Source organism: Lichenostomus cassidix, chromosome 5, assembly GCF_008360975.1.
Source record: "Lichenostomus cassidix isolate B80296 chromosome 5, HeHo_3.0, whole genome shotgun sequence".
In the NCBI taxonomy this organism is placed as follows: Eukaryota; Metazoa; Chordata; class Aves; order Passeriformes; family Meliphagidae; genus Lichenostomus; species Lichenostomus cassidix.
The window spans coordinates 37,713,098-37,834,993 of NC_139486.1; the positions used below are offsets into that span (position 1 = coordinate 37,713,098).

Genomic DNA, 121,896 nt, shown 5'->3' on the forward strand with positions numbered 1-121,896 from the left:
CTGCAACATGTTGCATTTGCATCCCCACTCAGTAGGCATCTGAACACAATAACTTCTCATAGGCTACCAACTTGGACTGCTACCAAAACCCAAGAGTTTTTGTATATCTTGTGACCCAAATCAGCTAACTTAAAACTTTCAGACAGGGAACAGAAATAAAGCTGGTGAAGAGGGTTTTGCCACTCTGCTCTTTTGGGAGTTGTTTTTGTTTTGAAATAGAGATATTGTGTGGCCCACCTTGAAAGAGGGAAAAACAACTCAGTCACTTCTCTGCAAGATCAGATAACTCTTTGTCAATGGGAGGAATAATTTCTCCAGCCATCTTGAACCTCCCATACTCACTAATGGTTTTAGTCATAAAGATGGAAGCACAGTGAAAAGCCAAATCCTCTTCACGTGTCATTTGTGGCACTGAAAAAGCAGTGAAAAAAAAAAAAAAATCCAGGCTCAGTTCTTCAACACGACTGTGCTATTGCAGGCAATCTCTGTAGATTTAAACCTCAAACTTTGCTAAAACAGCAATCCTATTGCTTTGCTACTGAGACATCTCAGCACAGCTACAAAGGACAAGCAAGAGGTGTCATTAGTTCAGACGTGACACTGAATTGTCCTGCTGACACCTCAGTAGTGACTCAGCTGTGCAAGTATCTTAGAGCATTTTAAAGATTCTGAGTATTTCCATATATACACAGTGTTTAGGAAATAAAAGCACCTAAAAGCCAGGTATGATACTCAGCAGCCCCCAGAAGAGCTGTTTATACACCAGTAATCATCGTGAATCCAAATTATGCTCTGTCCTATGCTCTAACTCCTCAATTTCACTAATATAGGAGGCTTGTAGATCATACTCTGTGTCTGGTGCAAATGACAAAACCTGAGACATTCTTTCTTTCACAAATGTGTGATGCTCCTGTCTATGACTCAGAGGAAAGTAGTACAGTCTTCAGGAGACTGGCCAGAAGTAAGAATTTTCATAGCCTGTACCAATTCTGCTGCATTGAAATATAGACTGCAATACATTTATCACACTACCCTGGCACAGCTTTGATCTCTCTCCCATGTTTCATCCTTCTGAAATCTGAAAGCCAGAGGGCCTCTTTTTACCTTCTCCATATAATTATTTTCCTTTCTTCCTTAGTTTTCAAGCTTAGGTAGCTTCACCACTCACCACGTATAAACCCTTCCTCTATTTATGTCAGAATCAAACAGTTCTTTGCTAAATCAGTGAGCAGAGGAGGTGAAAGAAATAAGTCAGAGACAAAGGTGGCTGCTAAGATGGTGCCTGTCCCAGTGATAGAAGAATCAATTAAAAAAGGTTCATGTCAGGCATCACTCAGGATCTCAAACGAAGGTAGTCAGCTCCACAAGTGTCCTGACTTCTAAAGAACAACATAAGAAGAGAGCACTTTGAACTTCTGCCCAAGGTCCTACCTACAGATTTTTGTTGACTTAGAGCATTCAGCCTTGCTCTGCCCTACATTATGCAGATATGCTGAAGGACTCACAAAAATATCTATGTTGTGTACAGAAATTCTTCCTATTTCCTCATTTTAATGTGAGCTTCTCAAATTGTTGATTTCCTTCAGAGCATAACCTGGGGCAGGACAAGATGCCTGGCAGGCAAATAATCCATGCTTTTACCTTTGGCTGAAGTGCCATAGCTCAAGCAAGCAACTCACTTCAACTCAAAGCTGCCAAAACACCCCATTGAACCACTCATTTCCATGAAATTACCACTTTCCAGGTAACCTCTCCATAAGGGTACAAGGGCTGCTCAGGATTCTTCTGAAAACTCCCTTCTGTTTCTATAACCATGCTGCAGAGAAAAACAGCTTTCAGGGAGAAAACTCTGATTCTACGCCGGCAAGGAAACGACTGCCAGAGCCTAGAACTGCTGCCTGCTGAACACTGCTATACATTGTTCCACTTCACAGCCTCCTAGAACTGACTGCATGTACCAATACTTGGTACATCCAGGATCACAAGACATTTCTCAATCAACAAGCAACAACAAATTTAAGAAGATGCTACTTATAAACAGAAAAGTCCACATTCATTGATTTGCACCCACTCAAGTTCACAGAAGATGACATTTCTGTTCCCCCTCCATTAGATGTTTCCTGTACTAAAATATTTTTTTGCTTTGGAAACCGTGACCCTGCAAAGTCTTCAAAGCATATATTGAGGATTACCATAAGCAACCTATCAGAAGAACATAGAAAGATGACATGGTCCTACTTGTTCCAATCTCATTCACTGGGCAAGCAGGAAAATGTTTGAAACAGACTGCAGAACACAAGAAGTACTTTTCTCCCAAAAAGGCTGCTCAGCAGAATGTACTGCTGTAACACAAATGCAGATGTCGCTCTGAGACAGCCATGCTGTGACACACAGGCAAGTATTGAACAAATAATTGGGGCATGCAGGAAAGTAAGCCTCAAAGTCTCTGTTTCCTCCTCACCCAACCACATTCTGTTCAATTCTCTCAAACAACACGAGCTGATCTAAGTCTATAGTCCTGTTATCAAGGATGGCAACATATGGTTCAGCTTCATGTGGAATATTTTATTCAGATCAATTATGCTGGTATTTTGATAGCTGCTAAGAGAAAAATTGGACAACAGATATTTTGCTAAAACCATGGTAATTAGTCAAAGACCAACCATTTTTTACTACCCATGCCTTCCCAGGCTCTTAACAGAGAACAAGTGTCTTGTTCACATGGTGAAAAACATGCAGCAGCCATCAAACACAGCCAGAGCAGCTGCTAATAATTGTCTTGTGGAGTCTGTAGAAGAAAATCCTCAAAAACTAATCCATCACCCTTTGTGCTCCTCTTTGCCTGTGACATTCCTCAAAACCACACTGTGTACCTCACTTTTAATAAACGTGTGAAAATAAAAGAAAATCTGTAGGTAGGAACAACTTTCTTATGAGCCCAGTTCCACAGTAATAATTTGTTTACTAGAAAATCTATTCAGTATGTACACACAAAGAGATGAAAAAAGACTGTTGAATAACTGACTAATTGGGAAACACAGATGTCTGCTTAAGCAGAGTCCAGCAGCCTCCAAGTTCAGGCTGTATTCTGAAGATCATGCCCCATGCCAAGTGACCAGCACTTGGATTTAAATTGCTTGAAGTAGGGAATATCTGGTTTTGGATACCAAATGAGTTGTTCAATCCTTTTCCTATTAGCCATCACCTACAATGAACCACTCAGTATGGATCATGAAATAAGGGGTAGGCTATAGTTCAGCTTCTCTGGAACACATACTCTGTAATAAACCTCTAAAAAAATTAGTATTCTCAGTTCAGATGAAGCAAATAAATTATGTGTTAAACATACAAAAGGCTGTATCTAAGCCTTTTCTGAAGACAACACAGCAGCACAGCAGGAATATATGAAACCCTGCGAAGTAGGTAGATGCCAGATTTACTACCTGTCACATGTCAGGTATAGCCTATGTGCCCCTTTATGAAGCAAGGGTATTTATTTGATGCTAGGAAGCATATGATGGAAATCTCTGTGCAGTGAGACAGCCTGATATTGTACAGACACATCAGTTGTGCTTATTCCCACATCAACCAAGCTCTGACGCTCAAGTGTTGAATTAAAACAGCTCTCCCATCACCACAGGGGCCTAGAAGAACCACAGCAAGTCTGAACCTTGAGATGTGCTGCAAGTTGGAAACTCCTCTGCTGAGCTGCCCCACCATGGCAAAGAGAGTGTGTAGGATCAGTTAAAGATGTACTTCTAACTTTAGAGTGCTCCTGTAGCTTCCCTGTTTCTAAGCAACCAGTCCTACTCAAACAAGCTGCCTCCAACACCTCTGGCCATGACAGAGAGGAAATGCTTGAGCCCCTTCTCTCCACCCCAGCAAGTTTCAACGAGTAGATCTAACAAGTTTATCTAATCTTTTTGCCCTCCTTTCACCTGAAAGCAGCTGCAGGCCAGGTTGCTTTGAAATTCATACCCTAAATAAGTAGCCTCATGCCTTTCCATGAGATCTGGGCATGAAAAACCCAAAGAGTGAGTTGAGGGGGAAATATCACAAGTCTCCAAAATCACAGTATTATCCTGAAATGCAGATCCCTAAGGATTCAGAAAGTGTAAAGTCTGGACTGGGCATAATCAGAGATAGCAGACACTTTAGGAGCTGAACCCATACATAATTCACAATAAATTTAAGGAATGCCTGTAATGTTCCTCTTTCAAGCCCTAAACTCTTTAATTTTAATGAAGTCCTTATTTCAAATGAAATTTTTTTTTTCTCTAGCACCTCAGGGTGTGAAGTACAGATTCATCAGTATCACAGTTTCACTTAAGAAGCTTCCCTCAAGCCAGATATATAAAGTCTGGCCAAATTATTTGACAGAAACCACCATTCCCTTTCCCTTCTAAGGTATCATTTCTTTCATGTACAAAACCAACAGAAGACCCTGGACAGCCTCTCTCTGCTTTCTTTCTCTGCCCTCTCTCTCTCTCATAAACACTACACATACCACAGTGAATCACATCATATTTGATCTATTCTGGAGAAAAATACTTAATCCATCTCAATAGTAACAACTTAAAATTCAACAATACTGTAAGTCTTGTACATTTCAGACCTTAAATTTCAGCTCAGCATGCTTACTGCAAGGAAAAGGCCTAGTTTTAGTCTGTCTTCCCACAGCTCAGTACAGGGTTGTTGGATGAAGTGAGGCAAGGAACAACAGAAATCCCACTAAAAACTAAGAATTCGCACTTGTAAACATAGACTATCTATGGCACTGACAGGGCAGAGGTAAGTGGGAACTACCCATTCCAAGAAATACATGCTAATACATGACTACAATCTGAGTCAAACTACAACATCTTATTTTGATAGAGTACAAGGTGTACCTGCTCCCACTTGCTGTTTTATTGGGATTATAATGACACAACGCAAAAGGAAAAAGCAAACATACTAACTTCTCTGTTTATGCAAGTCAGTATATCAATATCACATTACAAACCCAGCTTTACTGGTGCTTTTAACAAGACACACTAAATGTGAACTCAGGCAGCTAAGGAGCTGGCTTACCCTCTGTGTGTCTGCTGTCAGAAGAGTGTGAAGAGGAAGCAAGCAAAAATGACCAGACCCAAGGGCACCAAATATTGTAACTCCAAGCCCAGGGGTGATCTCTCTACAGTTTACTAAATCAGCCAGGTCTGTAGGGAACTTTCACTAGAACACAATTAAACAAAAGAGGCTGCACCTCAAATATTGTGTTCAGTTTTGAGCCTCTGACTGCAAGACAGATATTGAGGTGCTGGAGCACCAAGAGGTGTCCAAAGAGCAACAAAGGTCTGCAGCACACATCTTATGAGGAGTGGCTGAGGGAACTGGGGTTGTTTAGCCCAGAAAAAAGGAGGCTCAGGGGGAATCTTACTATTCTTTACAGCTACCTGAAAGAAGGTTGTAGGAAGGGGCCAGTTGGTCTCTTCTCCCAGGTAACAAGCAACAGGATGAGAGGAAATGGCCTTAAGTTGTGCCAGAGAAGATGAGACTGGATATTACAAAACATTTCTTCACTGAAAGGGTGGTCAGGCATTGGAACAGGCTGTCCAGGGAAGTGGTGGAATCACCATCACAGAAGGCATTTAAAAGGCATGTGGATATGACACTTGGAGACAAGATTTAGTGGTGGATTTGGCCATGCTGGGTTAGCAGTGGAACTTGATCTTAAGGGACTTATCCAACCTAAATGACTCTACAATTCTATGATACTCATTTATTAACAGAGTAAACCCAGCTTTTGATATTCAAAACATGAAAATCAGTGATCTGTGAACTGAAATTGCCATTTAGTCAGACAATTTTTTTAGCATCTTTACCTCCAATAGCTACCTTACAGGTGTGTCTTCAAACAGACCCCACACAACCCCCCAAAGGCACTGGGATCCTGCTTCAGTTTCTCACTTTTGTGCAGTTCTTTCTTAAGCTACAGAACACCTTTAGCTCTCTGCAGCAGACCTCAGTATTTAAATGGACAGCAATGACATCTAGTGGTGTGTTATGAATTTGCCTTTCTAAATTCCCAGCCTGGGCATTCATTTTTAGAAAGGAGACAGAACCCAGCACTTCCAGCATTTTAGTTAGCTGCTGCCAACGACAGGAAGTGCTCCCAAAATTTTCTACAAACTCTTTCAAAACACACCACTGTCTCCCCCACCTCAGAGCATTTCCCCCAATCCCTTGCTCAAAGCCTAGGAGAGAGAGGTCATGTAATAGGCAAAAGTTTGCTTTAGGCCTTGCTGGCACAACTGAACTTCTTCAGTGTAGATGTAGCTACAGATATTTGTTCTGGGTACACAGGGCTGAGGCTCCCACCCACCCTTCTGGTTATGCTGTTCTTCAGCCGGATTGGGCTAAGTGGCAGGAGTTATTCACACAGACAAGGACAAGACCCAAGGCCACATCATTTTTAACAGCTGGTACAGTTCATTCATAGCTAAATAAACATACCAAGGCCTGCAAGTTCTAAAATGTTAACTGTGCTGAAATTACAAGGAGAAAAGATAAAAATCCTATTTTGAAAGCAAAGAGGAAGAGATCTTGCAGATTAGATTTATGGGAGAACAGTAAGCAGTTCACCACCACATACCCAACCCACACCCCAAGAAAAAAATAAACCCTCTTACCTTTTCCACTGACTGATGTTGCAAAATTGCCAAAAAGCACAGGTACGTGGTTATTGAAACTTTTGCAGCAAGTGACAATGTAAAGAAAATTCATAAGATATCTTTATGTAGCCTCCTGTATTACTGGCACTAGTCATTTAATCACTGCTGCAGTTTTTGCCAGCAGTAACCCTCTACATAACCTTGACAGCAAATCACTTAAATGATTTTTCAGTTAACAATGGTGAGGAAGCATGAGATTTGTGGTACATGTATCTGGTGCACATGCCTGCAGCCCTCAGAGAATATTGCATACTAGTCATTAAAAAAATACCTAATTCTAGTTTTGTTAACTGAGACCTATTAATACCAAGACTGGAATCAGAGGTGCCTTTCCCTACCACCTCATCTCAGGCAAAGACTAGAGAGTTTTTATTGACTTGCTATGCCTTACTTCCCACAGTTTCTTCCAATATTATGGACAGGCAGATCAGTCTGCAATGGTCTATTTAAGTGATGTGACTTCTGTAGCACAAACAGGAAAAGAATGGAGGATTATAGTAATTCTAATATACCAGGAAAGCATCCTGTAAAAGCCCAACAGATGGAACAAGTATTAAGAACATCTCAAAATAGTTTGAAATTACCCCTGCATCAGAATGAACTGATACCCATGTTCTAAAAGGCAGGCAAACAGCTACTTACCTTTGACCAGAAATTGGTTTGGGTGGGAGGTTAATATTGCTTTAGAACGACACATTCAACCTTAAATATCACACTGCTTACAGGAAAAGATGATGATTCACAGGAGTGGCCAGTTATAACAGGTTTAATGGTAAACTTCAAAAGACATCACATTTTGTTTTCATCACAAATTCTTCTGCCAGACCCACTGACTGACTCAAAGCAAAAGGCTATCCAGAGCCAAAGAAAACTACAGCACGTGAGTTTTTAGAACCACTGCTTAATGGAACCACTGAACCAGTGCTTTCTGATAAGCCAGCAAACACACACCACCAGGTTGTAACAAGACTGCCTATCCCATGGCTCCACCAGAGAAAAAAGGATTTTGGAAACTTCAGGTCTTCCTACTTTCATATCTGGTTTTTATTACTCATGTCATTTTACACATATCAAATTCATTCATTCCAGGCTGATGCTCCCAACAAAAGCATTGATGTTCTTCTGAACTCAGAATTCTTAGGTCAGATCCTTGAGGAAACCAATTCATATTCTCCTACAATAACATGAAGACCCATAACTATAACCCTACAAACAGGGTAAGTGGTTAGGAGATTGAGAGAGATACTCATGACAAGCACATATATTCATGTGAAAGAACTGAGAAGGTTTTTCAGAAGACAGGATTTTCTATTGCCTTATTTACAAGAATTGTGTATTTTCATTTAGAACATTCAATTCTTCTGTCAATTACTACCATTGTGATTCAATCCCAAACAGCAAAACTTCATAAAAAATTATTTTCTTCAAAATAAAACAAGGAACCCTTGCTAAACTGCTAACAAAATTTTTTTCTTCTCTCACTTACAGTGTAGTGATTGATACCTTCTGGGAAAAATTTTCCAAGTTGAAGCAATAGATAGAAGCATTGATTTGCAGCCATCTCCAAAAAGTGGAAGGCCAAAGACTGTTTAGGCACAAGATACTGGCTTCAAAGGGCAAAGCAAATTTCACTCCAACAGAACATTTCTGTAGACTATCCTCGAGCAAACCTCTGACTAGATCTTTAGTGCTCAAGTGCAGCTTGAGGAGAAGCACAGCAAGGCAATACAAACAGATTGTGCTCCTGCTTGCAGAGTATCAGCTAAAACTTTACTGCTGCATCTACCAATTCTGGTTTGGGGTGAAGACAAAACCAAGATCCGCTATACAAAGGCAGTCATGGGAGAAACAGGATGGAGAGACGAAGGTAGGAGTGAACAGGCATTTCCAGAAACATTACCTAAAGAAAATCAAAATGTGTGTGGTCTTGTGCATAAAGCTTGTGACAAAGAGAATTACACACCCTGAATTGCAGGCAAATTAGTTTAGTGTATTATGAGACACTCCTGCTTGAAAATTATACATATTCCTGTATCACATTATGTAGAAACATGTACTTGTGTAGCATGATGTTTACAAAATATATATATATGTAAGAGCTTTTTTCCTTTCATGTTCTATGTATGTAACCACATATAACCATGAACTCCCAACAAAAAGGAAACAATGGGCAATTCTAGCTTTGAAAGTGACAAATGAAGACTACACTGCTTAGCGTCCTTCACTACTTTTCTCTTTCAGCTTGTCTTCACCAAAACAAATACCACACAACAGGGCAGATAAATCACAGGCTATTCCCAATTACTTCTGGACAACAAGGCACTCCATTTAGCTTCACACTGAGAACCTCAGAAGAACTGCAAGCAGCAAACATCTGCTAAATATATTCCAGTAGGTTATCTCTAAGTATTGTTAAAGTTCTTAGACAGCCACAGCTATATCTCCCCAGTTCTCTGAACTAATTCTCCCTAACCCTGGTAAAAAGACTGCACTACCCTTTGCACAGAAGTCACTGTGTTCCTGCTCCTGGAGGTTATATTCCCATCACAGAAGCTCCGCACTTTGTTTGACAGTTGAAGATTTGGAAAACTACAGCCAGCTTTGCATCTCCTCTTCATACTTTTGGGGATCAATAAACGGCTTGTCAATGGAGCGGATCATCAGCTCACCACAGTACACACATTCAGCTGCCACAATATCATCAATGTCAGCTTTGATCTGTTCCCGGCTCGGCTGCCCCTTCCCCAAGCTAATGGTATCTGCATCCTTGGGACGATTGTGGCTCTTGGATGGCTGACTGGTAGCTGCCAGCTTCTTCTGAAGATCTTCAAGTTTTGCCTGCTTATAGGCAGGAAGGTTTGGGAAAACTGCTTGAAGGAGACAGTCATAGTGAAACATGTGACCACACAGGAAAAGGTAAAAAGGGCGGTTTAGAAGTGGAAAGTCACAAGCAGCACATTTTTCCTGAGGCTCCACAGAGCCATACTTATTTCTCATTTCCTGGATGTCCTCTCGGATCCTCTTGGCACTTTGTGTCGCTTCCTCCATCTCCCTTTTCAACTCCTCAATGTGCTTGTTGTAGTCCTCCAGGGAGTTACAGATTGCCTCCTTGAAATGGTCAATAGTGACAAAGTCTGGAAAGAATGGCAGCACATCTTCAATCTTCAGCAGGGCACAGCTGGAGAGGCAGGCCATTGCCTTCTTGACATCCTTTTCTTCCTGAACAACATGGCGAGCAATCTTTAACCACAGTTTCTTCCGGAGTTCCTCATCATCTTCAGGAAGATCTGCACAGGACTTGGCAAGATCAACATCCACCTAGAAGTTGGACAGATGAGGAAACAGAGTTAAAGCTTCCCTATTTGTTTATCCACCATTCAACTTCAAAGCCTGCTGTGCATTTTAAAAGGCACTTAGAATACCTCTGCTGCTATCTCATTGCCTAGGACTGCACTACTGGCCTGCTCCTTGTTTACATGTCCAACACCTCTCCTCTCCTCGAGTATTCCTCACCGAAGATTCGCTTGCTATGCAACAGAGAACAAAGGCCAGCAGAGAAAGTGCAAATTCGTGTTATAGTATCTTTGCTGGCCACATGTTTCAGCAAAGACATCGCAATTCCAATACGAAAAAAATCCAACATCTCCCTGAAGGTCAGACTAGGCTGACAAAGGCATTATTCTGTGATGATCACCAAAGCTATGAATAGGAAGTAATTAGAATCCTTAACAACAGCTATACAAATCTTGCATAAATGCAGATATGTTAAAGGTATTTTATGTCAGAGACTGACCTTAAGACAGACAGTACTCCCCCTTGTACTTTCCATGCCCCTACTCTCAGTTATGGCTTGTCAGTCAGCTCCTACTTGAAATAGTTGCAAAAGCACAGAAAAACGTTAAGAGACACATCTTTCTTCCAAGCCTTAGCTGCACAGCTTCAATACCAATGAGTCTGTTCAGTTCCTCTCCATGCTCAGCTGTTCAAGGTAACTTGAACAAGCTACATTCCTGTGTACCACAGCATGCACAGACACACACATACCTGTAAAGCGAGATCCACAGCCTCCTCATACAATTCCATCACTTTGTAAATATGGACACATGCACGGTGGTGCCCGTGCTCTGCACACAGGCGCAATGCATACTTCAGGTCGTAGTGGATCCTGTTTGGGTTGGTTCCTGCTTGCTCCAGGTATGACAGCAGTGAGTCTGGCCGACACAAAGCGTAAAGAGACAACAGGTAATTGTGAATCGCTTGCTGGGTTTCCTCCAGCTGGTAGACACAGAACTCCATATATCTAATGGCTTCATTGATCTGCTGGGTGCTAGCACTCTGGCTGTAGTTAACAAGGGCTGGAATGAGGTTCCTGGCATCCAGTCTGGAGCCCATAGAAATCCAAGCATCAACTACCTTCTTGGGAATATGCTGGATGAGGACTGGAGAGAACTTGTAGAAGAGTTTCTCGTCTCTGTGCCTGGAGAGCACATTTAGAGCCTCATCGTACTCGTCATGCTGGCAGTGGTGAGCTACTACACGCTCGTAATCCTGCATGATGACTGCAAAGTAGACCATGTGTTCTGTGTCGCCATGGCTTGCCAACAGCTCATAAATAGATGCCCGATTATTAAAAAGACAGTCTTTGTTTTTAGGACTGCTGAGGAAAGTGCGAAACTTTTCCCGTGTATCCAAATAGAGATTTCGCTGTGAGGGATCTCCTTGCAATACACCCAGCCAGTTCAGGTACAGCTCTGTCAACCACGTGGTCAGCAGAGTGGTCTGTGTCTTCTCTGAAGGCTTTAGGTTACTTAGCTTCTTAATCAGAAACTCCATCAGGGCCTCTTCTTGCTTGGCTTCAATGAACTTCAGAGCAATTTCCTCGAAGTAGTTCTGGGTCAGTGCATAACATTTGGCACTGTCGAGGTACCTCTTGTTTTGGAAGCAGTGCTCTGCCTCTTTAGCCAGCACAATGTCAAGACACTCTGGACGGTCCTTACAGTACTCTTTTGCTAAATCAAATTTGTTCATATTCATATACATCTTCCACACGTCCCTAGATTCCCTCTGGACATGGTAGCGGAACACTACTTTCTCGGTGTGGATCCATATCTGCTGGACTGTGGGATCTTTAATCATGCGTGTCAGTGAGCCAAACTTCTCCAGGAACAGATCTTGAAAAACAACCTGTCCATTCAGCGTGCAGACAGCCTTCACCCGGTCAGGCAGCAGCAATAGGAAGTGGAACTGGGTAAGTACAATGGATATTGGCTTGTTCACAGTTATGTCAATATCAGAAGGATAAACCCAGACCCGTTCATCACTCAGAATTGAATCAGGACGACTATAATCCAATGTACCATATAAAACCCCATTTCCCATCATCCAGGCAAAGGAGCGTGGATTGGAACGCAGTTTTGGAGTGTAAAAGGCTATCTCACTGAAACCCAAGTTGGCCGGAAACTCCCGAAAACTGGGCAGATGGTCAGAATGCACAGCAAATATGGAACTGAAGCCTTGCTGCTCTGTCCCTTCAGGCACCTTGCCAACAAACTGAAAGAGTCTCTTTCTAGTGGTGGCTATAATAAAAAATTTCCCTTCTATCCCTCGTTCAATTTCCAAGCAGCAGACTGGGGCAGGTCCAGATTCTTCCTCCAGAGTGTAGACCTGTCGGAAGTACTGGTCAGGGTTAGTGCTGAAGAGGCTTCCTTCGCTGACAGAGATTTCAGCCTCGTAGATCTGCCCCTGGGATGTCCCCACCAGGATAGGCCCTGTGTTGGTCTCTGAACCAAGAAATTTGTTCCAGCCCACACTTTCAATCAAGTGTCCTTTCCAGCGGGAGAGTGCCCGCACTTTCTGAACGCTTCTGTTCAGGTAAAGGCATTCGCTGGTGTTCAGAGCAATCAGGAGATGAGAGCCTGCCAACAGCCAAGGGGTATGGGAGGGAGAAGAAGAGAACAAATCAAGGCTGTGCCTAAGCAAGCCAAACTCCTGAGGCTTCTAATCCTAACATATGATAAACTCCAATATCAACATACTTAATCCAAGACTTTCCCAGGCATTTAATAGAATGCAGGGGATTTCCATGCTGGATCAGAACAGTAGTCTGTATGTTGCAAAGTTAAATTACTGGTACCAGATGCTTTAGCAAGAAGGTATACTGTTTCAATAAATGTTCTAAGGATAAACAGTTCTCAGTTCCCTCCTCTCTCTGGCAGTTGGTGAGAGATCTGAGCATTTTCCCAACTTTTGTGTAGTTTCTTCAGATCAGTCTAGGCTACAGTGAACTGCAGATGCTTTATGGCCCTTTCAAAAAATTCTTATATAAACCATACAGCACAGAGCGACTGCAAACATTTCCTTTGATCAGTTTCAGCATCCTTGATCAGAACAGCCTAATTGCACATGTTCATTTCAGAGAGCTCAAAAACACAACCCAGGTACAACAAGCACGTGCTTTATAACAGCAGAAGGCCCACAGAAGATTCATCTATTCTCCTTATGCACAGAACAGATAGAGAACTCCTTTACCAGTGCTTGTTCTGCTCTGTCCACTGTCTGTAAATATCCATGGCCCACTGTCTCACCTGTGTGGTCCAAAAACATCTTGTAGACTTTTGCTTCATCTTTGCGTCCCAGCTCTACCTGATTAGGTTCATCTGGCTTCCCAAGATCAATCCTGCAGAGAGAAACCATGAAAGCACACTTCCAACAAAAGTTCATGTACGTGTAACTCCTTACCCATTTTCCATATTCCCTTTTTATCCAGTTTGCAAATGTAAATTCTCTAACAAGTTAAGAAAAAAAGAGGTAGGAGAAAACAAGCAATAATTTCAGAACTCTGGCATTACCTCAGAAGGGTGTCTTTGCCAAGGCTCATACACAGCTGGTTAGAGGAGACCACTAAGCTGTTAATTTTCTCCGGAGGTGCAAAATCAATCCTCTGCTTGTTAAATATTGGCGTCTCCTTCTCCAGTCGTGCATTGACATATCCTGGAGAAAGAACGTGAACATGTGAAAACTAAACAAGACAAAACCCCACAACAGCAACCTCACACTACATGAAAATCCAGCCTAAAAGACTAGAAGGATCATTGCTTGCTCCAAGTTTTACTAAAAAGGCAGCGTGCTCCACAGAGCATGAACACAGAAAGCAGCACTCACATAGATATGTATAACAGGGAAGAAAAGTATTAATACGCTTTACTGTGTTGTCACAAAACTGCAAACCTGTCATAACTATTAATTTGAAAACATGTAGAATTCCAGAGGATGCCACAAAACTGTCACAAACTGCATAAAAAGCTGAAAATGAGAGTAGGATCACAAAGTGATTTGTTTTCTTTGGTTGACAGTTTATTTGTTTAAGACAGGAAAGAATGGCTGGTATTACACATGACACAAAAAGGGCTCTGGTTGGACACTACCATACAAGTTACCCAAGGGACCACTGCAGTGTTAATTGAAATATATTTCTCTCTTGTTCCATGTTGGAATTGAATGAGCTGCCATACTTTACATCCAACACACAAAAGCTAAAGCTATTTTTAAAGCCATGTTTTTTTCTGTATCCACATAGCAGACTTCATAGAGAAGAGTCTGTTGGACGATTTGCTGCAGAGAACACAGCTGGAGGTCACAGCAAAGGTTTTACCATAACCCTACTTTACCAATCATAACATTATCCTAATTACAACTTTCTAGTTGTTGTTGGAAGGCATGCAAACTACTTATTAGAGCCAAAGCAATAACTAAGACATGGTGATTGCTGAATCGATGCTTCAATCTTGGCATAAATTGCTTCCTCAGCCAAGCCCCATTCATGGTTTATCTTTTCATGGCAAATCCCAAAATGGAGCCAGACTAACCTAATCCTCTGATCTTTTCAAAAACCATGCCCAAATTCTAAGAAATGCCCAATGAAGTTAAGGCTAAAGTAAAAAAATTTGACAAGACAAAGACACCTTACAGGACCCATGCTGCATTTTAAGCCCAAGCAAGCAAACCTGACAAATCAAAGAACTGAAAATGGCCATGTATACAACCAGAGGAAGTAAGTTAATGCAACTAATTAAGTATTCAGTCAGTTTGTTTCATCACAACCAGCTTGGGAAATGTGGCACACACAGCAAGACATGTTGAGGGATTACTTATGAAGGAGATCTAGACCAGCTGCAGGATCCTTGAAGTACTCTTTCTTCAGAAGGAAGATGCACATGCAGGAACTGACAAAGCAACCACAGTCTGAGTAGGCAGCCTTTTGCTCAGCACATGTTTTTTTCTTACACATGAATCCATACCTTAAACATTTGCCGTTTATGCAAGTGTGCATTCTTTTATTTCCAGTTAAGTAGAACTGATGTTCTTAATTTCAGATTAGGGAGCTGCAATGCCAGTTTAAATTTGCTGGTGTGAAGTGCAGTTCAAAACATGTACACAAAGCTCCCAAGGTGCAGATTCACATGATATCACAGCTAACCAATGAGTATGTATTTCTTATATATAAAAGGGAAGGATTATGATGAAAAATCCACATATCAGATCATCAAGTCACATTCATCCAGGTAATCTCAATTTTTTTCAGACTGTCATCTAGCAAAGCAAGGCTGAATCAGACAGCAAGGAAACCTAAATGCAAGAAGGTGAGGGAACAAATAGCACCTCTGCAGAGGTGGGGATTTAGAGTTAAGGAAAAGCTGTTTATGGTTTAATTCAGACATAGTTAAATGTACTGGATTTCAGCATTCTGGACTCTTTAGGCTATTTAAATCCATTGCATTTATAACACCCATAGGACCATCACCACTAACATGAGGATTTTAACAATCATCCCTATTAAAAGGATGAGCTTCCTCAATATGCAGTTCTCTATACAAAGGAGATGTCTATTTTACAACATTTATTCCTTTCAGTCTCCTCCCTCATCCTGCCCCCAATGTCCCTCTTCTGCTCAAGCAAGATTTTACTGCAGCATTTCCCATCCTGACTTCTGGGCAAAGCTGCATATTTCCTTAGACCTTTAATCTATCCAAAGATCAAACTCACCAATATTAGTCAAGTCTAGTGGGTCAAAGTAGGCTTTTCAAAGCTGGAACTACAGTACTTGAAGCTCACAATGCAGCAAGACTTTAGGTTGGGTACAGAGTCACTGATTATCTACAACTCTGAGAAACAGTACCTGCAGTTTAACAAGCACAGGGAACAACTCACTGAAATTGAGGAATAAGTTTCAACATCTTCCAAAATTTCAAACCTAACCTCAAGGAGTACTTTCAGGAAGTTAACTATTATATCTTTTTTCAAAATAAATTTGCTTAAACTTCACATTGCTCACAAATTTTACTAGCCCAAGTTTTATTAAAAATTGCCAGTGTGGTCTGATTTAAGAATAATTGAAATGATGACTAGGCTGTCCTTTTGCAATTAAGCATTTTGCCAACACTAACTGTCAGCAAACAGGCAGATTTCTCAAGTCTAAGACAGCCATGACTGGAGACAGTGTTGCCCCAGTCAAGAAGAAAAGCTGAGTCCTTGAAAATTTATTTTCAGTGACATGGCTTGTCCCAACAGTGTTCTGCACAACACCTATTCAGGCCACTTACTCTTTATCTAACACTACAAAACAAAGTTACTATGCATGTCAAAACAAACAAGGGGAACATACCTACTTCAGTACCTAGGCTCAGAGTAATTCTGTCAGTGTATTTATACTCTGTAGTATACACAACATGACAGAATTTATCAATTCTTATCATATGTATGAACCTCACAACCTTGTTTCCCCAAGATTACCAGCGGGCAACGCCATACAAGGCAAAAAATTGAAAAAATGTGTCCAAGTATTTCCAAACTTCTAACTCAAAAGCATCAGCTCTGCACAGAAGCTGGTACTACCATGACAATACCAGGTAGAACAGAATTTTCATAACCTCCATTTCCCTGCAACACTCAATAAAATATTGAGAGATAGCATCTAGTAGAGAATGGCTATTGAACCTAATAAAGCTTGAATTTGTCATGGAATAATAATGGAATAAATTTCTCTGACATGAAAGAAAAAACTGACTGGTCATCACACCATCCATTACTTTACACTGGTGGGACACCTCCCTGAGCAGTACAGTATATGAAAGCTTCACATCCTCTGACAGAAAAGTTTAATAGTGATACAGACTGCTCTGTTGGTCACCTTGCCATCGTGTAGTCAGCCTAAGGGAACTAGAAACTTTTCACTCTAGAGAAACGAAGTCTTTGGTAAACTGCGGCTGGGTTAGGAAACCCACTCCGTGCAGGAGCAGCTGTGCACACATCCCTAACACCGTAACGCATGGCTTCCTCAGAGAGGAAGGAAAAAAAGGAAGCAAAGCGGCACGATGTTCTCAGCCCTGTAGCACAGCTCTGAGCGGCACAGGGCTGAGGTGTGGTTGGTATAACTTGTGATCGCACAGGCACCTGCGACTGCACGCACCCCTGCTTGCTAGCGCAGCACCTCCAGGCCAGAGCCTCCCACACACAACCAGCACCGCAGGCTCCTTAGTGTTTTGCCAGGAACCAAGTGGTCCCTGTCTCTAAACGCTTCCCACAGCAAGCCGTGCAACAAACAAGCCGCAGCCGAACGCTTTGCCACACACCCGCACAGCGACACACCTCTCCCGGGCAGCGCAGCCAGGCGTGCCCTGCTCCCCACCGGGAGCTGCCGCCTCGCCTCCCCCTCTCAGCAGGAGCACCGCACGCGGCAGGCCCCGGCGCACACCTACCGGAGTGCGGGATGCCCACGCTGGCGCGGCTCTGCTGCCCGGACACGGAGCGGTGCAGGGAATCCTCGTACTCGTCCAGGATGGAGGCCATGGCCCTGCGCGGCCCGAGCGCGGCGCCGCTCAGCTGACCGCGTCACGTGCGCATGCGCCTGCGGGGTGGGACGCTGGGAGGCACCGCCGCGCCTTCAATGGCGCTGGCGCTGCGGCCGGCAGAGAGGGGTTGTTCTTTCCTCAGGGTTGCTGGGGCCGTGCGGTTCGCATCCCGGGCCGTCCTGTCCCTGATGTTCCTCCGGACATGCCAATGCCTTGCTGCCAGGCCCTGGGGCCGCGCAGTGCCCGCGGCTTCTCCTCACCGCCGCTGATAGCAAAAGGCCTGTGTAGAAATGAGAAAGGGCCCACTCGAATAAACAAAGTCGGCACTTTCTGTGCTCCAGTGATAACCAGAAATTCCTCTAGGTGGGTTGTTCACTCTTGCTGCCAATTAGAATAAGATAGAACCACGCCAAACACCAAACCTTGTATTTGCCACGAAAGTGGGCTAAAAAGAGCTAGGACACCATCGCACATAACCACTAGAGACCCTCAAATGACCACTAGAGATCCCTTCCCCGATATACAAGCATGCAATAAGACCTACACAATTAATTAGCATATGTATAAGACTTCCTGGAGATAGGTGTAAACGTCTTCAAATGTAAATACATATTCATATGATAAATTGTATATAAGTAATAGAAGTGTGAATTTCGGCATGCAGAATAGGCAGACACCCTTACCCCCTTCTCCCTCCCACCCCCCCATAGAGCTGGCACTTTAACTAAGTAATGTTGGCTTTCTAACCTGTAACTGGTTTGAAGGTTTTCTTTCCTAGTTTTTGGTGACACTGTGCTGTTATGTACAGCTCTGTGTGCAAGAAATCACCTCATTAGCGCAGCAGTGTGCCCTTCTAGAATCAGTCCTGATTGTCATAGCAATTCTACTGGCTGAAACTAGGAGTTGTCTGGTTTTAAACAGTCTGTGGAAACTCCTGTGTTGTGGCTCTTATGTGTCATTGGGTGGCAAAATCTTGGCTTTATTGCTAGAATGATCGTTGAGGCACAGCCTAAAGGGGATCCAGCATAAGGCTGTCCCTGAACTATGCTAGACTTGTTCTGCAAGTTTATCCCAGATTTCTGTATTAAGTGTGTTGGACCTAGCTTCTGTACTGCTAAATAGTACTTACAACCTAGGGTTTTCTTTTGTTCTGGTGTGCCAAAAATTGTTATTTATAATTTTACTCTCTAGCTTAAATTAACAGAACTTATAACAATGACATTAACAAAAAGACTAGTCTCTTACACAACCCTTTGGGTTTCATCCTGTATACAATGAATAGAGATGTATATGTATACACTGTATGTATGCTATATCCTATACTGTGAGTATAATATGTACAGTGTATTAGATATAATTTTCACTTTCTGGAAGCAATGGAGAAATGTCTCACAGGGTACAGGACAGCTTGTAACACGGAGGGATTCTTTACAAGACACAAGAGGTCCTCCCAAACTTAGTTTGCACATCAGGTGGCAGTGAGGCACCACCAGCAGCAGTGGCATGTAGTTGGCTTTGCAAAAACAAAGTTACACCTCCATTTTCTCTGCTCTTTTACTGGATACCGCACCCTCATAAACTAGGGCTGTGGTCTGCATCACTCAGCCTCAGGCCTTCTCCCCAGTGCTGAGCCAGATACGCAGGTCCCACGCTAGCTGAGTTCCTTGAGGCTCCCAGGGCTCGCCTCCACAGAGTCACCTCTGCCTGCTTTGCTAAAAACAGAACATGGCCTTTTGCTGACTCAGCCTGCCTGCAAGCACTAGTCCCATCCTCTGCTGTTTACCCTCTTCATGTGGCAACTCTGAGCCAAAATAACAAAACCACATTCTTTTGCTGTCTAATCATCCTGATCATCATAAGCAGGAACTGTTCTCTTTCAGCATCTCAAAAGGTACAAACAAATTACATTAGGTTTAGGGTAATGAGGTGGGAAAGGACTTCTTGGACTATCAGATCCATTCTCCCACTCCTGTAGATACCACATCATATAGTCCTTTCTCTGTTCCTGTCAAGCTCTGTCTGATAGCATGGGAATTTTTTCCCCTGACTGCCCCATCTCATAACTATTCCAAACACTCTCATGATTTCAAGCTCTGATTTCCAGTCTAACATAAGCTGTGGCTAGTCTGAGTCCTTTTGTTCTTGTTCAAACAGTGTCCTTTAGTGTACGGGACATTTTAGAGCTTTCATTTCCTCTGCAAAAATCATCACAAATCATAACCTTCCTTCATATGTACCAAATCCAGGATTTATTAAACCGAGAAGTTATTGCCTTTCTCCTCTTAAAAACAGGAGAGAATTAGTTTCTTGGAGTATCCTACAATTCTCTACATTGGTTGCAGCTTCAGCTCATGTTTATGTCACAGGAGTGAGCATAGTTTGACCCCCTCATTTGAGATGAGGGGGTCTTCAACATCATTGTCTTCAACAATAATGCTTCTACTTTTTCTCTTTTTAGTCATATTTTTAGCAGTAGAAAATTGAAAGGTTATTTGGTAAAGGGGAAATAAACCATCATGACATATATCTGGGTATTACGCTAAATTGACATTTGTGCACAAATTTCTCAGCATCCAGCTCTGTGGATATTTCCACTCAAAGCCTCGATTAGGATGTGTCTTATAAGTTTTCTTTTTCTTGATCAGGTCCAGAAATGGAAGAGACTTTTGTTCTCATTCTGGCAGATATCATCCTGTTAGGGCTGATACCTCATGAGAAACCTGTGTCTGATTTTAATGTGGTTAAATTGGAAGCCAGATTTTCACCTTATTTGGAAATAAAACATCAGCATAAAGCTAACCCAGGCCCACAAGCCTGCTCCATCCATCTACAGTATCATTTGTGTTTATTTAATTTACAAACATGTGCAATAATTATATCCCAGTGCTACATTCACAGATTTGGTATTCTGAAAAGAAGGGGAGAGCAAGGGTTGCAGATGAAATGTTTATCAGCTCCTTGATTCACTAGGAAGGTGTGGAGAATCAGATGATTACATTTTCTGTGTAGCAGTAACATAAGTCTATAAGAGGCACTTCTGCGAGAGAATTCAGGTGATTTTGGTGATATGTTTGGATTGGAAACCTAAATCCATTTGGTATGGCTGTGGTCACAGTTGCAGTAATTTGCAGTAATTTTGACTTAAACAGTTAACATTTCTCCAAGCTATAGACACAGCTATCAACATCTAGGTGTTTCATGGCATGTTATTCTCTTCAGAATCCTAGAGGAATAGGTAATTCTAGATTGACAAACAAATAATGTGTCCAAGGTCCAAACTCCCAGCAGATGAACCCTGTCTACACGCGGGCTTCCTCAACACTGTCTGTGTTGTTCCTGGCTGCCCTGTCCCACCTGCACGTGGTGCACATCAGTGCGTACATGACTGCAGAGTGAGACAGTGCATTGCCCCACAGCAGATGACTCTGTGATCCATGATCTAAACAGAAATGCTGGTGCAGAGGAGAAGGCAGGGAGATGTGGCTGTGGAAAGAAGTAAGGACAGAAGCTAGTGACACAATTAAAGTTTGAATTAAACCCTGGATTTCCTCACAGATTTCCACTACAGACAGTACTGATCATCACTCCACCTCACTGTATATAGAATATTCCTTCACAGTGATCAGCATAAAAAATACACTGCAGTCTTAAAAGCCATAGGCAAATAGGTGTAACTCCCCAAATGCAACAGCCTCCATAAGATACCAACAAAGGTGCAATATACTGCCAGGCTATGAGACACCCCTGTACCTGCTCTGAGGAGAGTGCTGCAGATACCTGTGTCCCCCACCCAAGCAAGAGACCTTCTCCCAGGAGAAGGGACAGTGTTTTTTAGTGACCTCTTGAATGCTATGTACAAATTTAATACAGTAAAAGAAATTACAGTGGCTGTGTACCCTGGGTATCACAGTTACCCATGAGAACCTGAACTGAAACCTACATGGGGAGCCATACAACAATTACAATTTACCCTGGAAGAGATCAAAGCTCGGAATTTTGCCTGAGCCCGCCTCCTAACCTTAACCAACCTCCCAAGCTCTTCAAACCCATTGTCAGAAGCAGACTTCCTGCAGACCAGTAAACACTGGGTGGAATTGTATTATGCCTGAGCAGCAGTTGCAGACCTGCAGACCACAGATCCCTGACACCTTAGGAAGTTTTCCCACAAGTGAACTACCAATGTCTGTTGATGCTACATGTGCATTTCAGAGCAGGCTGCCCTTTGTAAACCCACCTAGCACCCCCATTGAAACTCATCGGTCCTAGATGGCATAACCCATCTGTCCTAGAATGAGCAAAAAGCACCACAGGACAGAAACATGCTTTTATGGTGAGGAAAGCTTTTTCCCATCACCAGCACCCTGTGGCTAATCCCTCAGTTCTGATCCTCAAAGAAGATCCATAAATGATAAGTCTGAGAATTGAAACTGATAACTTGTCAGAGAAGTGATCTTACAGCATTTTATGGTTTTCCAATCCCTTTTCAACCCAGCCCTTCACTGTTTGGTGTTAACTGCCTGCCTTTACTTGTTTCACAGGGGGGATATGAACTTTATCACCTTTCTCTTGCTAATTTCCTCATCCATTCCTTTTAAGCACTAGCTCCTCTTTTTTTCATGGCTGATTGACTGATATAATTCAATTCAGCTCAGACCATTGTCTTCCAACCTGTCTTTAGTGTGAAATTTGCTGTTTCTCTTTCAGATTTAAAGAAAGTCTTTGAGTGCCTAATACCTTGCCTGTTCTTTCACACTTATCAGTTGATGTAGTAAAAGATGTACTTTCTCCAGCAGATGGCAACAAACTACTAAATTATTCATAGAATGTCTGAGAGGTAGGACTTGTTCCCGTGCAAGTCAGACGGGAGATTAATTTGTGAGTGAGAAAGGGACTTAGAACAATACGGTGCTTGTCTTCCTTTGAAACGTTTAAGAAAATATTTAGACTCAGAAGCAATGGAGTTCCTATCAATCAAAATCTCTATATGGCAAAGCAAGTACTAGAATCTTTCTTCCTTGGATTTCATCTGTCATAATTTATCTATGAATGGGCACAGCCTGATGTTTCACTGACTTCTTGTTGTGTCTGTTTGTGCCTCTGTGAAGTTGACAGAAAATGATACAAAGAAGCATTTGACATCACTTCCTGCAGGTTGCAGTAACTAGACGAGGCACACCACAAGGGAAAACCAGATTTAGGCTCTTGTCTTCACCCTTTTGTCTGTCACTTCTTGTAACTGGTAATTATAGTTACACTTGATTTTTCCCAGGGAGGATGCACACTCAGGTGCATGACGAACACCGGGTGACTCAGAACTGGTTGTGTCATTGTTTGCAATTACAAATTCGACCAGCTAGGCAGTGGCTGTACCTCGATTTCTTCAGTGTCTCTTGACCTCACGGGATCCATTTTGCTCTGGGACCTGCACTCCAGTTTAGCCCCTCTCTCAGTCTAGATCCCCATGCACTTGGCCTGTGCATGATGGCACTGTCACCTATTGTCATTGTGCCCCCTTTTCTCATTGTTTAGGGTTTCTCTTGTGCAGCACTGTGAACAGACCCAGAAATGTGATCCCAGGGCAGCTAATACTGAAGGCTGGGTTTTCTCACTACTGTGCTAGGAGGGGCTGAAAATTCTTTTTCTTTCCCTTAGTGAGAAGAGTTTTAAAACTGCCACGTCCCAAAACATGCGATGCTTTTTCTGAGGCAACGTGAGTAGTTTGATAGGCTTTGCAAAAATGATAGTGGCTTCTACTCTGTGTCTTTCAGACAAGACTGGGTAGCAGAATATCAGCCAGGGAGGCAGAATACAATGTTGTCAGAGGAGCAGAATACGAGGTTGTTGGAGGTCAAGTATTGCTCAGAAGCCGGTAAATGTCAGGACCACTAGCTGCAAAAAAAGCCGAGTGTCACAGTGTCCCAATCTTATAACACTGCATTTCAGAAAGTAAAGTATATTAAATAGTTTAAGCTTATTTGTAGTTTCGTCCCCAGAAGGGAAAAGTCCTAGTCTCCTCCTCATCCAAAGTGGCTTATGTACTGGTCTTGATTTGGTCCATAGGTGGACTTCTCCTGCCACAGCAGCAGTGAGAAAAATTACTGTAAGTAATAGCAATGGGCAGGAAAGGAAGTGTCTTCTTCCAAATAACTGGGTTTTTTTTAGTTATAGGACTTTGTATAGATGTATAAAGTTTGGTCACAACAATCACACACAGCCTAAATATAGAAATCTATTTCCACTGTAAATCACTTTAATGGGGCAGCTTTTCTGTGTGACCTAGATAGTGCAGCCCAGCTGAGTAACAGCTAAACACTAACAGTACCTGAAATCTGTATTTGAACTGCCTGGAAAGAGTTTGATCTTTTGCACTTAATTCCGGCTGGATGGGAATTCACATCATGAGAAATACCATCATAATTTGTACTAATTATAATTCCTGGGAGTGAGGCCAAGTACAGCCTTGCAGACTCTGTATTTCCCACTCAGGCACAGCTGATTTTGGCAGAGGAGCATGTCAGGCAAGCAGCACGCAATGGGGCTCTCCTAATGTACCTGCTGCCTACATGGGCAGAGCCAGTCTCCATGGCTGTCAGCTCAGCAGCTCAGGGAATGGGACTGACTTTCACTGTAAAAAACCTAAAACTGTACAAGAAAATCTAGCAAACCCACTGACTTCTCACCGCATGGTGAAACTAAACCTGCATCCTTTATTTAGCTGTCAGGAACAAGGCAAGACCTGAGAAACGAATCCATGGGAGCTGCCCTGTTTGTTTGCTTAGTTGCTTAGTTTAAATATAGATTAAAAGTCACTTAAGCTCATTGACAAGTTAAGTGTGTGTCAACCAACGGTTGTCAGAAACTGCAAGGAAAAAATAGCATAGTCACAGAAGGAAGAGATTTTGGGAAAGGAATAAAAGGGCTGGATCCTTGGAGTGGGGCAACAGTGGGGCAACAGTGTATCTTCTTAAGGGACATCCATTCCTAAGTAAACAGCATATAGGAAACATGAACTGTCAGCTTCTCTTTAGTCCCTTGCCTCTGCTAACAGTGAAAAATTTGGTGAATAATCCCTCATTTACATTCACTACTTCTGATTAAATGGAAATGTCATAGTTCACAGAATGTCAGCCAGTGTCTGAAATGGACTGGAAAAGTTTTCCAGATCCTTGGTTTCTGTGCTGCCTGTCCCAGCTGTGTAGCATGTCCTTGCCAGTCCTATTGGAGGCACAGCCACACCTCACACGCTGCACAGTATTGCCTGTCCCAGTGCATTCTGCCTTTTCTGGAGCACTTCAGCTGTCACCTGGCTCTGAACTAGCACTGAAGAGCATGGCATTGGAAAAAGCCAATCTAATGCAGGTCAGTCCCTTGAGATAGCAGCCACTTGCTGTAGCAAGACTATCTGGCACATAGTCTTTAGCAGCAGCCTAATTTCTAATACCATCCCCGTTTTTTGCATCTATAGAAATTTAAGGCTGTGCTAGTAAAACCACATAAGGGGTTGATTAAAGCAAACTGCTAGAGAAAACTGCAGAGGAAAAGCCTTCTTGCCATTCCCAGGAAGCTTGATGGCTGTCTCCAAAGAGTGGACATGCTTTGTTGTCCACTGAACCTGAAGGGTTGCAGTGCTTATGACTTTCTGTCAACCAAGGGAAAAGCATTCTAGATTCTGCCTGACTTAAAGAATTCTTCTCAAGTGTAACTTTAGTATAGGTGAAACATCTATGTATCTTCTCAGTGTGGATGCAAACTTCAGTAAGACAAACTCTGGAGCTTCTAATCAGTGGCTCCTTGCAGCACAAACCTCCCTAGTGCAGACAGGTTTGCCTTGCTGAGAGAACCATGAAGGACATCATGGTAACTAAATGAGTGGCATTCATTGACAGCCCAAGTTTAGCTCCTCCATTAGGAAGCAGCCCCACATTCAAAGCTGATGTTGCAATATTAGGTATTGCAGGCATTAATACTTTCCCTCCAGTGTTTCCAATCACTTGGAGGTGCTACACTGGAGTGCAATGATTGCTGCGATAGTGTGGCTATATCTCTCAAGTGGTGTGTTCCCACTCCTCTGTTTGTTTAGTCATACTTCTTTAGACAGTGAGCTCCTCAGGGCAGGGATGGAGCCGTCTTCTTAGCTGCCAAGGGCACAGTGTGGTGTGTGAGCTGTGAATTCAGGTGAATATCAAAAACAGGCAGCAGACTGGGAACTCCTGCACTTGTCCATGCAGCTGGGCAAATACATTTTGTGGCTTTTGCCAGCAGGTAGCAACAGCTTGGCTGGGCCCCAGGAACCCAGTAATGGCAATCACACAGTTAACAGATGTGATGACTTTTGGCCATTTTTTTTTCTGTCGTCCTTCACAATATTGACCAGCACCGTTGGTTTTATTTCTGTACTGATTTTATGGCAGAAATCACAGATGCCCCAAGTGGGACAGTGGCGCTGCTTCTTCTGAAAAGAAAGCCGGGGCGACACGTATGGAGCGCGGCTTTCCCGCGTGTGCACGACTCAGAGCACGGCGCGGCACCTGCCGAAATTCCGAGGGCAGGCGCTGCTCGGGGGGCATCGCGGGGGATGGGGGTGCAGCAGCGCGACCCTCGCCTGCGGGACGGCGGCGGGAGGAGGCGGCCGGGCCGGGCAGGGCTGGGCTCAGCCACCTCCCGGCGGGGCGGGACAGGGCGGGACTAGGGAAATCGGGGCCGGTTTTGTGCGCAGGGTGGCAGGTGTAGTGATGAGGAGCGAAGCTCTGCGGGCCGGAGAGGGTGGCCCCGCACGGCAGCCCCGACAGCAGCCGGCTCGCAGGGATATGGCAGCGGCCGCGGCGCGCCACTCCCCACTCTGAGCCCTGTCGAGCCCCCGGAGCCATTGCTAGGGCCATTGCCATTGCCATTGCCATTGCCATTGCCATGCCTCCCCAGGAGCTCCTGGATTACGCGCCCGCTCTACGGAGACACAGCCCGCCCCGGGGCAGCGGCCCGGAGTTGGGCATCAAGTGCGTGCTGGTGGGCGACGGCGCCGTGGGCAAGACCAGCCTGGTGGTCAGCTACACCACCAACGGGTACCCCGACGAGTACCAGCCCACCGCCCTCGACACCTTCTCCGGTAGGTGCCCGCCCGGGACGCGCGGGGCGTGGGGCGGCCGGGGGATCCAGTCTGGCGCAGCGGAGCGCGCCTCGGGACGCGGCGTCGGGAGAGAGGCGAGCGCTCCCGGGGCCGCGGGCTGCCCGCGGGGCTGCGCACCGGGCGCTCTGCAGGCAGCGCAGCCTGCGGACGCACAGCCCGAGGGGACTTCTGGGACTCGCACCGAGTCCCCCCGACGTTTTGCGGAGCTTTCGCAGTTGGAGGTCCTGCGTTCTACAGCTGTGTCAATCCACAGGTGTCGAGTTGGTTTGCAAGTTCTATGAACTGGGGCACCTTCCTGGTTTTGTGGTGTTATGACTAAATGGAACGGGGCTTAGTGTTTAGGTTTTGGTTGTTTGGTTTTTTGTTTGTTTTTTTTAATTGTTTGCCGTGATTTTAGCTTCAGAAATAGCCTATAGTGTAATGCTGTGATTTTAGCTTCAACTGATACTCAAGAAAACCATCCTTTTCCCCACATCTGGTGAAGTTAGCATTGAACAGAAGTTGTCAAAAAGTTGAAGAGCTTTAGAAGTCTGGCTAGAATTGCAGTTGATGAGCTCTCATTAGTTTCCACTTTTGTAAATGCTATCTTTGTTCTTGTTCTACATTCCTCTTCCTTTGGGCTCCAATTTCTAATATAAACCCCAGGAGAATAAAAAGCCCTTTGAAAGGTTTCTTATCTTCATTTGATATGAAGAAACAAAACACTGCTTGACAATGTAGATTGGTAGATTAGAGATGTGCTCAAGTCAGACCAGGAATGAGACATCTAATGTGTCATAGTCTTAGGGGTGCTTAGAGGGAGTGTTTTGTTTGTCTGAATGTCCCCCCCGCCAGTTGCTCACTCTGAGATCTGTTGATTTACCTTGACCCTCCCCAAGCTATTCCACTGTCACTTAAAGGAAATGAACTGAGAACATGCTGCTGTTCAGGGTCCAGAAGCCCTTTGGGAATACATGTAAGGAATCATCAGTCCACCAAGGAAAAGGTTACTGCTCTTTCTGCTCTCTTTACATTGATGTGTATGGATTGGACTAAGAGAGGTTAAAAATTCCTGTAGTTATTAGATTGCACATTTTTGGAAGGGCAAATTCATAATAAAATGGTCCAGAAAGGTGAAGGCAGGATGAGCACAGAGACTCCTGATTTACGGCAGGTAATTTGAAGATTGCGCATGGGTTTAGTCCCAGTCTGGATGTCCAAGTACTGACTTCAGAGGTTTACAGGATTTGTAACTCACAGAAATCAAAAACATTAAAAATGTGCCTTGTGAAGTTCACTTTCTGCTTATTGGGAGGAAATGGAAAAACAGACAAGTTTTCCTTCCCACCCCTACTCTTAGCCTGAATAAGCCTGAAGGAAATCCATTCCTGGAGTCACATATTATGGTTCAGGATCCACCTCAGAAATTTCAACCCAATTCCTTCCACTCCTGGGGAGTCCCTGCCATTGCAACAGCCAGCAGAATTGAGCAGTTTAAATTCTAACCTTAATCCTGGTCGTGGGACCGTGATTCCAATAACAAGATAGGAGAAGGTGTTGCATTATCAGGGGAATGTCTCTGGGACGGTGACCCAGACACATGCATCTGTCTGGCTGCTACCTCCTGCAGGGTGTCGCTGCCAGGTAGAGCAGCCTTGAGTGAAACGTGTACCCGGTGACCTTTCTCCACCAGGCTATCCTGTTCTGCCAGCCCCTTTGCTATTGTACCATGATCCATCCTCATTCTGAGGGTGTGGACCTTGTGAGGGAAGTATTTGGAGGGCTGTTGCAGAGTTGCTATTGTAGCTTAGGCTAGCAGCAGATGGGATGAAACTTTGTGCAAACGCTGGAGCAGTAGGTAATCTATGTGGTGACTTTCTTCTGAAGATGGCAAAACATTTCAGAGATGCTAATTCCTTCTCTTAATGCACTTGTGAGACAGAGGAAACCAGATACTAGAAAGGCAAATGCTGCTGTCTTGAAGATCAAGTCAGGATCTAGCAGGTTCTTTGATCGGGAACAGGTTTCTCTTCCTCCTCTGGGGCAAAGATATGGTAACAACCCAACTGTTTCCCAGTCACAAGGAAGCAATGACTTTCAGCTATGCCGCGAGGAGTGGCACTGTGGTGGACGCACCCACCCCTTCATTTTTCTTCCAGTCTTGGTCTCCCATCAAACTTCAGTTCATCTTTTTGTCTGCGTGTCCTTTTTTTTTGATCCTGCTTCTGGTTGGGAGATTTTTTTTGTTTGAAGATTTTGGGGGGGGGTTATTTGGTTTTGGTTTGGGGTTTTTTTTTTAAAGGACAATAAAGCCTCCTCCCTGCACACAGCAGTGGAGTTTTGCTAGTTTATGTCAAGTGCTAGCCATTGTCACCTTAGCCATGATGTGTGCCTCTATTCACCCAAGCACAGCCCCATCCACCTTGTCAAGACTTCCAAGTGATTTCCAGCTCCCCCAACCCCTTTCTCCCTCTCCTCAGTTCCTAGCCAATCTCTGTGGTGTCTATGCATTTAAACATCTAACAGTTTCAATCCTGATTTCCATCAGAGGTCCTGCCAGCCCTCAGTCTGAGTCAGCTGATACCACATGAAGGCTGATTGTGATTAGGGAGTGAAACAGGAGCAAACCTTACATGTGTAACTCAGCAGTTTTTCAGTGTATGGATAGTCTCTGAAAGGGATTTCACTCATCACTGTTTCGTTAATAGCTTCTTCATTTCAAAGGTGGCTTTTCCCTTAGCTAGGACACTCATGGAACAAGTTTTTAAGGCCAAATTTCTGGTTTGGATGGGAAAGATATCCAATAGCTTGTTTGATGGGACTTATTTGAATTTGCTTGGCGAAGGAGCAAGTTGCTGAAGTTCTCAGTTTGTTTTTAACTTTATCTTTTTTCTTTGGTTGTACAAGAAGAAGAACTGGTTCTCACGGAACTGTTTGGCTAAGGGCTTTGCTTCTCTAGAGGAGCAGTTATCCAGTAATGTGGAACTATTCTTTCAAAATAGTGGAGAAGAGCACAAAACACCTGAGAGTTAACAAAATCAGAAGGTATACTGCAGTTCTCTGAATGTTCCCAGTGCAAGCTTCAGCTGTTTTAGTGAGGTTTGGGAGGATGCTGAGCTAGGAGGAGACTTGAGTGACTTCAGTGAGTCTGTTCAGCAGGTTATGAACCAGAGTGTTCAGGAAAAGCCTGTATGAGTGTACGTGTGTATGTTGGCCAGCTGCATTAGACTCATCCTTATTCTCCCTCTGCTACAGTGCAGGTCCTTGTGGATGGAGCCCCAGTCCGGATTCAGCTGTGGGACACTGCTGGACAGGTAAGCTCTATCAAAGCAGCTGTCAGCTCTGGTCCAGTGGGACAGGGATTGTTTTCAGGCTTTGAGGAAGGCAGTGTTTAACTGGGAAGAAAGGAAATTCACTGGTCCAGCACCAGCCATTTGCTGGTATGGCAGTCAAAGATGAATGACAGACACCCTCAGCCCTGAAACTTGTGTCTGAAACGTGGCATGGCCACAAAGTCAGCACAGTGGCCTGCCTCTGTTGCTATCCTAGTTAACTTGTAGAAAACCTACTGCAGCATCATGCTGTTAGAAGAGCAGTCCAGTGAAGACTTTTTTCCCCCCCTCCTTTTTCTACAGGAGGACTTTGACTGTTTGCGCTCTCTTTGCTACCCTGACACTGACGTCTTCCTTGTCTGCTTCAGTGTGGTAAACCCAAGCTCCTTCCAAAACATTACAGAGAAATGGATCCCTGAGATACGAACTCATAACCCCCGGGCACCAGTGCTGCTAGTGGGGACACAGGCAGACTTGCGGGATGATGTCAATGTCCTCATCAGCCTGGACCGCTACCATGTGAAGCCTGTTCCCCGGCCCCAGGCAGAAGGTCTAGCTGACAAAATCCGGGCTGAAGCCTACCTGGAATGCTCAGCACTGACCCAGAAGAACCTTAAGGAAGTTTTTGACATGGCCATTGTCAGCGGTGTTGAGCACAAGGCACGCCAGGAAAAGAAGATGACTGCCAAAGGCATCAAGACTCTGTCTAAGTGCCGCTGGAAGAAGTTCTTTTGCTTTGTCTGAAGCTGCTTTGAGGGAGGGGAAGAGAAACACCCAATGGCAGTATTTGCTCTGCACCTTCTCGGAGTGACTGCTCCTATGGCCCCAGCGAGGAGGGTATGATAAGCTGCTGGGCTTGGAAACCTGTCTCTTGCTGGGTACAGTATCAGATGCCTAGGAGACCTGACCTAGATTTCCATTGTGCTGAGATGTGGAATGGTCCAGGCAGCTATAATACCTGCTGGACATGTCTGTAGTGTCCCAAACGAATGGGAACCTTTAATACATCAAGACTCAGTACCCCAGAACAGGCAGGTTCCTTACATTGTTCAAAATTACCAGTTTTCTGGTTGAAGCTCACACACTTTCAGAGTTCTGATGCAGCATAATAAATGTGAGGGACTTTTGAAATCAGCCTGTGTTTTGGCTGATTTACAGGCGTGGCAAAGAGTAGGGCAGGAGCAGTTAAAGGCAACTGCAACATGGTCAGGCATGGGGTGTGGAGTTTGTAGCATTGAGACTTGGGTTCCCCCTCTGATTCTGTTTGCCAAAATAGGTAGAATTCATTTGGCTGTGAAAAAGCAGCACTCTTTCTTAAAGACCCTTTACTGAGATTGCTGTTGAGAAGGTGTTTCCTAAATAAAGTCCATTAGCAGGCTGAAGAGAAAATGCACTGGGAGCTACAGTAATACTTGGAGCAAAACCTTCTCTGAGAGGACTCTCTAGTCCACTGGGTGCCAGTGTAATAGTCCTATCCTAAGAGGTAGCCGTGGACTTGGGGACCACTTTGAAAGGCCTTTTGTGTGTGTGGTATTTTGAAAGAAAGAACAGGTGAGGAACAGTGATGAGTGGCTCTGTCTAGCTGAGACAAAACTGTGTCAGCAAAGGGTTTATAACACTACCAAGGGATCAGATGTAGATGGACATGCACACAATGAAAGGAGAGAAGGAAGAAAATAGAAAGGAAAAAGATGGAATGAAGAAAGGTAGATGGAGAAGGAAAGAAGAATGAATATTGTTAAATGAAAGTTGTGATTCTACTTAGTTGAGATGCTAATATGCAGGGAAACTTCTTGGGACCTGAAAAATTTGCTGGTGATATGAATTTCAAGGTAATATTGTCCATATATTCACTACTGAATCAAAAGGAGGAGGTTATAGTGAGAGAGAGAGTTCCTCTTCATTAATAAAATCCTTTGTTTTAGATCTACACCAAAGAATGGAATTCAGCTTGTACTGTTGTTTCTGGGGCTGCAGAACTGAGGACTCAGGACTTGTTTCTGTTATGCTTCCCTTTCTTAAAAGTCACTGCTTGATCTGCTGAAATCAAAAGCAAAGGAAATCCGTGAAGTTTATGTTGGTGAAAATCATTCCTTATGTTTCATTCCCTTCCCCTCTCACCTGTTTCTCAGGGGTTTAATATCCTAGAGAGTCTATTCACATTTTATTGTATTCCATTACAGAACTTGCATCAATTTCTAAACCTTCTTTTGCAGAGACATTTCATTTTGGTTTATGTAGCAGAGAGTGTGACAGGTCTGTCAAGCAATGTTTTCAATACTCAGGGGGTCCTCTGCATCTGGCCATGGCCCATCACCTTGGGGACACTCTGGAGTAATGTGACAGAAAGAGAAATAGCTGTGGATGGTTTGCCCTAGACCAAAAGCAAGCATACGTGAACTAGTGAGCTTGTAGCAAGACAAATGCAAGTAATGCAGTCTGGCTCCCAACAAATGCCTGAGAACACAGGCAATCTCTCACAGCTGTCTGGTTTTGTAGTGCAGCTTATTTAGTCCCCAGGATGTGAGACAAGACTGCTGTCTCCCTGGGAAGTATTGCAGGATGAAAGAGGTGGAGAAGTATCCCTGTGAAGGAAAGTGGCCCAGAACCTTGGAACTGCTGCTAGGGTTAGGCTCAGAGACCTGAAAAGGATGGTGTAGCAAAATGAGCTGAATGTTGAAAGGACTCATCCAACTGAAATGGCATTTGAGTCTGGTGAGGAGTCCTAAGAGATAGTGCTCACAGAGGCAGTAGCTAGACCTGTCTGACATGGGTCTAGGTAGGACACCACTTTCTGAACAAAGCTTTCACTCAGCAATGCACCCCTGTGTGTATTTCCTACCTGTACAGGCACCTTTACTCTATCACTAGTTCAGTTTGTCTGTTGCGTCTTTACACATTTCTTTAGCCTGTGAGACTGAGGGCTGTGGTGTGACTTGCCAAAGAGCATGCCATATCCCTATGGAGTGAATCCACAGGTGGAAAGAGCACCAGCCTCCTTCCTGCTGAGGAGAGCAAGGGTTGTCCTGCAGTAGCATGGTCTGAAACAGGGAGTATTTCGTTCTGGAAAAGAAACTGTACTGAGAGCTACTTTCTTCCTATGTGATTGTTCCAAAATTTGTTCAAATAAATTTTTTTAAATTTCCACAATTTGTGTTTGTAATTTTGTCAGTGCAAATTAAGTTGGGCTTTAACATGGAGAAGGAGTTAGTCCATTTTACTAACAATAAGCATAAGAGGGAAATAGCCCCACTTCTCATTCCCTGTCCCAACCCCCACTAGCAATGGTAAAAATCCCCTCATAGGTGAAACTTTCCAAGTTCCTTGTGTTACCTCAGCAGTCACTCAGCTTCGAGGCTGCTGAGGGGGGTGGAGTAGCAAACATCCAAGACTTTCAGTGCCTCTCCCCAGAAGCCACCATCCAGGGACCATTTAGGAGGCCCTCCCAGCACTCACTGAGCCAAGCCCATGTAGGACTTGCATTTGGAGCCTTAATAGCAGCATGCTGCGCTGTCATTAGGCTGATGGGTAATTTAGTGAACAGCTTTACTTAACTTACCTTGGTAGTTAAACACTACTCAAGTGATTAAAAATTTTGCCTGTGCCACATAGGATGCAAAGGCTATATCCAAGACAGCTCACAGGACTCACCCTTTTTGCCCTATCTGCAGCATTACAGATGGCCCAGGGCTCCTGTCTGTCCAGATCTGGGGTCCCATAGCTGCTCCAGAGTCAGAGGGCTGGAAAGAGAGGCTGCTGAGGGAAGAGTGTGCTGGTTCAGCAGAGAGCTAGGAAAGAAAATGGACAAAGAAACAGTGTAGCAGAGGTAATGAGCAAATGGGATTCAGAAATTAGAAGGGAATAAGAAAGTTCTGCTGATAAAACATGATTTGGGAACTTGTGTTTTGGGTGAGGAGGTTGTTGGGGTTTTTTGGGGGGGAGGGAGCATGATTGTTTACCAAGTCTGCAATCACACTGTCCTCCTGCAGTCTGCTGTTTACTAGATGTAAAGTAACCTGTGGGAATATTTTGAGCTGGCTCGCAGCTTTGTAGCTTCCTGGCACTAAATCTTACAGGAGAACCTGTGAATGGAAATAGCAGCAAAGTGTGAATTAACTTTACAGGGAGTGAGTCATTCCACTGAGCCATATCCTGTCATATGCACAATAAGCAGCCTAAAACTCCCTGAAATCCATGAACAAAGCTGAACTCTTGGGTGTGGGGGTGAATGTATCTCATTAAATGGAGTGTCCTACCAAAGCTACCTGAGGTGTCTTTAAAGCCTTGCTCTCATCCTCTCTATGGTACAGTTCTGGGTCTGTGTTATTACCTGGCTTTGACAAGAGTCTAGGCTTGTTTCTGCCTTGCAGTGCTGCTTGACCAACCTGTATTTTCAGAAGCTGCTGAGAGCACAGAGGAGCTCCTGGGAGACTGTTGCTAACACAAACCACCCCACCAGGCTGGGTGAAGCTAGCCCAGTCCATTACTAGGCCAGCACAATTCCTCACAAGTGCTGCTTACTCTCCTGCCAGAAAGGATCCTTATCAGTAATTGATCTGACTTGCTCCATAGCACAAAGCTCAGCATCAAATGCTGAAGGCACCAACATTCCTCAGGGTAGAAACTCTCTAGTACCTTCTTTCTTGCTCAGGGCTCTGACTTGGATCCTGGAGAGGAGACTTCTGCACAGTCCTTGCATCCAGCAGAGCAACTGATCAGGGCTTCCCACCTGCCTATGCAGCAACAGTACAAGTACTTCAGTACAGGTACACACCATGTGGTATAAATCCACATGAAGCCAGTGTGCTTGCTGCCGCTCTCAGCTGCCATCTCTGAAGGATCTGAGCTTGGATGTCAGCAACACTAAGGACACAGTATGGAAAGGACCCTTTCATTTCCTTTTTCTGCAGGTATTGCACCCTAAATGGGCTTAACTGTGCCAAGAAGGTTTCCAGCTAGCAACACTTTCCTCAGTTTCCACTGAACCCTGACTGGGAATTAATACCCAAAATAATACCAAGTTTCATCTGACTCAGCGCATCCTCCTTCCACCACCAGAAGGGCAAGTCTGAAAGTTCTTCTGGAGATCTTTATGCCCTGTAGGTTACATCCTATTTTACTTTGAAGGGACAGGCTGAACTATTACCAGGTTAGGAGCTGACATGACTCCAGCAGGAGGAACCCTGCTGAAATGCAATTACCTCTGAATAGCATCCTCCCCCCATTTCCTGAGAGGGGTGTGATTACATTAACAACCTTATCACTTTCTTAACACTCCCCAATTTAATCCTCAGGTGCTAACTGGCTTTTTCCTTCAAATTGTTCCAAGTTTAACATGATTTATCAATTAGGCCCAGATTGGAAGCAGGGTCTCATTTGACTTTTCTCAGTTGTAGTGGCAGCTAAGTAATCTGCTTCAACTTTGCTCTTAATGCCTTCCTGCCCATAATTTGGGCTAGATTGGTCCTTTCCATGGTCGTTTTTGCAGTCTCTCAAAGAGCAGCATGGGAACACCAGAGGAGCAGATGAGAGCAGAGGCACTGCTCAAATAGATGCTGTTGCCACAATGAATGCTTATCTTTTCACAGCCTGTGTGTTAATTGAACTGGTGCTCTTCCATTCTGCTGAGAGTCCTCTTTGCACAGGATGCTGTCCTTGGCCACATGGTCTGCTTATACATCTTGGGTCTGTTTTACATCATTGCCTCTCTTCGAGCCATGCTAAATCACTCTGTAGTGAGCCTGGGAGATAAAGCATTTACACTAAGAACTTCACAATATGGCTCTAAGACTGTCCTTCCTGTACTGGAGAATGCTGGTCGAGACCCAGCACTTAGTCTGCATCTGCTCCCAGAAAAGGAATCAAAGAGCTCACCCAGCTGGCACCTGGGCCTCCTGGAAGCTGCTTACTCATGCCTCTGCAGAGTCCAGCCCTGGGCTCTCAGTTCCCACCGTATAAATACAGCATTGTACTTGCAAAGACCTATTGCACAAGAGAGCAGGGTATGTCTCAACGTATCCCTGAGACAGGTTCCCTCTGCTGCAGCCCCACGTGATCCTCGTTCCCAGGGTGACACCATGCCCTTTCCAGCTCCTGGACTGAGCTGCTCGGCATCCAAACTTGCAGGACTTGTTCTGGAGGAGCAGGAGGAGATCTGGGTCCCATCCTCCCCCTCCAACCCCTTATCCCCAGCACTACCCCTAAGGCAGTGTTGTGAACTGAAATACTCTGGTTTCTGCTGCTATGGAGGAACATCAGGTGCAAAGAAATTTGGCTCGGGGACAAGTTTCACCACGAGTCACTGAGCCAGGCTTTTCTTTCCCATGAGATAATCTTGGGCAGGGCAGACAATCTCTTAAAATTAAAATACAATGAAAATACACGGGCTTCCCAGGGTCTAGGGTAACGCTCTCTTTCCTTGTTTTCTCAGAAAGCGAGCCAGGCACTGCTCAAATCTTCCCCAGGCTTTCAGTGTAGAAGGAAGCGCTGCAGTGGCTGCCTCAGAGCCAGGCCTGGTGCCTGCTACTCCTCCAGCTCCCAGGTGGCCACAGGAGCCCACCCATGGGACCTGGCTCTGCTGGCTGTGAGGGTGGAAGAGCTCCTGTGGAAGAGAGCACAGCTTAGGGAAACAATCACAGACATCAAAGCCCCCTTCCCATGGCTGCGCTACCATCATTCTGCTGATGGCGTGGTGGAATTTGGTGGTGGGGACAGCACTGGTGGTTCCCAAGCAGTTACCTACATGTGAATGCTTGTGCTGGTGGTGCCATCATTAATGTTAAACTTTGTGGGGAGCTCAGGGCACTCAAGTCGTGGGCTTGCCCCTTCCTCCACCATCTCCATAATCATCTCACCTTGCTACAGAGCTTAACGCTCTGCTTCTCCAGGTAAACACTGGGTTACATAGCTCAGTGGCAGCAGGGATACAGGGATCTAGCTGGAATCTGCCAAGGATCTAGCTGGGTTCTCACTTGGAATGAGCATCAACATCTCAGCCCTACAGACTTGAGATGCTTTCTCATCCAAAAGGGAAAGTCAGGATCACGTGCTGAAGGAAAGCTCATCGTGGGAGGATTCAGTTTTCCCGTCAGAGGCTGCATCCCTGCAGGGCTGGATGGGAGAGAGGCTGGGAAAATGCTGCCCAAGCAGTGCAAATGGGTTTCGGATGGAATTGCAGAGCCCTAGCTGCTCTCCTGCAGGGAGCCCTTGGCTGGGCCGTGTGCCTGGGAAGCAGCGTGTGCCTGGGGACAGCTGGTGCCTGCCGTGGCCAGAGCTGCTGGGATGGCTCTCCACAGTGCTGAGGCAGGAGGAGCACCCAGCCACGGGCAGAGCTTCAGAAACAGCGCATTCATCTTCCCTGCCAGTAAGCCAGGGAGCGCCCGGGGCAGACTGATGACGCACAGCACACCTGAGATCATTTTCATGGGAATAGACCCGTGAGAGACAGAGAGAGGAAGAGTCAGGGAAACTCTCCCAGCACTTCAGTCAGTGTCAGCATTCACGGGGCAGATTTCACAAGATAAACAAAAGCCTTTAATAACCGCACTGGAGGGAGACTTTGAAACCCTGTGAAACCTCCGCCAGGAAAGGAGAGCAGCAGGCTTCTCATGGAGCGCCAACGTCACCAGCCAGCCAGAGACTTGGCCGGTGCAGAGAAAAAAAGGCTTGCAAAACCCAAACCATAAAGATTCAAGTGTGGGTACCCAGGCTGTACTCCCAGCTGTGGATAGTTGTACACATGATGCTATATATAGCACAGGAATTTTCATTCCACTTGCTAAGGGGTTTTAATAACATGGAGCAGATGAAAGTTGTCAGCCACCCTGGAATATTATCTGGTCAGCAGTGTATCATTTGAAGGGAGGGTAGGAGAGGATATCTAATGTTGTGATATCTTCTACAGGATGATTTGGTTTTTTTTTTTGTTGTAAGCCAAACAGATTTGTAGACTAATAAGTTATTAGCATCTAACAGTAAAATCTTACATGTACACGACTCCTGTCAAAGGATGCTAAACCTGAAATACAGGGACTCTGAGCTAATAAATAAAATACAACCATACCTTGGGAGGAAGAGGACTTCCTGCAGTGCCTGCCTGCCTTGTGACAGTAACAGCAGTATCCTACCTTTACATGTAGTGCACTTATTCACTATCTCCAAACATCTCTTTTTAGATGATAAAGACACTGCATTAGGTGTTGAGAGAGAAGGTAAGTCTAAATATAATTTAGGTCAATCAGAAACCTGGAAATGCTAACCCAGGCTTTGACATAATTTCCCTGTGTGGTTTTGGGTGACTTACTTTCCCATTTCCATTTGCAAAATGGAGTTCCTTATCCTCCATGGGGTATGATGAACATTTATTAACTGATACCCACAGGGTGCCATAGCAGGGAAAGGGTTATTGCCAGGAACACCACAATGCTTCTGTTCATGGTCCTCTAAATGCCACAAAAGTCCTGAAATGTGGGCAGACACCAGTCTCTATTATTGCCTTCTGTGAGTTTCCAGAGAGAAATGGAAAACCAAACTCTCTTAGTTATAGCTCCAGCTCTGGGGTTCAGGTAAATAAGGGAGAAATGCATTGAGAGCAAATGTCTCCAAACTTCAGTGCTGTTGAAGGAAACATGAATCCTATGGTCTGCAAAGTTAGGAGATGAATAAAAGGAGGCTCTAAACCCATTGCTACTTAAATGGTACCTATGCCACCTTGATGATGTGGTGGGAGAAGAGGAAGACTGAAACATGATGTCCCCAGAGAAGACTAAAGAGATGGACCCAAAAGCAGAATGTGGGACATTCATGTGTGTTTTGCTGCTTCCACCTGATGCCTGTAGCACAGGCAGAACTATCTGAGCATAGCCACAGCCCAGGTGGATGACAGGACACCACACAGGAAATCTGGGAGCCCAGCAGCAGGAACTGTTCCCAAACAAGACTCTGAACTAGCTTTAATTATGGGTGGAGAAACAGCATCCCACTCTGAGCCTATCATTTTTAGGATGGGCAGAGGAGGAAGAGGTGTTCTGCCTATTGAGACACCTCTGCAGACTTTAGTTGACAAGAGCAGCTGGTGAGCAGCACAGGCTTCCAAGAAAACCAAGTCTCTGGGTAAGCAGCCAGTGGCCCAGGCAGTCATGTCTGAACCCATGCTGAAGTCTTTGCTGCTGTCAGGATACTCGACATGGCTGGATGAAGTGAGCTCACCATCACCAAGCTTTCACCATGCCTCCTAACTGAGGTGCAGCCAGACTCAGGTGCAAAAAGACACATCCAAGGGGCACAAAAGCCCCTATTGCCACTTGCTGTCAGGCATGGCTTGGACCATTTTCCTTTCTCTTTTCCAGAGGTGAGACCAGAGTGGAGCTGCTGAGCACCTGGGATGTTCATCAAGAGGCAACAGCACACTTTGGGCTATGGCCTTCTTCCTGCCTCATCCAAATAAATAGCCATCAAAGATGTAGTTTTTCTTCTGCTAAACATCAGTGGAGTCACTGATGCTGCCCTTCCAAGGCAGCATCATTTTATTGGAATCCATTGGAAATCTCTGGATACACCTGTGGTCTAAATAATTACAGCCTCCGAGCAAAAAGGGGTGAGGGGGCAGCACAAGCATTTAAATGTTACAAATGGGACTCTACAGAAGTCCTGGGTAGCTCTTCCCTAAACACCTTTCTATACATCAAGGATCATAAAAGAGTAGGAACAGACTGAGTCCTGCTCTCAACCCTTCATTCTAGAGCATGGCTTTATTGGTAATTAAAAACTACATCTCAGCTTAATTTTCTTCCCACACTTAGCTATACTCTATCTTACCCCCATCTCAAAGAGGCATGTCAGTCCTTTCATATCCTCACTGGAGTTCACAGAGGTTTGCCAGCATTAATCAGAGGCAATTACCTTTGCCTCTTTAGGCAGGGATATCAGACCTGAGCCTAGAGTGACTCATTGGAAGATCGCTTCCCCCTGCAAGGTTCTTCCAGACATCTCCTTTGACTGGAGACCTCAGCTGTTGCCTTTGGTCATTCTACTCCTGGGAAACTCTCCTGGCAGGGAGCAAGTCCCAACTACTACGCAGCTTTATGTACTCTGCATACCTGTCTTTTCATCTCACTCGGTGGAACTGATAAAAGGGTTACAGGCTGGTGCTGGCCAGGAATGATCTAACTGACATTTTCACATTTTCATAGATTATCTTTTTTTCAATAGATTTTTGTGTGGAACAGTCCCATTTTGGTGACAACCCACTGCAATGCAACCAGGGCTACTGGACCACAGGCCTGTTCTCAGCAGGGAGTCTTTATGAACCTTGGAGAAACTCAATCACAGTGACTACTCCTGATTCAGACATCTCCACGATTCCTGCCTTCCGGCTGAGAAGAAACAAGTTGCACCTTCAGCCTTTGTGGCTCTGATAGCATAAGAGCTGGAAGGATATCCCTTTCAAGATCCCTTGTGTCTGTGGGAAAAGAGATCTCTGAGAGGTGAACATACAGTGCTGTTTCTTTCATTTATGAAAGTACTCATGGTTTCCAAGAGGCAAAGTTTTCTGTCCTACAGAAATTTGGAATATTTGCCAGAAATATTCCAAAGCAGTATAAATATACGCCCTAGAGAAGAAATGGAATTCCAGCAAGCTGCAGCACTTGGATGAAAAGTGAAAATTAGTATAATGCGCTATATGAAGTAGATACTATGTTACTAACTAATCCATGTTTTTGTTATTCAGCCCAGCCTGTCAACACACACTCTTGAATGTTGGCTGTAGGCATCCTTCCCACTGCAATCCGTGACAACCTCACAGAGATCCTGACTGTGAATAAACACTCAGGTGGCCCTCACCCAGCAACCTGCCTGTACCTCCAGAGCTCCAAGCAAGCATTTGAAAGAGAGCAAAAGAAGGCTGGTGGTTTAAAATGGCAGTTCCATCACAACTTCCAGCACAACCTCTCTAGCTGGTCAGGCACCAGAGCATTTCACATCACACCTGCCATGCTATGAAATGAATTTGGAAAAGTACGAGTGTTAGGGGCCTGCTGGGATAACTCTGGGAGGATCACTGCCCTTTTATTTCTTCCCGTCCTCTCCAAGCAGTCCATCACCTAGGAGAGAATTCTGCTCTTCTGCAATAACATGGATTCACTGTCTGTAGCTCTGGTTGCTGTGCAAATACACTGCTTTGGTGTTAGAGGTTCAAGAAGGAAAAATGAGCAGGAAAGAAAGCAACTGACTGAAAATAAACCACATCCCAGTAAAGAGATTAAAGACACCAAGGGATAATCTAGTTTTGTGTAGAAGGATCAGCGTTCTCAGAAACCCAGGAACTGGAAAATGGCCTGCCTTTCACAAAAGCTGGAAAGCACCTTGGAGGGACTCAAGTAGGGTGCTGCCCAGAGAGTCCTACCTCAGCACTTCTGAGTGAGCAGGGTATGAATGCTTTACACAATTTACATGAATGCTTTACTGCAAAATAAATACTCCTTTGGGTGTAAGGAAGCTGCCCTGTCATAATATGCATGGCTGATTGTAGAGTTGCACAAGAAGACAAGGCAAGACATAGGCAAGAGCAGCTCTGTGAGCACCCTGAGATAGCAGGGTCTGGCTGGACAGCATCTCTCATCCCACAGTTTTCCAGATGATGCTGAACAGAGACATTTTCAAAGGCAGAACCTCAACTCAGTGAGCAGAGAGGAAAAATGAACATGAGGAAAAATGTAAATGTCTTCTGCATGCTACTTAATGACACACACAGATGTGCTCCACTGCTGGCAGCAAAGGCAAAACAAATGAGCTGTCACTTCCATCTCAGGCACTGCTGGTGACAGGGAAATCCTTTGATAATAGGGACAGATTTGCAATGAGAACACTTTTTTGATTGGCACTTCCCTTTTTACTAAAACCTTTTTTTTTATCTTCCTGGCCAGCATGTACATCCCTGGCTTCTGTTCTTAAAAAGTGGACAATAGCCTCCTTACCAGTAGGAATTACTCCTGTGCTGTGTTGAGGACAGGGACATGAAAAGCAGGCTTCTCTGACAGGGCAAGCCTTTCCATCACAGCAAAACACTGCAGTGCATAACAGGCTACAAAACTGTTTTGGTGCCCATTGTTCCTTTGCATAAAAGCCTTTGAACCTGAGTTACTAATTATGGGAGCCACACTGTGCACAGCTCCTCAGCTGCTGATATGTTTATCGGTGGATCATCAATCTGACTTGCTTCCAGGAGATTTAGATGGCATGGGGTCATGCTTGCATCAGCTAATAAACTCCTCAGAGCTGGGTTGATCTCTTTCTTTTGTATCTGTGAAGCAGACAGCATCAATGGAGTCCCCATCCCTGATTTAAATAGGTACCTCAATTCAGCAATGACAACCTGCAAGGCTTTATGGCTTGGGGACTGGTGAGGCATTGCAAAGGGGCAGGGGTGCTTCCTGAGAGTTTTGGGAGGTTGAAAGCAGAGGGGCTTTTAAGCTAAATGAGCAAACAGATCTTGCTATGCTAAAATATATTTTGTCATGAAAACACAGAGCTTTCCTTTCCACTTCGGCTGAATATGGCTGGCAAACAAGTGTTTTTTGAGTCACTGGCCATGGCAGGATCTTCTTTGATATTTACCCTTGCCTGGGAGGGACAGGGATGCTTGGACAGCAGGGACGCCAGACAAACCTCTGGTTTGTCCTAGATAGATCAGCAGTCTACGCTTCTTTAGACACCCCAAGGATTTCTGAAATCTCTCTTATTTTGTGAGATTCACTTCTAATCCTGTGGAGTTAGGAGAACCAGTGCTCTAACCATCATACATTGCAGTTTGGGACAAAGACATAGACATTGGCTAGCCTCTTCATGAGATTCTCACTTTGCTTATGCTAGGGGTAGAAGAGAAGCTTTTTAAACAAAAGAACAATTTTGGACATAAATTAAATGGGTGTGAACTGTACAAAATTCAAGACAGGTAAGAAAGCAGATTTTAATTCATCATAGAACCTGGAGGTTCTGGAGAGGTTTTCCGATGGGACACTGTAGGAACAACCCCTTCCCTTGGAGACTGAGCCTGTCTTGTTTGTGAAAACTACTAGATCACAAAGCTGTCTAAAATAAAAGGTAAGTGGACATGAGTCAGGAGGCCCTTTCCAGCCCTACATTCAAAAGCAGTTTCAAAGGACTGCCGTGCCTCACAATTACAATCATGCTGGCGATGGCTCCTGAGCTTTGCCCAGCTCCACAACATTCATCTCTATGAGAAATTTGGACCATACTATGTGCAACATGTATTACTACACTCTAATTGCAGCATAAACAAGCATAGACTTGGTTAGGAACCAAATATTGTTTGTCTCATTGCTTTCAGTGGCCACTTTTAAGATGCACCATGCTTCATCTCTTCCCTTGTAACAGTGTCCTTATTAGGGAGCCTAGGCTCCCGATCGTCACTTTTTTCCCAGGCTTAACTGGGCAGAGAGCTGCTTTCCTTACCGCTTCAGCTGGGACAAGGACTTTGCCTCCCACAGATATGGACTCACAAAAATTGACGCAAGACACCAGGAGCACAACATCTCAGCAGACAGCCTCACACACACCTCACAGAAGCAGCAATCTGTCACAAGGAGGTGGCTAGTCAAGCTCTGAACATTTCAAGGAGGAGTTGTTCTGTCCACTGCCCTAAGAAGATGAAAGACACTCTGGAGAGGACAGTTTGGTTCATATTTGCTGAAAAGCACCATTAAGTTGGGTGAGAAAACAACCAGATCCTTTTTACCTTCACACAATTGTTGGGCATCGCCCACAGATAGGAGCTGGAGTGTGGGTCCAGTGTGCATATACTGAGGTGAACATTTCCTTATCTTGAATTTTGGTGTTTATTCGACTGAAGTTGGCTGTCTTAGAATCAGAGGCACTCTTTTTTTACACCCAGGTGTATTTTCATTCATTAGGGGTCCCATGGAGCTCTCTGCAAAGTTTGCAAGTGTCCCACCCAGACTGCTATTGGAGTGCTTTGAACAGTGCCAAAAATCTTCTTAATGGTTCAAACTGGAAAAATTTATTACCATTTCCTTTCCTGACACCATTACATCTGGTGCAGAAAGTTTACAGTGTTCTGGAACATACAGAGAGATATGGTGCTTCTGCAGCTGGAGAAAGATGCTATCTCCTGCTTGATGCTGTGATATTTGGATTGTGCCACATGGTCTGGCAGTTCCAGACATCTTGCAATGCGTATCAGAAGTCTCTGGGGAAAAAAACAAAAAGAGAGGAAAGAAGGGTGTGCTGAGAGTCAAACAAAGGTAGAGTTTATGGGAAAGTGAGCAGGAGAGGGGCAAAGGAGCCATAGGAAGTTAAGACTTTGAACAAGCCCGGTCATGCCTCAGGGACCGGTTCGACCTGTCTGCTGCCTGACCACAGCCCAGTCTGCCCAGTGACTGCAGTGGGAACTGGGGTGCTGAGCAGCAGTGAGCACGGGGTTTGTTTGCTGGTGGTGTTTCTGCAGAGGAGAGGTGGCTGAGACACATTGCAATGAGTGTGTCAGTCAGCTGGCAGCCCTTGCCCCAGGTTCGTGTGCAGGAACCAGAAGTGGCTCTGGAGAGGAAACAGTGACCCACATCTATTGCAGGACTTGGGAAGCAAGTGGATAGTGACAGAGGAGAATTCAGAAGTCTCTGCAGCCCACATCAAGGTGCATCTGCTTTCTGGAAGGGATGGCAGAGGAGGCTCTGGCTACAGGACCAGGTATATCCACAAGTCACTGCAGCTTAATGTGATCCCTCTTTACAGGAGAGAAATGATCCTCCCTACCCAGAATATTTGCCTTTCTCCTGCCTTACAGAGAGTAAAGATCTGACCAAGCTCTGAGCTTGGTAAGAAGAGGCAGCGCTCAAATAAAACAGCAAACAGATGGGCACACAAGCCCTTCTCCACTTTGAAACAGAAACAGCATATTTCAAAGCCAATTACAAACTGAGATTAATTGTTCTGGACTACATTAATTACATATCAGTTAGGCAATCTCAGAAGGAAAACTCATTAGGACCTATGAAGTAGAAGGGTATTAGGTGGACAGTCAGGAAAGACAGTTATCTCCCAGGGAAGGACAAGCACCCTGTGCTCTCTGCCATCCTCTTTTCCTCAGTTTCTTCTCAAGGTTTGGAGACAATCACTGCGCATTTCTGCTATGCTCCTGCTAGACAGCAAGACAGCAAGTAAAGGGAGGCTCAAGTACCCAATCTGCAGGTTGTCTGAGACTTGAGAGCACCTCAGCCACAAAAACCTTCTGGAGGAACTTTCCTGAGTGTGGGAAGGGGAGCAGGGACAAAGGGCTTGGTTCCCTCCAGCCTAGAAACCTGCCAAGCTCTTCAGAGCTACAGAAGAAAAAGAAAGTAAAAAAAAAAGAAAACAAGAAAAAAAGAAAGAAAAAAACAAAAGAAAACCAAAAACCTGCTACTACCACTTTCTTTTTTTCCACACAGAGGGAAATGATGATCGAGTGGCCTTTTGTACCTGCTTTCCATACGATGAGATGACTGTGTAGATGAAATGTCAGAGCATGCAATTCCAGCGATACAGACATTTCCTGGCTCTGGAAGAGGCTTTTCTCCTAACCTATTGATGGTCACACACACAAACCCTGAAAGGAAATATCTGACTGCTGTCTCAGGTGACTTATGCAAAATAAGTGGTCACTTTTCCCCCAAACACAGGTTCCACTGGACACTGCACTCCTGAGCATTTGTAGCTTGCTCCTCCTGCTGCAGAAATCCAGGCTCAAGGGAGAAGCATTTGCAGTTTTATATGCGGGCTTCACCACCACTGTTTCCTGGCTCTTTCCTCATGGCTTCCTTGGAACAGACTGTCAGAAGAGCTTCCAGCCCACAGCTGGCTAATCATGCACAATTAACATAAACCTGAATATAGTGAGGGAAAAAAGAAAGCTGGGAAAGCCCCCTTTTCTCAGCAGCTGGATGAGGCAATTTGCAGAAAGCCTGGAGGCATGGGGAAAGCAGGAGCCTTTCATGAGGTTTCAGTCTATGTGAAAGGGCAGATGAGGGCAGTTTAGAGCAGCGCTTGGGTTCCCTCAGCTTCAGCACTGTGGGCCAAAGCAGTACAGCAGGGAAATGGCCTGCCCAGGCACCAGCCTTGCTGCAAACAGTGCAGGGGAAAGCTCTCTGAACCACGGGGAGGGCCGAGAGCAACATAACTTGCAGGACAACAGACAGAATCTGGATGCAGTTTCCTAGAGCCTCAGTCCAGCATTGTAGAGCCAGAACATATGGGGCCAGGGGAGATGTCAGGACTGACCAGCATGGTTTCATGTTTCTGGGTAGTTTCCCTAAGAGATGCTCTCCAAGCCATGCTCCTGTAGCATCTCTTCTGCCAGTGCTGGTGCTCAGCTGGTGCCCTGGGGGGGTTCAGGGGGCTATACTAGCAGAAAACAGATTCCTGAAAAATGAATTGTTTTTTTCCAGGATGTTTGGAGGGGAGCAGGACTAATGTGAGGAGAGCTACCTGAGCAGAGAACTACTCCTTCAGCAGGGGCTAGCTGTAGGACAGACTGTGTTGTAATGCTGAGCTGCTCTGGGCTCAATTTTCACCATCAGCTCTGCAGGCTGCTGCTCATACAGGGGTTCCACCCTGCCTTGCACCCTTGGCTGGAGGCTCCCACCACACAGAGGGTCAGGACAGTCCAGCAGAAAGCTCACCCAGCAGAGAAACAGAACATCCCTTCCAGCCTGTCCCACCAAATGGACCTGCCTGGCACTTGGCAATATGAAGAACACTGCCCACCTGATGAAGCACAGCTCACCTGCAGTGCACAGAGACAAACATGCTCTGGAAGATGCTGCACTGGATTGTGAAACATCAGCTGTGAGGTACAGCATGTGAGATCTTAGATCAGTTCTTTGAATCCAGGGCCTTGTGGAGAAAGAGGAGCCTAGTGGTGAAAAAATACTGATGAAAACAAATAGCTATTTTCTTGGTACTTGGACTTCCTTCTGGACCTCACCCACTTGCCCCAGGGTTTGTCAACAGTGGAAGTTACCCCAGTACACAACACTTTAGCATTCAAATGGCAGTGTCTGGTACATTGACTATTTCCAAGCAGAGCCCTCCAGATGCTTACTCATTTCCGTGATGGCCGGGTATTTGCATGGGTTTTACAGCCCTGAATATTTAAGAGAGTAATGTGATGGAAATGTAAGAGAAAAGAAAGAAGATAAAGCCTCCCTGGCTGAGAATGTGCATATACAAGGTGATGGGAAGAATGGTATTGGGCAAACACACTGTGCCAGCTCTTCCCTTTACCTGAGGGTTTGAGCTCTGCACAGATTCTGTCTCTGGCCAGTCTCTTAGTTGCTGAATGTGGAGATAAATGGTAGTAAGATGGAAATTGCATGGCTGAGCAGCAGAGGATTGGTGGATGGATCAGCTAGCAGAAGACATGGAAGGCAAGAGGTGATTCCTGGGCAAATCGTTTTCCATTTAAGACAGATTAGCCCAGGCTTTGGGGTAAAGGGGAGGAGAGTTACCCCTGTCCCAAAATACTGACAGGGAAAGGAAAATTTGTTGACACGGTCTAATTCTACAACATAAGCAGGGATAGTTTCTAAATATGAGAGAGAACCAGTTCAAACTGGTTTAACAGAAACTCCACGCACCAAAAACCTCCAGCAAGGACATTAGAATAAGAGCATTGCATCCTTGCCGGCACCTCCTGTCAGCTTGGCTGCAGAGCTGCATGGTCCATGCAATGATCCTGCAGCTCCCCAGAGCATCCACCTCTGCTGTTGAGCCTCCTCAAGTGTGTCACAAGTGCCCCTTCATCCTCTAATACAGATTTGCAGGGAAGGGTTGTATGGTGAAACTTGGGAAACAGAGCTACGAACTTCCAAATTTGATGACAGTCTACTAAAGGACTGTTTTGGCTTGCTTTGGTTTTAATGAAGGCTCTACTGCCTGAAGTCCTCTGATTACTGGAAAAAATCTCTTATATCCTTCAAAATGTAGTGTGTAGGTTGGGGAGAGCAGTAGAAGTCAGCAAAACAATCTGGGAAACTGATCCAAATAGATAAAGAAGCACCCACATGTATTTTTTTTTTAAAGTCTCACTCACAAGTTTTTGGGGCTGGACTGGTGACCCCAGTAGCTGGAGCTAGCTCTGTGTAACCCATACAAAACCAAATGGAAGCAGACCCAGGGCACAGAGGACCCACAAGAGGCTTGGGAGACCCTAAGCCAATTTTCTGTTCTTCTGAAGGTTGTACCAGCTCTCCCCTGTCTTGCAGGTGGATATGATTCTTTGAGACCTGGGGGTGTATGGTAATATGGACCATAACATTAGACCATAATACTGATGGGGAGGAAGGGAACAGGACCTCACATCTTATGAAGCTCATAGAGCTCATAGAGCTTCATAAGATGCGCGGTCCTGTTCCCTTCCTCAGCACCAACTCCAGCAGTGTACAATGTCCCTGCTTTGACATTACAGTGTCCAAGGCAACACCAAGAAGGATATTAAGATATTGCTGCCCCCTCTTGTGGACATCTCAAAAGGAGCTGGCAAACCACACAGGGCAGCTGCTCTGGCTGAACAATACCCCATACTGAATAAAAAATGCAGCAGTGCAGCCACGAGCCAGAGTCAGTGGTGGAGGCACAAGTCTTGGGGCCCCTGGGGATGCAGCTGAGGGAGGGAAAGGCTCCCACAATGCCTACATGAGAGGGACACTATCATTTCATTGAAAGAAGTGTTTCTGGCTAGGGGAGTCCCAGCAGCTCAAATTTCCGGACCAATGTTTTTCTTCAATTGCTCACAAATATTTTTTAACAATCCTGAAGAAGCCGTCATGTGGGTCAGGTGTGTCAGGGCAGAGAACAAAGACACAGGCTGTTTGTATGCACCGAGACTTGTGGAAAAATTCCCTTCTTCTTACCAGAGCACCTGGCTGGCTCCAGCAGGGCTCCTGTTCCTCTCCATCTCCCATCAGCTGCTCACTGTTATTTTGTATATCCTCTCATGTAGGCTGGCTCTGGGCAACTTGGAAAAGAAGGAGAAGATGGTAATTAAATGTTGGGTGGCCTCTGCAAAATCTTCTAAAGCTGTTATAGGAACTGATGATTAGTTACAAAATGCCTGACACATGGAGATGAGGACATCTTGGAGAGGCAACTATTGAATAAGGGCCACAGAAACTCTGTCACACCTCAGGTGGCACCTTGCCCAGGAAACACCTACTGGTCAGTCAGGTTTCCTTACAGGAAGGTTCCTCCATGCCCTGTTAAGTGATGTGGAAGAGATCAGAGCTGCTAGAATTTCTAGAGGTGACTGTATTTCTCCATGCCCATAATTATTACAATAACATGAAATTCTGTGCTCGATAACAGAGGGAGAGTATTTCCAGTTTCTTTCTCAATTTCTTCAAGGAGAAAAACTGTCTGCAAAGTTTTCACAGGCTATTTCTCACACAGGCACTATTTTAGTGAGTAATGTTTGCTTACCACATGTTTGACTAGACATGGTACTTCAAATCTGCACGTGCTCCATTTAGGAGCTCAAAGTACACTGCAGTACAAGCAAGTCTGTTCATTCCTAATGTTTGAAGTAAGGCAGGGAGAAATTACATTGAAAATCTGTCTTTACATTATGCAGAGCTTGCACACAGCCCTGTTTCTTCTTTCCCCTGGCTTTAGAGCTCTTCTTTTTAACCAGAATGAACAGTTTGCTCTCAAAACCAAAATAATTTCTTCCTCAAGCAATCAATTTGGCCTGAGAGCTAAAGTAACTTATCAGAACCTTGGCTTTTGTGTGGGGAACAACGTACTGGCCTGCCACTGTGGAGCTATCCCTTATTGTATTGGGGCAGCAGCTGTGTTTATTTGCAGAGATACTGTGCCACAGGGAAACCAGAGACACACGGTATTTAGCTGTGAGCTAATGCTTCCTGCATCCAGCCCAGCAGCCATACAAACCCTGTGAGGTCCGCTCCAGCCTGCTGGGATAATCTCAGCCAAAAGCTCAGGCAAATCCTCCTTCCTGATAGTTCAATCAAGGCGGGTAAAAAGCTTTGCTGATCAGGAAGGGCAGAGAGGCTCCATGGTCATCCTTCTGCAGAGGTGTAAACCACCAACAGGCAGACAGAACAATGTGAAGGGGCAGTAGTTTCCCCTCAGTAGGGCAGCACGGTGGGCAGCAGCTCCTGGGGTCTAGCAGGAGCCTGGCTCCTCAAGGCATGCAAACAACCCTCAGGAAAACACTGATCTCGGTGGGGAAGGCATTGTCTGCATTCACTGCAAGGACAAGGGGTAGATCCACACCCTGAGGCCTCTAGCACTGCAGAGCAGCTGAGAGGTACATGCCAGGAGCTCCATACCAGGAGGAGAAGCTTGGCCCTAAACCAGCCAGCAGCTTCACACAGATGCATGTTCCTGGCAGCTGGGGAACATGGAGGATGTGCTCCCTGTCCAGCACAGCCAGTGCAATGGGGCAGCTCAGCTGTCACCGAACACTGCTCTTGCTCAGCGGGCAGTGAGGCGGCTTTCCCTCACTGCTGGCCCCTGAGGAGTGCAATTCTCATTTTGCAAAGTTTTAAACTGTGGGCTCCTGTTCCCATCTGAAAATTTCCAAGAGCTGAGATTTCCTGGGAAGCAGAAATCCTTGTGTCTGGTGGGAGTGCAGGGCTGAAGGCAGGTGGGATTTGGGAGGTGTGGGCCCAGAAGCTGTGCACGGGAGGGCTCAGGCCAGACCTGCAACCTCCAGCAGGGCTGTGTCCAACACCAGGGGACACAAAGGTGTGGTGTAAATGAAAGAGACTGCAAAGCACGTACTCGTCTCTGGAGACTGTCAAGAGAAGCAGCCGTGGTTTCAGGCGGCACTCCCAGACCAGGGGTCACCGCCAGGAGGGGAGCTGTGACCCATGAGCTGAGCTGGGCCCAGCAGAGCTGCTCCTGGGGCAGGGCTTCAGGGGACAGGAGGGATAATGTTTACACTTATGCCTGTAAGTAGCTGGCGCTGGCAGGATGGGAGAGCTGGTGTAGAGTGCATGGTCATGACAGAGCAAAGCTCACAGCCCACAGCAGAGTGCCCGGAGAGAGCGTTCCTGCTGCAAGCAGTGCTTGGAGGCCCAGCCATGGTGGCCAGGTCAGTGGCACAGGGCAGGTCCGCCTGGTTCCTGTACAAACCCACTGCTGATTAGCCAGCTACATTTAGCTGACTTTACATCACAGTTCTTGAGTGATCACCAGCCTGGAGACACAGTTAGAGCAACTCCCGTTTGAAGAATAGTGTCTGCTTTTGGTTTCAGACCCAAAGCCCAAACCAGTCTGACCAGCTGGAACCCAGTTTCAGGTTACACCCTGCCTTACTCTCTGGGTGACTTAGTGGGTAATGATCTTGCTCCCAGAATACCTCATGCCATAGCTGCCTCTTCAGGTATCCACATATGTTGCATCCCCCACTCCCAGCCTCCCCAAGCCATGGGACTCCTGCTGCAGCAGCTCTCCCCTGAGATACCACAGTCGGGGCAGATGAAAGGGTGCGAGATAGCAGGCATGGGAACGGTACCTGCCCCCTCTGTGGGTCATTGCTCCGCAGACACCACTCCCAAGCCAGATAAGACAAACAAATCTTTTGTATTATCAGAGTGAGCACACAAAAAAATAAATCAAGACATTAGGTTTATTGCATACACCATGATAGGCTGTGGGAAAAACAAAGAGATGAAAGAAATGATACGAGGCAGATCATGAAAAGGAGGAATCTGACCAGCCCCAGGAATGCTGAGGCAGATGCCTGTGATGGGGAGAGGCCTGCAGTCAGATTGCTAGCAGGCTCTGGGCAGCAGTTTCTTTCCTTTCAGCCCAGACATCAGCCCAGGGAGGCAGCCCTCCTGCCACTGCACCTGAGAGAACCTGAGCCATGTCCTAAGCTGGGAATGGCTTCACCAGAGCATTCCAGAACCACTATGCCCTCAGCCCTGAAAGAGTCCAAGCGTTTAAACTGAAGTCTGTACATAGATTTATGCTTCTTACACACACACACACACACACGCACACACACACACACACACACGCACGCACTGGTTCCTCTCTCTTCACAGCATTTTTCCAAGAGCAGCAGGCACTGGAATTTAGGGATTGGTGCCAGCCCCACAGCTAGCAGCACCATCAGGCACTTCACAAATAGCTTCTTCTGCCCCAGCAGAAATCCTCAGCTCACTGAGGTACAAGCCTGGAGCAGCAGATGATGCAGGACAGCTCGGAAGCATCTCATTGCAAATGGAATACAGGGGAACACACAGGACAAGAACTGGGACCAAGACATTGCCAAAGTGGGGATTTCACATGCTGCTCCAGGGCCAGAGATAAGCTTTGGACCTCCCGGGGCTGGCCTGGGCTCATCTTGCATTGGGAGGGATGAGCAGCAGGAGCAAGGAAGACATTAGCTGGTGATATCCAGCCCACTCCTGTGCTCTGGGAGATGCCAGGGACTCAGGTCAGGCTATGTGCACAGAGGAACATGCAGTAAAATCAAAGCTGCAACTTTCCTGCACCATCAGCAGGAAAAGTACGGACATATACTTCATGTGTGAATAAATAGATATTTTCTCAACGTGTCTGGGTTCAGACTGAACACTGGAAAAGCAACCAGGGCAACTCAGAGAGAAAAAGGGCGAGCGTGTACTGTACACAGGAGACTGAAACACAGCAGCCAGCCAGAAAAAAGTCTAGGTGTGCTTTTCTGTTAAAAAGCAAAGCCTAGTGATTTAAGCAGGTATTTCTGTTTCTGTCCATCTTGAAAACAGGAACTGCTGAAGAGTGTCACAGAGCCCTTGGATCAGGTCTGGATGATTATGGGAATCCCACAGACCTCAAGAGATGCACAACGACCAGGCAGATTGCTGCAAGGCAGGACACCTTGCAGAAGACTGGGAGAAGGGGAGGAAAATACAAGTTTGAGTGGAAGAAAGTGACACTGAAAACAAATTGCTGGCTCTGGTGAGCTTGCACCATTCACCAACAGGAATGCTACACAGATCCAGTTCCAGAGTTCTTCAGAAGCTTGAGCAAAGTTGCACTCCAGGTTTTAGCAGGAAAAAGATGTAATTCAGAGTTTTACTGGATTGTTTGAGGTTAGGAAGGGATGGATGTCAGAGAGCAACAGAATGCTCCCAACTCCTCGCTTTCCAGAGCAGCCATTTAGCCTAGACAATCACAGATACTAGTACTGCCAAATCACAACTAGATCTTGGCCTGATGCTCCAAGTGTCTTCACAGAGAATGAGTCCTTCAGGCGCAGACCTGTGTCTAAAAACAGAACTCCAGAAGTTTTGGGGAGTGCCCCTGTGCTAAGCTGGAGAGAGAGGCTGTAGGTCAGACTGGTTTGGTGGCACTGCTGTAGAAAAGATGCTCAGTGTCCTCTGTGGTGGAGAGGGTTGAGTTGGTAGCAGTGGTAGGCTGACGGCGGCGGCTGTTCTTCTTCCTTTTCTTCAGGAAGAAGTAGCCAATGAACACCAGGACCACCATGATGCAGATCCCGAGAAGCACAGCAATCACTACCTCAAAGGCACCTGCAGGAATATGTGAACATTTTAGAAGGGATGCTTCACAAACTCAGGAGTGGCCAGGAAGAAGCAAGCACAAAAGCTGCTGCAGAAATTGTGCTGGCAAAGAGAAGAGGCAGCGTGACAGCAGGGTGGTCACTGCACAACTGGCAAATAAAACAGATGGCAACTGCACGGCATAAGGGTACGGCCTAGGCACAGCCAGCCTGTCTCTCCCCAGTGATACTTCCCATCATTTCCCAGATACACCACGCCCTCTAAAGGCTGTTCTGTGACTTTGGCAGGCTTGGCCATTTGACAACCCTAGGAATATAAAATCCTTCTGTGACACCAGCCTTGTGTCACACCTCAACAGGGAGGCCACCAAGGGGTGGTCACAGAAAACACCTTCTGGCTGGGACATTGAGGGAGTGAGGTATGGAGGACAGGCTGAGTTTGTGGGAAAGTGCTCTGAGCAGTGGTGTGAGGACTTGTTCTTCTCCAGCCAACCAAACCCCTGTATCATCAGTGGAGACAGTCAAACATGATGCATTTGAGAGATGGTGTGAATTTAAATATTAAATCAATCTCTAGGATTCAAGAACAATAACCTTCATGTGACATTTTTAAAGAACTTTTATTTCAATAGCGTTGGGCTTTTTTAGTGTCATAGAGAGGTTGTGTAGGGCCATAACATTTTCCCACAGTCTAGCACCTGACATTGTTCACATATCTGCTTTAGCGTTCTTTCTTGTAGAAATTACTAGTCCTCATGTGAAATTGGCCCTTAGGAAGAGTTTTACTTCCCATGTTTTGATATTGAACAGTGGAGCATTCATGCAAGTTCATGGAAAGAAAATCAGGAGTCTCTATATGAGCTACTGAGTCTCAGACAGTGGAAAAATGGACCACAGTTGCACAGCACACAGAAGCATCTCTTGCCACTGCCAGCATCCCACAAATCCCACACTGCTCCCTCAGCTTCAAAAGGGGTGTAGGAGAGAAGGCTACTATTTGCAAGGAAAGACAAAGTGTTTTTCAGGACAGGGAAAAGCAACAAGAAAGATCTGTAGGGAAAATTGTTACTTACTTAAGAGAGCAGTTTGGGACTCAAATGATTCCCATCTTCTGCCAATGACATCTGCTTCTGAATTGGGAACACGGGGGAAAAAATTTTACAAAGAAGGTTGGGAACAAGGGATAGGACAGGTTTTTGAGGAGCCTATTTCAAGTGCTCTAAGTGACAGAACGAATGCACACAGCATCCCTTCTAAACATCCACTCCCCATAAGCCATTGGTCATGTTGAAGGATCCTGTGGGTCATGGCCAGGCTTTGAGAGCAGAGCAACTTTGACTGAAAGCTCGCAAGGCGCTGCCTCTTTGGGACCACAGAACTTAATCTGAAGTGATTTTCCCATTTTGATCAGTAAAACTCCAGCCCTCACTATGTATGCTTACTTGTGATGCCTGAACATGATTTCATGCACTCTTCCTCTTGTTCAAAGTTGTTGCTGTTGCCACCACAGCCCCCGTAGGTGAAGGGGTCACATTTCTCCAAGAATGGGTTATAGTACCAGCGGGAGATGCTCTCGGTGCACTGTCCAGTATCAGGCAAGTCCACACAGTGGCCTGGCAAAGCAAAGGAGAGGTGCTTTAGCCCAAGCAGTGTCTTCCCAGAGCAGCAACATTTTCTGCTCACAACAGACGAGCACAAGCACCAAGGCAGAGGAAATCCATAGCCAGAACAGTGGTGCTCAGGTCCCCACTGCCCAGATGCCAGCTGGTCAAATTGGTAATGCCACAGTGAGCTGCCACCTGCCCATAAATCCAACTAGCAAGGAGAAAAAGGAACATCAGAGTGCAGTCACACTAAACCCTGGGTTCAAATCTGCAGTCACACTAAACCCTGGGTTCAAACCTTCAGTCATACTAAACCCCGTGGAAGTGATCTATCCTCCCTGGGAGGCAGATGGGAACATGAAGAGCCTGGACACACAGAAACCACAGATCAGTCAGGTCTCCTCTACAACTGAGCTGCATTTAAGTGACTTAGAATATACTTGTAATATAATCTTTTAGTTCAGTGATAAATCCACTGTCTACACTTTTACAAACAAGGCAAAGCTAGGGGACAGAGCACAGACATTGCTGTGTCCCCCACACTGCTTTGGTTTGCACTACTTCAAAAAAAACATGCTGCAGGGTTTTGTACAGGCCAAGTACTGTGCCCAGCAAGCAACATGCATGAGACCTACTTGGATGGAAAAAAATTTAGGCGGGAGAGTGGAAGCCTGCTATCACCAGCTGTCCTCAAGGTCAGAGAACAGGCCGTTGCTCATTTTTAGTACAGGGACTACCCAGACAGTACACCTGGTTTTGGATTTATACAGGGAAGCAGTTTTGCCATGGAACAACAGACTGAAGAAAAAACCAAAAGCTGGCAGAGGTCAGCCTAGGTGCTCTGGACAGTACATACCTTGCTTATGGGTGACATTGATTTTCTGCAGTCTATTGAACTCACGAGCATCTGCAAGGGAAACATTTCACATTAAAACTTCTCTCACCAGTTGAAAAGAAATACCTCTGTCCATGCAGACATGGTCAGACAGGACTTTCCTGCACAGTCCTTTGCTATCACAAGCCAGAGAAAGGGAGACATCATTTATCTTCTTAAGAATCTCAAAACTATGAGAGGAACATGGGAAAAATAAAATGTAGTAACAAGAAACTATTCCCAATTTCCGCTCCACAGATACAGAGACAAAACTAAGGAAAACAAAGATTGCTTTCTTATTTTTGCTTTCCATCAAGAAGTATGGGAAAAGTCACTCCAGGTTTTAGGAAGTATAAAAGAGAACTAGTGCAGAATATAAGAGAAGGTAAGAGAGACAAATCATAGGCAAGCAAGCAAAAAAGGCAGCAAAACACCCACACATAGGAAAGAGATTATGGGAATTCTGTCACAAGAGGTGAGGAGGGATGGAAGAAGGAAGGAGGAAGGAGGTCGTATGGATTTGGGTGTCTCACTACTGTGCATTTACATCAGCATAACAATATGTTAAGGGGACTGTGCCACTGGACAGACTTGGAGAAATCATGGTTTCCTTTCCCATATCCCAGTTCTAAGAGAGCAGGTAAGGTCAATCAGTGAGAAGAATATTGGAAGGGGAGAGAAGGACAGGCCTGAAGTCTTACAGATAGGTGCAGAGAAGCGAGTCAAGGAGTATTTAAGAGGCAGGAAACATCACAGAAGGAAGGTAATCTCTTGTAGTCAGCAGAGATACAGGAAATGGCAGAACTTGCAAATGTAATACTGTGGAAAGGATAATGCAGGGTCAGGAGATAAGACCAGAAGACACCAAAAAGCATTGACTCAGCACCTGTAACTTACATTGGACCCATCCCTGGGCAGACAGTAAATTGTCTAAGCCAGAATTTAAAGTACTTACATTGTTCACAGTACTTCTCATCCGATTCATCAGCACAGTCGGGAGTTTCATCACACTCCAGATAGGCATCAATGCAGCAACCATCCTTGCATCTGAAGAAGGGGGCCTGACAGTTCCCATTGCATACTGCATCAGAAACAGTTCAGATAGCTCATTAAAATTCCTTGTTTCTCCCTGCCAGATGCTTTATGAAGTACTTAAAAGCTTCTGATAGGGCTGGCAAACAAGAAACAAGGCAGATTTGTAAAGGTCTCTCCTCAGTGCCACCCTAGACTCAAAAAAAAAAAAAAAGAAATCCTGTTTACAAATGAAACATTGCTCTGGGAACAGCCATGTTTCCTCTCAGGAAAGAAGTACACAGCAGGTGGAAGCAAGAATAAGCTACTCAGGAAGAATATGGAGACATTGCCCAAGCATGGAGGATTAAATTAGGAACGCCAAACTGAAACTTGCACACTGGGCTGCAAGAATTTCAAACCCTTTTGCTCCAGAGATGGTCCCAAGTGCTCAGTACTCTCAGGAGTTTTGTGCTCCCCAGTGACAAAAGACATTGGCATAGTAGAGTAAATCCAGCAGAGACTCAGCAAGAGCCTGGAGCACAAGACCTAGTATGAGGTTATGGAGAAGACAGAGTCATTTTGGAGCATGGTAGTAGGAAGAGCAGCAACAGACAGGAGTTGCAACAAAGGAAAACAATTCAATATAGGGGAAAATATTATAATAGGGGTCATCAAACATTGGCACAGTTTGACCAGACAAAGTGTAAAATCTCCTTTTTCAGAGATACCCAAAACTGGACTGGGTACAGTCCTGAGGAACCTCATGTGACTCAAAGCTGGCCCTGCTTTGAGTAGTGGGTTGGACCAGATGACCTCTAGAGGTAATCCCCAACCTAAATTATCCCATGACATGAAAGTGAAAGGCTTAGCAAAGAAATTAGTCTCCAGTGCCTCACTTTCCAGACTGAGTCCTAATCAAAAGCCACAGGAATGGACATGAGACACTTAACCCAAGCTTGCAGTAGGATTACACCATCATATGAGAGGCTCACCTGGCTGTTGTCGCCCGCCAACAGAACCTGAAAAGACAAGGGGAAAAATAAAATAATGACATCATTTTGTCAGCTCAAGATCAGCTTTATATTGCCTTCATGTATCACATGAGAACAGCACACTTTCTGGAAGGAAGCCCTGGATTAGGGAGGTGAAATATGGATGCCCACTACTCAGAGACCTAGATGAGCTGTACCCGTGTGAGGCAGGCCTGGAGGAGCTCAGGGGAACTTCCCACCATGAGCTAGACCATTTCCAAATTGTCTTTCTTTTCCAGGGCTTTAACCTCCTCCTTTAAGCTGTGCACTGCAACAGGCCAGGCAGAGGCTCAGTCCATTTATATGAGCAGCACTAAATCGTTCTCAGTGGCTTGAGGGTGCCAAGGAGGGAGATTAATTTCATTTTCAGAGTGAAGCACTTCTGGCCCCCACCTGCACAGTACTGTTCTCTGAATTTATGTTTCAGATGCAACGTGGATGCATGGCTTCTGCAGCCAGAGAAATACCAGGGACACTGTCCAGTGCTTCAGGAGCTGGATCAGATACATTAGCAGCTTAAGACAATGACTGCGCATCCATAATTAACCCAGTCTCCTCAGCTTACTGGGCTCTAACTAGCTGTCAGCCAAGAGGCTGTAGTACCTATCCACAGGATCATCCCAATCATATGAGAAAGAGGGGGCTGGATTTTTGAAGGACTCACCTCTGACATTCTTGCAGGCAAGTTCACACTCCTCTTTCCTTAAGTAGTTATTCTTGTTGGGCTTGCAGCCACCAAAAATAAACTCCTCACACTGCTGAAGGCTCGGGTTGTAAAACCAGCGTGGAAAAGATCCCCGACACCAACCCACCTTCTTCTGAGCCAAACAATGCTCTATCAAGAAAGTTAACAGAAAAGGGTCTGGAATTAGACAAATCCTTTGGAAGACTTTCTGTTTTGTATATGCGAAGGCAAAGAAAATCTTCCAAAGGATTTGTCTGAAAGGTTTATAAAATTTTGAGCAACATGGAGAACAATAGAGAATCATGGAATGCATTTTTTTACATGAAAGGCAGGGTCACAAAAAACAAATTAGAAGGTGCCACATCCATAAAACAAAAGGAGCTGCATCTCCACACAGCATATAGTTAAGCTGTGAAACTCCTTGCTTCAAGAGGTTGCTGCTTTGCAAAGACTATATGAGGTCAAAAAATGATTCACCCATGGCTATTAATCACAAAGACATCATCTTCTGCTTAAAAACATCTCCTAGCTGCAAAATCCTTGGGGATTAGTCAAGCACAGTAGAGATTTATTGATAGGATGTCATGTGTCAACCTCTGGACACTGTTGAATGCAGTGTATTGGAGTTTGGTCAGACCATTAGTGTCACTTGAAATGACTGCTCTTATATTTTTATGGTACCTGAGGGAGGAGGAGAAATCCCCTGCTTAGCTACTAGTCAACCATTTGTCCAAGAACTCCTGACTCCTAATACACTTGTAATGATGAACATTTTCATCATTAAACAAGGCCATTAAAATAAAAAAATATGAATAAAGCCAGGGACCCTTTGAATGCCTTGCAGACAACCTCACATACCCTGCAACCTAAGGGCCTTCACAGCAAAACCACGGAGTCAACAGACCTTTCAGGATCTCCTGTTTTACACCCTCAGTTAATCCCAATCTTCATCCATCCTGGTGTTACCCAGCAGAGAGCAATGACAGGCAGAATAGATGGGGTTATTGCAGGCCACCTGTGCTGCAAGAGTATGTGAAAACTCCAAAACAGACCTCTGTGAATGCAGAGACCTTCCACTCCTGGGGTAGGCATTTCCTGGGAAAAGCTGACATGCAAGTCCAGTCTCTTGGTTGTGCTTTTCTCCCATCTACCCCTCTGAAAAGAGCACCAAGAATGCCAGAGCAGCACCCAGGCTCAAGGACTCCGCGTAGACATGTGTGGGCTCAGGCTTACCTTCTGTCTGCTCAGAGCTCAGCACCATGACAGTGATGTTGGTGAAGTCTTGCTGTTGTGCAGTGTCCGTGACAGTAAGCTGGAAGACGTAAGTCCCCACCTGTAGGTTGGATATCTCTACCTGATCTTCTTTGTGCTTCTGAGAATGCAAAAGAAAGACTTACGTGGGAGAAAGTACTTCTAATGAAGGAATGATTGAAGTTCCTGCATTAGGGAGAAAAGAGCTTAGATGAAAGCCTTCAAGCAAGTGTCTCATGAAAAATGTCTCGCTGCTACACAATGCCCCAAACCCATGCACTGGTACCCAGCCAGAATAGCAGAGAGAACAAATAACTTAAGCAAAATTAGTTATTTCATATTTTGGGGCACTGTGAAAGCACAAGGGAAAATAAAACTCTTTGGAGAGGACTAAAATAGCTGTAGTATTTATTTTTAAAACTTAGAACCTATAAAGAATAATTTACTTAGTACATAGGGAAAAAGGTAGATGTATTTAATTATTTTGTCAGAATAGAAAATTACAACATTATTGACACAAAATTTTCCTCTATATTTACAACAGAATTGGACCTTCCTTTCCATGCTTCCCCTGGTTTTGATTAGGCTTCAAAAAAACACAGCCTTTCCATATATCATTTTAATACAGTTAAGACAGCATAGTATTAGGGGACCTTCCACCCTCCACAAAAGTTACTTTGGTTGGACTAGGGTAAAGGGAAAAGGAAAGGAGCAATTGCTGATTTCCACAGACCCCTTAGCACTCTAGAGTTTGTCACTGCTGATGTACAAAATCAGTTGTGGGCCTGATGTACTCATTTGCTAATTCTTCTAAAAGGTACCACAAGAACTCCAGATGAGCTCCATGGCTTTCCAAAGCATTTTGCAGATGTTTAAAAGAAATAATTTGCTCTTCTAAAGCCACAATTAACTTTTAACATCTATCAAATAGGCAGTGCTCACACCCCAGAGATCTTTGATCCAGACAGGATACATGAGTTCTGCACCAGCTCAGATAAAACACGGGGAAGAACTCATGCTCTAAAGAGAGGCAAAGCCCAAGAAAAGCCCCAGGAGAACAGAAGCAGAGCCTGAGCCTGAGACTGAATTATTCAGAGACAGAAGAGGAAATGCAGTGAAGTGCACAGAGCAAAACTAAGAGCAGGCCCTTCACTGAAATACAGGAACTTGGGACCAGAAGCAGTTCTTGAATGGAAGCTCTGCCCTCTCAGCTGCTCCCACCCAGGCAGGTCAGCTGTTGCTCAGGAAGGCTCAAGACAGCATCCTGTGCAGGGAGCCTGAGATCTGATGAAGCCAAAAATGCCATTTCCAAGTAGTGTGCAAGAGTATGGGCAACCACAAGGAGTGCTCCATAGCTTTGGGGGACAAGCTCGTGGGTGGACTGGCTTGAAGAGGGAAGGACAAGGTGACCTCTAAGTCAGGGCTCTGACTGCCCAAACTAATGCAGACCACAGATGACACTGAGCAAGCTGCTTATTTCCTGCTGCTCCCTGTCGCTGTTGAGCAGCTAGCAGAGTAATGAATGCATCAGTTCTCAGTGGCAAGAAGGAATGACCTTTATTGTTTTGATTTCATCACATATATAGAGTTCTCAAAAGTCACCCAGATTGGTCAGTCAGAAGCCTTCCCCCAGGCCTGATTGGCCAGGCCTGCACTGCCCAAGTTCTGGGACACTGTTCCAACAACATCCAAACTTTATCTTTATTTATAAAACACAAGAAAATTTCTCATGGGAAAAACCTGTGCTAGCCGCAGCTCCCTACCTTCATCTCTGCAGAGGGATCACCAAGGATCTGTTTCCATTCATAGCTGACTATCCCATGGTCATCTGTGCTCTCTGTGCCTCTCAGCATCACTGGCTCCCCTGGCTGTACCTTCATGTCCTTGACAGCACGGGCTGTTGGAGGATGATCATCTGCAGAAGAAATGTAGAACGAGGCTTGGGTAAGAGGCTGAAGGGTCCAATCTTTGTTTCTATTACAGAAAGATAAGGGAGGGGGATTCTTCCAGGGTAAATCAATACAGACATTAACTGCTGAAAGCAAAACACAATCAGTACCGTTATTACTGTCCCTACTAATTTAGTAACTCTACAACCCACTGTGGCAGTGTCTTTGAGCCAGCTGGCTCCCTGGACACCTGTATCCACAAGAACCACCATGAGAGGGTGGCTCTGCGGCTACAGCCATTGTGCTTCTGACTGTCAGAGCACATCCTTGCAAAACTGCACAGAGCAATCTCCGCCCTTCACTTAGGGAGATGGCCTGATGTGGGTGTTGAAGAATGTGGAACTGACTATCATCATTCCTACCACCATCTCTAAGCACTATGTTAGTGCATTTAGCCAGAGCTACACAACGTGGGACTTAGATGGGAAATATTCCTCCTCCAGCTCATCTTCTACCCCACTCTCTGACAAACATGCCTTTTAAACAACACAAAAACACCATTCATGAGATTGTTATTTTTGTACCATTCCGTGGATTAGCTTACTAGCAAATTCCACATATTATTAAATGTTTTTCCAGACTGTAAATACAAGAGATGAAAACTCATCCCTGCCCATGCCAGCAAGAACAGCCTATACAATGACACCATTGAGCCTGACTCATAACTCCTTTTGGCCTGAATGTCTCTGATCGCAGGCTTTGTGCATAGCTCAGCCCATAAAACTCCACCTGGTAACACCTGTACCAAGTCCAAGATTCATAGTTCCAGTTCGACCTGAGTCTTTTGTAAAGGCACCAACCATCATTTATAAGCTAGATAGAAATCACTCTGCCATTACATTGTTATATCGACTGTGACAGAAGGAGAGGATTAGTGTCCAAACCCCTTACAAAATTACTCCATTAGATGATCATTTTCATTGCAGACTAGATCCCAGTTTCCTGTTTGAGTGTATGTGGATTCAGATCCCAGCTACTGACTCTTGCTGCAGTCTGCTGAAGGGACATTTAACATAAGGCATGTGTTCAAACAAACCCGACATTCAAAACAGGCCTTGGTTCTTTTGTCACGTTGTACACACCAAACACTGGAGAGGGGACACATTCCTGCCATTCCTGGTAGGCAAACGCCAGGAGCCCGCCAGGAAGAAAGGCAGCCTAAACCCTGCCACCATCCTGCCAGGGTGAGTCCTGTAGGTGGGTGCAATTGCACAAGGAAAAGACGAGTTTTTCAACAACACTGAGGCTGATCCTTAACTCATGACTCCAAATCATGTTTTTCCTTGACATTTCTAGGCATGTACACTTTAAACAAAAATTGCAGGCCAAACATTTATTTACTTTGGGTTGTGGGTTCCATGATTCAGTAAAAGTTCAGTTCTGTTCAACAGGTCAGCAGCTTCTCCAGTTCCCATCTCTGATTAGCCAAATTTACTGACCCTCCACACATCCAGAAGAAGAGTCAAGAGTATTTCCTTATCTGTGGTGACTGCCAAGGAGGAACGCTCCCTACAAATTAAAGATTTATTTTTCAAGTCCATCCCTTTTCTCCTTAGGATGTCTGAAAGTTCAGTGACTGTGGAGTATTTCTGCTACACTGACTATATGAAGCCTTCCCTGGCAATGCAGCTGTTTTCCATCTGAGCTTCAGAACCAAGTGCTGACTGAGCCAGAGGGAGTATCAGCAACCTGCTTGTACTAGGGAGACTCTGCACTCAGTTTGTTTTGCTCTGAAAGTCTGTAGGAAAAATGAAAGTTACCTTTGCTATAATGCTCTTTTGACCATGGAAAGTTTTCTGCTGTAAAACTCTGTAATTAACAGGGAGGTTAAAGCTTTATGATGCTGTCTGTGGCATGCTCTTTACTGTGAAACCTGCTCCTGGAGTCACATCGTTAAGCGACAACTTCCACTTCCGTTTATAGAACACATCAGTAGGGGTACCTTTTCTTTTCTTTACGATTCCAGAGGAAAGCTTGATAGAGGAAATCCAAATTGCTTTAAAAATAAAAATACTCACACTGTATTCATGCCTGAGACCCTGATTTTTTTCTTTTTAAAAATTTAATCTCATTTAAAAGCTCATGTAGTCAGCAGCTTGTCTGGCTTCACCTCTAATGAGTGAACTTGAACCAAAGTTGATGGAGGAACAGGAATTTAAAAGACAATAAATTTCTACAAGGGCTTCAATAGTAAGCATCTTAGTAGGGGCAGAGACCCCACTAGAGACCTTGCTATGCAAACCTGCAGGCACTAGTGAAATCCCATGACAGAATGCACTTGCAAAGCTCACAGTTTGGAGGTTTTTCTCTTTTGGAACTCAGATATTAGCTTTTGCCCTTGAGATCCACAGAAAACCAGATTTCCTCCATTCCAGAGCTCATGCAGATACACCCTGAGTAACTGAGACTACAAAGCAATGCTTAAAAATACCTCAGAATGATTTGAGGTTGTCACTAGAAAGAGCTGGAAATCTTTCTCATGGTGACTGAGGGGCTGTTACAGCTCACTGCTGCCTGCTTTGGCAGGAGCAACTTGCAAACAAGACAAGTGTGGCTTGCACTGGGGACACTGAGGCACTGTGAAGGGAAAGGACTCACTGGGGACAAAAGCCACTGCTCAAAGCAACTGACCAGGACAGGAGCAGAGAGAGCAGAAAGAATGAGGCCACCCAAATTCCTACAGCCATGACACAGACACGGGACTTCAGAGATTTTGAGTGTCAGAAGCCAGCGTAACCTGTCTGTTGCAAAAGCAGGTGGGCAGCAGTGTGGCTCTTCCCACAAATGCTAAAGCTCTGCTCTTGCATTGCTTCCAAGGAAGTCATTCAAAAGTGAACAGCTTTCTCACCCACTGACATTAGAAATCTCTCCATTTCCATGGGCAAAAGTAATGAAGGATGACACTGCTGCCACAGTATTAATTTGCCTGAGGTGGAGAGAGACAGTAGAGAACAGGCAATGCAATGTAGTGCCTGGAGGAAGAGAAATACAGGCTCTTTCTTTAGGGCTTCATTCTGGCTAGGCAGCAAATACAGTCATGATAAAGCCATGCAGTTTTCTAATAATTCATGCACAGCCAAGAAGCTCCCAGCATCAGTTTCTGGATGTTTCTGTAGTGGTTTGTAAGTGGTGCACACTTAACAGCGTCACACACTTAACAGCAGGTCAACTTAACATCTCTAAAACAATACAGCATGACTGAACAGATTATATTTTAAGAATAGCAGAAGCTGCTGCTGCCACTAGGTTCCCTCCATCCTTCCTCAGTGCGGGAAATCAGTCTTATTTGCTTTAGTAGGCAGAGGGAAAAGGCTCTCCCACAGGTATCTGTGCCATTTTAGTAAATATGTGTTTGTATCTCCAGTCTCTTCAAGGAGATTGGAGCTCCAGAGCCAAGACATGACGTAGCCACTTCAGCAAATGCTGCATGAGAAACACTAATTTCACAGCAATAGGAGTGGAAGCTGCTCATCAACCACTCTGAGTAGGGAGCTGGACCAGCTGGTCTTCCAGGACCCTTCCAGTACACGTTGGCCTCTGAGTCTATGGTGTGGGTACTGAATTTGCAACTTCCCCTCTCCTAGAGCCAGCTGGAGGACGAGCAGCTGGCTCAGGGCTGAACAGCATCAGCCAAGAGGGGACCTCTCTCAGTCCCAGCTGTGAGACATTTTAGTTGCATTGTGCCCACAGAATGGAAACCAGCATGAGGCCAAACATTTAGGGAGGGATGAGCTTCACTCTTGGGGAGTTCTCCTTTTGAAATGCATTATCAAAGTTTTAGCCTGCAAATCTCCCCCCACAGTGAGGCAGGAGCAGACATATCTGATCAGAATCCTGTGGCCCCCAAGCACTTCCAGTCTCCTGCTCACAAGCCCTGGATTCAACAGGAGGAGGAGGGGCAGTGAGCATTTCACAACAACCACAGAAGGTTCAGCTCAAGAAATGGACAAAGGTTCAGGGAGGTTATTTTCCAGTTTCACACCCAAAACTGGTTTGCCTAGACCAGAATAAGCTGGGCTAGTTACTTAAACACTGGGCTCCATTATTACCAATAAAGTGCATGGTGAGCCTGCCCCTCCCGAATGAGCCAGGCAGAAAACTCACACCAAAGTTCAGACAGAGGAATAATTTCAGAAGATGGTGGTTTTTAACAACATCAGAGACTTCAGGCTGTATGTTAGCTGGAACAGGCAAGAGACAGTGCAAAGCTGTCATCACAGAGAACTCAGAAGTTCTTGTTCTCCAGAATACTGAAGGTACATTCAGAAGATAGGCAGAACCCAGATTTCAGCTGCATTCATTGCCAACTGTACCCACAGGCTTTTCTGAACTCATAACACTGTCAGAGTGGCCACAGTGGGTTAGAGCATGTACCCCTGCCCCTGTGTTCAGCTGCCAAGAGTCTCATGATGGATGCTTGAACAACAGCACTACAGGAATTAACAGTGCTTTCCCTGTAACACTCTCCCAGCTTTCAGCTACTTCCATCAGGCTCCAGAAATACTCCAAGCTTAAATTTGCCCATTCAACAGGCCCCAGCTGTGCACTCTCTTTCTAGTGTTACCCAGTCTCTTCCTAAACATATCTAAACCTCTTATTTCAACAGGTCTACTCCCTGTAGTAGTAATGTGGGTCTTACAACATGTGACTTTTTTGTTTAATGTCACCCACTGGGATCAATAACTATGTATTTCATTATTCACTAGAAAAAAACATGCATTTAATTCTCATAATTGCAGAGTATGTCTGAAGAGTGACACAGGTAAAGGCTCCTAGGACATCAGCACATACAGGGAAGGAATGCATGATGAAGGAGCAGATAAGCTTGCTGCAGACCCTTAGCACCAGAATCAGGGGGCTGACAATAACCTGGGCCCCAGAGCAGTCACAAAAATTCACATTTTAACAGTGATTCACCACAAGAGGAAGAAAAGTACAGAGTTTTTTGTCTCCAGTCCAAAACCTGGGCCAAGTTTTTTTGCCTGTAAACATTTGGGAGGATGACCTGACATGCCAAAACCAGCTTCCTTTAACACTTGTTTCACCTGGCCTCTTCAGGCATCCCCAAAAGGTCCAGAAACAAATATGTGTAGCACTTCCATATGCTGCCAGGTGGACATGCTCAGTGCCCAGAGGCTCCTTCATTTGGCCTCCTGCACCTGCCCCATTGTGCCCTTCCCCTTTTCCCCCTCAGTGACAGCCAGGCATCCACCTTCCTGCCCAGACAGGTCCTGCATGAACCAAAATCCAGCACCATGGCTGGAGGGGCATGGGTTTTTGGATTATTTTTGGTATCTAAATCAAAATGGAGATCTGCATTCTTAATTGCCTTATCAACTGCTGTGAGGAAGAGGACCCAGCTATTCCTCCAGTAAGGTAACTCCCTTCATTTCTTTCCCAGCTAGCCCTCCACTGTCATTCAAGGTGATTCTGAAAGTTTTTGGTATCAAAGACAATGCCTAAAGATTTCAGAGAGGAGGGAAATGCATTTCCCATCAAAGCACAGTATGAACATTGCAGCCTGATCCAAATAAGCAGCAGTGAGCTGCCCAGTATCTGTCACTCCAGCTGAAGACCTGCCAGACACCTGGCACCCTCCAAACACAGGTGGTCAAACATGGGTGTAGAAGAGACTGAGCCCTCCCTCCACTCACAGCAGTCCGAAGCACAAGCTTCACGTGAGTGAGGAGGGGCACAGCCACCTCGGCAGGCAGAGTAACCTGAACTGCATGTCTGGCATGCTTTTCACTTCTTACTGATAAGCCCTCCTGGGTTTTCTTGCTCCACTGCAGCCATCCCAGCATCTGTGAAAGGAGCAGTAGGGATGGATTGCAAGGCAGCAACTGCATATTGGTAGCTGGGGTGCTGCAGCTTGGTGTCATTTTGTTGGCAAATACATCACTGCTGGTCACATAGAGAGGTCAGTGATCATGGGACACGTCTAGAGATCTGCACACATGCAATGCCAGGCCCTGGGACCAGCCAAGAAAGGCAGGGCTTGCAGTCTTCTTGTATGAGGCACTGGTCCACAGAGGTAAAGTGACTGAATTGCTCAACAGTACACTGTATTTTAATCTAATCTTGTGAAATCAGGATGTACTGCAGATGATGCATTCCCTTTTCCACCTACAACAATGCACACAGGAGTTCAGACAGCTGCCAGATGCCACCTCCAGTCCTGGTGATGTGGCCTTCAGTTCCTCCCTAACTGCAGCTCCTGTGAACAGGATTTTGAGCCTGGAATGGAGATGTGGGAGAACTACTCAAACAGCAAGACACATTTACCAAAAGGTCTTAAAATCCAATAGGAAGCCACATTTACCAAAAGGTCTTAAAATCCAATAGGAAGCCACAAGTGGGGACAGAGAAACAGGAGAACCATTTCTGCCACAATGCCATTCAAACCAGCAACAACCAAGGGCTGCTCCAGAGAAGTTGTACCCTGCTGCAAACCCCCCGCCACTGCTACTCAGGATGGAGAAGTGGTCACTGGGGGTGCCATTTCCCACTTCCAGCACTTACAAGGCCCATGGGCTGGCACATCCCAGCAGAAGTTCACAGATCTATTCAGATCTATTCAGCTCACATCATTGAGTTCAAGCCCTTGCACCCACCTGGATGCTCCCCTTGCCATCCTCACAGATCCCTTCCTTCTCATAGGTGGGCTGGGAGGGAGTGTGGGGAGGATTACCCATAGAGATATCCCCTAACAGCCCTGCCCAGGGATCAACAAATAAATAAACGGGTTACTGTTGCCAAAGACCCAGCCAGGCTAGAAACATGCCAGCCTCATTAGCCTTCAGCCAAAACACAGAAGGAGGAGGCAAAAGAAGGTACTGCTGTGATTTCAGTGTTTCTGAACACACTGCAATTTTTTGGAGACAGCAGAGTGTGTGGCAGGTGGCCAGCTTCAGATTAGTTTGTTTTCCACCTGAATATCTGGTTCCAGGTGCAATCTTTTAGAGCAGGGAAACAGGGACTGGGGAAGAGAAACCCACCTCCAAAGGGGAAGTTTTATAACCAGCCTCCCCCAGCTGGTCCTCTCCCAGGAGCAGAGACCAGCCCCAACAAGCAGAGCAATGCTGAGACACCTCACCATATAGGCTGCTGTTAAATAAAGGTAAGTGGATTGCATCCTGCCTCCAGCCCCTGAGCAATTAAGAGATTAATGCAGCCCTTTAAAACGTGGTGATGTGTAGGTTTTTAGAGGATTTCACTTTCCAACCTCAAAGGGCCAAGGGGAAGGGAGAAGAAAAACAATACCTTTTTCTCTGCATTGTCAAGTAGCAAAAACTCAGACTTTGGTAATCACACACTCCACCTGCTTCAAACAGGTTAAAGAGCGATTTCATTTCCTAATAGGTAAACTGAAGCACAGATCTTAAACGAGTATCAGGGTTTGGGAAAACCTTTGTGGCAGAGGAACATACAGAAACACCGTCTGTAGCATCACTCTACCCCAACTGTTGACAGCACTGCTGCACATATAATGGCTGGAGGAGATGGCACCAGTAACCATTAATGCTCTTCCAGACCCTTTTGCAGGGATCCATTTCAGGCAACCTTACCACTAAATCTGTGATTCTGCACTGCCAGGTAGGAATCGTACACGTCCTTCTTCAAGAAGTTGAGAAAGCCGATCTTCCTGGCAAACCTGCAGACGAAAGCTTGCTCATAGAGACAATTGAGGAGAAAGCAGCCCCGGATGTGGTCTTCCTCCGTGCCCGGGCCCTGCTCCACGAGAGCCAGGTTACAAGCGCGGTCCTTACAGCAGGCTCTCATGCAGTCTCTGCTCCGACGCACCATGGGGGACGACAAGAAGGTGGCTCCATTCTGGACGGAGGCATCTGTATCCAGCACCCAATCCGGCAGCCCTGCCGTAAAGTCCTCCAGGCACCTTTCACCGAAGGGTTTTTCCTCCTGCCCTTCGCCGAAGTCCAGCACCAGCACCAAGCAGACCCAGAGCACAAACCACGGACCCGGACTCCTGGCCATCTTGGCGCCCCGATTCTCAGTGCCTCCAGACTTTAGTCCTTTCCTAAAGGAAGGGAGAAGACAGATGAAGCTAAGAGGGGCGGTGATCAGGTGCATGCCACCCCGGGGAGAGCGGGAGCCGGAGCATGGCCGAGGCTGCGCTCTGGATTCCGGCTCGCCCCGAAAGACACAGGTAGCCGCTGTGTCCCCCGACCCTGCACCTCAGCCCCCCACCTGGGCGGTCTCCGCTGAAGCTGCTGCTTGCTGGGAGCGGGGTGTCCCCGCCGCCCCGCTGTGCCTTCAGCCCTCAGGTGCGCCTTCAGCTGCGCCCGCCGGAGACAAAGGCGCGGTGAGTACAGGAAGTGAAATCCAACTCCCTGAGAGAGGGAACAGGAAAAAAAAAAAATCAAGTCACTCCCTTGCATGCTGAGTTGCGTAAGAGGAAGGGGGGAGGAGAGACAAACTGATACGATCTTCTACTCCCCTTGGAGCGGAGCCCAGAGCAATTCTCTCGCTCCCGTAGGTATGAGGGCACCCACTCCAGACGAGCATCCCACCTGCTGGGTCCCAGCTGCAGTCTCGTACTAAGGATGCTTCAAAGGAACTGAAAGCCGGGAGGGAGGCGCTGTGTGTCCTCTGGCAGTCGCCCCTGTGCTGTGGTGTGGCCATTGGCACGGAACACCATTAGCCTGTGTTTCCCTAACCCAAATGAGTCAGCCTTGCAGCCCTGCCTGCAGTGCCCACCGCCGTTACTGCTGAAAGAGGCTTTGTACTCAGTGCGGGCATCTCGAAATCGTGAATTCCCTGCTCTTGGGACACAATATTCTTTTTCAGTGAAAGCACTTGGGATTGTACTTGGAGGCTGTCTGTGTGGCAGGACCCCTGCTACCATAGCAGAGAAAATTTTAAGTAACCACTCCCCACTGATGAGCAGCATTTCACCGTTCTCCTCAATCTCATATAGGTTAGCTATGATCCATTTGTAGTGCCCTTGCCTTGCAGGATGGTGCTTTTTGGGGCCACGGGAACACAAAGGCTACCTGTCCATGTATTTTCCCTCTGTGTGCTTCTACGTGCAGATCCACGATCAAATTCCTCTGTTCAACACATATATCTGTGTCATCCACCCGCTCTGCCTGTAAACAGTCTTAAAACTCCTGGGCAAGCTGCTCTTATCCTTTTGTTCTTGTCCTTAGGAAAGCTGGGAGTGTTGGTAATTTGCTTGGGCTTTATTTATAATGAAATATTTCATCACTTAAAACAACAACAGCAAACATGAGATGGCATTTCATGGTATGTCTTCGAAAAGAGGTGATGAACAGCAGCTGTGTATCAAACAGCACTTGGCTTTGAGGTTTGAGGGGATCATTCTGGAGTCCAGCATTTCAATTCTTGCTGTTTCTTTCTGTACATCTGATCTAGCCCTGTGTACTCTCACAGGATTTCTTGACAGTCCTTAGAGAAATGTTTCCTGCCTCCTGGCTGTCGCAAGTATCATGGGAACTTTACATTGTTGGAATACTATTTTTCCATATCTCTCATAACTCTCTGTGGTCTGATGCTGACATTTGTATAGTACTGACTTCTGTTAGGAAAAGGGAATTGCTTTGATCTAGCAGTGCTAAGGTATTAAAAAACCCTTGAAAGTGGAGGAAACGTGCATGTCTGCAGAGCAAAGATATTTGCTTTCCTCATTGGCTTTACGAATTTTGTCAGAAGAATCATGGATGACTCCCACTCTGTTTCCAAACCAGGTCTTTTGGACCTGCCTGCAGATCATGCAAGCAGTAAAGGAGAAGCTGACCTTGCTGTCCTGAGCATCTAAATATATGCAGGAGAAATAAAAACAACAACAAGGTTGTCTCCTTCTGTTCTGCATTGCCTGAGATGCTCTGCTGGGAACTCAGTCTTGTTTTTAATCTGGAAGGGATTTTTCCTGGATAAATATTCAAAGCCTTCAGAGTGGAGCCAGGTGAGGCCCAGTGCAGTTCCTTAACACAGGAACAGGGAGCTCAGAGAGCAATTGGCCCCATGGCAAACCAGTGACTGTTTGGATATCCACACTGGCAGATCTGGGCCTAAACACTCCAGTTTGGTATTTTTTGTCTTACTTAATAACTTAATCTACCTTAGCAGTAGTGTTGGGTTACAATATCTGTCAAACGTTTCTTGCAAACCTGAAGGACACAGTATCTCCTCTGCTTGTGCTAAGTAATGTAATTCCTACAAACAGAGTGCTGGGAGGATTCACTGATTGCATCTCCAGTGTTCCCCCCACCTTTTTTTAAAAAATATTTATGAAAGGACAAGCCCTTTCATAAGATGATCAAGCCTAGCCATTAGAGTAGGGGGGTTTAATGGTTTTTATTCTCAGCAGAAGGCTGTGCTAAGTTCTGCTGCAAGGTTTTCTGCTGCTCACCCTAAATGTGTTTACAGTTACTTTATACTTAGTTTTATTCAGTGTATTCATTAACAGCACAGTTTTTAAATATGCTCAGTTTATTCTGGAGGGACTCAGTAATTGAAATTTTAATTGAGATTAGGCCCAAGATCAAGGACTTCTACTAGAAACCCCTCTCTGTTTCAGCAGCTATTCTTCCAACTTGGTAATTCAATTTTTGCTCTCATAACCTCAAAATCCCATTACAGCCCTCATCTTCTGCAAAATGAATAAATTCCCACGACGTCAGCTGAGACATGTATTATTCATATTAGCATGAAGAGAAAGTAGGGTGTGTGATTTTATAACTTGGGAGTGTTTTTAAGGGGTCCTGAAACAGTGAGTCATTGTTAACTTTTGTCTGTCTTTGAAGTGTCTGCTCTCAGTCTGGAAATAACTATTTGGAGGATGACTCAGGGGGGTAAACAACACTAAGTTTAATATTTGACTAAGATTGAGGTCTTAGACACGCATGGCTGGTAACAAATGCAGTGCAGGAACCTCCATCACCCGCCTTCTTTCTATGTGATCGCTCTTGAGACCCCAGCACCTGTTGGCAGCTGGATGCCCACCTTGCAGAAGAAAGTGACTCCAACAGGCAGAAAAATAAGGAGGACTTGATTCGGGTTCCCCTTTGCCCCGCTGTGCAGCCCAGCTCTGTGGCATCACCATCCACAATGACTTCCTCACAGCAGCTTGTCACACTGGCCGATGCAGACAAATCCATTGTGCTGTGTTTTACCTGGGAACCGCTCCACGTATAATTAACGCTTGGGAGACAGGTTTGCTTGCTTGCTTGTTTTGTTGTATTTGCCTCAGGTTAAACCTCCTGGTGTGGTTTAGGGGTGAGACTCAGATGCAAGTGACGGCACAAAGATGTGGCAAAGGAAGGAGACAGGAAGGGATCTCATCAGGCTATGACTAACCACTGGTCCTGTGGAACAAAGCAGGAGAAAGGATGACAGGCTGCTGAGTCCTCCTGAGAGCCATTCCCATTGCATCAAGGGTAGCTTTGGGGAAGTGAGTTACAATGAGGGTATATTGTTGCTTTGTGGATGTTCTCATCTACAGTTTCATGGCACTGGTTTTTATTTTAATGTTGCTGGTCAAGGTAAACCCTTGAGGGCAGGAGCACTGGGAAAGGAAAAAGGGGAAACAGTGTCTAGACTGGTTACCCCGAGAAAGTATCTGCATCTTTGTCTTGTCTGTGCAACGCCTTTACAGGGAGATAGGTATGGAAATGTGAAGCAAAGAACCTTCAATGTGCAGGAACTAGAATAAATCTACATTTCCCACTGAAGTTCCCATAGACGACTTGAGCTGTTCTTCACTGCATCTGTGAGTGGAATAGGATTGGCCATAGGGTTCCCTATAGACTATCCTTCTCCATTACTTCCTACAGCAACTGCATCCCCAGATGCAGTTCAACACCTTCAGGCCAGCTGCCAGCACCTCCCGGGAAAGTCTGCTCTCCCCTCTGCTTGTAGATGGCGATTTTCCTGCAGATGTGAGCAGTACAGTCTCTGCAAATGTAACTGCATCCTTTCAAGGGTATCAGGTCATAATAAACCTCTTGGTGCAAGAGCTGTAGAGCCTCTGCAAGCCTGAAATGTTGAAAGCAGGCTGGAAAACAAGGAAGATCCCCTTCAACTACTCAGCCAGTGCTTTTCTTGTCTGTAACTGTACCATGAATACTGAAAACTCTGTGCCACAGGAAAACATTGATCATGTTACCAGTGCCTCTGGTAGGGAAACTTTCCTGTAGGGAAACAGCAGAATAATACAAGAGGGAGAGCAACAAAACAACATGGGCATGCTTTTGGAGATCCCCAAATAATTATTTTGGCATCTAATTCATGTTGGCAGCTTCACCTAATTATTCAAGGGGAAGGGGGGCTTCTTCCTTGGTGGAGATGCTTACTCATCCCACTACCCAGGATGTCTGTGGATGGACACAGACAAGGTGAATTGGTGTGCCACAGCAGTAGGTACAACTATTTCCCATTTACCCTTCTCAGCTGCTGATGAGACATTAGCCTTTATATTTCACTTGACTGCCAGTAACAGAGGCCAGAGGAAGGGAAGGTTGGTAGGCCAGCTCACTTGACCTCTATTGCTGAGACTTCTCTATTTTCTGAGGTGGTGCCAAATAGTGTAATTTTGGGTTGATCAGTCAAGTTGGGAAATGTCATCCTCTGGCATTTGTAATTATTCCTTCTCAGTGCCCTTTCAGTGCCTTGTGAAAGGTGAGCCTATCAGGAGAAGAGAGTAATACTGATCACTGATACCTGGCTGAAGAATGCAGATGCTCTTCAGGGCATGTTGGTGGGAAGGTGGTAGTACTTCTCAAGTGAGAGCTGGAGACTGTGTGAGCTAGACATCCCAGTCTGCTTCCCCAAGTGTCCGGGAGCTGAGGGCAAGAGATGATGCACACTCCCTCTTCTCACTCAAACTCTGGGGCAATGGTGCAGCTGTTTTGGTTTCCATGCTCCCACGGAGGCACTGAAAAATAAGGGAAGTGGATGATGGACATCAAGATGCTGGGTGTACCGGGCTTGCTCAGGGCTCTGGATTTTTTAAATCTCCAGTCCTGGCTACATTAGTTAATCTGCACAACTTTTTTTTCTGTGCCTATTCCTGTTCCCAAGAAGGTACAGAATCTCTTTACCTTGTGGTGTCATTGTAGTATTGATACAGTCACCCCTGCTGTCTTCTCTGGTTTGTGTTAACTACCATGTTTGCAACCACAGGGAAAGTGATTATTTTCTAAAGCAGGTGGAGAGTGGCTTCTGCTGTCTTGAAGAAAAATGTTCCTGTCTAGGCTGGCACTCAAGGGAAAGGGGCCAACCTGGTTGGCCTGTGGAAAGATGAGCTGGAGCCCTGCTGAATTATTAAGCACACACCACAGTCATCAGCTCAGGAAGAAAGAGAAGCTCCAGCTTAGGTCACAGGTGTGGGATGGAGATTACTAGCTTCAAGAACAGAGGAGTGTAACTGGATCTGACTCATGCCCTTGGATGCTCTGCTGCCTGGATCAATGTCACAGCTGCTTGGTACTATGATGCCTATGCTCAGCTTGGTTTGGTGGCCCTCTCTGCCGCCACAGACAGTCATAAAAGTCCAACTCCACCGTACTGAATCCTCCCCTTCTTTCAGAGGCACCTCACTTTTAGGGTAGGCATGGAGGATCAGCAACCCTAGGTCACACACATGGAAACTGAGGCACAGTGTTTCTTTCAGTCCAAAAATTAAAAGGCATTGGCCATGTTTAAACCCCCTTTATTCACTAACAGAAATGGTATGCAGAGTTGCAGAGGATATGATCACAAGCAGCTGCAGCAGGAGGTCCATTGGAACTTACATGTGCACAGCTGTTTTGAAAAAACAGGTTGTTTGATTAGATTACTTAGTTGCCCAAGTATCTGTGCTCACTCCGGAAATTTTGGTCCAGGTTGTATGCCTGAAGCTATAAGGAGAGATAACTAGGTTGAAAATAAGATTCCATCTCCTAGCCATGCCTGAGATCTCCGAGATCCTGTCCAAACAAAAGGGTGAATGTCTTTCTGACCCTTTGGCCATGTGAATCTGCTGTGATGTGAGCAAAGGACAGGATGGGGTGCGGCACTGTGAATATAGTCTTGAAGCTGCTTCTTGTTTGGCAGCAGCTGGCATTTACCAGCACTGGCAGATGGTTGGTGCACCCTAGGAGATGCTGCCTCATTCACGGGGACAGTATCCCTTACCTTGACTGAGGCACCCTGTCCTTTGCCTGCAGGAACTTCTACCACACCCTCAAGGACTGATCTTGCACTGGTTTTGTGTCGTCCTCTTGCTTTAATCATAGATTAAAATAGTTTATTACTGGAGGGGGGGGGGCTACTTTATCAGTAAACATTTACTTCTATATTACCACCTTCTTATTACAAAGAATTCATGACTAAGCTGATATAAGACAAAGCAGTATGATGAACATCCTGTAATCTGGCTCATTTTGGTTTACAGCTTTCCTGAGAGGGCCTCTGACATCATCCTCTGAACGTCTTGTTCAGCTGTAGGGTGGCACTGATCGAGCAGCAGGAGGGTACAAGGAGTTTGTGCCGCTTGTTTGTTACTTTGTTGATAGAGTACAGGCGTGGAGTGAGTCTGTTACTCAGCGTACAGGCCTGTGGACTTTTCCATATCAAGCTCAAGCTCAGCTCAAGTGAGGTTACAACTGAACAGTGGTTCAAGCTGTTTGAAGAGCCACTAGAGAAGGTTATGTTCCCTTTTCCCTCATTCTCACACCTCTCCTGTGACTTCTGGATCCTCTGCTTCATAAGTTCAACCCTGCTGGCAGAATATTAACAGGGCAAATGGCATCTTTCATGTAGAGTTTAACTAAACTGCTGAATGCACTGGGGTCAGCATAGGGGATGGAAGAAATGGGCTTCCCTGCCAGTGCTTCAGCCACTGCAGATATTTGGAGTGACTCAGTGATAACAGGTAACTTCTCTTGTAAGTCTGGTCTTCTTTCTCTGGTCTTAATGCCAGCCTCTCTGGCATTACTTCTTGGGACCAAAGAAGTATAGTTTTCCTCCTATTTTCCCCTTTCAAATATGTCAGTCCTTGAACACCAAATTAGAGCACTTCTATTTGGAGAAAGGAACTTGTCACCTGAGTGTGTGTCCTTTGGTCCAGAGTTACCATGTGAATATCTTCTCCTTTTAGGCCACATCAACCTTTGAAAAGTCAATAGTTGGAAAGGCATTATAAGACGTTCAAAGGGTTTTGCAGGTGTTCCATTAGTTAAGAATGTCTGATGAGTCTGCACTCACTGAGTATGCTACAAGCCTTTTAACACAGATTTTTCTGTGTAACTTTCAGCTAAATAAGAAAGTTTAGGAGTGAGATTAGAGGGACAATACAGCCAAGCAGTGAGGAAAAACGGGTAAAGCTGCTAAAATTAAATAGCTGACAGTTGTCTTCTGAACAGAAGTTTTAGGTTGTCAGAAAAGCAAAGGAGATGATATCAGTTTCAGGGATACTTTAATTCTTCACATATGTGAAAGCAAGTTGCAGAATTTCCCATCTGAAAAGGCTTTTCTTTTTTGCTCACATTAGGGATGAAAAGAAGGACTGTAATGAACCTGCTTTTTTTTCACTATGACCCTGGGTACAAGATGTTGCTGTCTGGCTGTGTCACCATCCCTCTGGGGACAGAACTATAGCAGGGGGACCAGGTAAGCTTTCCAGAGACCAGTCCCTCTGCAGACTGCCCCATGCTGCCTGGCACCACCTTTCAGTGAGAGACGGGTTGGTTGCTTTTCCTTTGGTTTATCTAGCTCTTGGCCTCCAAACTGGAAATACCTTGGCTCCCAGCAACAGAGGCTTGCTTGCTATTTCCACATGAATCATGAGACTGGGAATGTTTGATCTGCTTCATGGTGGAGGGTCTCAGCTGGTTTGTCCATGTGGTAGGGCAGCTTCCTGGCAGGTTGCTGGAGGTCTCTGGGAGCAGTTGAATAATGAGGTGTGACAGTGTCCTGGAACCCTGTAAACAGAGCCTGCCTGGTTTCTGTTCCTCTGTGCACTGCTCACACCTATCCTTCTAAATGGTATAGGGCAATAGTGCTGCAGACCTTTAACCAGTTAGGAGGGAACTGTAGACCAAGCAATGATAATAATATATAGTCTGATAGCAGTTTATGATGCCTCAGCAGGTAAACCTGTTTACCATGAATACTTTTCTGTGGGGAGGACATAGTGCTATACCCCTAGTCAGGCCTCCCCTTGCAGTGCCATCACATCAAATATTGTTCTTTTTTTTCCTAATTTGAGCACAGATATTTTCTTTTATCCAGAAAGTTCCTTGCTCAAATAATTTCAAAATCATGTCACTGGTATTTCTACAGAAATTTTTTAAAGAGCTGGAGTAAACTTACAAAATGTAGAATGAAAAATGGAATTGCTGAGCCCAGCTTTGGGTTGCAGTATTATTTCCTGACCTACTGCTGTAAAATAGCTGCCTGATTCCAGACCACTTCTTATCTGTGCTGGGTCCAGTGCTTTAGCTGGAAAATGCCAAATATACCGTCTCAATGGGAGCTAAACCCTGTAGCTGCAGGCAGTTTACTGAGTATGAACTGCAGCGAGATTCAATGCATTACGTATGGATCAGCGCTCTGGAATTGCACATGCATGTTAACTTATGCCTGTAGGAAAACAGTCATTTAAAACCTCCTTCTTCCCCGCCTCTTGGACCTGACTTGTGTTAAATATTAACAAACATGGTTCATCAATTCCCTGGTTCACTTGGCTTCTTTTAACAACAGATGTTATTACAACAACCCGGCCTGCCTCCCTGCTCCTGTCAGCACATCTGATGGTGAAACCCAAGAATCTGCGGCTGTAACTGTGCCTGCAGAGCCTTGCTGCTGCCCAGCCCTGTGGCCACCTGCAACCCTCTCCCTGGGATCACCAATGCATCCCACCTTTGGCACCTGTGAGTAGCTTCTGCTGGGACACACTGGTTGCAGAGAGGCTTTGGTTAAAGAAAACAGAGAAAAGGTGTGAGGGAGCCCACAGGAAGGCGCATTCCTGCTGTCAGAGGAGGAAGCCGTGAGGATGGCCAGCAACTCCAGTGCACTACCCCGCGTGACTTTCCAGACGCCAGAGAAACCTGGGGAGGAATCATCACACAGGAAACTGGGCAAGTTGACCATAAAGTACAACCGCAAAGACCTACAACGCTGGCTAGACCTGGAGGAATGGATCAATGCCCAGCTGCAGGAGCTGTACCAGTGCCGGGTGAGTAGCTGGGGCAATTCAGCTGCTTGCTTGTCAGGTGAATGGGTCTAGAGGCCTTGTGTGCTGAGACAGAGGTTTGCTTGCTCTGCCTCACTGGAAATAGTTCCTCATCTTCAGCTCTCAGCAGGTATCTCCATGCCCCCTCGGCAATACTCTCTGACTGGTGTGTCAGCAGGCAGGGAAGCTTGCACTGAAGCAATCCAACTGGCTTTGAACTGCCTGGTGTTGCATCCACTGACGGGGTGTTGCTATTGCTCTGCATGAGTAGCGTGACCTAGAGAGATGTATAAACCCAGGATGCTTCTTGTTGCTGAACTCCATGTGGTGAGTGGCTTTGTAGCAAACAGTATCCCAGCTAGCTGCATTAGAGTGATCAGTGTATCACGGTTCCTTTTTGACACAACAGTGAGGCTCTACCTTCTGTTTGAATGAGACAGTTTGGAATGTGCTGTATTTGTAACTGCAGAGTTTGGACACACTATTGCCAGCAGGGAAGAAAGGGAAAAAACCTCTTTGCTCAAAACGTAGAGTTCTTATGCCTTCACCTTCACAAATTCCTAGAGCTGTCATCCTTGCCTGAGCTTCCCTTTGTACCAGGAGCTGTGCCTCCTAAATTATTCCTGCCTGCCTGAAAGCTGTCCCTGTAGAAAAGATCCAGGAGTGTCTACATCCAGCACCAGAATGGCACAGGTCTTTACTTCAACTGTTCCAAGGTATGACATTTTTTCAGTAGGTTAGTAACATCCGAGTTCCAGCACTGCCTGGGTATACTGAAATTTTAACCTTGTACTGTTGCTTCTATTCATACATTGTCCTTTGATGCATGAGTGCTTTCAGAAGCAATAGTGCTCTTCTGTGTTTGAGATAATCCTTTGGAGTGTGGTACACTAAAAGGTGAAAGGCTTTCTCCTGTTGTACATCATGATCTTCAACCCATTTAAATAGCTTGACTAAGGGTTTTGCTTTTCTGTCTAGGGCAGAGGCTGATACAGTAAGAGAACACAGCTTTCTTGACTCACAGAGAATCTCTATCAGCACACCTTCAACATATGACACAGATGGGTTTAACAAACTGTGCAAGCCAGTTTATTTATGTCCTGGATGGGGACAGACTAAATGAACTGCCAAGTCCTTTCTGTCCTGCTTTCTGTATTTGCACCGCAGCACAGTGTTAAGCACACTTTTGAGACACAAGGAAATAAGAGCTGATAACTGCTTAGAGTCTTCTGCTCTGAGCATCAGCAGTTTCAAATTGCAATCAACAGTGGAAGTGGACATGTTAGAACAGCCCAGGAAAGGTGGTTTTTGTGCTACATGCCATGATAGTACAGAGAAGCTTTTGCCTGCCCGGGTGGATTTTCTGGGCCTGAGAGCCATAGAATGATGTCAGCGCCACAGCCAAAGACCTATACTTCAGGAACTGCTTCTGAGTCTGTCATTATTATTTTTGTTTTCTATAATTATAATAATTTTCTGTGTGATGGTTTCCTATTTGATATTTGTGGGAATGTACCAGATTCTCATGCCATGCTGGGAGATAAAAATAATTCATTTCTGTTATAATTTATGAAATCTGCAAACAGGTAGAAAACAAATATGGAGGAAAAGGTCCTTCCTTCTGCTGCAAATGCATGGCTCCTCTGAAAATGAGTATACTCATTACTGCTTCTGTTCTGTTAATTAACATTAGATTTCCTAAACAGAGCTTGCTTCGTAAAAATGACATCTGTTCAACTCAGTTGTGAATTTCCAGTTGTTTTCTATAGTTTACAAGATGATAGTAATAAATTCTCAGCTTTACCTTAGGCCTCTTGATAATGCATTATGAAACATTATACAGCATACACAGGAGCAGAAGTTATTACCAGACCCAGTCAGACAGGCAAAATTCAGTGTGTCTGCCAAGTGCTAGCATTGTAGTCCTGGTGAGTGAAGGCTGTTCAAAAGAGTGGCAATGACAATATTGCTTCCCAACCATGTCTGCACTTGCATTTACGGACTGTCCCTGGAACTGATAGCTCGGTTCAGAGAGCCCCTTGTCTGACTGTTAAGGTTTGCCAGAAATAAGCAAGGAGAATGGCTGCTGCTTTGATTAACAGAACATCTTGCCCTTTGGAGAACTACTGCAGTTTTAAGGAGCTAAATTATTGGCACTTTTTTTCCTGAGACAGACAAGAAGCACTTGGTATGACCAGTAATGTGACACAACATGGGGTTCCTATGTGCTACCCTTACTTGCTGAAATCTACAGAGACAGACCTTTACATTCGTAAAGGTGTCAGAAAAACAAGTCAGGTTACATTATCACTTCTATTTTTCAGAGAATTAAGAGCTGTTTACTGTCATCAGAGTAGCTGCCCAAAGAGGATATTCTTTTCCGTACTACAAAATCCTGGCAGGCACAAGTGAGAAACCTAGCCATGCCCTTAAAGGAACAGATTGCTAGTGGATTGCCCTTGCTAGTATCTCTTCAGCACAACATATTTCCCTGCTTCGTGATGTATTCAGACCAGCATGAGATTTGCTACCAGGAGCTACATAACATGATGCTGTGCCAGGTCAGAGATTGTTAACTGGATCTTTTCAAATACATACATGTGCCACAGCAAATTACCTGTGAGGTGTCCAGTATGTCCAGCAGGTCATCCTTCTCTCTTCTGTGCATTGAGACAGGACTTATTATTTAGTTGCCCTGCTTCTTTGGGCTTCCTTGGACCCATCAACTTCCACTACATTGTCTCTTTGTTACCTCATACTTTGCTCCACCTGCCCTTGGGTGTCTGCTCCTGGGTGTCTTCCAGAGATTCAGCTGCCAGTAAGGTTAGTTCAAACATCACCTTCTGATTTGGGGAATGCTATGATGTCTACAGCTGTGAAGCTTTTTTGCAATAAAACTAAGAGCCTCTGATTTCCAAGATGATTCCTTGCATATGGAAGCCAGAACAGCATCCACACTAGGATTAAAAAGCCACAGGGACCTCCTACCCTATCTTGCCCTCCCAGCCTAATGTGCTTCTTAACCAGAGACAAAGTCAGACTGGATCAACAGCTGTTTTCTAAAAAGTGACATGAAAACTATTACTTTTAAAAAGAAATACTGTGTGGGTCACAGTGCCATATATTTAACTCTGGTTTACTATTTATTGTTAAATCAGCTGCATTTCAAAGCTAAACAAAGGCTTTCTATTTCTTCTCTCATTTGGTATCAGTGACTGCTTGGGGAGTTTCTTTTTTTCCGGTAAGTATTGCCTTCATTGTTTAATGTTTTACATACACATCCATAAATGCTACTACCTGGCAATCAGGTACTGTGCTGTTTACCCAGTATCCTTATTCTGCTGATTATTATGCCAAAATATCACTAGTATTGTGTTGTGAGAGATTCATTTTGCAAATACACTGGCAAAACACAGCTTGTTTTCCTTGTGGAGACTTGTGAAGCTAAAATGTGCCTGTGATCTAGTTTACAAATGTTTCCAACTAATACCCCCTTGCAGTACAAGATCATTACTCCTATCACCAAAACCTGGGGTTCCCCTTACATTAAAGGAGACTATTATATCCCCCTTATGTCTATTAGAGAAAGCTGGCAAAATACTGTTAGGTCTTTCAACAGCATAATTGTTTTTCTCTCCATTGCTGCAAACATATAGTACAAATACAAAGTATATGAATGCAATTAGCATAACAGCCTAAAATCTCCTTCTATTATTTATACCTTTCTAAGATTAATCCTGTTGGAGTTCCGTATGGTGAACTCTTCATAGATGAAGGGTGTCACAGGCTGGTGTACACTGCATCACAGTTGGATATTCTTGCAATGGTCTTCCAGTGATGGATGATGATCTCTGAGCAGTGCAGTGGTTGGAAAAGATGAAGAATGTGTACATCAGGATGTGTGGCTGTAGCAGACACTACAAAGGGGCTGGAATCCATGCCCTTCCTCATTTTAAGAACTTCTTTATTTTGAGATGATTTATATCTTGACCTCAGTTTTACAGCATAGTTTTACTGTAACTCAGTTGCTTAGTTCTTTAAAGATGGCCTCTAGAGTTCTTAGATGTTTGAAGGTTAATTAACTCTGGTGGGTTTTTTTTTTTCCTTTTTAGCTAAGGGAGGAAACAGAGGCAGCTCCTGAACCACAAATTGATCTCGAAGATCTCCTGGAAGTCCCTAATGAAGAACAAAAATTAAAACTACAGGTCAGATAGAGGGACTTGGTGACTTTAAGTTAGGGAAGTTAAGTTTTCTTCATAAAGACTAGTGGTGTGTGGGGTAGAGAATAGGTGTTTGCAGTGTTGCATGATGCTTACCTGTGTCTTTGCCTGTCAAATGCAGTAAGATTATGCAGCCTTTTTGTAGGGAGGAGAAAATTAGATCAACTCATAAAATACTAAAATGACTAATTCTTTCTTTTTTTCAGGAAATCCTTCATGAGTGCTCCAGCCCTACAGAGGTGAGTGAAGCACCACATATATTTACATGTATGCACGTTATACTATTCTGTTATAGTGTCTTTGCTGCTGCTTGGCTGAGTAGCCAAGACACTACTGTGCTGCAGATTTGTTGTTTAATCATAATGAGAGGGGTTTGCCTCTTTATTCTGTGATTGTAAAATTACATATAAATGCACATGGATGAGCTGAAGGCAGAGCACTGGAGCAAATAAGGAATTATGCTTTACAATCAGAGGAAGTTCCTTCCATGTTTTGGACATCCTAAGCTGATCAGTCTGAGCTGCTATTTGGTCCTCAATGTAGAAAAGGCTTAGACAGTGACACAGCTCGCATTACCATTTTTTACACTAACTAAATGAATTTTAGCTTAAACCACTCTAGGGTTATGAGTGACAAGAATATAGGGTGGCCTTGAGGTTGGACTGGGCAAATAACTGCTGAGCAGTGGCCATTAGGTTAGTTTTACATGTGGCTTTTTTTCCATGTGAACTTCACAAGTTTTGACTTTGAATTAAACAGTTAAATCCCACAATGTCCAGAGGATTGGAGGCAATACTGTGGCAATGCACCACACAGGGATTGCCTTTGCTGCACTGCACACCTGTGCAAAATGGGGTCCCCATCACTGCTTCAGCCACATGCACTGCACATGAATATTCTGCTTATACATCATCCATCAGACTCCGTATATTGCTAAGCTGATGTGGCTGTACAGTGATGAACATACAGACAATGAGATTAATGCATGACTATCACTGAAATTAAATTGGGCTGTAGCAATCATTACAGATATTCCCCTGGCAGGAGAATAACAAAGCTGGCAATACAGAAATAGTTTTCAGAGTGTCTGAATTTCAGATCGGAGGCAAGAATCTCACATTCCCAGAGAGATAACTGAAGAGAGTTTGCTCTGCTAAGTCATAAGCCATCAAAGTGTCTTGTGGATAGCACAGTACCTGCTGAATACAGATACTTCTGCCCCATTGGCAAAACCACGTACTTTCACCCTGGGGATCTTGAATCCAGTCCTCTTGAAAGATCACAGCAACCTAACTGCAGAAAGCAGACAAGAAACTGAAAGGACTGACTGAAATAGAATGTATGATCCTAGGCATTTACTCCCAGAACATGTTGTGGCAACCTCTGATCCCCCAAGAGAGGAAGCTGGGCTTCCACACAGCACAAATGGTAACAAGCTGCAATACTTCCAGTGAGCTTGCTTAATTATGAGAACATGTAGCTACGTCTTTGGGTAAGAAAGGCTGCACACTTTATGGTGATATTACTTGCCATGCAGAGGGTAAAGTTTGCACTAGTCACATTGCCTTCTGCTTGGAATAACCAGATAGGCCAGTTTAGTTCATAGTCCTTGGCTGTGTCAGCGAAGTAGTCAGGGTTTATCTCCAGTAACTGCTCATCTATCTGCTCTGCCTTTCCTCAACCCCTGCTCAACATTGTCATTAGTCCTACATGTTTTGCTCCACCTCTTCTCTGCCAGCCACTTCCCTGTAGACCTGGCAGAGCTCCAGGATGGTTTGCAATCCTCAACATGGAGCTTTACTGGTTCAACAAGAGGGACAGCTTGCTTTGGCCTAGATTGGGAGGGCAGCAGAAGTGGGCAGGAGGTTATGGTGGCAACAGGAAGCACTGGAACCTAAAAAGAGAACAACAGCATCCTGAGGTCATCTCACAGTGGGAAAAGCAGGTATCAGGGATGAAGAGGGGCAGGCTAGCTCCTGAGGAGAAAGTAATCATGGCTGTTCCAAAGGGAGACAGGGGAAGGGAAATAGAGGAGCTTTTAGACCCTTCTCATCCATCACAAGCTCTCCTCTCCTAAGCCAAAGATACGTTTGCTCAATATATGTCAAAATTCTGGTTTCTGCTCAGTGTGAATGTGGGAATGATGCAAATGCCATAATACTCTTTGGGCTGGTGAGCACTGAAGTAATATGACATCCTTCTTCAACCAATTCTTATTGTAGGACTTCATTACGGAATTGCTTAGTCGATTGAGAGGTCTCCGGAGAGTTACCAATCCTCAGAAGAAATGACCTTGCCTACATGGAACACCCAGCTCTGGTTACATGGAAATGTGCATCTTCCTCACAAAAACCAGGATCAGCAACAGAACTTCTGAATATGTTTAGGACTTACTGTTATTGAGAAACATCACCAAGTTTGTGAACTTTGTACCAGTGGTTTGAAGTCTCCACTCCTTCCACATCTACACACACAGCAGGGAGCTAGATTGTACATTTTCCTGATTCTTAAAGAGCGTGTTAACCTGAGGAACAGGACAAGATGTCCTTCCTTTAGATTCTTCTAGGAATTTCCATGCTGGCCAAGGAGCACTGAATACAATTCTCAGGAGCTCATCAAGACTTCTTTTCTTCCATCCACTGCAAGGAAAACAAGGCATTGGTTATCACTCATTCATCAACATGGAAAATCAGCTACTGTTAAGCTGCACCTCATTTCAGTCTGGCTGGGACCCAACTGTGATCTTCTGCCTGTTACTGCTGTACCTGACTCTAGAGCATTGCACGTACTTTGTGAGTCTTATTAAGCCTCTGTTATTTATGAAGGTTGGACAGAAAATATACAATAGGATGGAAGGAAAATGTTTGAGTACACCTGGTCTACTTCAGGGGAAGTTTGTAAAACAGCTGCTAATAGTAATGACTAATTTTTTTTTCCTTTTTGTGGAATTTAAGACTTAGAAGCCTTTTCTAAAAGAACAAGGTCTTGGAATATTTTTGCTCCTAGTTTAAAAAGATGTTGGAAAAATACTTATTTTATATTAAAGCAGAGAAAACCAGCCATGCACTGCTTGCTTTTGCTCTCTCTTTAGATACTAAAGTAAAAATGAAGTAAAAAAATACCTGCTCCCAACCTCCCTTCAGAAAACATCTCGGAGCGAGTCTTTTGCAGACAGGTAGGTCTCACAAATGAGAAATGAAGTAGGACACAATATCTTGATGCACAAACTCTTCTGGCTACAACTAATGTTTGTCTGGAAAAATACAGAGGAAACCACATCCAGCCTCTCAGCAAGTCAGTAACTTGACACATGTGACTAGGAAATAAGACAGCAAATGGAGGCTGATTGCTTAGGCAGAACGCTCTCACATTATGCCCTGTCCCTATGCTGATTCCTGCCATGCAAACACAAGAGATGAGTCTCTGAGTCACATCCAGAGGGGGTCCTATGGAGCAGTATGTGCAAGGCCAGCTTTTGAGTACATTTTGTTTGTTTGGAGGGGCAGAAGTGACCAACTATGGATCAAGAGGGTCATGCAGGTTAGCTAACAAGCAAGAGTTCTTGGGCTGGACTGGTAATATCTTAATTGCATTAGTCTTTCCATCTGTATCAGTAGCAGAATAATGACTTATCTTGCTCTTCCCTCCTATTTTCCAGGTGTCAATGAACTAACTGTGGGCTGCGTCCTTTGAGAGGACAAAATCCAAGCTGCAGTAACAACTGTGATGTAAGGGCCTGCTTCCTTTCACATGCTGTTCTTGTATCTGACTGGAAGTTGACAAGCCATGGAGCTCATGTCTTGTTCTAAGGCTGCTCCAAGATGTTCCAAGCCTCATCCACTAAGCTGGAGAAATGGTCTTTGTCAGGTCAAATATGGACCTGTGGCAGTCCTGGGAACATGCCATTTTTGGCATAGAAAGGGGCTAGTGGGACATGTGTGACCTCTTGAAATCTCAACTTTATAAGTAAAATAACAACAAAAAAATTAAATCCAGAGCTGCAATGGTTGCAGATCTGGCATTGCTTATGGGTGACATGTGCTAAGACTCATGTTTCACACCTTTTGAAAAAGGAGAGCAGCACAGTCACAAAAAGCTCTGAGCTCTGTTAAAAACAGACTAGGATCAAACAGAAGTTCAGGTAGAAGATCTAGGTGGACATGCCATGAGCAGAGTCCTAGTCCTAAACTAGAGATGCAATTAGCTACAGCACAGTAGTATAGGAGTTCAGATTACTTAAATACCCTACCAACAGGCTTTGTTTTATTCTGCTGAGCTGCAATAGCACAAAGACATGACATGTCTCTCCTCTGGCCCAAGAGAAATATTTTCTCCCCCCTGGACATTGTTCTGTATTTCCTCAATGTGGAGTGATGCAAAAAGAATTTTTGTCTAGGCTTTAAGGTAGGCATTGTTAGAATCAAAGAAAAGGAGGTTCTCAAAACTCTGCTTGATGGGAGTTGTCTTTGTGCTTATTCTACAAGTAGAAGGAAAGGAGTAAGCTGCAGACCTTACCATGTGCAGCTGGTTCTGATACATAAAAGAATTATGATCCACATGGATATGTGAGAGCACTTCAACTGAGAACAGTGATATTAGGGGAGCAAGGCTACATGTGGCAGATGATTTCTCAGCTCCCTGGTGCAAAAGGAAAAGCAACATAAGGCAATCAGAGCAACTTATTTTTGGTTTAGTTCTTAAACAGTGGTAAATCATACTTGGTTTTATTGACATTTTGGCTGTTTTTACCCTAGAGCACAAGGATAGATTAAATCAACATTTGAAAAAAATTTTTGCTAACATCTTCCAGTTAACTTTGCTCTTTCTCAGCACCACCATGAGCATAAGTATGCAGATACTATCTAAGAATGTTGCTTTAAAGGAACTTTTCCCTCTTAACTATACGAAGATAACACAATGCATGAAAGTTCATGTGCTTTTTTAATTTGAATTCTTGTTGGAGTGGAGCCTACATTTGATAATTCACATACAAAACATTTTGAAAGGGAAAGAAAATCTCATTGTCCTTCATGATGTTCTACAAAGACAAAAGCAAACAAGCTGAATATCTTTCTGGAAGATGCTAAGCTGTCTTCTGCCCTTGAATGGCTAGGACTGAAGTTGATTGGCCTTCCAGAAATTGATTGTTTACCAGTATCTTTACTTGTTCACCAGCACCTTTTCAAAGACAAGGATAGGGAGTAAGCAACACAGCTAACAGTGCACTGCCCACTTAAAGGTCATGCAGCATTCCTCTTCTACAACAGATTCAGCTAAGTGTGCTTCCTGCAGACAGCTGAATTGGATACCCCTCTACCCTCCTTCTACATGGAATTCACGGAGGCAACAGCTACAGTGGGAATGGCTTTTCAGGGGAAAGTGATTGGGCCACTACTAAAATGGCCCATTATATGCAGAAAGTGCAGCAGCCACAAAAATGTCCATTAGTGGTGCAGGGAAAGCAGCAGCATGTGTCTGTGTGACTGAAGAGACTCTTCCATGTATGACTAAGTTCTATTTCAGGTAATGGGCTGGGTGCATTTCTGGATTCCTTGGGATGGCCCCACAGAAACCAATCTGGGAATCTAAATAATCTGCTTCCGGCTGCAACCTGCTCCATTACCACTGATGTGAACAGGGCAGGGCTTACAACATGGAGGCTGCCTAACTGCAAGGGAGCTCAAAGTTTGGTTGTGGCTAATGAAGCATTCAAAATGTTCCAAGTATCATACCAGCTCATACTGAGATATTAAAAAACAAACAGCTGTAAGTCAAGAATTAAAATTACTACTAACTGCTTGGAAAGGAACACAGGCTGAATCCCAAAGGAGAGGGTCAGTCTTAGGAGAGATATTGGAACAGGTGGTTGCACCTTCCCCTGTATATGTTAAACATGAATGATTTAACTTCAGACAGAACTGGGCTATCTTACTATCAGAATAATCATCCATGTCAAATAGCAATGACAAAGTGTCACTTCTATGATAACACAAAGGAAGAACAGCATTTGTTTCATTTTTAAGATTGTAAGTTCCTTAGGGCTGTAATGCAGCCCTAAGATGCAATTAAATTTTGTGTAATGCAGGGTTCATTGTGAGCTCTTGCATCAGAACAACACAAGTAGTTTTCCCATCTACCTGTCCCAAGGAGACAGGCACTGGTGATGCAAGGACTGCCAGGAGAAATAAGATCCTCCACAGAAGTCAGATTTTGCCACCCCTTCCTAACAAAAGATTTTGATAGCACTGCTGGATCAGCTCACCATTTTTAGTGTGTTAACCTGCAATCTTACTATTGTACGTTGTTTGAATCAGGTTTATGTTAAAAGGCCTGATCCAGAGCAGCACATCAGCAGAAACCCACCTTCAACAGTGGTTTGTTTGCTGTCTTCTGAGCAGAAGTGACAGAGGTGCAGGCAAACAATGTTTCGTCACTTCACCTTGGAGGCAGTGACCTTAAGCACGAGGGCAAGACAGCTGGGAGTGGCAATGTCAAACCAGACAGGCAAGATTCATTGGAAATTCCCTGTCAAAGGCAAATCCTTGATTTTGTTGCCATTGGAATTTATCAGCCTTAGACAGCTCTCTCAAAAGTCACATTATTTGGAAAGAGCTCATCCTGATGGAATAAGAGGGCCTGTTTACAGCAAATTTAGTTGGGCATTTGAAGCTATTCAGGGTGCTCTGGGCACTGGCAAGTACCACTTGCATCTGGATTATCTCCAGGAAGGGATATGGACATACGTAACTGAGCTTCTCTCATAACCAGAGAAAGAACATCACACAGGTAACATCTTCATCCTTCCAGTGGACCAAATAATAAACAAAGCCAAATCCTGCTTTCAGACTAACACACAACTCTTTCAGACTGACATGTTGCTCTTACAGACCACATGACCTTGGCACAGGCGCTGCAGATCACAACACTGTAGCTGCAGCAGATTACCTTTTCAAAGGATCTTTGGTTTCAAGTCAGTGAGCAACACTGCCCTGCGCCTTTTCCAGAAACACCACAGAAACATTTTTGGTGACTTCACTATGCTTCACTTCTTTCCCTAAGCCACTGGACACTAGGACTAACATACCGTTATGAGAAAGCAACACTTTGTAAAGGGCTATCAGGCATTTTCAGGAGAGACTTTAAACACAGGCCTCTGTAAATAATTTTTATTATGCTTTGAAAGTTCTCATCACACACATGATCACAATGCAGACAGTTTTCTCAGTGCAAAGTGCTTTGCTGCCTGTTGAACCAGTGTATAAGCTGTTAGTAAAACCAGGAAGTTATTTATCAGCCAGTCAGTACTGCCTTAAACACACATCTTTACTGCTACCCACATTGCTTTACCATCTGTATTTATGGACTTGTATCCACCTCCTCATATCAAGTCCTCATTTATCCCCCAGCATGCACTGCAAACCCTGCACTTCTCTGGTGTATTTTTGAAGACAAAGTCACACGCCATCCAAGCCTTTCTCAGATTACAACATATCCTTTAACTGTCCAAAACATCACCCGTTTTGGCTGCAAATCCACTTGGATTCTTCCCATCTGGCCAGCTCCTCTGTTTTCCCATTCTCCAGCTCCTTTTCTTCCCATGAAGAGTGTGATCACTTCTGTTTGCAAGGAAGATGATAGCGGGAAGTGTGGTGGTCCTTCAGGTCAAACTCCTCATGGCCTTCCCTAAGAAGCAAATACAAAGTGCAGTCAGAAGTAAATACCCAGGCCAGGAACTCACCCTCAGCCACTGCACAAGGCATCTCCCAGCAGCCCTCAACCAGAAACATATCCCAAGGGCTGGCTGTGAGGACACAACTAGCAGCCATGTGGACTAACTACTTAAGATATTTGCTTGTAACAGAAACCTCTGAGGTGCTTTTTGGGAAGGTCTGCTCATCCTTGTCAGCTGGATTTGAAAATGACAACAGGTTCTTCTGTTTCTTTCCCTCTTGGAGAGATTCATGAAACTACTCATTTTCAGCACAGTGTCTATGATTCCAGGGACATTAGTAACTTCTGTGACCATAGACAAAATGACAGTCTGCTCCAGAAAACTCTGGAAAATAACTGAAAATAATGCAGCCTATTGGCAGCTGTCTTAACCATGCTCAGGAACAGGCAGTGTCGAGTAAGACACAAGCCTTTGTCTGCAGCGTGCGACTGATACACTCACTCACCTGCCAGACTACTGATTCTGCTTTTACTGATGTTTGCTGTCAGATAACTTTTGTTTGTATGCTTTGTTTTTAATAATCTAACACTGCCAATCATGTTTTCTTAACATTTTCACATGGTTTTCCCCCACTGCATTTGCATTTCTCAACAGAAACGTGCAGGAAATGAGAGAATATGCACAAAAGCATCTCTTATTATCCCAACCAGATTTTTAGCAACCTGCTGTCTGAATGTCATCCAGCATTAATCTGAGAACTCAGCCAACTACCCAACACTTCTGAGGCACAAAAAAAGAGAAGTCACACCACCTGTTAGGAATAGCTTTGTATTCAAACGAATTAACCCTCCAAATCTGAGACTTGAAAAATTTGTAAAAATTCAAGCTACACATGTTTAAGAACCAAGACTACAGCTGCTGCAAGGCCTGACTGGTGAAAAAAGGCTCACACATACATATTTCAACAAAGATTTTTCTAATATGGTTTAAGATTGCAAAGTCTCAACCTAAGAAAAACCTCAGGAATTTATACTATCTGATCTCCCCCTTTAAGGGAATCCAGCCCAGGTCATCCATAAATGGCATTAGCAAGCCATAGGAGTCACTGAACAATGGTCTCATTTATCCCATCCCACATAATGCAGCACATCAGCTGCTCCAGAGAACACTCAGACAATGGGCCCAAACATGCATTGAAGCATTTCTGCCTAGGACCAGTTTAGTCCCTGAAGCCTGGGACAACTACTGATCACACAAATTATTTCTGTAACAATTAGCATTCAGCTCAATTCTGGAATTCTCAAATCTTTCCTCCTACTGCCTGTTTTTCTGCCCAATGAAAAAAACAAAAGGGGCCAAGCTTACCTTTGACCCACCTCTCAGACCCAGAGGAATTGTAAGACTCACCAAAAACAGCGCTGGCAGTAGAGGTCCCCATCACAGCCATGGCAGCGTAAAGTGGCATCTTCATTGCAGATGCAGCACCAGGGTAACTCATCCTCATCACTGTCATCTGACCTCACAAGAGCTGTGGTGGTTGGAGTGTGGCTCTAATTCATACAGAAAACAAGAGACAGAGTTCAAACTCCAGCAGAGACAATAAAGGATGTTAACTGTAATGCATGATGGCCACAGTGCCCTGTTCCATGGTGTATAGTTTATTCTCTGTTGATCCTAAGTCTGTGAGATGAAATTGCCCAGAGCACAGGGACAGGCTCCGTATGTGTCTAGATTGCTAAATAAAAACCCAAGGTACTTCCTAGAATTTGGGTTTGAATCTATGTTGCTTGGAATGTAAGCAGGTATTCAGCCTCATTTAGTGCCCACAGTGACATACACCTACACTGTCTATACTGTGTTAAGGGCATGAAGCCCAACAGTTCTGGCAGGCATCACAACAATGCCATGTGATAGACAATTCCTGCTGCAAAAGCAAGAGATCAAGCAGTTTTGCTGAAAGTGGCTGTGTGGGAAGGGAAAGGAATGTGGAAGTGGGGGCATTGTTTTCTCCCTATTGTAGAAAGAAAACTGTGGGACAAAGGAAGGAAGTGCTTTGCCAAAAGGAATAGTAATTCATTTTACCTGAGGCTGGGACAAAAACATCTTCTGAAATTATAATCATAATAATATATCCATATAGCCAACTATGGTCTCCTTCTCCCTTACAGAGAACTCTTGTGGAACTGAACACACACTGAGATGTAGTGCCTGGACACTGGCAAAGGCAGCTTTCTGACACAATCTTTTCCTAACACTATCTTTCACATCAGTAATCCCAGAAATGCAAGGTGTCATACTTGAGATGAATGTTTTTGGTAATGCTAACAATTATATAATTTCCTCCACTGGGAGCAGGCCTGTGAGTCACAAGTGCATTTAATTCTTGTAATATACATTAGAGATCATTTATGTTTCTCCATAGTAGGCCAGAATCCACTCTGAGCATAGGACATCTTTGTCTGAGATGTTGTATGAGAACACAGTAGAATACTATCTAGAAGTTCTATTCTGCACATGCTGAAAGCACTGGCAAACCTCCCATTTATTCTGGTTCAAGCTGTATTGTACTATACCATGGCCTTGTTGGTCTAATTATACATATATATATACATATATATGTATATATATACACACATATATATATATGTATAATTCTCTAATATCCATATTGTGAAGTGTCTACCAACTTCTCTTGGTTTACATGCACTAACACTCAACACAAAGCCAGCCTGAAAGGAATTGTATTCCAGGGAACAATGCCTTTTAAAAGTACAAGGATGATTCACAGCTGAGCTCAGAACTGGTCAGACTTGCAGAAGCTGCTTGGCTTGCTTGCCCTGGAGAAACTGGTTGGGTAATTTTTTTTCTTCATCAAGCCTAGGATACAGCAAGCTTTTGCTGCACACCTATACTCTCCTGACACCCTGGAACATGTCAATTCAAGAGATCCTGACCAGTTCACTGACCTTTTGCTTTGCTTTCTTACTCAGGTTCTGTTGTGAGGGCCCTGGTTGGGTGATCTGATCTGGGGGAATGTTGAATCCACTTGCTTCATCCAGGGCTGCTTCCTCTGCGAGCTGGTAACAACAGAAAGCAAGAAGTCTCTTGTTTCAAACACAGCTGGGAGGTTCATTCTAGGCCCTAAACCTCCCACCCTTCTTGCTCTCATGCACTAACAAGAGATGATAAGTCTGAATACAGCTGGTGTTATCCAGACAGATGTGAGCTAACTGCTCTTGGAACACTGTGTGTCTATTGTGGACACTCTGCAGCAGCAGGGGTCTGCAGCTCACACACTCTGCTTCGCAGTGCAGCTATCAGGCCCTCAACATCATGCCAATCACACACACATATCATATCAGATATAAACTTAAGCTCAGATCTGCCTGAAAGACAATTCAGAGACATTTTAGAGAGAAATGTAGGTATAAGCTGTGCTATACAGCACACACCTGATCATCCACGTTGACTGGCTGGGGGAAAACATGGAACAAGTAGGAAGTACCAGCAGAGTGGGGTTGTACAGGAGACACACACAGACCATAAGAGACACTAAGCATGAATGAGAAAGACAATGTGACAGACTAGAAGTATTGTTGTCAATCACCTGTCAAATAGCTGGATGGCCCATGGGAGCTAGTACTGGAAAAGCGCTAGGAAAGTAAAGAATGGAAACTCTTCTCAGGAACAGAAACACATCCTTTGTATGCTCACCAGGTAACACACACACTGGGAATAACCAAGAGGAAGATAAACAAGGCCACAGCTGCCACCTCTGACCTGTTTCAGCACTCTGCGAATGGCTTCTTCCTCAGCCACTTCCTCATCACTGTCAGGAAGCTTATAGGTTTCCAGTGTAACTGTAGGAGTAAGAAATGTGAGACTGTAACCCACACCTGCCTTGTGCCCATTTATGTACCAGTGACAATTCTTTGTGATAGGAGCTGGATGTGGCATTCTGCCTCTGACAGAGACAGATCCTTTTAAGGTGCCGATTCCTCAAAAAGGATGTTACTGTTTGTTTTTAATAGTGAAGAGAGAAGGAAAAATACCCACCAAAACCAGAGTTTTGGTTTTAAAAGCTTTGTTAACTTCATCAGAGAATGCTAGAATTATCCCAAAGAAGGGTGCAAGACAAAGCAGTCTAACCTTACAGTTCCAGCCTTTACCCTCAACCAGATCTTTCATATTGATTTCATTATAAATCAACTGGTACAGCTTTGCAGACAGAACCAAATCTCAGTCTGTCTCTTGCAGAACAGAGGAATTAAATGGATAAACACCTCTCAGAAAAGAATTTACTCTGTCACAGCAACTTGATTCTGCTCTTGGCACTGTATTCTCACCTGCTACCCACCTTTCTCTGGGTCCTCGCCTTTGAGTGCTGCCAGTCTCTTGGCAACCTGTAGGATCTTTTCCTGCCTAGTGTTCTCTTCCCGCAGCTCAGCAGCAGCTTCTGCCAGAAGTTTACTCTTCTCTTCTTCTAGCTGTTTTGGGTCCAGATTTGCAGAGCACACACAATCTCCACCTTCCCGACTGAGATCATTCAAACTCTGGCTACTAACAGCTGTAGACAGACACACAGGACAAGCTAATGACTTAGCAGCAACATTCCTTGGGCACAGAAAACATGACAAACAATGCTGTGAGAGCAGCTTGCTGCTCTCCATGAAACTGGATAACAAGGGGAAAAGGCATGCCAGTAGGATCCTCACAGTATATGAAGAGAAGAAAATGAGCTAATCTGTGGCCTACAGTGAGATCACAGAGAAAGCACTGCAGCTAGGAAGATAATGGTGTGCCAGATTCTGATATTTTGTAACAGTGCACAGGTGCATTAGGAGTAGCAACAGATCCTCTCCAGGGATGGGTCACCTTAGAGAAACAGAGAGGAGCAATCTCAATACAACTCTGACAAGAAGGAGCCATCTCCAAGCAAAGACACTGAGACCCAGTGTGCAGACAGATGGCTGCTCTTGGTCAGTCTGGGGATCATACGGGGAAGATATGGACAAACTGGACACTCAGCTCACCTGTAAGCTAGATAGAGAGGCACATATTCCCTTCTCAGCATAGCACACACATTTTTAGACATAAACAGGTCTCTGGAAGCCAAAACAGATACCTTGAGGCTGAACTCTTGGTCTGTAGTGCTCATCAATGGCAACTTCCTCAGACAGCTGAGTTAACAGGTCATCTGTCTGCTGGACCAGACTTCTGGTATCAGGAGGCTGGTGTACCTAAGAAACAACAGGAGTGTGGGAAAAGGCAAATGAGAGGAAAGTGGTATACTCAATCAAAGGAGGTTTGGCAACCAAGGTGACCTTAGATGGAAACAGCATAAAAAAATGCTTTCACTGATACTGAAAATCTCAGTTTACAGTTATGTGGTGTAAGATCTACAAGGGTTTCATTTTCAGAGGTGCTGAAGGCACACAGTTCTATGAGCAGTCCCCCAAACAAAGGCAAGAGGTGCTGAATGTGTAGGAGTACATGCTGCTGGGTCCCAAGTCCAGCTCTGCCACTACCTCCAGTGTAAACAAAGGGCCATTCTCAACAGTGCCAGCCAGCAGCCCCACACAGACTGATGATAACAGCTGGGCATGCAGCTGAAAAAAAACCATGAGGAAACAGTATCTTGGGGACAAGATTATTCCTACAGGCTTCCAAGGCATACATCTAACTTTATCCTTTGCAACCTCAGACAAACCACACTGTGCTTCCATTTCTGGAATAATTAACACGACTTTGCCCAGCTGGCATACAGTAATGATGCAATTTAAAAAGATGTAATTAGAAGGTAGGGCTCATAACCCTCCAACACAAACAGCTCTGAAAAACTATGACCACTCAGGTATGTAAATGGGTTGAGAGTAAAAAACCTTAGCATTTAGTGCTAAAAATATACACATGAACTACATCTGACATTAAGGAACATGTTGCATTAAAATTGAAGCAGTGAACTGGTAAAGGATGGTGATTTGCTTCTGGAGCAATGCAATGACCCAATCAGAAACAGAGATTTCTGAGAGAAGCTACCTGGACACAAAAAAGCTGAAGAAGGAAGAATGATTTAACATCTTGGGACACCAGTTACTGAGTCAGCTCAGAAAAAACTGCTGACTAAAGAGCTGAGGGAGCTTACAGGTCTGGGAGCTTGGGAAGGAGGATCTCTCCCCTGCAGGGCAGCCAACCGGTCCTCCATTTCCTGTGTGGATGGAACAGGTCCCCGACCATCCTCCTTCAGGGCCGCCAGCCTAGCTTCTATTTCAGCCTGAGTAGGGATGGACTCTGCAATTCAGAATAACCCAACCAAGGAGATTATTCTGTTATTGGAAACAAAAGGTTACATGTTTTTTTTCTTAAAATTGTATTTCTTTCTGGAATCAGACTCTGAATACCTGAGCAAAAACCTCGCCCAGCCCCGACATGAATGAGGGGTCATACTGCAGTGACTCAGAGACTACCCCAATGCCAACTGCTCTCCCTTTCTTCCAAGTCCTTGCCTCTTTCACAGTTTATCTCCTAGCCATAAGGCAAGTATTAGGGTGATGCCATCTTGCAATCAGCTGACTTGGGATACTAGGGACAGGCAGAGAAAAAAGTGCCATTTAGGCAGTTCAATCCATTGGTCCCACACCTCTTAACGCAATCCTAGCCATATCAGACTGAAACCACATAACATGTAAGAGGCAGAGGCTACAAGTTGTTCCAGGGGAGGTTTAGATTGGGTATTAGGAAAAACTGCTTCACAGAAAGGGATGTCAAGCACTGGAACAGGCTGCCCAGTGAAGTATTTGAATCATCATCCTTGGAGGTATTCAAAAGATGTGTAGATGTGGCACTTTGGGATATGGTTTAGTGCTGGACATGGCAATGCTGGGTTAATGGTTGGATTCAGTGATTCGATATTAACCAGGTAACCATTTTGAAGGGTGTTCTTTTGCTTTTGGAGACAACATATAATGTTTAAAATAGTTTATTCTCACACAAGCACCTCAAGGCTGCCCCAGAACCTGGCAAATGTGGACTGGGATGAGAATCCTTTTCCTTCTCTGTGAGACAAGGCTGGTCAGAACATAGTCCTATAGAGACTGGAACTGCTGTTGCCCAAGACAATGACTCACAGGAAACCTTCTTCAAAATAGTTTGGCCAAATACCTTAATTTCATTTCCCTCCAAGTGGGCTTGAACCAGGGTTTTATCTCAAATGGAAAATGAGAAAGTGATTTTACAGGCAAGATACTACCCCAAAACTGAGTAGTTTCAAGAGAAACCCCAAGAAGCAAAATCAAACTGGAACTTTGATGTAAAATCATTGTAGAATTTGGCCACGGTGGCAGCAGGATCTGGATGCTCTGTCGTATTTTAAGCCTTCGTTCCCTTAATTTGCAGCCTTTTAAAAGCCCAGAACTTCCCACTCCCTCCAGGTTCCCTGTTTCCCAAATAGCAGTGCTCCCACCCAAGGTATTTACGGTATTCTCTAAAACTCACTTGGTTTCCTTTCCTCCCTGAGCCTCTCCAGTCTCTCTGCAATAGCTCTATCCTCTTTTGAGAGCCCCTGGTATTTGGAGGCTGCTTGACCTCGGGGTTTTGCAGGTGCCTTCTGTTGGTCTTTCAGCTGGTTTTGTTTAGCTTCAAAAGCTGCTACACGCCTGTGGCAAGGATGGAAAAAACACGTAACAATTAACCCAGAGATAAGAAAACATGCTCTGTGAACCCAACAGGCTATCTGAAGAGTGTCAGTGCAGAACAGAAATTAAATCACTCTCTCCACTATCAGCACAATAAGATACTCCTAAGAGTAAGGAAAACCTTAGCTCACAAGAGCAGCACACCTGGCACTCCTTCCCAGAAGACAAGGAACATTTCACCACAAGGTTCCTGTTTCCAAGCCAACTCTGATCAGCCACAGATAAATACAGGCAGGTACCTGTTCAGGAGCCTATTCAAAAGAGCATACCCCCCACCGCTCCAAACAAACTAACAACCCAAATAGCAAAACAAAATCTCCATCCTTAATCTAATTCTGAACAATTAGAATTAGAAATACCCACACCACAAGCCCCACTTTTGTTGATATCCATAGGGGAAGACGAGGGCCTGAAAGGCTCCTCTGCAGTAGAAAGAACTGCTTGGCAAGTGCAACTCACTTTTTGTAGTTTTCTGGTGGTGACCATTTTGCTGAACTGCTTTGAGATCCCTCTCTGGAAAACAAAAACAAAGATTTCTCTGAACTCAAAATACTGACAATACTTCTTCATCTAGTCTCTCAACTCAAGAGGAATCAGTAGGTATTTCTTGACCTCTTGGTACAGCCCCTTTCTTAACCTCATTGATACTGAGAGCAATCAGCTTATGGAAGAGATTAAGATAATACAGCTGCCCAGGACAGCATGGGCCTTCATTTTTAGTCCTTTGGTCCAGTTGTTTTGCATCTTGACAGAATATGATTTAATACGGTCACTAGTGATGCAAAGGAGGTGGGGCTGAAATACCCTTGCCTCCCACAGGCTGCACCTCCCAGTTCAGAGAGCAGGTAGGGAGTACTTAGGTAAGACTCCCAGTGTAATTAGCTTCCATGCAGCAGGACACTCTGAAAGGAGCTGGGGCATGCAACAAACACAGAATTATATAATGCACAAGCAAAACACAGTGTTACAAAATTTATTATATAACCACCATCACAATGACATCTTCCAGCACACTTGAACGCTGCACACAACAAACATGTATAACTGTCTTCTACTATGCTATGTTCAGGTTCATGGACTAAACAAGACACTTATGTAAGGTAGTTAGCATATTTCATCCATTCTTAGAAATCACAGCTAAGGCCTGTGTAGTAGTGACTGAATGCAACACTGCTGGAATGCTTTCCAGAGTTCCAAGGCTTCAATTCCGAAAGCTATTGGCATGAAGAACAACACATACAGCTTACATAACTGTAGCCTATGTGTATCACCGAAAGGACAGAATGCCATCCAGAGGGACCTGGACAAGCTCAAGAAGTGGGCCCTTGGGAATCTCATGAGGTTAAACAAGACAAAGTACCAGGTGTTGCACTTGGGTTGAGGCAACTCCTGGCATCAACACAGGCTGGGGCACAAAGAGATCAAGAGCATTCTGCCAAAAAGGACCTGGGAGTGCTGGTGGATGAGAGGCTGGACATGACACAGCAACGTGTGCTCACAGCCCAGAAAGCCAACTGTGTCCTGGGCTGCATCCAAAGCAGTGTGGCCAACAGGAGCAGGTTGGATGGAGCTCTGAACAACCTGGTCTGGTGGAAGGTGTCCCTGCTCACAACACAGGGGCTGGAAATAGATGATCTTTAAGGTCCCCTCCAACCCAGGCCATTCCATGATTCTATAATCTACCCGCTATCCAGTCAGGGAAGATTGTTTTTCTGCTATAGCTCTATAGCGCTGATATTAAAATGATGAGAAAAAAAGACCCAGAAGAAACATCAAGACAGGCAGTCATGTTTCCTTAATGGCTTTGAAGTTGTGAAGGGAAATCAGAAAATTTCAAAACTGAAAAGACTGAACACTGTCTTTCACTGTTTTCATCAGCCAGTGAAGATGAAGATCTGCACTAATGAGGCTCCTCTTCTTTAGACACCTGCAGAGCCAGAAAATTGCCCTCTCGCCAGTGAAAATTCCTTGCTATAGGAGAAAAGTCAGGAAAAGGAAAAAGAGAAATGCAAGAGAAAGAAGAGGACACAGAAGAATTGGTTGACAGAGGGATTCTGGTGTGCACCAGTGTTCTTGTATTACTTGTTCATGTGTATAATCCTGCTGCTACTGTTTTGAATTACATGTTTTGTTTTCAACAGGAAGTCTACAGGTTACGTTCGCAAATAATTTTGTTTTCTTTTAAAAACAAGAATTTTATGGATTTTGTGCTACAAAATTTTACGTCTTCAGGCCACACATTGCAGAGAACCCTTGACAAGGAGGTTTTATGTCTCCCTTTGCCCACAGAAGTAATAACATTTTGAACATCTTATTGTCAGGCACCTACACACCTGAAAAGACTGCCAGAACTGTTAAAGGGGTGTAGACTTCTGGGCAAAAACACAGTGTGGCTAAACCTTGGCCCATCTACCTAAGCCATCCACAGGCATTCAGTGTCCATCCATGAAGATTAAACCTGGTGCTTGCAGACTACTTTGTCACCACAGAGAACAGGCACAAATCCTGATTCTTATTTCTGCACAGCTCATGTAAGGACAGTTCAGAAATGTCCTGTCTTGAAACTCCAGGGTACAAACAGCATCCATGCACGTATGGAAAGCAGAGCTGTCGTGCAGAAATCTGCAACACTACAGGGGATGTAAACTGAAGAAAAAATGCAGGAAAATGTCGCTGGGTGAAGAAACACTTCCGTCTTACCCAGTTAGCTTTCCATGGCACTGCTTGCACACTTTCTGCGGAGTGTTTCCACAACGGGGAACAACAGCACTGAAGCTCCGGCAGGCCGAGCAGAAGGACCGTCCGCAGTTCTTGCAGCCACACTGCAGAGACAGGAGAGAGGGGCGGGACAGAGTTCACCACCTCGCCACCACACCCCATCGCTCTGCCTGGCCGCATGCAGGCACAGGGCCCGTGCCGAGGCACACGGAAAACAACGCTGGGCTTATGCTGATTGTTTTGTGACAGAACTGTTTCACCAGCTGCTGCTGAAGATATGGAGACTCAAGAGCCTTGGAGCAACAGCACATGACTGCTGCTGGGAGCTGAGTCACCCCCTCACCCCAGAGTGTAACCAAGTGTGTGTGTGAATTGTCTGAGACCATGACAGAATCCTGGACTAGAGGAATGGGATGGCATTCAATGACGATTTTCTTTTTTTTTTTTTTTTTTTTGGTCAATAGTTTCCCATTCGATATTTGAAGACATATCGGAATTAGGCACCACGAGAACTCAGTAAACAAGGACAACAAGGCCAGGTTGCTGGCCGGCAATGTGTCTCGGCGCCGGGCGAGGCAGCTCCCGGCTCCCTTCTCAGACCCTCACATTGCGGGGAGGCACCCGCGGGACCAGCCCGCTCCTGACCCCCCGCAGCCGGACTTGCCTCTTTCTTGAAGACAGAGAACTTGGACGCGCACCCGTAGCACCGGCTATCCATGGTGCCACCGTCCCGGCCCGCCCTCAGGCACGGCGCTGCACGCCCACCACGCCAAGCTCCATGGTTTCCCCCGTCCTGTGGCTGCCTCAGGCCCAAGGAGCGGCGGCGAGCGCGGCTGTCACAAGCGGGGAGGCGCGGAGAGCACCGTCCCGTCCCGTCCCCTCAACACAGGCCAGGCAGCGCATGGCCCGATGGGAGTTGTAGTCTCTCGCCCCGCCCTCTCCGCCTTCAGCTGTCAGGAGGCTGTCTGCGAATAAACTACACTGCCCAGGGCTCCGCACGGTCCCGGTGCCGGGCTGGCTGGGCTACCATCGCCGCGCGATGCTTTATGGTACCTGTAGTCTGGTGCCTCTGCCCAGCCCCACCGGAGGCGCCATGTCCCCGAGGGCATCAGCTGTTCTTGGGGGTTAATAAGACAAAAAAGTGTATTCTCTAAGGCTGACAGGCTGACAGTGTTGTGCTCAAGCTACTGTGGTTTTTTTTGGTTTTTTTTTTTTTGTCCTAAACCTGTGGTGAAATCCTAGTTCAGAGTAGCAAGAATGAACTGCAACACACCAGTTATCCCCAGCCCACCCTTCTGGTAGGGTTGATCCGCCTGCCCTCAGGTTGATCCGCCTGCCCTCCTGCACTGTTGTAAAAAGAGTCACTGAGTGCAAATGAGTCATCCTGTTAACCGCGGGGGGTTTGCAGGTACGTTTTGCATTCCTTCCAGTTTAATATATAACCCCACGTTGTTAAGACCTACACAGTTTAATTAGGAAACTCACTTATTTATTCAAGGAAGTAAGGCTCATTAATATCTGAATAAAGCTAAATTTAAAGGAAAAAAAATGGGGGGTTCCCTCTCAGTCTTTCATTTTTGGCATTTGATTGTTTGCTTGTTGGGGTTTTTTGTTTGGTTAGGTTTTTTAATGGTAAAAAAAACATTAAAAAGACAACTGGAAGCTAAACTTTGCACCTGTCCAGCAATTGTGTTAGAGACCGCCCGGAAATTCCAGGTATTGTAGGCATAAAGCAGGGAATCGAGACAAATATAAACTCAAATAAAAGGCTTCATTGTCTCTGCTATTGAGCTGCTCAATGGGAAAACAGGCGATATCAATCTTAATGTTACAGTGCAACCTACCGATTGACAGGTGGAATTTGGAGAGCCGCTTTCTAAGGCTAAATACAAACAGCAACCCAAAGAAACCTTCCTATCCGCGGAGCAGCGCCAGCAGAGGAGCGCGGCAGGGATCACGTTAAGGAAACTGAGCCTCCCTGTTGACAAACGCCTCGGCTCATTTGCCGGACGGGGCTGGGAGCCGTGGCCAGGGCAGGACAGCAGATCACTCTCGTGCCGGAGAAGCGCTATCCGCTCCCGTTCCCGTTCCCTGCAGGTGTCCGCCAGAGGGGGCCCGGCTCCCGCAGCTCTCCAGCTCATCAACCGAAGGCCATTTGGCAGCGGAGCAGCAGCAGCTTCCCCTTATTTCTTCTCTTGCCCGCAGATGTTTCCCATGATAAAGCGAGCTCGATTATAAAGTCCGATGTGACGACTTAGGCTATAAGGTTTTCAATTTCCATTTGAAGTGCAGGAGAGATTAAGTGGTCTTTGGTTTCTATGCCTTCTTGACAAACTCAGTTGTTGCACAGTAAATTTACATTTTCTGTCCTAGTTAGTTACAGCTACTCCACTCTGGTGAGACCCCACCTGGAGTGCTGCATCCAGGTCTGGAGTCCTCAGCACAGACAAGACAAGGAACTGGTGGAGCACATCCAGAAGAGGGCCACAAAGTGATTAGGGAGCTGGAGCACCTTTCCTATGAGGACAAACTGAAAGAGTCAGGGTTGTTCAAGAGACAAGAAGGCTCTGGGGAGACCTTATTGCAGCCTCTCAGTATTTATGGGGGGCTTATATGAGATGAGAACAAGCATTTTAGCAGGGCCTGTTGTGATAAGGACAGGGGACAATGATTTTAAACTAAAAGAGAGTTGACTTACACTAGATATAAGGATAAATTTTTTTTACAGTGAGGCTGGTGAGACACTGTAACAGGTTGCCCAGAGAGGTGGTGCATGTCCCACCTCTGAAAACATCCAAAGTCAGGTTGAATGGCACTCTGAGCAACTTGGTCTAGTTGAAGATAACTGCTTATTGTAGGTTCTAGACTAGATGACCTTTACATGTCCCCTTCAACCCAAACTGTCCTGTGATTCAATAACCGGGGTTGTAGTCATGCAGGCAAGTGTCATCTCAACCACAGTTATTTGTTTATGTAAGGGAAATGTGTTTTGAATTAAACAAAAAAGACCTATGAGTAGTACATTTTTGTGTGCTTCTGTAATGCTTTATTCCAGGCTGTTTTTTCTCTTGCAGCAGTAATTGACAGATCTCTGTTCTAGTTCTTACAGAATACAAAAGCATAGTACTCTGATTTGCCTCCTGGGTAGAAACCAGGACAATCTCAAAGCGGGTAAGAAAGGAATACGTGGACACACTCTTATTTCTTCCACACACACAGGCTTGTGGAAGTGGGTTTCTCTTTAAAAACATCTGGTTTTGTATGCAATTAAGGTAACACTTCTATATGTCATGAGTTGTGTGTATCTGTGGGAATACATATATTCATCACCACTAGACACCTCTGTATTTTAAGGTTAAATCTTTACATTTTGGATTTCAAAAGTGTGTTGAGTGCTGTACTTTAATAACAACTCCTGAAAATCCTCCTATTGTGGTATTTGAATCGTAAACTTTTGACTATACTGTCACTTGTGTCTACTAGCTGGTTACTCTTTATTTATATAACTCTTACGAGCCAATTTAGATATCATATTTATAAATGGGCAACGTCCTACTTAAAACCATTTAGATTTCTAGGGACAAATTGCAAGACCAATATTCCTATATGCGGTATATTGCTGTTTGAACATGCTGTTCATGCTTTTTTACCAAATATGTGTGAACATCTAAAACATTGGACCTGTGTAGAAACCCACATCAGACCAAGGGAAGGGAATCTAAAGTAATGCTCAAGTTACAAAGCTGTTCAGCACTGTCTGTTTAAAATAGGGACCCATTCAACTTTGTTATTCTGTGAGAGTTTTCACAGGGTTGTTACTTCTGCACATCCATGAAAGTCCTCAGACTCAAGGAGAAGAATTAGCATTTTTACAGTCTGAAGTTGAGGTTAAAAATAGAAGCAGAGTTTAATTTTCTGTCATGCTCATGAAATTGTTATATTCTCCAAAAATGTGCCAATCTAAATAGTGAGCCAAATTAAATGAAGGAATACTTTTTATAGCCAGAAGACGGGAGCTTGTAAGAAATACAAATATTTGCTGCCTGCTGTGCATGCACTTTCCCACCATGATGCAAGCAAGCTCTGAACCCTGATGTCCAAAACTTATCAATTATCTTTCTTCTGTGGGTAAAAATTAACCAGTGCTTAAAACCTAAAACATTACAGATCCTTACACCCCTCCATCCCACTGCTCCAAGGTCATCATAATTCAAAATTTTCTTGGCTGCACCAGGAAAGCAAAAATTGGCATTTTCTACATGCTCTTCTTCACAAAGGCATAATTTCAGCAAAATGTTTTATTACTCATTACATTTTGGCATCTCCCATTTTGGCATTGGCATTTAATTCTGAATACATCAAGTCAAGGCAAAGTGTTAGCTGTTTACAGTGATGATTTCTTTCTCCTCTCCAGCTGTCTTCTCAGAGGAGGAAGATTTATCTCTAGAGACAAGGTACTTCACACCTAAAATGCTCTCCAAAGAGAACATTCGATGCTTTTGCATTAGGTTTTCAGGCCTCATTTAAAAAAATATTTTGGTAATACCTTATGGACAATTTCAGTATCTGACTCCGACCACAGCAATGTGGCAACGATAGATGCTTCATTCCATTCCCTCTCCCTCACTGCTTGTTCCTGCCACTCTTAACTTAAGTTTCTTTAGTTAAATCTGTTCCCTGACCTGGCTCATCTCACAGAGGAGTCCTGCAAATCTTTGAGGTACTGAATGTCATACTGTACTATGACACCACTTGTTTGGTGTCAAGTGGTGATTTCCAGGCTAAGCTCTGGTGCCTATATGAACTGTGTAAGTGGTCTTGGCTTCAAAGCATAAATAAATATGTGTCTGAAGGTTTTTCTGTATGCATGCTGGAATGCACATTAAAGTTGGGTAAAAGCATTTCCCAGAATACAGGTTAAGTTGCTACATAGCCATGTTCTGAACTTTTTATGGGTGCAGTTTCTACCACTGGGAGTTCTTGAAAATTTGCTTAGTTTCAGCTCTGTTATTGTGTTTTAACGTGCAACAGCAGCAATGAGAATACTGTAATAAAAAGCATACAGTCTCAGACAGAAGCATCCCATGGGCAGGAACATTTGTGTTTTTGATCCACCATGCAAATTACACCACTGTAAATGTAGGACTAAGAGGTCAAACTTCAAGCTTGTTAAAGGTATAGGATATTTTTTTTTCTGAAATCGGTGGCATCTTGACTTTTACCTGTGGCTACTTGGACTTTTACTTTCCTTCTGTGTTTTTCAACCCCCATCTGTATTGTACTTACCTACCAAATGTATAACTCATCACAAATCCAGGCAACTCCCACACTAAATCACTGTGAAATTCAACCAGCACAAAGTTCCCAGTGGAAGTAAAGTCTGCAACCTTCTCTGTCCCACAGTAAGGGCCAACTGCAGGTGACATAGGGCGGCTTCCATCATGTATGAGCAAGTAGTCATAGATGCATCTGTCACTATATTCCAGCTCAAAGGATAGCATTTTGAGAGATATCTGGAGAAAATACAACCAAAGCACTTTGCTTCCAGGTCACAACCTTTTTTCTTACCCATTTTTTAACAACAACAACAACAAATAGTCTGAATTCCTTGTGTGCAGGCACTTTTGTTTTATTCTGTGTGTGCACCACATCCTGAACCCATATGGCAATGCAAATTAGTAACAAATTATTTGCTTAGTTCATCAGTATTTGAATTGGAAGAAGAAGCAAGGGACAAGATTGATCTTCTACACTTCACATTCTTTCCTCTAGAGAAATATACAAACAGCACCTGTGTGATGTTTCAGTTTTCTAGTGGGAACTCCTCTTACCTAGGAATTATTTTGAACAAAGCCTACTGGTACAAGCTAAACTCATAAGAGTTCACATGGATGTGTAAAGCTTTCCCTTGCTGAGCACCTCAGATACCAAGATCCAGCATAAATTCTTAAAATGAATTTTTGCTTTCAGATTTTTACTTTGAGAATGTCTGCTGAAAAAGTGACATAACAGCTCTTATTCATCAAGGGAAACAGAGGTTTTATCAGAGAACAGTGATGAAACCCACAAATGAATTCATCTGTGCCTTACCTTGTATCCTACTGGAGAACTGATGACCCAGAAACATGTTCGGTTTTTGGGGTATTTATTGGGGTAATTTGGAGAGGTGATGACTCCCTTTGAATCTCTGAAAGTGGCTCCACAATTCACTGAGGAGTAAAGGAGAAAACCAGAGTGTTAACAAGAGCGTTTTGTCAGTAGAAATGAGTTTGCTTACACCCTATTGTCTTATTTTTTTAAACCAAGAAAAAATGTGCTGCCATGAAAATCTACTGCTGAAGTACTTTATTTCTTCATTTAGTATTTGTATCAGCAGCTGTAATGAAGGAACTAGAAACGTGTCTGATAATTAATCTTTGGAGGACAGGGAACAGCTACATCTGAAATTGTATCTGACTTTACAGTTGAGTGTTACCATATTATCATAGCATTCTGATGGCACTAACTGCCCTTCAGAAAAGAATCAGCTCAAATATTCAAGATTGCATTATCAAGCTAGATCTAATGCTTTTTAGAAATTACTCCATCAAATCTAACACAAAGAGTAAAAGTAACACATTTCTAAGACTTCTTCAATTTATGCTTTAAAGAAGTTTGGTTTTCAGTTGAAATAAGACAAATTCAGGCTACTGCCTTTTTGCTGAAAGCATGTTACAGCACAACAGAATTTGGTCTGGCAGTCCACAATGCATTTGTGTGTTTGCAAAAAAGGCACCCTGCAAATGACTACAGTAAGGACTGTGTATCATGTACATAACGAAAACTTTCAATACAGAAAGTGTAAAGTACCCAAGGTCAGTACCTGTCCCGCTGCATAAAATCCCAGAAAACCTTGACTAACATCTTGCCTGGATACTGGCTTTGCATCTCATTGGTTGAGGTCACTTGTTGAGTTCTGCAGTCTTTGTGCTCTTTGGCTGCACTGCTCCTATTATTTCAATCATTGCATTGTTTTTATTTAAAAACATTGTTCTGGAGATAAGAAGTCTAACAGACGCTCTCAGAACAATGTGAGAGGGATCTCAGGATTACTAGCATGACACCCATGCAACATCCCATTTTCTTTTTCCTGTGAACTTTCAGACCCGTCATTGCCTAGCCTTCTGCATTTCCAATTGCTGTGAAAGTGTAAAGAGTAACAGCAAAAAGACCCACCCTGTAGTATATAGTAAAAATTTTCAGTTCTTTCATGCAAATACTGCTAATGCTGTTCTCCAAGCTTTGTAAAGGAGTGTTCATACCCCTGCTGTAGGAGGCTCTGAATCCTGTGGCTGTAATTCTGTCATCGCTTGCAAACTCTACCAGCATTGTTGACCCAGATGCCACTAAGGAGGGCAGTGGACCCTTCCCACAGTACTTGTCCAGCAAGACAGGGGAGCTCTTGCTGTTCCCGTTGTAAATTTTTATATAGTCAGAAGAACAGTCTGAGGAGGGTTGAAGATCAAAAGCCTCAAACTGCAGGAAAATCTTGAGAAACAAGAAAGCAGATGTTGGGTTTAATTCTGTACACAGGGAAAGTCTCAAACTATCTACTTGCTATGAAGTGAACCTTCATGTTCATTTTACTATCCATATATTACTGAAACTTTACTTTCTTTATAAAAAGAGCACAGAATTTCACGTAGGTATTCTATTACTGAGAGCTCAGAGACTGATGTTTCACTACTGCTTGTCTTTGAAAAGCCATCCAATCTGAACTGGATAAAAATAAAGTTAAATAATCCTCTAACAGTCTTAAAACCTTATGAAAATTGTTGAGACTGTCTTTCATTCACTGCATAACAAAATTAATGTCTTGATCCATGAAACTGACTCCCAGGAGTTACTCATGATAATGAAATAATGTTGTGTAGCCTGGATACCATGGTTCAAGCTTTTCTTCTCCTAATAAAAATTACCTTATTTCGACGGATGCGGATCAACCACAGACAGTTGCTATTGTTCGGGTATGGGGATGGGTAATTGACAGAGGAGAACGAGCCTTTGGATTTAGGCAACACAGAGCTACAGCAATCTGAAGGGGAGAACCAAACAGTATTGAAGAGGATGCAAACTGCACAAAAATATTGCAAAATGCCTGACAAGTCTCTCCAACTGCTTGTAGCAGTCAGCTTATATAAAAGGAATTAATTATAATGCTTACAATTGTGTTGGTGTTCCTAGTGTAAAAGTTATTGAAAACCTGCAAGTGAAATAAAGGTTGTTAAAGTACTTACCTGTTTCAGCTACTAGTGGGGCTTTTTTTTTAAAGACAGTAGGGCTTCACTCACATATTTTAGTTTACTTAAAAAAGCCTGGCTCTTTTGTGAACTTCCTTAAACCTCAATCACAGAAGTAATATCAATGACATCAGTACATCAATTCCCATCAGCACCTGTGTGTATTCATAAGTCTGTGCAAAAATCAAGTTTGAAAACTAGATTCTGTCAAAGCAAAGAGGTGTAGTCACTGGGGGAAAACAGTAACAGAGAGCACTGAAGTCAAGCTACAGACCTAGTGACTGGTATACAAAATCTGATCTCATCTGTCTTTTGTCTTTCCACATCTTTGTTTTTTGAACTTTATATAATTCCCCAAATTACAAAATATGAGTATATGACATCTGATCCTATGAATTTGTAACATTTTTCTCTTGCTCCCTACTTTTCCTGAGACAACCAGAGTTTTTGTGGGGGTTTTTTAGTCCCTGAGGTTTTTCCTTTTTTTTTTTTTTTAGTCCTTTTCTTCCAAAACATATAGATATAATTATGAAATTACATAATAATGGTATTGAAGTGTGATTCGTTCCTAGCCCCATTGTCAAGAATAAATATCATTGAACACTTTTTATTACTATCTTTGAGACCATGACAGACACCCAAATTGTAAAGTTGTCTTATCTGCAGTTGAGAATTTGGAGGAACCACTCTCAGCAATGATTTCTGTACCTAACAATCCATCTGAAGGAATGCTGTTTCCTTCTAATTTCTAATTATTTAAGCAAGTTCTAACACAAGAGCAGAATTTAGTACACTAATATTTAGGCCTTGTTAATCTTTGTTGCTGTTTTGGTGGAAACTAATTGAATAACATCCCAGAAAAGTCAAATACCGTATAAATCAATTAGCCTTGGTACTGGGAGTTGAGGCAAAACCCATGCATTGCAGGAGCATGATGTTATACCTGCTTTGTGCATCTCGGCTGAAGAGTTCCTGTTTACAGAGGAATGCTAGGTATTTCTAGACCTTAGGATACCACTGGGATGAGTTAAGAAATGGATGTGCAAGAAAGTAGACATCTGTACAAAATGTGGTTTTCTTCTCAGAGGTGTTCTGATCAGACTGAATGGCACCCATACTTACATCCCTGCAGTAACTTTGTAATTAAGAGTAGTCACAAACCTGCTGGCACTACAGATGCACAAGACTAAGCTATACTCATGGCTGAGGAGAGCTTACATTCTTTGCAACCTTCAGAGCTTTCCTGAATGGAGAATTTGGTTGAGGTAGCGACCATGATTTCTCTGATGGATTTTGCTAATCTCAAAGAACAGGGATTAAGTCAGGATAACTCAAAGTGAGAGTGAATAATTGAAAATAAATTGTCCTTTCCAAGAAGCCAGCAGTTTGACACAGGGATAGTTCTGTTTTCTCTTGTAGGGTGAAAGAGAGAAGTATTGAAGGGATTGCAAGCCTCATTCCTTTGGGGGATGTCTGTCAGTGCCTACAGATATCAGCTGTATAAGAATTCACATGTCTTCTATCTACAGCACTTACTGCACTTGTAGAGCTTGTTGATTTTAGCTACATCCAAATTACTCAGCCCTTCTCTCTGCCCAATAGGTATAGAGGGGTCAGGAATTGGTACAATAGTTGGTTTTCCTGGAGTGCTGGAGAAATCATACCTGTAGAAATAAGGAAATCACATTTCTTTTTTTTCATGTACCACATAAACAGAATTTTAATGGAAATGGACAAGAAGCTTCTCAGAGACCAGGCAGTCTTCCCTGAAGAGGACCAGCATGGCAGATACTTGGTGTCCAGCAGCTGAAAGCAAGCAAGCAGAAAAAGATGCACTGTCCTGAAAAGGCCTTTCACCAATGTCTGGCAAAATTGACTGAATCCCACCTTCTTGATTCCTGAGGCAGAGGAGAAAAAATAGTTCTGTCTCAGTTACTAATTGCCTATATGCTATCTGTAATTTCCTGCCTTCTGATAGTCAAGTTTTATTTCATGGTTTTGTGCAGAAATTGTTACTTGCTTGTGGAAATCAAGGAGAAGGCACATGATACAAGCTTGTACATTATGCACTAAAATGCAATCTTAGACAGTGTTCCCAGATTAACATAAGGCAGCATACAACATCTCAGTGATATAAAAAAAATCCATCTTCCTTGCCTCTATACTTAAATGTTGTTGTCTATGATCAGCTGTTACTATGTTTATGAAACAATTTAAACTTCAGAACTTTTAGATCGGTGATTCAGTAAAGTTAGACTTTGGGCCACAGTCATGTCAAAGGCCTTTAGCAAGAGACAAGAGTACAGTGGAAGAAAATGTTGTCTTATGCTTTTCTTCTATCCATATCAACTCTTGTTTTCCAGGAATCCTGCTGACAAAGGAAGTATGCTCATCCTTAATTATGTCCATGCACTCAATTTTGAATGAACAGCAAAAGTCATTCTCTGCACAGAGCAACTCCTTCTGCCTAGATCTGAGCCGAATATCTAAAAGCTATTTGCTCCTTTGAAAAGACAGCCCAGAAAACAACTTACGCGCCATAGTGCATCACTGAAGAATAGTCATAGGGAAGGCCCAGATTTCTGGAATTCATTTTTCCAAAGTTCCCTTGTTCCCCTGTAAGGTAGAAAAGCAACATTTCAGTCAGAACTATTATTACTGCTCTAATACTACACTGCCTGCTGTCATAATCCTGAGAGTAATGTAAAATACTAATATGTGTTCTCATAAGACCTTGGATCTATCAAAACCACCAAAGATTGTTGAAATCCATGGGAACCTACTTTTACAGTCTAGTAGGTTTCAGAATATAAAGTTAATCAAATAAGTTTTGATATAATCAAAACTTATCATGCATTGTACTTTTCAAGCAAAAAGTATTCCTCTGTCCGTCTTCATTAGGGTGTCTCCAAATACATTTCAGTGCATTATCTTGAATACTATAAGCATCCAACCTATGTCCCCAAAGCTGCATCCATACCTTAAAAGGAAAATCTGTCTGACCATCTAGATCAAAAATTCAGAGCTATGCATGGGTGATGTCTTGCTGAGTCCTTCCACCACAGGGTTATAAGACCATAAAAGAAAGGGATAAATTTTACCTGTTCCTTGCCCCAGAGTCCATGCTACCAGCCATATTTTGGCTTTGTCTCTGCTCAAACCCATCAGTAGTGACTACAGTGAAGTGATATGAGTCATATGAAGCAGAAAAATAAATTGTCAGAATAGCTGCTGAGCATCTCATCACTGTTCATCTGTTTAGACTTAAAAAGCCAGTATGAGATAAGAAAGTGTTACACTGATACAGGGCTGTGACCCAGGGACTGGGGCAGAGACGATTTCATATCACCTAGCTTTATTTCCCAAAGTTAGCCACGGAATATATTCCTCAAGGCTTCCAGGATAGTCAGAGGAGAGGGAAAGAAAGAGAGACACAGTTGGAGGGAGTTTCATCTGAAGAAAGTACCTCTTTTTGTCACTAACTGGAGATTATGAAAATGAATTACATCCTGGGTCTCTTGTCCATGGTAAGACAGACAAACAAGCACTTTCAGAGAGGAGGGAGCTGAATACAGTCAGCCTAGCATTAGGACTAAAGACCTAACCTCCAAACACTCCTTTCCAGTTCTGTGCCTTCATTATTGTAACTACAAACGTGGTTTGTAAACCACAGACCATCTGGACAAGAGTTCAGAGTTGGACATCCTCAAAGTCCACACAGCTCTGCTGGAGGCTTGCAACCAGAGCAAGTCTCAGCCAGTAATGTCCTTCAGCATTGGTCCTGGGCTGAGGGCTAAGAGATGCAAAAAGAAAATTCTAAATACCACCTAACAGAAAATTTTGAGATAAACATGAATTTGGAGCTTTTCATAGCTCCAAAACGCAGTTAAGGCTTAAACCGTTTCTCAACAGCATTGGCCTTCCTCTGTTTTAATCTCAGTCCCTCTTATCTGCTATACTGACTTCAGAAGGAATTATCAGCAAATGTGCAGCTTTTCTTGAGGTGATGAACAGAGAACACAGTTCAAACATGGTGAAACATTGAAGCATATGGCTACTGTTTGGCACAGAAGTGCTTTGCTGAATTGGTTTGCTAAATAAAGAAAAAGTAACAGCATCCTGGCTGGACTGAGGTGCTGCCAGCAAACTACTACCTACCTCATCACATGCCAAAGAGATCTGGCTGTCTAGATGTGCACACATTTGGGGACTTACCCCCTCTTTTCCACTCTAAAAAAAAAAAAAAAAATCTACCTCTGCCAGAATATAAGTGCAATGACTCAGAAGAGCTGAAAAGGAAACTGTGGCTGAAGACTCTGAGTATTTTTTTCCCAAAAGTTTGGGAAAAACAAGCTGAGTTTCAAGTAGCTAAGTGGACAGCAACTGATCAGGCTACATGTTGTCAAAACAAAGAAGTAGGATGGCTTCCAAGGTAAATTGCTGGATAAAAACAAAATCCAGAAAACATCCACAATATGAAAGTCCTGGCAGGAGAAAAACAGCTTGCGTGAGAGAGCTGGGATGCCAGAAAAGGTCTTGAGGTCTAGTTCTGCACCACCAGGGTTCAGCAAGAGCTCTGCCATCAGCACTGTTAACAGCAGCATGTTTTTACATGACATGTATATTAACAATCCTCATGAACATAACAGTTTCTTCATTTCCTTTCCACTGCATATCTTTGCACTTCTTCCCTGCAGTGCTTGAGCTGCACACTCTGCATTCTAATTACCTTGTCACACCAGTTGTCTCATTTTCCACCCATAGTGAACACTTAAAATACCTCATTTGCTTCTGCATAGCATTGACCTCTTCTCCCTCATTTATCATTTTGATACTGTGCCCAAATCAGAGCTTGGTTACATCTGTATCCTTCAGAAATTATGATACCTGAACCTGTGGAGTTCCCTTTGCAAAACCAGAGTAAGATTATGTGTGCTTAGTATATGTAACGTCATGTTTTCAACTCTTTCCTAGCACATCATTTGCTGACATTTCAAACAATGGACACCCTTTTTGTACAATGGCAAATAACTCACAGCAAAATTACACCTTAATGCTAGAGCTGAAACCTCAATAAGGAACAACACAAATGGAATTTACTTGGGATATCACGGGAATAGCTGAAGAAAGTTTGGAGAACAGTGTGTTAGGAATTTGCAATAAAAACAATCAAGTTCCATCTGGAGATAAAGATGGATATATTTTCAGCTGTGCATGATATTGAGGAGCTGAATATCTTATTTGTTGAAGAGACTTAATAGAATTTAGTATCCAATTGTTCGGGCTCATTTACTATTATTTTCTCTAATGAACCAAATAGACTATTGTATTTTTACAATTGTTATGGGTTGCCCAGCTCTCTAACAGCTGTCAGACAAGCAATTCCCTGCATACTTGCTTTTGGTATTTCCCTTTTATGTACCACTTTCTCACTTTGCCTTGGATCTGTTGCCATTCTCTTTACTGTTTCCTCCTCACAGCCTGGAGCTCTTATATATAAGCCCATGTTCCCAGCACACAAATCATGGGCACATGCCCAAACTATTCATTCTGCATTCCTTTCCATTAAAAATATCCACTTGTTTTTCCTCTACAGAATTACCAATCCTGATCGCTCCCCATGGCTCCTTCTTTTCCTGGCAGTGTATATGGTCCTGTCCACAAGCAGGAAGTAATTGCAGTCCTTCCTCTCACGTTAAGCCAGGTCCCAGAATTTTGTAAATGCTAATGGTTGCATGTTTCCAATGTCTCCACACTGAGTCCCTTGTTCATACACATTTTAGGATATATGCATTTCACTCACTGCCAGTGCCATGATGCCAACTGGCTGCCTTCCCCATCTCCATGGCTTTCCCAGGATAGAGTTGCTGAGTGATTCCTTAACATGACCTCAAATGTCACACTTCATCCCCCCTCAGTTAAGGGTCCCATAGTCTCGCCTCCTGGCCAAGTCTTTGCAACAACACTTTGCATTCTTGATGATCTTCGTATTTTGGGGTCTGGGCTCAAGATGGCAATCAAAATAAGAACACAGAGTTACTTTTAGGCTGCATCTGCCACACTAGCGTAGGTGTAGCTACAGAAATTCCCTCGTGCAAACACTGAACAAGAAATTCCATCACACTGAATGTGCTGCTGCTGCTGCAATTCAACCAGCATTAATCATGACTCTTACTTGCATTGTTGTTCACAAGAGAAACATTCTCCTTTTTCTGGAAGTATATATCTTTTCTTAAGATTTAGTGGACATACCTGCCATTATGTGTTCCCACATGATCTTGACAAACCTGTCCCGATCACTCCGTGCCTGTTCGTGGATGAAACCCAGTGCATGGTTCATTTCATGCTGAATTGCTCCTTTATCCATGCAACCATTTTTTACCAGGCCTACTGCTTGACGTCCTCCAATCTTTCCAAAGTAAGACCAGCAGCTAAGAATAAGCAATCAATAAAATGATCAGATTTAGCAAATACAAATGTATAGATATATTGATTATGTCACCAAGGTTCTCAAGATATGCAGCCACAGAAGGGGACATGCAACTAGTCACTGGCATGAGCTGTCTAGACTTCTAAAAGCTGCCAAATAACATGGTGGAGGGGAAATGAAGCCTTTGAAATGACGATAGCAAATTTTAAACCAGTAAAATGACTATCAAACTAAGAAGAAGCAGTATAAGTAGTTAAGCAAAGAACCTGAAACAATTATACTTATTTAAATTTTTACAATTAAGAAAAATGTCTCATTTTGAATTACACCTCATTATCTTTAAATCCACACACATGTTTATTCCTGCAGCCTCTTAACTGATGTAACTGCCGGCATACCTAAAGAAAAATTCAAAATTGCACCTACTCTCTGAATTTTTACTGCTAGGTTAAAAAAAAAAAAAAAAAAAAAAAGCAATTACTTAAATCCAAAGCAAACCAGAAGAGAATCTGAAAGACCTTTTGAGTGCTGCCACTCTCAGGATACAGGGAGCTTACCTCTGCCCACGTTCAACATACACGTAGTCTGTTTCTGTAGTACGATTTACAAATTGCACACAGGTCAGTGTGGAGATCTCTTGCAAAGCATCAGCAATCCAAGACCTCTCTACTATTGCTAGAAAGAGAAGGGAGCCAGGAGAAATCTTCCTTGGTTAATCAAAACCGAGGTGCATTGATGGGGTGTATTCCTTTGAAACTTCACAAAACTGATTAGCTCTTTATCATAAAAGTATTGTAAAAAAAGGGCACAAAACTTTCAGAGATCTTCAAACTGATTGGACTTTTAAGGGGAAGCATAAAAATTACAGCTATTCCATATGCATATTATTTATTTAGGAGACAGCTGATGGAAGGCAAAATATTGGCATTATTCCTTCCATTGGACAGAACAGAAGAAATGAGACAGTTTCAGATATAAATAGTTGGATCAAAGTATCCCAAATAAGCCTGATTGTAGCCAAGCACCAAAACCCGATTTTGTTTATCAGAAAGAACAAATGCCTGCCGCAGCCCCCTTGGAATCATGCAAGACAGCCAAGGCTCTGAAGAACGCAGTGTTTCTATTCAGGTACCAAATAAAGATCAGAGTGTTTATCTACTGTGGAACATTTTGGTCTAAATTGGCTTCCTCAGTTATGAATCATCTACACTGATGTGTATCTCGATTTCCTAATATTTAAACTTTGGAGAGAGGGAGATAGAGGGAATAACCCTCACCTAACCAAACGAATATATACTGTAGTTCTGAAGCACATGGCCAGAGAAGCAGCCTAGATAACACAGAGATTGGGCTTTCCTCAGTTCCTTTCCCTGAGGAACAGGAATCAAGCAAAGGCCTTATTTCACTTCCATGCCCTTTTCTCTCAAGGTAAGATCTCTGAAGAAGGGTCTGTATGGAATTCACTCCTGCAGCCTTTTCCACAGGACAGAGCTATTGCCTGGCTAGAGGGAATCAACAAAGGAAAAAATACCACCAAGGATTTTTCCTCCATTTTTGCCTCTACAGGTGTTTTAGTGTGGGAATATTTCTATGAAAGATTTGAAAGAAAATTATTACAGAGTTCAAAAACCCATTTCTAGTGGTAATTTTCATAAAAATACATTCAGAGTGTGAACAAAATATGTTTCTTCTACTGTACTTGCTAAATATCAAAGTGCATTGTAGCTAGCAGGAGCAAGCTAATATTTGAAATTACAATTAATTATCTGACTATCGCCCAAGTAACCACATATTTCAGTGTGATCTGTTTGGAGTCTTAGCCAAACTTCCATAGGACTAATAGGATAGCAAAAGGGATGTGTCAATAAATTCTCACTTGTGCAAAGCTTGCTTTAGGTGCATGCCACAGAAACATAAAATAACAGGGAATATAGGGACTTGAAAATCCAGGCTAACTTTAGAGCATCCATTTGCATACACTCACAGAAATCAGAAGAGATGTTAACTGGAACCTTGACCAGTCCATCTGGTGACTTGGGCCATAAACAACTCTCACAGTTAATTGCACTGCGTCGCCCTCTTCTCAAGAGGATGTCTCCTTCATACACAGCTATTTCATTACCTGGCAGAGGCAGAAAACAAAGAACATCCAAGGCACTGGGAAGGCAATTACATGTGCAGAGAGGGAGACGAGAGGTACACACTAACCAAGGTTTTGTATCTTTGGAAATTTCTTTCACTGAAGTTCATTTCCTAATAATGTGAGGAAAGATTAGTATGCTAAGACTGGTTAGGTCTGCCTTGCTTCCTGGAAAGAAAAGTTTAATATTAATATAACTGTCATAATGCAGCTGTAATCAAGGTCATGGCAAAATAAATTTTAGCTTAAGAAGCTTTGTGAGCTTTCAGAGGGGAATGTTATGTATTATAAGTCATTGTTCTCTTCATTAGAGCTTGTGGAATTAGAGAAAAATTGTAACTGACCTCTATAAAAATAGGATTAATCATACAAAAGAAATTATTATTTTTATCATGCATATTGAATTATATGCAAGCTATTAATTTCCAGGTTAACTTTTAATTTTACATAAGACATTGTGACATGCTCCTCAGTTCTAAAATTCTCCAAAATACTTGGAATACATTTCTCACAGACAAAACCTATCAGTTATTAGGGGGAAAAAATTACAACAGTCTTGGGTATAGCAGACAGGAAAGTGCCATATATCACACAGGAAAGAAAACAAAGTGAAAAATATTCTGATTTGCTGGGGCTACATATGGAAAAGAACATTTCATGTAGCAATTGCTCAATAATTCTTCTTAATTTCTTTATCGCAACAGCATAAAAAATCACACTGAATGTGACTTTAAAACACATTTGAGTTCTGTGAATTGCCTTCCACTGAGGCTGAAAAAAACCTTCAAAGAGAAAAATATACCAAATAATTATATTGATGTATACAGATGCAGCTCCACCAAAACCTGTAGTTATTTATATAATAATTACAATCAAACTCACCTAAGTCATTCTTTCTTGTAGCTATCTGGAAAAAAAAAGTGCATATATTTTAGTACATGCTCATCTCCATAGCAGAAAACTTCTATCAAGTAGACTCACAGCAGTAAGAGTTTTTAATTAATTTTAAGATAGAGCAACTCAGCAGCAACAATGTAAATTCTCAACATCTCAGAGCAGGGACACACCTGGACAGGTTTACTTAGTGCAAAGCTACAGAGAAATGCTAAATGAGTTGGCAGAAGAAAGTATTTCATCTTCAAATTTCCAAGATGATCTTCTCTGCTCTGCAGCTCAGTTCTCCCAATTGTGATTAGTTTATCTGGGGTAAGTTTTATGGGAAAGCTGCTGCTGTTGTTAGCAAGCGCAACAAAATTAGATAACAAGAAGTATTTTCACAAAACAAACAAGCTGCAGGACCTCTCAAGAGAATTTCCAGGCTCTCATTTCTTATTTATCTTTAGAAAACAGAGGAAGTGGAGCAATAGGAAAGAAAATTCAGTAACCTTAAAGTGACTCATCTTTAATTCTAAGAAGAACCCATGAGCTGCTGCAGGTCCCCTCACTGCTGACCAAGGGACAGGATATCCGGCAGCAGTCTGTTTACAGCAAAACTCCATCTCAAGGAACTCTTTGATCCATCCACATTGACTACCTGTAATAGTAACTCCTTAGCTTGCTGCCAGGAGACACCCTGCTCTGCAGAACCAGTCTATCTGCCTGTCCACTCTGTGCACAACTCTCAGCCAGGCATTTCTGGCCAGGAACACTAGAAGTCTGTTGGAGGCAGAGATGAATCTGATTGTGGACAGAAATTGTTTTACCAACATCTTGAAATATAATCATTGCTGACAGAAATGGTGTGTCTTTCTGGAGTCTACAAATACTTAAAACCACCAGCTCACAGAGGTTTTTTGGCTTTCCACCTTCTGGGAAGCCTCCTTCCTTTGATGTACATGAATAGAAACAAGACTAGAAAAGCAGGCTAAATCCTAGAAAACTTGCACTGTAAGAGTAAGCCACAGATTTGGAATATTCATGCTAAAGCCACACAAACACCACCATAGGCAGGCAGATCCTGCTATCTCCTCTCAGCTTCAGCCCCTGCACAAATACTGAGGAGCTAGAGAAAATCCAAAAGATTTTCTGTATCAGATCTTTAAGAAACAAGCAAGAAAACCTTTAAAAATTCCTGCAAAGACAAAATTCTGAGGAACCTATGTAGTTCACAGCAAATCAAGATGCCAAGTGCCTTCCCAGAGAGATATATGGGCTGGTCCATTGTTTTTAAGAAGTACTTTGCTAGGAAAATTTTAGCTGATATAATGTAAAGCTTTGCTACAAATAATTTCATTTTACCCTACTAACAATTTGCTCCTCAACTTTCTAAAATATTCTGTGAATTCTGTGATTTCTAAAATATTCTGTGAACATTTCTGTGATTTCCACAATTTATCTACAGTTGTCATTTCCATGTAGATTATACTGCAGTAATGAGGTGCAGACATAAAGGACACTTTTTCCTTTGGCTGATCAGAGGATGAACTTCAGAAGTCCTCATTAGTCTCTTATATCATTAACCAGAGCTCCTCCAGTACAGTTCCAAGCAATCTCTGTGTCTATTCAAGATCAGGCTCAAAAGAGTGACAGAAGGAGTCACAGGAGCATATTTCTGCTGCTGTATATCACAAAATGACAGGGGAAAGAGCAGAAGTTACTAAGCAATAAAAGCAAGAGAACAAGAGCAGATCACTGTGCAGAGCCTGGAGCTGGGTCACTCCAGGTGTGCAGCAAGGAGGGATGGGAGGGCCCTTTGAAGTTCTGCCACACAGTTTTGCATATCCATTCCATGAGAAAAAAACCCTCAAATCAAGAGATTTATCCCATGGTTTAATTAGCTTTCCTGACTGCCAGAAATAACTGGATATTTTTCAAGGCTAATTTATAGACCAAAGTCTCATATCACCTGATAACATATTATCAGGAGTTCTCTCACAGATGCAAATCTCCTTTTTGATGCTGCTTGTCTACATTATCTAATTTTATATTCTAGCAGGATAATGTTCAGGTCTTGGTTACATTATCTATCCAAATAATTTGCCTGCACAACTGTAACTTGCTTTACTTCTCTCATATGCCTTTTCTTACATTGCATTTGACATTTCTCATTCTTAGCCACACTCTCCTTGATCTGCCACATATTTCATCACTATTTGTTAGAAATTTTAATGCTATTTGTTAGAAATTTTAATATGATGTTTGTCACATTTTTAGTGATGCTTACTTATTTTTACCTTTATTCCACGACAGAGAATGGGCACTTCTTTCACCATGTAATCCAAATAGCTCTTAGCAAAATATTAAATTACAAAGTAGGAAAAACCAACCACCTATAAGTGTTTAAGTACAGAGTTTTTCCCTAGTTCTGTATCAGTAATAGGCATAATCACAAGCAATAAGTATAGCAGGTCCCATGTTTTTTCTACTATGAGAAAGTACAGAGGCATTTTCTCTGGCTAAAGCATTAGAGTGAATGAACCTCAAGGGAAACAAAATTCGGGAGAGTGAATGGCTGTGTGATTGTCTAAGGATCCAGTGGAATGTCATTCTAAAGCTCAGTTCCTCAGCTATTCACTCAAAGGTTATGCAAGCAATTTCTGGTGAACAAACCGTTGGCATAACTCAACTGTGTGTTCACCTGAGGAAGCTTATTACTTTT

General features: G+C 44.1%; 6 protein-coding genes across 8 annotated transcripts; 2 read left to right on the plus strand and 4 right to left on the minus strand.

Annotated features, from left to right (window-relative positions):
• Positions 1–7,463: 7,463 nt before the first annotated feature.
• VPS18 (VPS18 core subunit of CORVET and HOPS complexes) lies at positions 7,464–17,624 on the minus strand. The gene is made up of 5 exons (XM_085062420.1): positions 17,468–17,624; positions 13,562–13,703; positions 13,298–13,389; positions 10,758–12,628; positions 7,464–10,031 (listed from the first exon to the last, which is right to left on the minus strand). The coding sequence occupies exons 1-5, from the start codon at positions 17,556–17,558 to the stop codon at positions 9,303–9,305; spliced, it is 2,925 nt and encodes a 974-aa protein (XP_084918546.1). The 5' UTR covers positions 17,559–17,624; the 3' UTR covers positions 7,464–9,302.
• An 8,632-nt stretch (positions 17,625–26,256) lies between these two features.
• Positions 26,257–33,145, plus strand: RHOV (ras homolog family member V). The gene is made up of 3 exons (XM_085062421.1): positions 26,257–26,663; positions 29,919–29,977; positions 30,299–33,145. The coding sequence occupies exons 1-3, from the start codon at positions 26,468–26,470 to the stop codon at positions 30,737–30,739; spliced, it is 696 nt and encodes a 231-aa protein (XP_084918547.1). The 5' UTR covers positions 26,257–26,467; the 3' UTR covers positions 30,740–33,145.
• Positions 33,146–51,641: 18,496 nt separating this feature from the next.
• On the minus strand, positions 51,642–70,347 carry SPINT1 (serine peptidase inhibitor, Kunitz type 1). 2 transcript variants are annotated; one of them, XM_085062422.1, is made up of 11 exons: positions 70,157–70,347; positions 69,517–69,986; positions 61,763–61,914; positions 59,982–60,120; positions 58,728–58,898; positions 58,025–58,051; positions 56,974–57,099; positions 56,001–56,051; positions 54,983–55,153; positions 54,614–54,670; positions 51,642–53,550 (listed from the first exon to the last, which is right to left on the minus strand). In XM_085062422.1, the coding sequence occupies exons 1-11, from the start codon at positions 70,345–70,347 to the stop codon at positions 53,354–53,356; spliced, it is 1,752 nt and encodes a 583-aa protein (XP_084918548.1). In that variant the 3' UTR covers positions 51,642–53,353. The 2 variants fall into 2 exon arrangements, with proteins under 2 accessions (XP_084918548.1, XP_084918549.1); XM_085062423.1 differs by lacking the exon at positions 56,974–57,099.
• Positions 70,348–70,722: 375 nt separating this feature from the next.
• On the plus strand, positions 70,723–86,423 carry PPP1R14D (protein phosphatase 1 regulatory inhibitor subunit 14D). 2 transcript variants are annotated; one of them, XM_085062427.1, is made up of 5 exons: positions 77,509–78,541; positions 78,674–79,148; positions 83,258–83,350; positions 83,572–83,604; positions 85,588–86,423. In XM_085062427.1, exons 2-5 carry the CDS (start codon positions 78,966–78,968, stop codon positions 85,654–85,656), a joined length of 378 nt encoding a protein of 125 aa, XP_084918553.1. In that variant the 5' UTR covers positions 77,509–78,541; positions 78,674–78,965; the 3' UTR covers positions 85,657–86,423. The 2 variants fall into 2 exon arrangements, with proteins under 2 accessions (XP_084918552.1, XP_084918553.1); XM_085062426.1 differs by having other exon boundaries at positions 70,723–78,541; positions 83,572–86,423.
• Positions 86,424–90,516: 4,093 nt separating this feature from the next.
• Positions 90,517–102,333, minus strand: ZFYVE19 (zinc finger FYVE-type containing 19). The gene is made up of 11 exons (XM_085062425.1): positions 102,114–102,333; positions 101,432–101,553; positions 99,191–99,244; positions 98,532–98,692; positions 97,183–97,328; positions 96,163–96,277; positions 95,395–95,604; positions 94,818–94,897; positions 94,004–94,114; positions 92,445–92,587; positions 90,517–91,048 (listed from the first exon to the last, which is right to left on the minus strand). The coding sequence occupies exons 1-11, from the start codon at positions 102,165–102,167 to the stop codon at positions 90,976–90,978; spliced, it is 1,269 nt and encodes a 422-aa protein (XP_084918551.1). The 5' UTR covers positions 102,168–102,333; the 3' UTR covers positions 90,517–90,975.
• A 2,153-nt stretch (positions 102,334–104,486) lies between these two features.
• LOC146436401 (embryonic protein UVS.2-like) lies at positions 104,487–119,483 on the minus strand. The gene is made up of 11 exons (XM_085062424.1): positions 119,366–119,483; positions 119,181–119,205; positions 118,143–118,280; positions 116,716–116,833; positions 115,981–116,159; positions 112,263–112,344; positions 111,265–111,392; positions 109,408–109,523; positions 108,751–108,976; positions 107,540–107,658; positions 104,487–106,962 (listed from the first exon to the last, which is right to left on the minus strand). Exons 1-11 carry the CDS (start codon positions 119,432–119,434, stop codon positions 106,732–106,734), a joined length of 1,431 nt encoding a protein of 476 aa, XP_084918550.1. The 5' UTR covers positions 119,435–119,483; the 3' UTR covers positions 104,487–106,731.
• Between the last annotated feature and the right edge of the window lie 2,413 nt (positions 119,484–121,896).

Coding starts and splice junctions, on each gene's coding strand:
- PPP1R14D (XM_085062426.1), top strand. CDS start 78,966: ATGGCCAGCAACTCCAGTGCACTACCCCGCGTGACTTTCCAGACGCCA. Junction 79,149..83,257: donor AGGAGCTGTACCAGTGCCGG/GTGAGTAGCTGG, acceptor TTTCCTTTTTAG/CTAAGGGAGGAAACAGAGGC. Junction 83,351..83,571: donor AACAAAAATTAAAACTACAG/GTCAGATAGAGG, acceptor TCTTTTTTTCAG/GAAATCCTTCATGAGTGCTC.
- LOC146436401 (XM_085062424.1), bottom strand. CDS start 119,434: ATGAAATACTTTCTTCTGCCAACTCATTTAGCATTTCTCTGTAGCTTT. Junction 116,834..118,142: donor TAACATCTCTTCTGATTTCT/GTGAGTGTATGC, acceptor TTCTCTTTCTAG/CAATAGTAGAGAGGTCTTGG. Junction 106,963..107,539: donor GTTCTCCAGTAGGATACAAG/GTAAGGCACAGA, acceptor TATTTTCTCCAG/ATATCTCTCAAAATGCTATC.
- VPS18 (XM_085062420.1), bottom strand. CDS start 17,558: ATGGCCTCCATCCTGGACGAGTACGAGGATTCCCTGCACCGCTCCGTG. Junction 13,704..17,467: donor CGTGGGCATCCCGCACTCCG/GTAGGTGTGCGC, acceptor TTCTTTCTCCAG/GATATGTCAATGCACGACTG. Junction 13,390..13,561: donor GGCAAAGACACCCTTCTGAG/GTAATGCCAGAG, acceptor TTCTCTCTGCAG/GATTGATCTTGGGAAGCCAG.
- SPINT1 (XM_085062422.1), bottom strand. CDS start 70,347: ATGCAAGGGAGTGACTTGATTTTTTTTTTTTCCTGTTCCCTCTCTCAG. Junction 69,987..70,156: donor CTTCAGCGGAGACCGCCCAG/GTGGGGGGCTGA, acceptor CCCTTCCTTTAG/GAAAGGACTAAAGTCTGGAG. Junction 53,551..54,613: donor GTCCCAAACTGCTCTCTTAA/GTAAGTAACAAT, acceptor ATATTCCTGCAG/GTGCCTTTGAGGTAGTGATT.
- RHOV (XM_085062421.1), top strand. CDS start 26,468: ATGCCTCCCCAGGAGCTCCTGGATTACGCGCCCGCTCTACGGAGACAC. Junction 26,664..29,918: donor CGCCCTCGACACCTTCTCCG/GTAGGTGCCCGC, acceptor CCTCTGCTACAG/TGCAGGTCCTTGTGGATGGA. Junction 29,978..30,298: donor TGTGGGACACTGCTGGACAG/GTAAGCTCTATC, acceptor CTTTTTCTACAG/GAGGACTTTGACTGTTTGCG.
- ZFYVE19 (XM_085062425.1), bottom strand. CDS start 102,167: ATGGATAGCCGGTGCTACGGGTGCGCGTCCAAGTTCTCTGTCTTCAAG. Junction 99,245..101,431: donor TGCCATGGAAAGCTAACTGG/GTAAGACGGAAG, acceptor TTTGTTTTCCAG/AGAGGGATCTCAAAGCAGTT. Junction 95,605..96,162: donor ACCAAGAGTTCAGCCTCAAG/GTATCTGTTTTG, acceptor GTCTGTCTACAG/CTGTTAGTAGCCAGAGTTTG.